Source organism: Vipera berus, assembly GCF_964194415.1.
Source record: "Vipera berus genome assembly, chromosome: 4".
Taxonomy (NCBI): Eukaryota; Metazoa; Chordata; class Lepidosauria; order Squamata; family Viperidae; genus Vipera; species Vipera berus.
Window position 1 is genome coordinate 37,422,514 of NC_138206.1, and position 142,480 is coordinate 37,564,993.

The 142,480-nt window shown below is 37.8% G+C and overlaps 5 protein-coding genes across 6 annotated transcripts; all 5 read left to right on the plus strand.

Moving 5' to 3' along the window:
- Positions 1-11,747: 11,747 nt before the first annotated feature.
- Positions 11,748-21,282, plus strand: TAGLN3 (transgelin 3). Of its 2 annotated transcripts, none has more exons than XM_081326660.1 (4): positions 11,748-12,099; positions 13,139-13,313; positions 18,583-18,685; positions 20,693-21,282. In XM_081326660.1, the coding sequence occupies exons 1-4, from the start codon at positions 11,920-11,922 to the stop codon at positions 20,832-20,834; spliced, it is 600 nt and encodes a 199-aa protein (XP_081182786.1). In that variant the 5' UTR covers positions 11,748-11,919; the 3' UTR covers positions 20,835-21,282. The 2 variants fall into 2 exon arrangements, with proteins under 2 accessions (XP_081182786.1, XP_081182787.1); XM_081326661.1 differs by lacking the exon at positions 20,693-21,282 and adding an exon at positions 19,373-19,447.
- A 37,138-nt stretch (positions 21,283-58,420) lies between these two features.
- TMPRSS7 (transmembrane serine protease 7) lies at positions 58,421-81,364 on the plus strand (the record flags this gene model as incomplete). Its single annotated transcript, XM_081326346.1, has 15 exons — positions 58,421-59,288; positions 59,976-60,169; positions 62,588-62,626; positions 63,227-63,455; positions 64,644-64,774; positions 65,893-66,005; positions 68,562-68,668; positions 69,519-69,655; positions 70,858-70,965; positions 71,078-71,182; positions 71,912-72,028; positions 73,904-74,081; positions 76,902-77,170; positions 80,306-80,442; positions 81,191-81,364. Exons 1-15 carry the CDS (start codon positions 59,221-59,223, stop codon positions 81,362-81,364), a joined length of 2,106 nt encoding a protein of 701 aa, XP_081182472.1. The 5' UTR covers positions 58,421-59,220.
- Positions 81,365-83,966: 2,602 nt separating this feature from the next.
- On the plus strand, positions 83,967-110,006 carry LOC308667200 (suppressor of tumorigenicity 14 protein homolog; the record flags this gene model as incomplete). Its single annotated transcript, XM_081326347.1, has 15 exons — positions 83,967-84,155; positions 85,652-85,719; positions 86,612-86,808; positions 87,253-87,291; positions 90,163-90,409; positions 91,094-91,236; positions 96,143-96,240; positions 100,853-100,965; positions 101,967-102,100; positions 102,512-102,616; positions 105,998-106,117; positions 106,266-106,449; positions 106,881-107,155; positions 108,030-108,166; positions 109,848-110,006. The coding sequence occupies 15 exons, from the start codon at positions 83,967-83,969 to the stop codon at positions 110,004-110,006; spliced, it is 2,208 nt and encodes a 735-aa protein (XP_081182473.1).
- A 3,748-nt stretch (positions 110,007-113,754) lies between these two features.
- On the plus strand, positions 113,755-129,938 carry LOC308667695 (TPA-induced transmembrane protein). Its single transcript, XM_081327110.1, has 7 exons — positions 113,755-114,328; positions 116,018-116,141; positions 117,744-117,901; positions 118,473-118,543; positions 120,405-120,604; positions 121,862-124,944; positions 129,833-129,938. Exons 1-6 carry the CDS (start codon positions 114,206-114,208, stop codon positions 121,924-121,926), a joined length of 741 nt encoding a protein of 246 aa, XP_081183236.1. The 5' UTR covers positions 113,755-114,205; the 3' UTR covers positions 121,927-124,944; positions 129,833-129,938.
- LOC308667694 (OX-2 membrane glycoprotein-like) lies at positions 129,726-135,403 on the plus strand. The gene is made up of 5 exons (XM_081327109.1): positions 129,726-130,190; positions 130,900-131,223; positions 133,122-133,430; positions 134,112-134,251; positions 134,889-135,403. The coding sequence occupies exons 1-5, from the start codon at positions 130,139-130,141 to the stop codon at positions 134,991-134,993; spliced, it is 930 nt and encodes a 309-aa protein (XP_081183235.1). The 5' UTR covers positions 129,726-130,138; the 3' UTR covers positions 134,994-135,403.
- Positions 135,404-142,480: the final 7,077 nt, after the last annotated feature.

Consider the following 142,480-nt stretch of genomic DNA (forward strand, 5'->3'; position numbering starts at 1 on the left):
AAAAGCTATGTATATGTAGGATTGTTTTTCCTTAGTTGAACAGAAAACAAATCTAGTATGGTACCATTAAAAGTCAGCCATAACAGTTATGGCTGACTTTGTACGTTGCAAGACAAACATTGAGTCCATTTCTGCTGCAAAACTGAGGTGTCATGGATCAGGAAATTAAAGATTCAAATGTTCAATGCTAACTGCATGGCAGTCTGATGATATCTTGTTGCTAAGTATTGCAAATAGAGTTTACCTAAGCACATAGTTTTTAAGGACTCAGTGTTTGAAATGCAGATGTGATTGTTTGTGGGGTGGGTGTATTTTATATTTTGTAAAATGTTCTAAATCACAAGAATTTTTCTCTCTGTTTCCCTTTGTGTTTGGTCAATGGTTAGCCATATTTGATGTCAGGTGGTTAATTTCCCCCAAATAAGTGCAACTTTCATGGAACTTGGTAGCATTTAAAGTCAACAAAGTATCATTTACATTATTGTTGTTAGTTGCGAAGTCCTGTCTGACCCATCACGACCCCATGGACAATGTTCCTCCAGGCCTTTCTGTCCTCTACCATCTTCTGGAGTCCATTTAGGCTCGTGCCTACTGCTTCAGTGATTCCATCCAGCCACCTCATTCTCTGTCGTCCCCTTCTTCTCTTGCCCTCAACCTTCCCAGCATTAGGCCCTTCTCCAGTGAAGCCTTACTTCTCATTAGGTGGAAAAGTATTTGAGTTTCAACTTCAGGATCTGGCCTTCTAAAGAGCAGTCAGGGTTGATCTCCTCTAGGACCGACCGGTTTGATTGCCTTGCAGTCCAAGGGACTCGCAGGAGTCTTCTCCAGCACCATAGCTCAAAGGCCTCAGTTCTTTGGTGCTCAGCCTTTCTTATGGTCCAACTTTCACAGCCATACATTGCAACTGAGAAGACCATAGCCTTGACTATAAACAATTTATTGGCAGGGTGATGTCTCTGCTTTTTAGTGTGCAGTCTAGATTTGCCGTGGCTTTCCTCCCCAGAAATAAGCGTCTTAATTTCTTGGCTACAGTCCCCGTCTGTGGTGATCTTGGAGCCCAGGAAAATAAAATCTGTCACTACCTCCATTTCTTCCCCATCTATTTGCCAGGAATTGAGAAGGATGCCATGATCTTGGTTTTCTTAATGTTAAGTTTCAACCCAAGTTTTGCACTCTCCTTCACCCGCAACAAGAGGCTCTTTAGTTCCTCTTCACTTTCTGCCATTAGAGTGGTATCATCTGCGTATCTTGATATTTCTCCCGGCAATCTTAATTCCAACTTTTGATTCATCTAAACCTGCCTTTCTGATGATGTGCTCTGCATGTAAGTTAAACAGGCAGGGAGACAGTATACAACCTTGCCGGATTCCTTTCCCAATTTTCCCATCTCTTTAAGAACTTGCCACAGTTTGTTGTGATCCACACAATCAAAGTCTTTAGCTTAGACAATGAAGCAGAGGTAGATGTTTTTCTGGAACTCCCTAGCTTTCTCCATGATCCAGCGTATGTTGGCAATTTGATCTCTAGTTCCTCTGCCTCTTCGAAATCCTGCCTGTATTTCTGATAGTTCTCGATGCACATACTGCTGGAGTCTAGCTTGTAGGATTTTAAGCAAAACTACTAGCATGTGAAATGAGTGCAATGTTGCGATAGTTTGAACATTCTTTGGCATTGCCTTTCTTTGGAATTGGAATGTAAACTGATCTTTTCCAATCCTGTGGCCACTGTTGAGTTTTCCAAATTTGCTGGCAAATTGAGTGTAGCACTTTTACTGCATCGTCTTTTAAGATTTTGAATACCCCAGCTGGAATATTGTCACCTTCACTAGCTTTGTTGTTGCTCAGCTTTCCTAAAGCCCAGTTCACTTCACATTCTAGGATGTCTGGCTCGAGGTTAGTGAGCACCTCATCGTGGTTATCAGGGATGTTAAGCTCGTTCTTGTATAGTTCTTCTGTGTAATTTTGCCCCCTCTTCTTGACAAAATTCTATCAGCCTGTGCCCTGCTTCATTTTGTACTCCAAGGCCAAACTTGCCTGTTATTCCGCTAATCTTTTGCCTTCCTACTTTAGCATTCCAATCCCCCATGAGGATAAGGACATCATTTTTTGGTGTTAGTTCTATAAGGTGCTGTAGGGGTTCATAGAACCGGTCAATTTCATCCTCTTCAGCACTGGTGGTTGGGGCATAGACTTGGACTACTGTGATACTGAATGGTTTGCCTTCGATTCGAACTGAGATCATTCTGTCATTTTGGGGATTTTATCCCAGTATTGCTTTTCCTACTCTTTTATTGATATGAAGGCTACTCCATTTCTTCTGAGGGATTCTTGCCCGCAGTAGTATACCTGATGGTCATCTGAATTAAATTCACCCATTCCTGTCCATTTTAATTCGCTGATTCCTAAGGTGTCGATGTTCAGTCTTGTCATCTCTTGTTTGACCACGTCCAGCTTTCCTTGATTCATGGATCTTACATTTCAGGTTCCTATGGAGAATTTTTTTTACAGCATCGGACTTTCCTTTCACCACCAGATACATCCACAGCTGAGCATCCTTTTGGCTTTGGCCCAGTCGCTTCATTCTTTCTGGCGCTACTAGTAGTAGCCCTCTGCTCTTCCCCAGTAGCATATTGGACGCCTTCCGACCTGAAGCGCTCATCTTCCAGCGTCGTATCTTTTTGCCTTTTGGTAATGTCCATGGGGTTTTCATGGCAAAGATACTGGAGTGGGTTGCCATTTCCTTCTCCAGTGGATCACTTTTTGTCAGAACTCTCTGATATGACCTGTCCATCTTGGGTGGCCCTGCATGGCATAGCTCATAGCTTCATTGAATTATGCAAGCCACTTCGCCATGACATGGCAGTAATCCATGAAGGGGATCATTTACATATTCAATATTAAATAATTTGTACTGTAGGAAAGGCTTTAACTGAATTTGAGAATGTGATTTAACAAATCAAGAAAGATGACACTTCACTTTGTGTGGTATCTGCAATTTTCTGGAACACAGTGTGCCATAAAGACGCTACTATGAAAGCAGTGAATCTAAATTCATTATAAGTAATTAATCATGAAGTGTTTACAGGAGAAAAGGGTCCGGAATGGCTTTCAGTCTTAAATTTGTTATTTGTTGTTGTTAGCTGAAAAGTCGTGTCCGACCCATCGCGACCCCATGGACAACGTTCCTCCAGGCCTTCCTGTCCTCTACCATCTTCTGGAGTCCATTTAAGCTCACACCTACTGCTTTATAAATTTGTTATAAACAGATCTAATACCTTGTTTTCCAGAAATCAAACAGCAGGAAATGAGGGCAATATAAAACTAATGTTATACAGAACTATTTTTTTTCAGTATTTTGACGTTGGTTCTATTTTGCCTGTTGAGCAGTAAATTTGAAAGCAGAATTTAGAGTAAGTGATGCCTTCCTTTTTTATATATACATAAACATACACACAGACACACACACACCCATATAATGCAAGATGCTTGAAGGCCAAGGATGTTCCTTTCAGCTGAATGAACCAGAGACTTGGCCTTTGAAATCTTACTGCATTTATAGTTACAATTGAATAAATGGCTGTAATTATTTTTTATACATCTCAATGCTAAGATGTATGAAAGTGACTAAGGGTGTTTATTTGCTTATTTAACCTCATACCTCTCCAATTATAGATTTGAAAGACACTTTAAAAATGTAGAATTATATCAGTAATAAAGCATAGCATTCTGGGATGAAAATAATTACACTTTAAATCACAGCAACAGAATAAATATGTAGCAGCTATTATATTTAAGAATATACTCAATGAAATCCTGGTAGAAGATGGCAGTCTTAAACACTCTCTACCTAGGAATGCACAAGCCCATTCAATCAGATGGTGACTTGTACTTCAAACCAGCTTTAATGAGTAACTTGTCGTTAAGAATGTTTACATTATGATAGATTTTTTTTAGCTTGTTTAATTTTTGTTTATTTTTAGCTTTTAAAAATGTTTTAACTTCTTGTATTTTATATTTTTTGGTTTTTAAAATCACTAATTGTATTTTATTTTTCTTATTCTGGTCCATGACCATAACAAAGATTTGATTTATGGACTGATACTTTGAATTGTACTTAAAACTTACTGGCAACAAATGGAGTACCTGCAATATTCAGTATGTTTTCTGGTGAATGATTCTTGCCCATCAACAAGTAGCTGCATTTAGAATCAGTTGCAGTTACTGGAGTTTTTAAACTCCAGCCCAAGTGGAACACATTATTGTTTCCTCCTTTGGCAGCTGCAAGAAACCAAGAGAGAGAGGAACCCAACCCTTAGGAAGCTGAGGTCATACTATTGGGATTACTGTCAACTTGTCAAATTTGAAAATTTCAACAGAGTCCCATATGCAAGATGTTGGTCCATGTTTCTTATTAGTGTCTGCCTATGATGTGTCTAGTTCTAAGTAAATATGAACAAATTTATCCATATCAACAAATTTATCCACAAAACCTCTTGTAAACGTGCTCATACTGTATAAACTTGCTGTTCATTCCCCATCAATGACTGGGTCACCTTAAATAGTGCCACAGAGAGAAACTATTTGGCCAGTTCTACTAGCACCTTTGCCTTTTTAGTGTTACAGAGATCAATCAGGTATACCTAGAATTGCCCATCAGATTAGAAATTCTGCAAGCATGATTGGAAACTAATTTGATCCAAAACATGCCCAGAGCTGAGCATCCTAATCAATTTTCCCCTCATGAAGTTCAGAAACGTCAGTAGCACTAATCACCATCAGCTGTACAAATTCAATCAACAATTTAAAAACAACCCCTGTCAGGGAGAATTAACAATAACAATAATATAATAAAGTTGGAAGGGACCTTGGAGGTCATCTAGTCCAGAGGTCCCCAACCTTTTGGGCACCAGAGACCAGTTCCATGGAGAGAGGTTTTTCCGCGGACCGGAGGTGTGTGGTTTTGTGTGCTGCCTGCATTTTGTGGATGGGGCTTTGCTTGTTTGTTGGACTGGTGGTTAACATGTGGTCCAGTACTGGGCCATGGACCAGGTGTTGGGGACCCCTGATCTAGTCCAACCCCTGCTCAGGCAGGAAACCCTATACCATTTCAGACAAATGGCTGTCTAATCTCTTCTTAAAAACTTCCAGAGTTGGAGCATTCACAACTTCTGGAGGCAGGTTGTTCCATCAGGAAATTTCTCCTTAGTTCTAGATTGCTTCTCTCTTTGATTAGTTTCCATCCATTCTTTTGGACATCTGAATACGACATTTTGTATTTATCAAGGCAAGCACTACTTTGGAAGAAGCTCAGTGGAAAATGATGGTCTTTTGATCTGTCATCAAGGGTTGTTAGAAAGCATAAAAAATTCAATCATGTTTATGTCACTACTAGATGACATGATTAGAACCCTGGAAGCATCAAACAGCCTCAAGTCAACTGTTCAAACATTCTTCTATTATAATGTCCCAAAGAGCTTTTTCATAGTTATCTCTGCAAGAATAACAAGGATTATTCTTACAGATTTTTTTCTGTGTACATGCACTAATCTATTCGTTGTTCACCAAAATAGGTAGAAACCAAGGTTCACTAACTTGTCCATCATATGTCCATCATATTGCTAAGCACATTGATTTGTGCTTTAGATTGTAAGCCACCCTGAGTCTTCGGAGAAGGGCGGGATATAAATGGGATTTAAAAAAAAAGTCAACTGCTACCCTGCAACACCCTATCTAATATGTAACTTGTCACTTTGGATAGCACGATGGGTGGTATATAAATTTAATAACTAAATAAAAATTTTAAAAAATCCATAGAATACCATGGTTCTTGGTAATTATTAAAAAGTGGGGCTCAGAAGAGATGTATTATTAGAGCTTAACCTATCATATCCTGAATGTAGCCACTAGATGCCGGATTCTTTTAGCCTTACTAAAATACTAAAAATATTAAAAATTTGTCAGGCCCAGTTTTTAATACACTCCCAAGTTATCAATCAGTCTGTTATTTGCACTGTTTCCATATGTCTACTAAACAGAAGACACTGTTTCATGGGCTCTATACTACAGAATGAAAAAATAATGACAAAATAGTAGCAATTTATTATTAAAGAAATCCTTAAGCGGTGCCCATACAAAATGAACACTATTTTGAATAAATCAGTGCAGGCATGTGTTTAATTTTTATTCAAGTGTTAAAGATGGAATGAAAGACCATAAGCGGTATAAATTTCAGGTTCCTTTTTCTAAAAATGTGCACATATCTATGGCATGTGGCTAGACAGAATAGATGCACAATATTTGTCTGATGGAAGTTTTTTATTCCATCTTTGAGTAGATAGCTTCTAGCTTCTATAACTGTTGCCATGGAAGCTATCAAGGTGCACAGACAGAGGGCCATATCGTCACCGGGAGTGTCATCTCCGCTCTGTACAAGCGGTGAGACGCTCCGACCCTCTGTTCTCCCCCGGAGGACCCGGGAGCAAAGGTGCGCACCCTCCCATGCTAAGGCTGGTCTACCTGAATGCAAGGTCCGTAGCTAACAAAGCTCACCTCATTCGTGACCTAGTGGAGAGCGAGCATGCGGACCTGGCTTGCATCACGGAAACCTGGCTGGGCCCAGAGGGTGGTGTTCCTCTGGTTGACCTCTGCCCGCCAGGTTTCCAGGTGCTGCACCAGCCTCGGGCTCATGGGAGGGGCGGGGGAGTGGCAGTTATCAGGGAATCCCTTAGCCCGCGAGAGACCACCGTCCCTCAGATGGTCGGGTGTGAGTCTCTCCTACTGAGATACGGCCCAGGGGCGCAGTTGGGCCTGCTGCTGGCGTACCTACCACCTAATCGTGCAGCGGCGGCCCTGCCCGAGCTACTCGATGCCCTCTCAGGGTTGGTGGTTGAATTCCCAAGACTCATAGTCTTGGGCGACTTTAATCTACCGTCCCTGGGAGGATCGTCCGAACTGGCTCGGGAGTTCATGGCTTCCATGGCGGCCATGGACCTGTCGCAAATAATTTCTGGACCGACTCATGAGAGAGGCCACACCCCAGACTTGGTGTTCTTGTCTGGACGGTGGCGTGATGATATCGGTGGGGGTACCACAACTGTTACGCCCCTGTCATGGACCGATCACCACCTCCTGCGGCTAGACTTCCCCCTTGCCACCCCCCACCGTGGGTGCACGGTGCCAGTCAGATGGTACCGCCCTAGGCGCCTAATGGACCCTGATAAGTTCCAGGCAGCGCTTAGGGACACGCATGCACTCCCTGCTCACAGCTCGGCGGATGCCTTAGTGGAAGCCTGGGAAAAGGCAGCCACGGAGGCTCTGGACCGAGTTGTACCCTTGCGGCCTCTGACCCGGCGCAGATCCCAGCGAGCCCCATGGTTCACTGAGGAGCTCCGGGAGATGAAGCGTCGGAGACGGGGCCTTGAGAGCCGTTGGAGATCCAGTCGATCCAAATCCGACCGATTGCGACTAAGAATCCTCACCAGGTCTTATCTCGCTGCGATAAGGGTGGCAAAATCCAACTATTTTTCCACCCTCATCGCGTCCGCAGATAATCGCCCGGCTGCCTTGTTCAGGGTGACTCGCTCCCTATTAAACCAAGAGGTGAGGGAGGAACCCTTGCAGGGTCGAGCCGAGGAATTCGGTCAATATCTGCTGGATAAAATTGCTCGGATTCGAACTGGCCTGGACTCCAACTGGGCTGAGATGGAAGAACAAGACATGGACAGTCTTGTCGACGTCATCTGGGAAGAATTTGATCCTGTAACTCCTAAGGAAGTGGACAGGATTATGAGAAGGTTGAGCTCCTCCACATGCTTACTGGACCCGTGCCCTTCCTGGCTGGCCTATGCAGCTCAAGAGGAGACACGAGGCTGGTTCCTAGCGGTCATCTCTGCTTCTCTGAGTGAGGGTCACTTCCCCACCGCCTTGAAGGAGGCGGTGGTGAGACCTCTCCTCAAGAAGCCCACCTTGGACCCATCCTCTTTGAATAACTTTCGTCCAGTCTCCAATCTTCGCTTCCTTGCGAAGGTTGTTGAGAGCGTGGTGGCGCACCAACTTCCTCAGATCCTGGATGAAGCGGTTTACCTAGACCCGTACCAATCGGGTTTCAGGCCGGGCTACAGCACGGAGACGGCATTGGTCGCTCTGATGAATGATCTCTGGAGAGCCCGGGACAGGGGCCATTCCTCTGTCCTAGTCTTATTAGACCTCTCGGCGGCTTTCGATACCATCGACCATGGTATCTTACTGCGACGCCTCAGGGGACTGGGAGTGGGAGGCACGGTTCTGCGTTGGTTCTCCTCCTTTCTCCAGGGTCGCTCGCAGTCGGTGCTGACAGCGGGACAGAGGTCGACCCCGAGGCCTCTCACTTGTGGAGTCCCTCAGGGGTCGGTCCTCTCGCCTCTCCTGTTCAACATCTACATGAAACCGCTGGGTGAGATCATTCGCAGTTTTGGAGTAGGGTACCATCAGTATGCTGATGACACCCAGCTTTTTATCTCAACTCCAAACAATATCAGTGATGCCCTAGACGTGATGTCCCGCTGCCTGAAAGCGGTCCGGGAATGGATGGGGAGGAACAGGCTTCAACTGAACCCGGACAAGACTGAATGGCTGTACGTTCCGGCAAGCCAGGATATTCTGAACGTCCCATTGCTTAACATCGGGGACAAGTTACTACCCCCTGTTGATAGGGCCCGCAACCTGGGTGTCCTCCTAGACTCGCAGCTCTCCCTAGAAGACCACATAGGAGCTGTGACCAAGGGGGCCTTCTCCCGGGTTCGACTAGTTTGCCAACTACGGCCTTATCTGGACCTGGATTCCTTACGTACAGTCACCCATGCCCTTGTGACCTCTCGCCTAGACTATTGTAACGCTCTCTACATGGGGCTGCCCTTGAGATCCACTCGGAAGCTTCAACTGGTGCAAAGTGCAGCGGCACGGACACTCTTGGGAGCCTCCCGATACTCCCATATCACACCTCTCCTCCGTGCGCTGCACTGGCTTCCGGTTGCCTTCCGTGTGAAGTTCAAGGTGCTAACAATGACATACAAAGCCCTACATGGCATGGGTCCGGACTACCTACGGGAGCACCTTCTGCCAATGTCAGCACCCCACCGTCCTGTGCGCTCCCACAGAGAGGGCCTCCTCAGGGTGCCACCGCTCAAGGAATGTCGGCTGGTGGCCCCCAGGGGGAGGGCATTCTCAGTGGGCGCGCCAGCCCTCTGGAACAGCTTACCAACCGAAATCCGGATGGCCCCCGACCTCCGTACCTTCCGACGCGACTTAAAAACTTTCCTGTTCCAGCAGTCCGGCCTGGCATGATAGCGTTAATTGGGGTCCCAGTTTGTTTTCACTATTGTTTTTTATTATTTTTATTGTTCATCTGTATACCTTCCTTCCTCTGTACACCGCCCCGAGTCCCTCGGGAGAAGGGCGGTTTATAAAAACTAATAAATAAATAAATAAATAAAATATCAAGGAATTCAAATGAAGAGCTATATGCAAAAAACTTGTTTCTGGTGTTTTGTTTAAACCATTTATGAATCATAAATATTGTTTCAATGTTTTCTATTTTAGAATAATGACGGTCGAGCTGTTTGATCATATTCATTAGAAATTTTAATTTTTAAAAAATCCTTTTTCTCAGACACTATTTAATACACACAGCATACTGAAAGCAGGGAGACAACCTCTAAGAGTAGATTTCAGCCTTTACAAAATGAAAATAAATCAGTGCACAATACAGAAGACTGACAGGAAAATGAGGTCACCTACTGAATTTTTCATGTATTCAAGTCCAGGGGAATCTGAGATTTATATAAAGCAGTGAGCTCATTATTTGCATCAGAACTCAATAACAAGAAAATAAAATTACGTGGGAAGAAATGTTATCCAAATGTCCAAAGTAGCATGATGGAGTTTGCTCCTTTTTGTGAGAGGGACTGCGAAGAATTCACATTGAAATTAAAAGGTGTTCTAGAGCAGGGGTCCCCAATCCCCAATCCCTGGTCCGTGGATCAGTACCAGGCCACGGCATGCCAGCAACTGGTCCGCACAAACAAGTAAAGCCCCATCTGTGGGATGCAGGCAGCACACAAAACCACACACACTCCAGTATGTGGAAAATCCTTTCTCCATGGAACTAGTCCCTGGTGCCCAAAAGTTTGGGGACCTCTGTTCTAGAGTGTTCAAATCTAAGCTTCCAACTATGCAACTGTGCCTAGCTTTTCAGCCTAAACAGTTTGTGTTTTGGTGACATTAAAAGGATGGGTCCAGAGGGAGATGAAAATGTCAACATTCTTAGTTTTATTGGTAATGAGCAATACCTCTTGGCTGCCTGCAAATAACTGGACAAATAGGTTTCCTCTCTGCTGAAGATAAAAATCCTCAGACATGCAAAAGCTAACATTAAAAAGTACTCTTTCTGTAAGCTTGTTTTGTAAAAAGGATATTTAAAACAACTTTTTGTTTGAGTTGGTGCAGACTAAAAAGACTTTCATTACATTATCCCTGAATAAAGGCTACATTATCCCTAAATAAAGCCTGAGCTTTTCCAAGAAACTTTTGACTTAATGTCATCCAAAAAAAGGACAAAGCTATGTACCGCACCATCATGCCCCTTCATAGTGATCTGCACACATAGCTTGTCTTGCATTAGGTAGAATAATGACTAAGCTCAAAAAGTTAATATTTTTAGGAAATATTCAAATATTCAAGTTTCTTTGAAATTTCTTTTCAAAGAAACAAATGGTTAAATTCATCGGTTATATATCAACTGAGGCTTGCATGGTATAATTTACTGTTCTACCCCAGAAAGCATAATCTCTTGGGCAAGTCCTGAAAAATGCATATTATCTCTATTCGCTTATTAAGTACAGATCAGCAAACAACAGCTGTGATTTGGCATGGATTTGGAAAGTTACAATGCTTCAGAAATTGAAGCCTTCTGCTCTGCATTGCAGATCTATTGGTTTGGGATAGGATGCTGAAGAATCTAGTTTTTTACTAACATATTATTTAGGAATGGAAGTTTTTTTAAAAAAATTTCTGCACATCTTTTCACAACTATCGGATGCTACCATACTCAGCCTCCACATTTCCAGATTTTACATCATTGCTATAGGTGCAGGATTATCTTTAATTCAATAAAATTCCACTGTTGTCTGTGATTCTGAGAATATTTTAAACAACTAAGTTCTTGGGCGCTATGACAACGGCTGCAGCATAAGAGCACTGCACAGAATTGCAGTCTGACAGCAGCGGAAGTGTGTGCAGAGAAGCTGGTTGCAGCTGATTGAGTTGAATAGGACTCCTTCTCTGGCTATGAGGGAATAGGAGTGCCTCTTTAATAGCTCTTAGCAACGCCCCTGCTTTGACCCTACTCGACTGTGAGGGAAATCAAATCAATACAACCTCCTCCGAACCACAATGCTTCCACAGCAGCAGGACCACGACCAGCAGAGCATCACAGCTGCCTTTGTCTCTTTTTAAATTTAATCAGGATTTCTCCCTTTCACTGGATTCAGTTTTTGGATTTAGTTAATTGCTGAAAAATCTTCACGTGCCTCACTGAAAGGATCTTCTAAATTGATCTGTATGAATGCTTTTGGTACTTTTGGCTTTGGTGGCTTGCTATTGTTCTTTAAAAGAGAACTTTGAATTTGCTGATATTTGCAACATTAATTTGAAATACAATTAACAACTTCCAATTTGATGGTAATTGTATACGGAAATTTAAAATATGCACTGTAATAGCAAAAATTCAGACACTTATGATTGTGAGAGCTTCTTTTGGAATACATTTTTATAAGATGTTCTGATGTTTAGTTATCTTTATCTTTAGTAAGATGTTTAATAACAGCTGATAGGTAATTCATAGCTTTTAAAAGTTAATGTGTTTTCTTCTCCTTTCTTCCTAGAGATGGCCAATAGAGGACCAAGCTATGGCTTAAGCCGAGAAGTTCAAGAAAAGATTGAACAGAAATACGATCTAGAACTGGAAAGCCGTTTAGTGGATTGGATTATTATACAATGTGGTGAAAATATAGAACATCCCCCTCCTGGAAAACAACATTTTCAGAAATGGCTAATGGACGGAATAGTAAGTAATAACTTGATATTACATCTATAAATGTAACATTGTTGAATAATATCATTTGTTCCTAAATTTCTACCATTTCAAAAATATATCAAATAATCAATTAACTTTGGCACTGCATTCCTGACCTCATTATGTAGCATGTTCTATAAAATCAATGAATAACGAAGTAATGTTTCAGAGGTAACAAAGTATATTTGATTTAACTTAAGAGCAATTATTATCTCCATCTGTAAACTGCTTTTGTCTAGACTCCAATAAAATAATTCAAACATTGAAGGTGATTGCTCTTATGACCAGAAGACAATATGAAAAACAGTGTATAGAGCTGTAGAGAGACAGATGGAATAATGGTTATGTAATATGAGGAATATTAATTACAATTCTTTGACAGTTAATTACAGACCCTTTACAACCCTGAGATTTTCCATGATAGTATTATCTTTCTTAAGAATGGGTTAGTTATGTGTATTTGTTTATAAAATGTAAAATTATAAAATATAAAATTCTGTTCTTTTCCCCCCCAAGGAATAAGCAATTCCAAGTCTTTAAGAGATAATTTATTCATTTACTGAACGAGCAGCACAAAGGTGCTTTCGTTTACATGGAAGACTTGGCAAAATTATTAAATGTAGTGATTGTTTTTTCATCGGCTTACTACTTGATACTACTTACACTTGAGCTCAGACTGTGTTTTGCTCTCCCATGTGACTGTCAATTGTTATATAATCTGAAGTGAATAATTTGATTTTGCCTGCTTCATTACACCCATGTATGTTTTATCTGTGGAAAGGGAAGCTTTGCCAAGCATTTTTAATGTGTTTGGCTCAAACGCATCCATAATAAATGCTGTCGGTAGCATACATTTATGTTTGTACTATGTATTTCAGTTGAGGAGCAGGGAGCCAGGGGGCCCTTGCTAAGTGGCATTAGAATATCTATGTTACAAACAGAGTAATATACACATACTGTGTTGCCTTTAGTTAGTGGAATTAATTGATTTTGTCTCTTTCAATTCTGCTTTTAATGGTCAATCTCCCAGCTGCTCTGCAAGTTAATAAACAATCTTCATCCCAAGGGAAAAGAACCTATTGCAAGGATCACAGAATCAAAGATGGCTTTCAAACAAATGGAACAAATTTCTCACTTCTTGAAAGCTGCAGAAATCTATGGAATACGAACAACAGATATCTTCCAGACAGTAGATTTATGGGAAGGTATAGATTTATTTATATATAAGCATTTTTTTTTTACTGTAACACTGTTTATCTTGCTATCCATTATATATTTCTTTTCGGGGGAAATTCCCAAATGCCATTACAATTATTTCTAATTTGCACTGCCTTTAAGCACTGTTCCCTCCAGTAATGCATTATTTTCTCTTGAAATTTATGTTGATGCAGGCCTTAATGAAATATTTTGTACTTATAGCAAGTGAAAGATGTGGGGTTTTTTTACAGAAGCACATCAAAGCTAAGCAAGAAGAAATTATATTACAGCAGATATTTCAGCAAAATAACAAATTATCATTTTAAAGGATGATGAAATGTGATTAGTTTGCATCTAAATGTAAACATAAACCAGTTCACATTTTCTATATTTAGCTTGGAACAAAGTTAGTCATGTATATCAATACTTTCTGAATTTCATTATCTAATTCTTAGCCTCTATATATGGAAAACATGCACAGAATTTCAATAATGTACATATTAGGACAAAGTCCAAACAGAAATTAATTATATTAGGGGAACCCATTACCAAAACTAATACATTAAGAAAGATACATATAGAAAGAGTATACCAGGAGAAATATACAGCTATTTGCTAAAATACTTGTGAAATTTGGTTGGAGAAAAAGTTATTATGGGATATTCATAGAATGGGATAGATCCATTTTCAGATTGGTAAAATAAACTTGAGAAGTTCATTCTAGTAGTATTAGTAGTATATGAAATTAATCATTCCATAAACAATAACCACTCTCCTGAATGAAAGAAAACTCAGGACAAATAGGTCTGAAACCTGATAATTTTTTATTTATTTTTTTAATTTTAATTCCACTTATATCCCGCCCTTCTCCGAAGACTCAGGGCGGCTTACAAGTTTAGCAGTAGCCTTCATTCTATGTATATGCCTGCTTATTAGGGCTTTCACACACACCCCAGCGGCATTATTACAAAGTCAGCTTAATTGCCCCCAACAATCTGGGTCCTCATTTTACCTACCTCAGAAGGATGGAAGGCTGAGTCAACCTTGAGCCTGGTGGGATGCGAACCTGCACTAATTGCAGGCAGCTGGTGTTACTTAAGGAGGCATTAGCCCACTGCTCCACCAAGGCTCAATAATAATAATGTTGTCAGAATAGTTTAAACTGAGTTTATATTGGATGAAGCCTCAGATTTGTATGTTGTCATTTCACCTTTGGAAATGGGCCTTATGCAAGTAGTACCTTTATGATTTATGCAAATCCTACAAAAAAGGTGTTTTGAAACACAGCAGAGCAGGTAGAAGACAACTCTTTTTAAGTTGAAAAAGCAGATTAATCTTTTACCAAACTCTCAAGAATGTTTTAGAAGCTGTTCCTGTCTATGCCAGTGAGAATGTACCATATATGCACAGTCACTGCTTCACATTTTTCACAGTAAAAAAGTGAAGTAACTTTATATGCCTCTCTTTTTATTATACTCTGGAATAAAGAACATTCCTTATTTGTCTTTTAATATCAGGAAAGACTTGGTTTAATGGAAGTAAAATACTACAGTAATATCTACTCTGATAACGTCCAGTGTCTAAATTCAGGCCTTTTTTCAACAATTCTCTTCCTAGTATTAGAAGAACCCATATAATTAATAATATTGTCCTTGTAATGATGAATTTGGTATTTCCTTATATGTATATAAGGAATATACCAATATACATATATATGTATCCTTGTGATTCATCACTGTGTCAGAAAGAAAATGGGAAAAGTCAAAAAGTTCAACAAAAAGCAAAAGGAGCCATCTTGGCCATGAGGGAAAAAAAATCCAAACTTCTTATTGAAGCAACACATTTTTTAGGCCAGCTGAAGGTTTGCATGAGAATTCATCAGGTAAGATGGTTAAAAAAAATCACCTTCCGTGGGCAGAGAGAGGAAAAAAAGAAACATAACTACCAAATGGAACTGCTTTTATATGTCTGTGTATATTCCAATGTTCCATTTGTTATTTGATTATAATGTTTCCATTTCTCTTTCTTGGATTTATTTTACTTGTTGAGAAATCGTGGAAAGTTTGAAAGTATGCTAGTTTTGGAAATCTTCAGTTGGTCTAACAAAATGTTGCCTTCACCAAAAATCAGTTTATGAACAAAATATTTAATCCATTATTTATTGCTATTTGATCCATTATGTATTCTACACAGGACAACTGTTAGTATCTTCTAGAAGAAAAGACAGCTTAAAATCTTTTTCACACATGGCATTTTTCTCACATGGAAATAATACCTTTATGAGTACTCTTGTGGAAGTCATGTATATGAATCAAAATAAATTATTGCACTCTCCATTTAAAACAATTGCCCATTCTTATTATATTTGTTTTTCCTCTCCTCCTCCCATTTCCTAGTCTTGCGCAGCAACTGTAGGAGTTCTGCTTTCCCTTTTATATTTATTTTGTGCTTTAAATCAAATTATGAGCCTGAAGGCTTGCCTAACCAATTTACAGTCTTTTGTATCTAAAGAACATTTTTTTAGATGTGAATTGATAATGATAGCCAGGAAGCAATGAGAGAGCTCCTGCTAAAAGCCCTGCTGGATGTGGCTACTGGCTCTGAGGAGAAAAGGACAAAGCAATCTTTGCTTTCTGTTACTAATCATGTTTCAGATGTTTCCAAGAAAACGTTAGGCAAGATAAGAGCCAGTAGTTCCCATATCAAAATCTGTCAAGTAATATAGAGAGAAGATTCTGGATTTTGACCAAGAAAAATGATCTTTACAATTCAAACAGCATTCCTTTGAAGCTTGGATCAGAAAGCTTGAAGCCTTCCCAATTCCAGTAATGTCCAGTTATTTGCAGCTGTATTCCCAGAACAGGAATTCTGGGAACTATACTACCCTCATAACATTTATGTTTTATGTGTTCCATAGGTGTTATATGCCATACTGCTACTTACTCATCTTATTTCAAAATTATTTATTTTAGGGCATTCCCATGAAAGATGTAAACATATTCATTTTTTAAATTGAAAGACATTGTAATATTGTAAAATATTAAGGAGGTTTCATTTTCTGGCCCAAAGGCCTGTTTAAGTGAGTTCTCTTACAGATTTCATTTCCAAGGTTATCATAAGAGCAGCAGAATAGATGTGAAAGAAATATTTGTGATTCTCCGTTTCCTTCATCTAATGCTTATTGTAAAAAACTAGTATTTATTTTTTTAAAAAATCTTTTTCTTCCAATGCAAGCTGGACTAAATACTTCTCTATTTAAACATCCCTCAACCTATGAACATGGCATAAGACCAAGAACCTGTACAACAATGTTAACCTTTTCCTTCCATCTTGCCCTTATCCAAATGACTTCTGCTTCAGTTTTTCCATTGTTAGAATATCACATTATCATAAAGCGCTGACCTCAGATTTCCTTTTCCAAAACTGGAGTCTTTGTTTTGACTATGACTTAAAAGTTGCCTGAGATCTATGCTTCTGGAGTCAGCATCTTTTAATAGATTGAAAGTTACTTTAAAAGTTAATGGGAACAAAAAGGGGAAAAGATGGCTTCCAAATCCTCTCATTGCCCTATGGATGTTATCCTTGCATTTTTACTTCACCAATGCAGCCCTCAGTAGCTACAAACAATAATTTAAAAATGTGGCTTTTGAAAACAGCTTTTAAAAGATGATATTGTCATGGAATTAACAGATGTACCTTATTACAAGGCTCTATGACTCACAATCTCTCTTTTCTGTGGCCTTAGTCAATTTAGTCACTCTGTCTTTTTTTAAGTAAAGATAGTAACATAAATTTATGCAGCTGCTTATGAACAAAATAACGATTGCTCTGAAAATAGTACTGGGTAACTTTTGCAATGATGTTACTGCATGAGAACGTAACATCTGTGGATTCTTTTCTGTGACTTTTCATGTCTTGTCACCTAGGGTTTGATAGAAGGTGTAGCTTTGTGAGTGTAGAGGGAGATTTAACTCATTAGTGTTCAGTATTTGGCTTCCAAGGTCTGACATTAGCTTTACATATCTAAAACTTCCTTCAGCAATTCTCTGAGTGTAAATTGTCGATGCAAAGAGTGGTGGTGATGGGAATGAAAATGCTAATAGTGCTACAGTTCATCATATTGTCTTCTATTTGCAAAGGTTGACTTATCTGTAAAGGAAAACTTGCTGCATCTGTAGAGATGCTTCACATAATTCAAATCTCTGGAATTATAGAGGCTGTCCTCTAGAGTGATCTTCTATATCAGTGTTTCTGATCTGGACATCCTCCAGGTGTGTGGACTTCCAAAACTCCCCAGCTAGCTAGCATCAGAAGCCCTATACCAGGGGTAGGCAACCTCGGCTCTTTTATGACTCATGGACTTCAACACCCAGAATTCCTGAATCAGCATAGCTGATTCAGGAATTCTGGGAGTTGAGGTCCATGAGTCATAAAAGAGCTGAGGTTGCCTACCCCTGCCCTATACAGACAGACTATTAGGTACATGAAGTTGACAAGAATGATAATAGAGGAGGGAGAACCAGCACTCTTTTGCTTATATCCTGTGCAATACCCCACCCATACACACATATATGCTCACATTTGTGTGGGTGGGGAAATTTGAAGACGTTTTAAAAGAACTAGCAAGAGACTGAAAGAAAAACAAAGTGCTTGACATAAGAAGAGGCAAGCTAGAATGAGCAAAAGCCTGAGATATCTATGATAGAGGAAGGCCAATGAGTTATAAAAGACATAGATGAAAACAGCCTGAACATGAGTGGCTGTATTCCATCATAATAGTATGTTTTAGAGCCTATATGCAGCTTATGCTGGTGAAATTTTCAGCAAACCATTGATTGATTTCTGGCTGGCATATTTTGCTTCATTTGTTGGTAATTAGAATAGAAAAAAACCCTAACTCCAGCCCCAAAAAGATGCTTTCAAATTTGTTCCCTACAGAAATTTGCCAAAACTTATTAGAAAGACATACTGTATAGTTTAATGAAAAGTGTAGCCTCTAATACAGATTAGTCTCAAAGAAATCAAACATATGATCAGGCTTCCTAAAGCCCTAAAACTTGTTATAGTTATACACTGATAGTCATGCAGCAGTTTGCAAGCTAAAGGTAGGAAGGTAGGAAGAGTTTTGTCAAGGAAAATTCCCTTGTGACCAGAATAAAAACAGAAAACATAATGTAATAATAAAAAGCTCTGGGGATTTTGAGGTTAAATAGGTGTCTAATCCTGTTGAAGTACAACCAAACAATTTACCAATAACAAATGAATAATTCTTTTTAGGAAAAGACATGGCTGCCGTGCAAAGGACTCTAATGGCTTTAGGCAGTGAAGCTGTTACAAGGGACGATGGATGTTACAAAGGGGATCCCTCCTGGTTTCATAAGTAAGAATGTGTTTGTTGTTTCCATTTTCAAACATAGACTAAATGTGCAGTTTTAATGAAAAACAATCCTAGACAGAAGAAAAATATACTTTTAAAAGCAAGACACCTTAACTTCTGCCTTTTTCAGCTGTCAATTAAAGAGCTAATGACCTCTTTAGAATAGATATTCAAAAATGTTCCATTTATAATAAGTGAATTATGTTGATGCAGAATAATCTAACCAGGAGTGCAAACATTCCTTCACTTATAGACCCAGAGCTATTGAAAATGAAAAGCATAGAATGCCACTTTTTCAGACAGGAAATATGTAAATCTTTAGCATAAATTCTAAATGCATAAATGGGTTGCAAAAAGGGGGAAAAGAGCAAAAGTATCCCAAATCCTTCTCTATTCCAAGTCTGTATTTTTTTTAAAAAAAGAGGTAAAGAAGTCCCTGTAGATTTGATTTTGCTAGTCATTGCTGACTATAGGGGGAAGTGCTCATCTCTGTTTCAAGGCCATTGAGCCAGCACTGTCCGAAGACATCTCTGTGGTTATGTGACCAGCATAACATTACAGAGTGCTGTTATCTTCCCACCAAAGAGGTACCTATTTATCTATTCGGATGCTTCAAATTGCTAGCTTGGCAGGAGCTGGGGGGAGAACAGAAGCTCATCCCATCACGTGGTGCTTATGTCTCAAACCTAGGCTGCTGGCTTTCCAGTTGACAAGCCTTGTGTCTTAACTGCTGAGTCATCGCACTGCCCTCAAGTATGTGATATGGCCCCATATATTTTGCCTCTTCCCTGACAATGCAGATCTCAGCTCTTTGATCTCCAAAATATTAGGTGAGCCCCCAGTTACTCAATGCTTGTTTGTACAGCCAGTGGATCAGATGGTATGTCTTACTTAAAATATTTGAGTCATTCTTTGAGCAATGACTCAGATATTTATAGCAACAATTGTCCAAGCATTCACAGAAATATGAAACATAATTTGAAATTCATTACTATCTGCTGAGACAGTTCTGAAATTATACTTCCTCAGAATTTTGCTCTCCTTCATGATTGTTGATAAATGAACATATATCTGAGAAAGGTGCCTACCAGTTCTGAAGCAATTTTCCCAAACTGATATTTGATACATTTTGTAACATAAACCTCTGGGAAAAAGTGCTTAATCTTGCATGCTCTTGTTTTTAATAAAGCAGAACATCTACTTAAGTGTTTTTCTGGATGGTGGCCAGATAAACTAAAACCATCACTACCAAGAAAGTGGCTTGCTGATTTGCTATTTGATAACAATATTTCTACCCTTTTTCAAATGTGGCTTATCCATTTATAGCAAAATGCGAGGTTGATTTAGTTTTCTGATATTGAGATGTTTACTCAAATACAGGAGTGAGTAGTATCCATCTATTATAAATCCTTATTTTATAATAACTTTGCTTTTTTATTGTTTTGAATGATGCCATACCCACCCGCCCCTTCTAGGAGGGAACTGTATCAATTGTTAGATGGGGGTGAACACTTTCCCTAAATGTCACTGTAATTAATGTTACTTTCAATCTGCCGTATTGGCCAAGATGCTTTCTATCTCCTTGAGTTTAATATTTTTTGAAGGAAAGGAAATGCAAAGTAATGCATTTTTTTTAGAGTCCTAACCACTCCCTTTTTCACAGTTGCTAAATATGTTCAGGGAATAAAGTAGAATTTTAGAAAGCCTTTACACATAAGATATTCATACTTCAAGTCTCTGATCCCTCAGAGAAAATCCTAAGGTCCTTGGGACTGGCTGGCTTCTATTATCTTACGACAAAGACACACCTACAGCTTTAGAAGGGAGAATTTAGTGTTAGAAACCTCTTCTTATCTTCCAAAAGGCCAATACAGTTCTTGTTCTCAAAAACCAGGGCAATACTAATCTTATACTATAGAAAAACATAGGGGCGGTGGCATTCAATCTGATAAATATTTGAGAATTTAAAACAGAACAAACGTCCCTTTTAAAAAAGAATCATTTTCACAGGAAAGCACAGAGGAACCAGCGGGGATTTTCTGAAGAGCAGCTTCGCCAAGGACAGAATGTCATCGGTCTTCAAATGGGAAGTAACAAGGGAGCATCCCAGTCAGGGATGACAGGATACGGAATGCCAAGACAGATCATATAGTTTAAACCACCTTTGAATTCTCACTTACCCACTTGGTAGCATGGCCTGACTGAAAAACACATAGCTAGTTAATGTTCATGCTGAGATCTGCTTCTAGGTTTTCTCTCTAAGATTATGTGTGTGTGTATGCATATGTATACACGCGCACACATACACACAGTCTTTCAACTGAAATTGTGGATCTGTGTGCTTGTTGCGTGTTAGTCCATATAGCACGCTGACACCTATATGATGTTCATTTTTGAACTATGCAAAGACTATTTTTCTGTATTTATTTGCAATTTGTTATTTTCTGTACTCTTGTCTTACTGAACTGCCCTCTCAGTCTTTTTCTTCTCTACTCTATCCAACTTTCATCTTCTAAAAATAAAAATGGGATAAATAACTGCAAAGATTTAGGCTGGATATGTCTTTTACAGCATCTCTATGCTCTGAAATAAATGTTCTAAAAAGAGAGTGAATATGATTTACAATACTTTATAGAAACTGTTGAGTTTATTGTGATCCTTGTCGAGGATATATGCAGACATACACACATAGACACAATGTTTAGCTGATCAAATGTGATTGGGCAAAAGGTGTCCCAAATCAGAATAAGAATATAACCTAAGAGGCAGGAAGATCCTCAGTCCAAGAAAAATCATTCCAGAAAAATCAGTAGCATCAGAGGAAGAATTTGGACAATCAAAGCAGGAGATTGGTGGGAAGTAAGATGTTTACCGGTTCCAGTCATATTCTGCCTTCAACTCTCGAAATACAGTCTTTCATATGTAGATAATGGCCTGATCTATTATAAGGGTTTGTTGTTGTTTTTTTAAAAAAAATCCCTTTAAACTTTGCTGATTTTTGCTTCACCCCTCTGCCATACTTTCTTCTGAATACACTTACCAAATGTTTAGTTTAATCAAGTAATATATGATTTGGTTATCAATAGCCATTTGGTATCTGCTCACCAATTACTTATACAGATAAAATATGACATTGACATGGAGAAAACAAAACACTTCATTTAAATCATAACCATCTCAACCTTTATGGCTAAGGGCCACTTATCCTACTGTTAGTCTTCAGTCCAAGGGATCAGGTACCTTTCACTTAAAGATGGAAGAAATTTAAAATGAATAGGATTTTTGCATAATTTACTCTACATTATTTTGCCATTGAATTCACACATTATAGGATTATTACTATCCACCCAAAGGACTAGCACCCGCCCCCTCCTCTTCATAAACAAAAATCCACAGCATTTTTAAATCAGGATCAGGTTGATTTACTCAAGGCTTTTAGATGGAATAGGCTTCTCAAGTTCTTCATTGGCCCTCAAACCCTTTTCTATACCCTCTGGTTTTCTTCTTGTATCACACATGCCAAACTTGAGTCAGAGGTGGCTGTTATATGGGGGATGGAGAAACAAATTGTAATATATACTACCCAAATGTTTAACATAGTAGTTCAAGAAAGAAGCACAGGTACATGTGAAAAATACAGAAAATCCTCTTTCTATTTGTATTTGATAGGACTCTATCTATTCTGTGTAATTCTCCTACTCTCTGTTATCCTTTGTCCAAAATAATAACTACATACAATGACATTTGACTACCTTTGCTTAAATACATTTGGGTTTCTGCTCAATAAAACCTAGATCGACATTATGATTAACATAAAAGGTTAACTTTTGTAAGAGAAGTCAGTCCTGACTATTGAGGGTAGAGGAGTTCAGAATGCTTTACTATGATTATCTAATTTTATGCTTCACTTTTGTGATTGTTTAAGTTGAGAATACTTGTCTTATTAACTTACCTTCTGTAGCGGTTTCACATTGATGCACAGGTACTCTCATTATTTCCCCTGGAACTTGAAAGGATGATGAAGACAGAAATCTCTACTCCAGCAGTACCTTTTTCCCAGCCAAGCAAAGGTATGGGATGTGTTTTGCTTTTTGCATCAAGAGTATGACTATTATGGCAACAGGATCAGGACATTTACACCTGCTTCTAATTATTTGTGGTTGTAGGATAATATCACCTTCTTTTTCACAACAGGCAGGAAATGCAATAAACAGAAATTCAAGACATATAGTTATCCAGTAGACCCCTTGAATAGGTGCTCAGGGATATAATATTAGATTGGCATATCATTAGCAAATTTGATTGATGCTTGATGATAGTTGCTTCTGTTGACAAGTGACAAAAATAACATTAAAATTCTTCATTCTGAGCCTTGTTATACTTTACCACTCAAAGTAAAGTTGGAAAGAAATTATGTAAATGAGTCCAAAAATCTTATCCATCTGTCAATCCATCACTGTGAAATTTTGCTGAAAACTGAATCCAAAGGGAGTGGGAGAGAACCTGGCAAAAGAAATTGTGTCCAAATGTGTACCAAATCTGGCGGGTGACTCTGGAAAAATATTTTATCATCATCATTATCACCATCTTCACCACCACCACCACCATCAATAACAACATCTTCATCATACATAAAATAACCCCTTTCAGTGCAACAGTATGATAGAGCTGGACAACACCTCAAATTCCATTAAGCTCTCTATTCTTAGTCCTCATCCCTCGTTCCTCCTAGCTATGTGACTCAAGAGCTAAGCCAATGCAATTTATCATATGCTCTTCACTACATACATATGTTGAAATATGGATGGAGTGCAGAGGCACACAGAGAAGCGTAATATATTATATGTGCCTCCTGTGGCCACTGCTGGTTGAGAAGTTGAAAATAATCCAAAAGCCATACTTTGAAGCTGGATTTAATTCCATGCACATTTCTCTTCCCTTCCCAGAGCTTAACCCTAACCCTAACTCTAACCCTAATGGCTCAATATAACTTATTCATATCAGTTATCAAATTTAATATAGTTAACTAATCTGTGGAAATACTGTATAAGCAGCTCTCTGATAAACTGTTCACTAAGACAAAACATTTGCCTTTTGTTTACCTTTGTCAATGGAGTTCAAAGTAGTTAGAAATACCTAAACATACTAGACAAGTATTATCAGTCTTATTTTATATGCAACAGTCTTCATCTTAAAGCAGAGCAAAAAAATACTCTTTCACTTCTCCCAGGAAGAAGCTTCTTAACTTGTACTCATAGACCCCGTCTTTCATCTGAGTAAACTAAGTAAAGAATTTCTCAAACTGGACTCAGCTCCTGGAGACAACTTGGACAGTTTTATGTATTTTTCTTAGCCAGATGGAGCACTTTATCATCGCCTTCTGTGATTTGACTTTTTTTTTAGTAATAACTATTTCTTAAACAGGTGGACAATAGCTTTGCTTTATTTTTCCCTCCAATATCAAAGATAGGGATCTGATTTCAGAGGGAGAAAACTGACATTCATTTCTCCTTCTTGCCATTTATCAGATTTTGCATTGAGTTAAATAACTTTGATGGTGGAATGTTTCAAGTTGTAGTTTGGATTGCACTGTGTATTTAAATTATATTCGATTATTCTTGTCTATTTAATAAGATAGCACATTTTAGGTATGGCCAACCAGAGTCCTGACTGAGCATTTGTAATTTCCAATAAATATTCCCTTAGAAGAGACTGCGGTGAACAAATTGTTAAAGAGTTAAGCTTATCATTCCCATTGTTTGAAATGCCAATTATTAGCCTTTTAAAATTTTTATCCAATGTAGGCCCATAATATAGAGAAAGCTGATCTAAATTTATTTATTTTGGTACTTCTGAAAATAAGCAACTCTTAAATATGTTCTGACTTTATTAGTTGCATAATTTTAAAGGATTATTAGATTAATGCCAACAATACAAGAATACAATAACTGAAAAGTCCAATTTATAGCAGCCTGATGTACAGTATGTGTGGCAATGAGTACACTGGATGAAGTTTTGAAATATATGACAAATATGAGATTTTTATTTTGCTAAATATTTTGCAAATCTAGCAGAGTAGACAATTTAGATTAAATTTCAGTATTCTGTGTTTCTTCATAAAAAGGATTTTCCACTACTACAGACTGTACCGCACAAATATAAAAATTGAGAAATAAAGGAGGTTTTGAAACTACTTTAAAGCTGCTACTGCATAGTTTATTAGCAAATGGGACAGTTTTATTTAATTATTTCACCCGTTCTTCCAAATGGATGTATATAGTAATGTTTATGATTAGACATATGGTTTGTGTCCTCACCACAATACGGTTGTTGGGGACAATAATCTTGGGTCTCTATGAATGCATCATCTGTGACCTTCAGTAATGTTATAAAATAAAGATCTGATCCTATGCTCAGGCAGCAGAAGTAATAGATATAGTTGTGATTAATTTAATGGCATGATATGACCTTTGTTTCTAATTAGATTTGTCTGGCAGGACTCCTTTGCTGGCAACATCTTCCAGATGTTCCAGTAATTTATTAATACTAATAGAAAAAGGATTATGTTTTGTAGTTGAGGTCTGTTATATAGCACAGTCTTTCTTGGCTGAATGTTTTCTGTGTACGTTGAACTCTTGGTGCTTATTTCATAAACAACATGGGTGCATTGGTTGACAATTAGAAAAGCTGTCAGGCTTAATCTAAAAGTTACACTACTGCAAAGCCTGGCATAATATATTGTTCATGAAAGATATCAGTTTGAAATAAAACTCTAGAATAAGCATAGAATATCTGGGCTATAGACATATGGCTATCCAATATATGGTGGCAAAGGCTATAGCTTTCTATATTAATTGCTGGCATCTAAGCAGAAGGAGTCTGGAGGCAACTTTTGCAACTAACAAATTTTATTAAAAGGCATTCATTTTCACCAGAGCATTCTATGTCTCTGATGAACTGAGCTGCAGTTCATAAAAGCTTTTATCTGTCAATAAAATTAGTTAAAAAGGTGCTACCTGATTCCTTCTGATAGACAAACACAACTCTCCTATAACTGGTTTTCTGTACTTTTGCATCAGAGATAAAGTATTGGTATTCTTTGACTTATGACCATAAATGACTACTTCACTTCTCTTACAGATTGTGAAAATTAAGAAATATAAGTAGTGTGATATAGGGGCTACCAGGTAGCCTACTTTCATGGTTTCACTTGTTAAAAATATGACAATTTAGAATGAAAGGGTACAAAGGATGTGAAAGATTACAGAAAGATAAAAGGATAAAAGATTGCAATGATTTGTGAAGACAAAAAAAATTACTAGCAGTGAATTTCTCAAAACAGTGCAGGAATCTGGAAGAATGCCATAATCATAAATATATTTATAACATAAATATAATTAGAAATAACAAAGCCAAAATTTTCAGCCTGCCTGTAAAAATTCATTGAGTTATAATAGCAATCCTGTCTGATCAAATGAAGGACACTGCATTTGATTCCTGGGCAGATGACTAAAGAATTCTGCTAAGCATCTGCATGACTGGGAAATATTCAGCTTATGCTTTATCTCAATGCCAAAATAAAAAAAGAAAGACAATACCCAATTTGATAGAACTATGGCATTTCAACAAAATCATAGATTGGTAGGAAAATATTTATTTGCTAAAATTTACTGTATTTCAGTGTAAAGGAGAAACAGCTCAAAAGTAAAGAAATTTAGCTTAACAGCCACATAAATGAAATATGAATCGGTACTGCCATTTTGAATTGAATGTGGAAAGAAATGGAAGCCAATGAAGCTGGCAACATCTAGCAAAGTAGGTTAAGTATCAGTTTAGTTATCTAAATAGTTTTGTCTTCTAAACCAGCAGTCCCCAATCTTTGCAGTTTGGGTGCCTGGGGGGAGGGGGGCAGGGCAACTGAGCCGTACTACTGGTGGGCCAGCATGCATACACGCAGCTCAACTTGTGTGAGGGGTGGGCTGGTGTGCATGCGCATGCACACATAGCTTGACTGCAAGTTGAACTGTGAGGGCATCTGTGCCAGCCTACCTCTTGTGCGAGTTGAGCTTCATGCATACATGCGAGTTAAGCTGCGTGCTCAGTTGCACGCCAGTCACATGGCTCAGTTCTGAATAGACCATGGTCTGGTAGTAGGCCCTCCAGCTGGGGTTTGGGGACCCCTGTTCAAACAAATTACTCTGTCTAGATAAGGTTATGATTGATATATTGGCCTGAAAAGCCAGCATGGGAATTCTAGGAGTTGAAATCGACACATTAGAAATCAAAGTTGCCACGTTTGAAAAGTATGGGGCTAAAGCAATATTTCCTATATATTCCCAATATATAGGGATATCTAATTCTGAGAATCATGGTTCCAAAACAAATGGAAGATTTGAGGCTGGAACAAGCAAACCCATATAGATAAAAGGCCTTCTTCTAAGAGTCTAATCTATAAAGGGAATGGAATTCCTTCCATAAACCATCAACGAGGCCTTCATCTTGTCTGAGTTCCAGAGTCTTCAGCCAGTCTATCATTGAATTTTGGCATTGTGTTTTTCTTACTGATCGTTTCACAGCACTGATACCTGACTGCATGCTTTTATATGAACATTAAAATATATGTTCCTTATGTTACAATTTTTTAACTCTCAAGTTCCTTTTTCAGAGAATGATCATGCATTTATTTTAGCAAATAGTGAAAAGTGATATCTTAAATGGAGCTGTGTAAGAATTTGGCTATTTATGAGCCACTGTAGAACTGCAGAGTTACCATTTTAAATCCCACGTGCTGCATGTTCACAATAGGTTACGCTGTGAAAGCAGACACTCTGTGTCATATGAGGAGCCCCTTAAGAATCCGAATTTAAGATTTTCTGTAACTTGAGTTCCCAGCAGATTACCTGCTTTAGATATAAAGATATAAAAGGTATTTTATAAAGAAATGAAGGATTATTTGTTCCAAGTGAATTAAAAGTGCAGGGTTTTTTAATATATGAAGCAGAGAATGATAATGCTCTGTGGTGTTGTAGTTTTGACTTTGTGAAACTACAAGACAAATATTGGTTTATGCTAATTGAGGACTATTTTAAAAAATATAAGCATGAATGATACTTTCCTATATTATTTTGTTAATCAAAACTCAAAATAATGTTTTTTTCTGGTGTGTTTGTGTGTTCAAAACCTGATTTATATATCAGGATTACTGAGAGTATTTTAAATAGTTTCAAGTAGTTACTAATATGGTAAGTCATTTATATCAGGGCTTTTCTACATTTTCACCCATTGTACCACTTTTAGGATATGGCAATATCCAAGTACCACCAGTCACCTAGGAAGGTGTCAAAAATTTGATGACCAAAAAAAGGACTGTTTGAAGTTACAATGGCACTGAAAAAAGTGTTCCCCCAAGCCACAGCTGAGCAAGACACCTGCCTGTCTGCTTAGCAGCGCTCTTCCTCCTGTCCGAGATTTTCATTGTTGTGAGCATTTCTGTTGAGGATTGGCAGTGGGGCTGGGGTAGGGGGTGTTTGGTTTTTATTCCCCCCATCTGCTGGATGGTTGCAGGTTTTGATCACTTCACATGACCCTGGGACATTGTGACTATCATAAATATGAATCAGTTGCCAAGCATCTGAATGTAAATCACAAGACCCCAGAGATGTTGCAACATTCCAACTGATCAGCCCTTCTCCTGGGCTCAGCAGGAGCACCAGGATCAGAGCTGCTTTCCAGATGATTGGTGCTTCTTCAGGTCTCAGCAGGAGCACCAGGATCCGCACCGAGCTCCAGCTGACAGTCCCAAAGAAGCACCGATCAGCTGGAAAGCGGCACTGATCCTGGCGCTTCCACTGAGCCCTGACAGCCCCAAAGAAGCGCTGATCCTGGTGCTTCTGCTGAGCCCTGCCAGCCCTGCAGCTCCAGCCATCTTTTGCTCAGGCTTGTGCAGTGCTGCCACCGGTTCAGCTCATTCCCCTCCCCCGCTACCACCTTTCTAGGATGGCCACGTACCACTTGCCAGGTGCCAATGTACCACAGGTGGTACCTGTACCACTGGTTGAAAAGCCCTGATTTATATAATGTGGACAACTTTCAGACAGACTGGATGACAGTCATCCTTTTTGGATAAATGCAATGATGCTATTTCTGTTCATATTTTCTGCAAAACCATATTTTTTTCAGACATGGTGTACTGACTAAACTATGTGATTAAATTGATATAACACACTAAGCCATACCTGTGCTTTTACATTCTGTTGCATAATGCGCCTACTATAACCTATTGCACCTAAACAAAATCAAGTATATCACATTATTGCTTAATTTATATTGTAAATAAGATCACTTCATGCAGTGAACTTTCCAAATTATTAAATCACAACTCAGCCATGGTAATGCCTACTTTAAAATGCATTTAGTCTCACTTTGAGTTGCAGGAAAGTGTTTTAATATTGCTTAGAGCTAACACAAATGTTGAGGAAATTGCTTGATAATTTATCAAACTTTAATTAGTAGCAACAACATTTGCATTGTTTGTATCTTGAGAGGACTGAGCTCCTAGCTTACTCATTTATGAACTTCATTTGTGAATACTGTATAATATTACAATGGTAAAATTTGGCATGGCAAAGCTATGCAAAAGCCTAAATACTTATGAAATTTTTAAGTTCAATCTTATATTAATAGGATGATGATCTCAAAACTGCAATCCCATATGCATTTACTGAAATACTTATCCCCTTGACTTCATAAGGTTTATGCAAAAATAAGTGGGCAGAGGATTATGCCTGTCTGCAAAATAGAGAACTCTTCCTTGAGTCTGACTGTCCCATCTGATACAATCAAAAAGATACTCTTGAGGCTTCCGGTAGCGCTGCCGCGCTGAATGGCGGCATTTCTGAAGCCGCCCGATCTTGGGATGCGTTAGAGCGCCCAGAGGCAGTGAAAATCAGCTGTCCCGTGGCGCCGAAGTCTCTCCCTCGGGAGAAGAGGGAGAGACGAGCTTGTTTGGGTAGAGGTAGAGCTCCTCTGTGATTCCCTCAACTAGTTTGGGGGTTAATGGAGTGAGTTCCCTCGGAGCCCAGGCTTTCTCCGCTCCCAGGATGCTTTCGCTCCATAAAGGAGTGGAACTAGACACGACAACTACATCTGCTGCTTAGACGGGACTGTGAGTATTTTTTTCTTTGAGAAGCAGGCAGAGCGAAGCAGGAGGATTTGAATTTTCAAGTTGGATTTTAACTTTAACAGATTCATTATCTTCTTCAAGTTTTAAGCTGATAGAAATGGAGTAAAAATGGCGCTGGAATGTTGCTTTCTTGTATGAATTGACTGTTTTGGAAAATTTCTGTATTTTGCAACATAGCAAGAGATACAATTTGCAACTGATTCTACCCAGTACCGGATTTTTTGTATTTGAAAGCTTGCCCTTTTTTTTTCCTTTTACTGAAGGATAAGGAACTTTGGGAGAAAAACTTTTATTTTTTCTCCCTTCCTTTTTTTTTGAACTCTGATTCTGCTGGAAGAAAGAGGAAATCGAAACCTAAGAGATGGCTGCAAGGCGTGGGAGAGGCCCTACAATCTCTAAAAGTGTTATTTCTTCACCTTTACCACAAGTTGCAGGGCAAACTACAATGAAACCCACAGTACAACCACCTTCCCCACCACCACCTGCATTTACATTGGCAGACATTCAGCAAGTTGTGATGCAGTCAACACAAGTATTTCAGCAAGAAATAAAGGAAACAAAGGAAGAATTTGTTAATCAAAACAAACAGATGAGGGAGGATATAGTGCTTGCACTTCAGGGCTTGGCTGCACACATTGAACGCCTGGATGTTCATGTGGATTTAGTTATGGAGTATGTTGAGAATTTGGAAAATAAAATTATCAGTGCTGAACAGAAAGTGGACAGAGCAGGTTAAAATTGATAGAACAGAAGATGAAGTCACTATTTCACAATATAGACACATGGAGTTTGCTTTGCGCATCAGGGGCCTCAAAGAGAACCCTAAAGAAGATTTGGAATGGGAAGTGGTGCAAGCAGTGGCTCCTGTCTTGAAATGTGAACCTGAAGAATTACTTAAAGAGATGGATAAGACATTTAGGGTTAATTCCTGGATTGCTAGACAGAAAAATTTACCTAGAGATGTAGTGATTTACTTCTCCAGGAGATCAACTAGAAATGCAATTATCCAGGCTTTTTATCGGGAAAGATTCCAAATTGCAGGCCAAGATATTATAATTTTAAAGGAGATACCTCCAAAAATTCTTAGAAAAAGGAAAGACTTCGCCTTTCTGTCTGATGAGCTTAAGAAGTGACAAATTCAGTTTAGATGGGAAATACCCATTGGAATTGTGGTGAATTATGCTGGGACGAGGTACAGGTTGAATACAAATTTTAAAAGCAAAAGATTTTTATACTAAGGTCCTTAAAGCAGGCTCACCACCATCTCCTCGAGTTAAAAGAACAGAAGTAAGACAAGAAGATAAACAACTGAGTGAAGGGGCAATGTCACTGCCTCTTGAGGAGATGTGGCAGGCTGAGATTATGGAGCAGAGTTTGGCGTTAAAGGAGGACCCGAAAGAACAGAGGATGACTAGGGCTGCATACAAGCGTATGGAAAAAGAGCAAAAACAGAAGCTTGTATCTGGTCTAAATACGCAAGATGCGGCTGTTTCAGAGCCTGTGGGAGGAGCACGTCCGAAGAGAGCAACAGGTGATTTTCAGGTTATGTTCCAAAGGCTCCTGGTCACCAGAGATGGTGAAGTTCCTGACATGGAATGTTAATGGCTTAAATTCACCACAGAAAAGAAAGAAAGTATTTTATTATTTGAAACAACATAAAAATGATATTGTTTGTTTACAAGAGACACATATTGTGTTAAAAGACCAAAAGTATCTGGCTAATTCCCGATTGGGAACACATTTTGCAGCTTGTGCTCTGGACAAGAAGGCTGGAGTGGTCATTTATTTAAGAAAAGATTTTTCGGCTAAATTAATTGAATCGGACAAACAAGGGAGATATGTTAGTATTGAATTGATGCTACAAGGAAAGAAAGTTCTTCTTATTGGATTATATGCTCCAAATCAACAACAGCAAAAGTTTTTAAAATTTTTACATCAGAGACTAATTGAATTGGATTACAAATCTGTTATTATGATGGGGGACTGGAATGGAGTTTTGGACTCATTTGAAGACAAGAAGGGATCTTTTAAAAACCTTTCTAATTATTCGAAATTGCCCAAAGCTTTTTTTGATTTGAAGGAGGATCTGGAGTTAAGAGATGTATGGCGGGAAAGGAATATGAAAGACAGAGATTTTACTTTTTTTCGGATAGACATAAATCTTTTTCCAGGATTGATTTTATTTTAATTACTACTGATCTTTTCTCTAGGGTTAAGAACATTAAGATTTTTCCTAGGACATTGTCGGATCATAGTCCTGTTTGGTTGGAGTTTTTTGATGAAGATGGTAATAGAAGATCCTGGAGACTGAATGAAAATTTATTTACAAATGAGGTGTTCTTGCAGAAATGTAGAGAACATGTGAAAGAATTTTTTGTTATAAATATGCACAAAGGTACATCGATGGCAATGGTTTGGGACACCAGTAAAGCTTATATGATAGGGGTCTTGATTTATATGAACAATGCTTATAGGCATAAGCAAATGCAAAAACGTAAAGATCTTGAGGAAGAGATTAAATCTAAGGAGAAAGACCTTATTTTGAATCCATTGGATAATAATTTAAGGACTTCGATACATTTATTGAAAGAACAATTTAGTATGTTATTGGCTGACCAAGTAGCAACTAATTTGCTTTATGCTAGACATAACATTTTTTGTAATGCTAATAAGCCTGGTAGGTGGTTGGCTTATCAATTAAGGAAGAAACAGAAATTAAGTACTATAGATAAAATAGAATATAAAGGAAAAGAAGTCTATAAACAAAAGCTGATTAAGAGGAGTTTTTTAGATTTTTATTTGAAATTATATTCTAGAGAAAACATACAAGCTTTAGATATAGATAAGTATTTACAGGAAGCTCATTTTCCTAGACTTTCAAAAGAACAACAACTTGAGATGAATCGCTTAATAACATCACAGGAAATCTCTTTAGCTATTAAACAGTTGAAAGTGGGTAACAGATGGATTAACAGCAATTTATTATAAAATGTTGTTGGTTGAAATGATTGAACCCTTAAAGATCTTGTTTAATGAAATTCAGACTGGAGGAGCAGTTCCTCCATCTTGGAGGACAGCCTTTGTATCATTGATTCCAAAGGAGGATCAAGACCTTACTCAACCTAAAAATTATAGACCTATATCGCTTTTGAATACAGATTATAAGATTTTTGCTAAAGTATTGGCTAATAGATTAATGCAAGTTTTAAAACAAATGATTCATAGTGATCAATCGGGATTTATATCTGGAAGGTATATGAAATATAATGTAAGACAAATTGTAAATTTGCTTGAATATTTGGATAAGAACAACCAAGTCTCTGCAGCATTGATATTTTTGGATGCAGAGAAAGCTTTTGATCAACTGAATTGGCAATTCTTATTGAGAGTTGTTGAGGAAATGAATTTTGGAGAAGGATTCTTACATTCTATTAAAGCTATATATCAACAACAAACTGCACAAATTATAATTAATGGGGGGTTAACAGAGACGTTTAAAATTGAAAAAGGTACAAGACAGGGATGCCCCCTATCACCATTATTGTTTGTTTAAATGTTAGAGATTTTATTAATTAAAATTCAAGAGTCCTTTATGATAAAGGGAATTAAAATAAAACAGAATGATTATAGATTGAGAGCTTTTGCTGATGACTTGGTTGTGACATTATCTCAACCGATACAATTGGTTATAGATTTGATGGAAATTATAACTCAGTATGGTAAGGTTTCTGGGTTTAAGGTGAATAGTAATAAGACTAAGATATTATCTAAGAATATGCCTATGAGTGAAAGGGAAATGTTAATTAAATTAACAGGTTTTGAAATAGTAAAAAAGTTTAAGTATTTGGGAGTGTATATTGCAGCTTCAAATGCAAAATTATATAAGAATCACTATGAAACATTATGGTTGAAGATACAAAGGGATTTAAATAATTGGAAAAAATTACAATTATCTTTACTGGGAAGAATCGCAGTTGTTAAAATGTATGTTCTGCTGAAGTTTCTCTTTTTGTTTCAAATGATACCTATATTGAAAAAGGATGCCAACCTTGATGAATGGCAGAAGGGTATTAATAAATTTATTTGGGCAGGGGAAAAACCAAGAGTTAAATTTAAGATTTTACAAGATGCTAGGGAAAGAGGGGGACTCCAGGCGCCGAATTTGAAACTGTATTATGATGTGGTGGTCTTGACATGGGTTAGCGATTGGCTTAATTTAACTAATAAGAGAATACTTCACCTTGAGGGTTGGGATTTGGTATATGGATGGCATGCATACTCACTTTATGATAAAAAGGTGGATAGGGCTTTTAAATCTCATATTCTTAGAAGTGCCTTGTTGTGTGTCTGGAAAAAGTATTATTATAAGTTAAATTATAAAATACCGATTTGGGGAATTCCTGGACACGCGAGTGAGTTTGGATATGTTTTCCTATAAGGAATTACTTAGATTGGAAGGGAATGATTGGCAACTTAAATCATTAGATGAGTTAAGACAAGAAAACATAAGTTACTCTTGGTTTCAATATATCCAATTGAAAGCTAGGTGGAAGTTGGATCAGAACGTTGGCATCACAATTACAGATGAAAATTTCGTAAAACAAATTAGAGATTCAAATTGTGTGCATATAAATAGGATATATAATGTTTTAATTGAATTGGATTCGGAAACGGAATTAGTTAAAGATTGTATGATAAAGTGGGCACAAAATATTCAGGAACCAATTCCGTTGGATACTTGGGAGGTAATTTGGGTTAGAAATGTTAAATTTACTCAGGCTCAAAATTTAAGAGAAAATTTTTATAAAATAAAATATATTTTTGTTTAAGATATTATAATTATGTTTTTAATACCTTGTATGTATCTATGTTAAAGGGGAGTTAAAGCACATTATGAATTTGGTTAATTTTATATTATGGATAATTTTAGTTAGAATATGATTATTATATCTATAACCCTGTATTCAGCTCTGGGAAGTGGGGGGGGGAAGGGGGGTGGTTTGGGGTGGGTGGGTTTTGGGGATATGTGTTGTAAAATCTTTTTTTGTAAAACTCTTTAATAATAATAATAAAAAAGATACTCTTCATAGTCATTCTTTCCCCTGTGCTGGGCATATGGCAGAAGCCGTCCAGAGAAAAAGAGGCACCAGGTGTTCTGTGAAAAGAAGATCTACCTGTTTGTTATGACAAATGCATATCTAAACATAAGCATGAAGCTTTTCAGACAGAGTTACGTTGAGACAGAATTATGTTACAAGACTTTTTAATGCAATTTAGTTTCAAATAATCCATTAATCTCATCTTCCTGGATTTAAATGTTTAATTTTCTTCCTATTGGAAAAAATTGATAATATTCTTTAAGAACGCTCAATTTATATAGAATCCCCTATAAATTGCTCAATTTATATGGAATGCAACAAACCAAGAGAGCATACTGAAGGGCTGGGGTTCTTTGTCTTTGGAGGGGGAAAGTAAAATCATGCAAAATATCACATAATTCTAATGTTAATGTAATTTATGCTTTTACATCTAAAAATAAAATAAACAGTTGAGCTATCACACATTAGAATGATTTAACAATTCAATACAGCAATGACTTAATATTAATATTAATTCTGAAAGACATTGACTTCATACAAGAGAGTAGTATGCATATTTCAGTGATCATAGCTCAGGTGTTTCTTTTAGAACTACATATATTTGAGTATACTTCTATTAGGATGAAAATTAAAGCAAATAAAATCCCCAAAAATACAAGGGGTCTTGAGTAGAAAATAGATTTTGTTCTGTAGAATTAAAATAATGAAAAGGCTTCTCAAAAGTATAGGCAATAAGAAAAGATGTTGGATCACTCAATATATGTTTTAAATAGTTGCTTATTCCAGGAACTCCAGGAAATAACATTAGCCATAATAATAATAATAATAATAATAATAATAATAATAATAATAATAATAATAATAATAATAATAATAATAGGGACACGGTGGCTCAGTGGGTTAAGACGCTGAGCTTGTCGATCAGATGGTCGGCAGTTTGGCGGGTCGAATCCCGAGTGCCGCATAACAGAGTGAGCGCCTGTTACTCGTCCCAGCTTCTGCCAACCTAGCAGTTCGAAAGCACGTAAAAATGCAAGTAGAAAAATAGGGACCACTACGGTGGGAAGGTAACAGCGTTCCGTGCACCTTTGGCGTCTAGTCATGCCGGCCACATGACCACGGAGACGTCCTTGGACAAGCGCTGGCTCTTCGGCTTTGAAATGGAGATGAGCACCGGCCCCTAGAGTCAGAAATGACTAGCACGCATGTGCGGGGGAAACTTTACCTTTACCTAATAAGAATAATAATAATAATAATAATAATAATTATTATTATTATTATTATTATTATTATTATTATTATTATTATTATTATTATTATTATTATTATTATTTAATTTCTATACCGCCCTTCTCCTGAAGGACTCAGGGCGGTGTACAGGGCAAGTACAATAAAAATACGATATACAAAAGTTAAAAAGGAATTAAATAGTGCAGCCCAATAACAATAAAAATAATACAATTAATATTAATATTAAAATCCCCCAAACCCATCAGACCAGGCCGGCTTGTTCGAATAAGTATGTTTTTAGATCATGTCGGAAGGAGCGAAGGTCGGGAGCCATCCGGAGCTCAACCGGTAAACGGTTCCAAAGGTCTGGCGCGCCCACAGAGAACGCCCTCCCCCTGGGGGTCACCAGTTGACACTCTTTGACCGACAGCACCCTAAGGAGGCCCTCTCTGTGGGAGCGCACTGGACGAAGGGAAGTTGAGTCGGCAGCAGGTGCTCCCGTAAGTAATCCGGACCCATGCCATTTAGGGCTTTATAGGTCATTACCAGCACCTTGAATCTTACCCGGAGGGCAACCGGAAGCCAATGCAGCTCGCGGAGTAGAGGTGTTACATGGGAGTATCGGGAAACCCCCACCACCACTCGCGCGGCTGCATTCTGCACCAGCTGAAGCCTCCGAGTAGTCCTCAAAGGCAGGCCCATGTAGAGAGCATTGCAGTAGTCCAATAACACACATGATAGCAGTGTTCCAATATCTCAGGGGTTGCCACAAAGAAGAGGGAGTCAAGCTATTCTCCAAAGCACCTGAAAGCAGGACAAGAAGCAATGGATGGAAACTAGTCAAGGAGAGAAGCAACCTAGAACTAAGGAGAAACTTCCTGACAGTTAGAACAGCTAACCAGTGGAACAACCTGCCTCCAGAAGTAGTGAATGCTCCAACACTGGAAGGTTTTAAGAAGAGACTGGACAGCCATTTGCCTGAAATAGTATAGGGTTTCCTGCCTGAGCAGGGGGTTGGACTAGATGACCTCCAAGGTCCCTTCCAAATTATTATTATTATTATTATTATTATTATTATTATTATTATTATTATTGTTGTTGTTGTTGTTGTTGTTGTTGTTGTTATTATTATTATTATTATTATTATTATTATTATTATTATTATTATTATTATTATTATTATTATTATTACAATGAAATGTCTATAGTATACCCTGCTACTTGATATTCTAAGTACTTGATGTTACAAGAAATATTTTCTCTGGACCTAAAGGATCCCCCTACTATTATGGCTGACGTCTATAAATACTGACTTCTATGAATATATCTAATCCCAGAATCTGTGAGAACAGCCATTAACATATCTTCATTATTTATTTATGTGAAAATTGTATCAAAATCAGTAGAAATGCTTAAACAGAAACAGAAAGAATGGTGACTGTAGAGCAGTAGCCTTTGGTACATTTTTTTAGAAAAATGGGCAAAAAAACTGCATGCCTATTCTAAAGATATGAAGGAAGTTCTATTGATTGAATTTTAAGTGCAGTGGGGATGAGATATGGATCAATAACAGAAGTAGAGTACTTCAATAACAAATAAGATTTTTCCTGCCTTCAGAATTACAATCAGAATACTGTCACCAAAGTAGAAATCAAAGAATGAAAAAAGAAAAACAAGATAACTCAGAACCAGTTTCTGGAAATTCTAAGAATTATAAGCTATATGGGTATACAGTACATACAGTACAGTATCTCTATCTCAATTAAGTATCCACAATTTTGTCCTAGCATAGACTGCATTTTCTCTGAATAATCTATATGTGCTAGGAATGGGGTAGAAAGGAAAGGTGAGTTGGTCCCCTGATTGTTATAATTCCTACAATCTTTCTTTCTGGCATTCTTCTCTGTTTCTCCGCCTCTCTCTCTCTCCTTTTGAGGTTGACACTCATCGCCTGTTCTGTACCAGCCTACTACTGGCCCTGCAGAAAAGGCAGGGACAACCCTTTTACAAAACGGCAAGAGGCTGGAACTAAGCCTGCCAAATTTATTGACATAAAACAGAGCAAACAGAGCAAACAGAGCAAACAGAAACACGAACCATGAAACAGGAGCTATTTAAACGGTTGCCTTCAGCAAACCAGCCCTCCCACACATTCCCCTTTTAAACAGTTCAAGGCGTGGCTTCTCTCTGCCTCCTTCCGAGGTGCCCCATTGCCTTCCTCTGTTTACTCCTGATTGACTGCCTCCTGCGTCGGGCATCCTTGAACAGGGCCAGCTGTGGGTCATCTTCATCCACGCTGTCAGGCTCACATAGCTGGGTCTGCATTGTAACCAGATGGGAGGGGCCTGGCTGAGGGCTCTGCGGAGCCTCAGGGCTATCCTCTGGAGGCTCTCCAACACCCCCCTCCTCCTCCTCTGAATCGTCCGACCCAACTGCCGAACCCACAGGCTGACCCTGAATCACAACATCGCCATATATTTCTTTCTATTTCTGAAATTTTATTCGAAGTGTGACATAACTGTTCTGTACCAGCCTACTACCGGTCCTGCAGAAAAGGCAGGGACAACCCCTTTACAAACGGCAAGAGGCTGGAACTAAGCCTGCCAAATTTATTAACATAAAACAGAGCAAAACAAGACACGAACCATGAAACAGGAGCTATTCAAACGGTTGCCTTCAGCAAACCAGCCCTCCCACACATTCCCCTTTTAAACAGTTCAGAGCATGGCTTCTCTCTGCCTCCTTCCGAGGTGCCCCATTGCCTTCCTCTGTTTACTCCTGATTGGCTGCCTCCTGCATCGGGCATCCTTGAACAGGGCCAGCTGTGGGTCATCTTCATCCATGCTGTCAGGCTCACACAGCTGGGTCTGTGTCGTAACCAGATGGGAGGGGCCTGGTTGAGGACTCTGCGGAGCCTCAGGGCTATCCTCTGGAGGCTCTCCAACACCCCCCTCCTCCTCCTCTGAATCGTCCGACCCAACTGCCGAACCCACAGGCTGACCCTGAATCACAACAATAACATCCTAGCAGACAGGTGTCAAACTCGGTGCGTCATGTGATGTGTCACAACGTATCGTGACTTTTTTTTGCATTGCCAGAGCTGGGATGGGTGCGGCCTCCATATGATGCAACTGACCCGCAGACCAGCAGTTTGACACCCCTGACCTAGCAGAATGTGGGAGAACTAGCATATTCAATGCAGTGGTGTCACATAGCTTTGCACCCTGTTTCAAAGTCCTGTGCGATTACTCTCCCTCTTTTTCAGTTTTCACATTGAAATTCATTCAATTTCATTCAGTTTGGGCCATCATATATACTGCTCAAAAAAATAAAGGGAACACTTAAACAACACAATGTATTGTATTTAATAGTAGGATGTCTTATCTTGTGTTCCCTTTATTTTTTTGAGCAGTATATTTTACAATAGGAATGCGGTGGCTCAGTGGGTTAGGATGCTGAGCTTGTTGATCAGAAATCGGCAGTTTGGCGGGTCGAATCCCGAGTGCCGCACAACAGAGTGAGCGCCTGTTACTTGTCCCAGCTTCTGCCAACCTAGCAGTTCGAAAGCACGTAAAAATGCAAGTAGAAAAATAGGGACCACTACGGTGGGAAAGTAACAGCGTTCCATGTGCTTTTGGCGTCTAGTCATGCCAGCCACATGACCACGGAGACGTCCTCGGACAAGCGCTGGCTCTTCGGCTTTGAAACGGAGATGAGCACTGGCCCCTAAAGTTGGAAACGACTAGCACGCATGTGTGGGGGAACCTTTACCTTTACCTTTTATATTTTAAAATATTTGATGAAACTGTAACTAATGAAATAAGGACAAAAAGTGCCATCAGGCCACTGGAAATCACACACACTCCAGATTCATTCTGGACCTAACAGGCTTCATGACATTCACTTGAATCAGATTTTTTTATAGCTCTGCACTGGATCATCTGAAACCTGATCAAGCCTTCATATCTGAGGCCCAAAGAAGCCCTTGGTCCTACCTCAGCCTACAGTAAGTATGTTAGGGAAAAGAAAAAGTAGGCTAGATAAAAAAATTTCTAGTAAGTTTCAGTTTCACTACTGGTGGGTTTTGGATGTGTGTGGGGAAACTTACTTGGCAGTTACAATATAGTGAATTCTATTTGAATTCTAGGAAAAAAGACTTAGCGATAAGAGCAGTATGACAGTTCAGCCAATTTTCAAAGAATAAGTGAACAAATCTTCCCTGAATGTGTTCAAATAGAGGCTGGACTTCCATCTGTTGTGGATGCTTTAATGTTGACATAGCAGCAAATTGAATCAGTGAGCTACATGGCCCCTTCAAGCTCAATGATTCTGTATAACAAAACCATACTGTTTCATCTCTGGACAGATGCTATAAATAGCTGCTTCCCTGAGGAATGATAGATGCAGTGCAGTGATGCTATAAAAAAAGTATTTAAATCTACCCTTAAGGTGTGTCATGCTTGCTAGCCACTGAAGAGATTCCTAATCTGTAGAAAGAAAATCAGTGAGGGTTTTTAGCTGATCATTTGGACCAAGAGCTAATTAAATAACCTTTTAGCTAAAAGGAATTGCTCTATTTCCATGGTTCATAAATTACCAGTGTGAAAGGAAAGGATTATTGCTCACAATACATGTTGGGCTCCCCTTTCTATATTCATTACAGTTTTAGTAGAGAAATACTAAATGATGGTTACGGTATAAATTGAGTGTGGATCTTTAGGATTATTTTGAAGTCTTTAATTCTTAGTTATCATATTTTTAAAATACATATAAACAAATCATTTCAACTGTAATTTATTTGTTTTAATCTGTTGAAAGATGTAATATGCATTAGACATCCATGAGTGAAGGATATATCTGAAAGTTGAGAAATGTCCCTCAAGAAAAGTTATCAAATTTAGATTCATAAAGCAAGCAGTTTAACAGATTAGTTAGTAGAATAAGCAGCTGGCTTTTAAAATTTTGAATAATTAGAACAATATACATAGCCATTATATGTCCTTTAGAAGACATATACTGCAGAAATCACCAAGCTTTTTTCATCAGAACCACATTCCTTTAGAAGTGGATGAGGACCATATGATAACCTCTGGCCTCCATTTTGCTGGGGGGGGGCACTGTGTGCATCAATCCAGAGCTCTGTTCTCAGCTGCAGGGGCATTTCCTGAAGACCTCTGATGGCAAAATGGAGGCCAGGATGATGAGCATGAGTGGTAGTGAGCAGCTGCAGAAGAAATGGACCAGCTGGGCGGGGCTGTTGGTGCCACCACTGCAAGGTGAGACAGAAGAAAAGACATCCCCCAAAAGTAAGACCTTGTGCAAGTGGCAGCAAGTAGCTGCAGAAGAGGTTGGCCAGCAAGACGAGGCAGGTGCGGGCATGGGAGGCCTGGCTGCAATGGTAAGTGGGTGCGGGGTACATGGGGTGTTGTGTATGTAAATAGTTGCAAACAGGGAAGATTGCAGATTGCAAAGGTAGTGGGGTTTGAGCGGGAGATTCTGTTGCAATCATTGGTTGCCATAAACAAGAAGCGGGAAAATAGTCTCCAACGATTGGTTACAGTTCAAACAGTTCCACTATAAAAAGGTTGCAACATTAGACAGTTGCCAGTTGACTTTGTGTATTCAATAAACTCATTCCTTGTTAAACCACTCTGAGTCCTCGTCTATCAGAACCAAACAATTGGCGACGAAGGTGGGATAGACAGAAGACCAGAGAATTGGCGGAATTGTCGCGCAAAGGCGGCAAATTCGAATACGTGTCAAAGTCAACCGAGCGGCCGCGGCAGAATAAGAAAATTCTCCGAATGGCGCAGATTGGGTCATTGAAGGAATTCGACCCAAACTTCCCCGAAGATTGGGAAGAATACGTCGGACAGGTCGAAGGGTTCCTGCTAGTGAACGGAATCACCGACGACCGGAAAAAAGCGGCAGCATTACTGACGATTTGCGGCACACCGGTCTATCGAGTCGCTGTCGGTCTGTGTCAACCGCAACCGGTCTCAAGCGTGCCGTATGCCGATCTCCTTGCCAAACTAAAGGTCCACTTTACACCTAGGAGATCCGAACTATTCTGGCGGCGCATCTTCGAGAAAAGAAACCAGAGGCCGGGAGAGTCCATACAAAAATTTGTCGCTGCCGTCAGGGAAGCCGCAGTACGATGTAAATACGATAATCTTGAAATAAGAATTCGTGACCGTGTAGTACTGGGCTTGAGGGACGAGCAGCTACAAAACAGAATTATATCCAAACCCACTGGCGATCTGCAGGAGGTGATCGACGAACTTCTAATGTACGAATCAACCGGGTATCGCGACCCCCCCCGCAGTAGCATGGCAGCATCGTCCGAGATCAACCAAGAGGGCTATGTGGACTGCGGGGAGGCGGACCAGCAGTGGGAAGAAGATATCGCCGAAGTCTCCAGGCGATTCGGAAAATTGGCGCCAAGACCACCCAGAAGCGAAGGGCCCGAACCTAACCGACGTCAACAACCCGCAACTCCGCAAAGACAAGCGACAGGGCCACAACGACCATGGAGGGACACCGCAACCAGACCGCGCGAAAATGAACCACAGAACCGGTGCGGCAGCTGCGGCGGCAACCATCCCCGCGCATCTTGCCGATTCCGCACCGCAAAGTGCAGGGCGTGTGGGAAGACCGGCCACATCCAGGCCATCTGCAGGAGCCGTGCTCGAGACAACCGCCTCCACGAAGTCGATGTGTGGCCCGAAGGTAAGGTAACCCCTAACGTTAGTGGCAAGGAGTCCCTTAAACCCTGGGTAAAAATTCCAAAATTAGGGGAGGTGGCTCGAGTCAACCGCAGGAGAATTGGGAAAAATGGCAATTTTCCAGAAGGAAAATTAAAAATCATAGTCCATCTGCAAGGGGTTCCTTGCAGAATGGAAATCGACTCAGGGGCTTCAGTATCAATAATTTCCAGTGAAACCCTTGATAGGATTGAACAAATAAGTGGAAGAAAAATTCCACTTAGTTCAACAAAAATTCAATTAACCGATTTCCAAAAAAGCCCAATTAAAATAAAAGGGAAAATTAGTCTTCGCGTAGAATTTAAGGGATTTAAGGGGAATTTAGATTTAATAGTAACTGAGGGTCATAGGACTAGCCTAATTGGCATTAACTGGTTCCCTGCCCTGGGCATTTGGATCGGGGGAATAAATTCAATAATTAAAAATAAGACCCTCGAATCAGTCTGCAATGAATTTGCAGACGTATTCGACGGATCCCTCGGTAAATACAAAGGACCCCCAATTAAATTCAATCTAGACCCCTCAGTAAAACCTATCAGGCTTAAGGCCCGCAGGGTGCCTTTCGCCCTGAAGGAAAAAATCGAGGCCGAGCTCGAGAGGCTTGTAGGCCAAGGCGTGTTAGAACCTGTTGAGGGTGGTTTGTGGGAAACGCCGATTGTCACACCCCTCAAACCCAATGGGGATGTGAGAATCTGCGCTGACTACAAAGCCACCCTGAACATTGGAATGAAAAAACATGCTTACCCGGTCCCGACGGTGAAGCAGGTCCTCGCCACGATCCAGGACGGCGCCATGTTTGCCAAGCTAGACTTGGCGCATGCGTACTTACAGTTGACTGTTTCCGAAGAGGCTGCAGAAGCACAGACGATAGTTACCCACAAGGGGGCGTTCCGAGTCCACAGACTGCAATTTGGCATTGCAGCAGCTCCAGGCATCTTTCAAGAAGTGATGGAGAGGACCTTAAAGGGCATACCAGGTGTATGCCCTTACTTTGATGATGTCTTGATAGCTGGAAAAAATGAAGAAATGCTAGTGGAGCGGCTGGAACAGGTATTGGGAAGATTTAGAAGGGCTGGTTTAAAACTAAAAAGGGAAAAATGTTGCATTGGGGTTAAGTCCACTGATTTCTTGGGGTTCAGGATAGACAAAAATGGGGTCCATCCAACCCCTGAAAAAATAAAAGCAATTAAATTAGCTCCTGAGCCTAGGAACAAGGCTGAACTACAAGCCTTCCTTGGCTTAGTAAACTTCTACCATACATTTGTACCCCACAAGGCTGCCATTGCAGAACCTCTCCATAGGCTCTTAGATAAAAAGACTCCTTGGCAGTGGCAGAAGAAACATAGAATTAGTTTCCAAACGTTAAAAGACATTCTTTCCAGCCAATCAACTGTAACCCACTTCATAGAAAATAAACCAATTTACCTAGCGTGTGATGCTTCACCTTATGGTGTAGGGGCCGTGATCAGCCACTTAGACAACCAAGGAATGCAAAGACCAATAGCATATTATTCCAGGACACTAACCAAGGCAGAGCGGAACTACGCTCAGATAGACAGGGAAGCATTAGCAATCGTGGCTGGAGTTAAAAAGTTCCACGACTACCTGTATGGAAGGAACTTTACCATACTGACAGACCACAAACCCCTGTTGGGACTGTTTACCACAGATAAACAGACTCCCCAAATCATGTCACCCCGGATGCTGAGATGGTCCATTTTCCTCTCAGCATACTCATTCTCTCTTCAATACAGACCGGGCAAGGACATGGGGCACGCAGATGCCCTTAGCAGACTGCCCTTAAACATCACCGAGGGTGACCCTGCCCCAGTGGGACAAATAATGTCCCTACAGGACATCCCTGACTTGCCTCTAACTGCTAAAGACATAGCTGCGGCAACAAATAATGACCACACTTTAAAGAGAGTAATGGCCTGGGTCCTGAGCGGGTGGCCAAATGCCAACCCGGATGAAAAATACATTCCCTATTTTAGAAGGAAAGATGAACTATCAGTTCATCTGGGTTGCTTACTGTGGGGAAATCGCGTGGTTATTCCTGGGATCCACAGATCAGCTATTCTATTAGAATTACATGAAGGACACCCAGGAATAGTACGGATGAAAGCGTTGGCTAGGAGTCACTTGTGGTGGCCAGGTCTGGACAACGACATTGAGGAATGTGTTGCAAATTGCCATTTGTGCCAACGTTCTAGGCCAGAACAACAACACACCCGTACGCATAAGTGGGAGTTAGCTAGAAATCCTTGGTCCAGGATTCATATTGACTTTGCTGGACCTTTCCAAGGGTTAACATTCCTGGTGGTGGTTGATAGTTTCTCTAGGTGGCTAGAGGTAGTACCAGTTAGTTCAGTAACTTCAGGAAGAACAATACAGGTATTAAGGGGCCTCTTTGCCACTCATGGGTTACCGGATGTCATCGTGTCTGATAATGGGCCACAATTCACATCTATTGAATTCCAGGATTTCCTCAAGGCCAACTCGATTAAGCACAAGACATCAGCACCCTTCCACCCATCCACCAACGGCTTGGCTGAACGAAATGTGAGGACCACGAAAGACGCCTTAAAAAGAATCATTCGGGGTGACTGGCATCAAAGACTGGCCGAATTTTTGCTGGCCCAACATTCGACCCCATGAGCTGCTACAGGCAAAAGTCCAGCTGAAATGAGGTGGGGAAGGAGGTTGACCACCAAATTGGACAGATTACACCCTGACAGACTTATACCAAGCGCTGAATTGGACATGCCAAATAGAACATTTAAAGTGGGGGAATTAATCTGGGCCAGGAACTATACCCAAGGGGACAAATGGATTCCAGGGGTGGTTACTGAAATCTTGGGTCCCTTGTCGTACATTATTGAGGGGGAAGGGAATAGGATCATTAAAAGACATCTAGATCAGCTGAGGAAGAGATCTAGTGGATGCTTGCCAGAAGATGGGGACCAAAATATATTGGGGGGAAACAGTACATCCAGGTTCAGTAATAACATCATGCCAGAGAGTGAGGGAGAGGGAAGGCAAAATAATTCACCCCCTGGTACTCAACAACAACCATTTAGTCAATTTGACTGGGTAGCGCCCCTGCGAGGTAGGCCAGTGACCACTAATCTTCAAGCACAAACAAATACACAAATCAGCAACAGGGAAACATCAGAGTCGGGTAGCCAAGAGCCCAGGTCCAACAGAGAAAATCAGCCAAGCATAAATTCTGGAAAAGGGGTCCCTTGCAGCCAGAGCAATAGATACCCTTCTAGAATCCATAAGCCACCAAAATATCTAAAGGATTTTGTTCAGAAATAACAACAACTGGGGGGTAAGGGGTGTTGTGTATGTAAATAGTTGCAAACAGGGAAGATTGCAGATTGCAAAGGTAGTGGGGTTTGAGCGGGAGATTCTGTTGCAATCATTGGTTGCCATAAACAAGAAGCGGGAAAATAGTCTCCAACGATTGGTTACAGTTCAAACAGTTCCACTATAAAAAGGTTGCAACATTAGACAGTTGCCAGTTGACTTTGTGTATTCAATAAACTCATTCCTTGTTAAACCACTCTGAGTCCTCGTCTATCAGAACCAAACATGGGGCATGTCCATCCACATCCCCGCCCTAGTTTGATTTTTAGGCTCGTCCCCAAAACTAGGGCTTATTTGGGGGGCAGGGCTTATATTAGGCCCACCTCCAAAAATCAAGCTAGGTCATTTTCAGGGTAGGTCTTATTTTCGGGAAAACACAGTATGTAGATTTTTCATGTTTACTCCTGGTTATTAATGTTCTTTCCTATTTCTTTTAAAATATGGATTGATTAGTTATATGCCATCAAGTTGTTGTCAAGTGAACAGATTTTTTAAAATATATAAATAATTAAAACAGTCATTTAGAAAAGTAAAGCTAGGCTACCTAATTTGGAGCCCAGTGCTGCTTGACAATGTCACTGCAACAGAAGCATAGAGGTGGATGAAATTACCAATGGAAATTCTTGAATGTAAATTGATGCCTTGCTTGTGAATCCACACGGACACTGTTAACAGACTTTTCTGCAAGTACAGTTTCTATCAACTTTTCCTGTAGCATTTTGAGTAAATTTTTCTGTAACTTTCAATCTCCTATCTTTTAATGGATGATCAAAGAAGTGACAGATCTATTAAGCCTGAAGATGAATTAAGTGTAAGTAAGCAAACATAAAGTACACTGTAATGTTAAGACTGGGTTATATTTGTTTGTCATATTCTAAATTACAGAAAACCTTTATTGGATTGTATAGCCATTTTAATGCAATGAATTACTGTCTTTAACAGTAAACAATGTTTTCAAGTGAAATATGAAATGTCTTTGTATTCCCAGAATGTTGGGACATAATATTATGGAATAATTGTTTAAAAAATAAAAAATGTATGGAGAGATTGAACATATTTTTTTAAAAAAACTAATTCCTTCCCTATGTAGGGAAAAAAGAAAAAGAAAAAAGCCCAAGCAGTGTTTCTAAATATAGTCAGCTTTCAACTAGTTGGCATAGTAACCGTTACCCTGAAGAAGTAGCATGTGGTAAAAAGGGAAAGAACAATTTAAATAATTAATTCTGCAGTGATACCTAAATTACTTCACTGATGGGGGATGAATTTTATAATGCTTAACTTACATTTTTCTTAATGTAAGAAAAAACACATTGTTCTCATGCATATTAGAAAATTATATGGAATATTAAACCCAACGGTAACTATAGATGTCATTGTTTGTTGAAATGATGAGCCAGAAAATGTATGGTTTTGCTCATAGTACAGACAGAATTAAAGCAAAGTATTTTATACATTATGCTGAAGTCTAAAGAACTTAAAGAAAGAAAAGTTTGATCAGAAATAAGTGAAATTCCAGACTGATATAAATAGCTATCTATATCAAATAACGTGGTACAATACAATAATCAGATTCTTCTAAAATGAACACTAGTAAGAAGCTAATTAAGGGACGCAGTGGCTCAGTGGGTTAGGACGCTGAGCTTGTCGATCAGAAGGGTTGGCAGTTTGGTGGGTCGAATCCCGAGTGCCGCGGAACAGAGTGAGTGCCTGTTACTCGTCCCAGCTTCTGCCAACCTAGCAGTTCGAAAGCACATAAAAATGCAAGTAGAAAAATAGGGACCACTACGGTGGGAAGGTAACAGCATTCCGTGCACCTTTGGCATCTAGTCATGCCGGCCACATGACCACGGAGACGTCCTCGGACGAACGCTGGCTCTTCGGCTTTGAAACGGAGAGTTGGAAACGACTAGCATGCATGTGTGGGGGAAACTTTACCTTTTAAGAAGCTAATTAGTCAAATGGTATTAATAACTTTTGTTGTCACTACTTATTTAGGACTGAAAATTAATTATCTGGTCAACAAAAAAATACAGCAAAAAGAACATACCAGATGTTATATTAATTGCATGAGCATTATTAAAAAAGTAAACAGCAGTTCCACCTCCATCCCAATATGGAATGCTATCTCTGGCAATTGTATTGTTCTTGAGACATGGTGCCCAGGTCACCATTATTATTTGAAGAGATGAATCACATGAAATCTGACTCCCCACATTCTTGTCAGGTTATTGGTGTTGTTATTCTTTCCCAGGAAAGTGAGATCACTTCCCATCATGATCAAATCTTAAGAAAAAAGATACTAAATCATTTCAATTTCAATGCTTTATTACAAAGCTATACTGTATATATTGCTGTAAATCTGTTTACACATACCAATTCTACCTTCCTTGTTAGTTGCATCTAAAAATACTTGTATTATGGGATGTGTTGATAAAACAATATTTTCATTTAATGGAAAGGAACAAGGAAATCATATCTTTATTTAATAGACTTAAAAGAGAAGTGGAAGTTTGTTACCTTCTAATGTTCTTAAATTCTTCAGGCCTTCAACTTGAACATGATGTTTGGCAAATGGACATGCAATTCAATTGAAAACCCCAAAGTTCCCATCTCTGTCTTTATAATGAAAGCCATAGACATGCTTATCTTCAAGAGAAAGGCAACTTTGAAATGAAAAATATTAGTCTTTGCCTTCTTGAAACCCCTTTGTTTTCCATTTTAAGGTATCAAATATATCAGTTCAAAGATCAGATTCTGAAGAAAAGTGGGAAAGACTCACAAAAAAACTTAACAAGACATCAAAATCCAAAAGGAAAGCCAAAAGGGACAAGTCTGCCTGGAATTTTCAAAATAAAATAATCTTGTTTACAGTAGTTCTCTTCATTATCGGCGTAATAACTTGGACATTATTGTGGCTTTTCATTGGTGAGTTCTTCCCTACATCCAAACTTTGTATTCCAAAGACTTTTTATCATACTAACAAATCCTTGATGAGTGCTGGAATGCTTGAGGAAAGCATTTATAGGTAACTGGGTCCCCTTAATGGTTTCCTTAATGGCAGACTGTAGGCTATCTTGGAGTATAGAAAAATTATCCTGAGAAACCAATTTTGAACTGTTTCTATGAAAATTATAACGACATTTCCATGCAGGAGAAAACAAGCTGAATTCAAAGGAGACTTTACTTTTTTTACAATGGTAATGAAAAGGCTAAGGCAGTGGGTACAGAAGTCAGGGAACTCCCTCACAAGGGGAATAAAAAAAAGGCTTTTCCTTGTTCTGCTTTAAACAAGCAGCAGACCACCAGTATAGTTTACAAGAGGGATGCTTTCCAGAGAAATTATGAAGCTGGGTTCTCTTTGCAGGTGAGGTGCTTTTTGTTGTGAATGTTATTAAGAAGGTCATGATGGACTTAGTGCTTTTCCAGTTCATCGAGATCTTTTGCTGTCAACTTTTTATTTCCATGTGGAGAGCGAAAGAAAAATAGCATATACTCATATTCGCCCATTCTGTTTTACAGTTGAGGCAGAAAACAAAGATGCTTTGTATTTTGTTGGACTATTTCGTGTTGCCAACATTGAATTTCTTCCAGAATATCGGCAGAAAGAATCTAGGGAGTTCCTTTCAGTAGCACAGAATGTGCAACAAGTGGTAAGGAAACCCATACACAATGCCATACCATTTTTATCAGTACATTTGACAAAATAATTAGCTGGATACATGCATTCGTTAGTTTTGTGTGTTTCAATGAGACAATGAGTAAAGGCCCAGGCTACAATTTCCCTTTCTCAGGTTGCTTTGCTGGGGGTTATAATATAAATTAAGGGGTTTTTTTCCCCAAAGATGGGAGAAGCCGGTTTCAAATGAATAATTTTGTTGACAGGACAATACCTGCTGCCCTTGATCAGTTTTTCCCAGTCAAGAGGATTTGGAAATAGCACAAAGGAAAATGAGAAAGGACTTCTGATCTTCAATAGTGAAAGGATTATATATATATGATAAATACATTCTTGAGTAGATCCCATGGGACTATCTATCCTATTCCTAAAATAAATATATTATTTGTTTGTTTTCAATGTAGCCTCCTTTTCTATTTTTCAACCTGCCTCTGTTGATCCTATATTAAATGTGCACCTGAAAGCCATGGCTAATATCCATCACTCCAGATGTTCTCATATTTGTAAATGTGTGTACATAAGTCAGATTTACGAAAAAAGGAAATATCATTGTATGAGAGTTTTTTTCAATAGGAAAGCTACATTGGGACATGTGCTCATTGCCTGGTATTATTTTCTCATTGGCAGGCACTGGATTTTTTATAATCTACTTAGTATTATATTACTTAATTGCCCCATTTTGGGTGTTTCCCAATGTACTTTGGAAGTTCATGTCCATCATGGCAGACATAGATCTCATCCAGATTATTGAAGGCCTAATTTACAGTGGAGGTCACAGTCCAGATCTGCTTTTTTGTTTGGGGACAGGGATAACATGATGTGGAGTTGAGGAGTGATTACCATCAACTCTTTTTCATGGTCAAATCACTCCCTCTTAGCACTGGAGTTATCTGTGGCTACCCTCTCTATTCAAAAGAAGGATCTATTTGATCATTCCATCTCAGGCACTTGATAGCCCTTGTTGGGTTTCAGAAACAAACTTGGAGTTGTCCCTGAAGCTCCATAGTGCAGTTTAACTGAGGCCTTAGTTGCTGCTTGGAATGAGAGGGCGTAGCAGCCTTGGATTGGATTGTGCCTGTGCAGATTCTGCAGCCTATGTGCACTGATCCTGGAGAGGGCCTGGTTTTCAAAAGAAGTTTGAGTGATGAAATGGCACTAGAGCACCATTGGAGGAAAACAAAGAGAAAATCCAACTAAATACAGGTAAGAACCCTTTACTATTAAGGATTATCTTGTGTCAATAAGAGTAACAAAACCTAAGCATTTTTTCCTTCACAGATAGATTTCTTATGGCTCTAGTTAGGTGACTTGTCTCCCGGAATAGAATAGAATAGAATAGAATAGAATAGAATAGAATAGAATAGAATAGAATAGAATAGAATAGAATAGAATAGAATAGAATAGAATAGAATAGAATAGAATAAAGATGGAAGGGACCTTGGAGGTGTTCTAGTCCAGGACTTTCCAACCTTTTCATATATTGTACCACTTTTAGGACATGACAATATTTGAGTACTACCAGTGCTTACCAAGGTGTCAAAAACTTGATGACTAAAAAAAAGGGGGGGGGGATTTTGGGTTTTACTGATTAGATTCATTTGTTGTTATAGAAATGTCTAGTTTATAATATTATGGAAAAGTAAAAAGTTGAGGTTCAATGTTAATGCTTCCTTCTACTGCAACAGTGGAAGTCTGTTCTTTCTCCCTTCTCCCCCTCCCTTTTCCTCCCCACTGTATCCTACTATTTCCTTTTGTATTTCTATATTTTATTCTATAATCTAATAAAATGTTACAAACTGTAGAAAAAAGTAAAAAAAAGTACCAGTTTTAATTTCTTTGGTGGCTGTCCCTTTGCTGAATCACTTTCCCCTTCCACTGACAAATGTATGATGAATTTATCCATGTTTATTAACATGCACCATTACCAGCTAGCTCATGGATCTTCAAACTTGGCACTTTTAAGACTTGTGGACTTCAACTGCAAGATTCCTCAGCCATCACGGCTCATTGAAGTATTCTGGGACTTGAAGTCCACAGGTCTTAAAGTTGCTAAGTTTGTACTGTAGATCCCGGAGCTAGCTGGTTGGCCCTTCTTCCTCTATCCCTCTCATCCTCTTCCTCCCTGCCTTCTGAGCTCTCCTTCCACAGTGTTGTATGAATGCACACACACACCCGTCCCTGCCCTGTACCCTTAAAGACACAGGAATCAAGCACAAAGCAAGAAAGACTCACAAAAGCCTCCCAGAATAAAGAAACACTGCCTACATTTTTTTTCTTTAAGCTGCCTCAAGCGTCTCATTTTAAACAATGTAGCAAACAGGGTACGGCAGTTGGGAAAGGCGATAACCTTAAATTAAGCCTGTTTACCTACAAAGAAAACTTGCTAAAAACCATAGACAGACTCAAGATAAGGGGTAAAACTAATTGCATTTGTTTAGAGATTAAACCTACGAAGCCAACACTTTGGACTCATTGCTAGCCTTTGTGAAACAGACTAAAATATTCCAATAACCTAAGCACACAAACCAAGCCTCTGAATTACAGACAACATATGGTTGGATACACGTGGTGGTAAGCACTTACTTGAGGGAGGGGATTGTTTTCTCACTTTTGAAGAAAGTGATCTTCCCTATCCTCAAGAAGCTACTGCTGGATCCAACAGAGTTGGATAATTTCCATCCAATCTCCAAATTTCTCCTTTGTGGGAAAGTTACTGCAAAACTAGTAAAGTTACAGCTCTAGAGGATCCCTGGAGGAAACAGATTGCTTGGATCCCTTTTCATTATGTACTAGACCAGGTTGAGAAAAAGTCAGTTGCACTTGTCAATGATCTTTTATGGTATGAGGATATTTGTAATATACCTACCTTGGATTTATTTTGATATGATTAATCATTGTATAATTCTAAACCAGCATAGGGGGTTGGGAATGGAAGAGAGGCATGGTTGTAAGTTCTCCTACTTCCTTTGAAAATAGTTATAGTTGGCATCAGGTGGGTGAAGTTATAGACTCCATGGTATTTCAGAGTATTTTCTCTACCCCTATTTAACATCTACATAAAACCATCGGGTAAGTGTAGACCATGGAGTATGGCTTTGAACAGTGGTGGGATTCAGATATGTGAACAACCGGTTCTCTGTGTAGATGCTGCTTCTGGAAGTGCATTCTGGGCCTGGGCAACAAAAAATTAGCTACCTGTTCTGCCAAAGTGGTGCGAACTAGCTGAATCCCACCACTGGCTTTGAAGGACAATTGAAAGATTCACTAACACAGCTATAATTGTAATTATTGCTTATTAAAATATATAATTTCTGGATAGTACTTTAGAATTAAACAGTTTGCTGAACTCCTGTGAACTAGACCAAGGAAGTGGGCACACACAGGTGGTTTTTTTAAAAAAGAAAAAAGAAAAAATGGGCATGGAAGAAGAAGGAATACATAATTGTAAAACATCTACATTTCTCTCTGAATAACTCTTGATATGCTTCCATTTTTAACTAGTGGAAAATAATGAAAAACATCTTTATTGTAACTTTATTCTTGGGTTATCTTATTGTCATGCTTTTTTCTGTAGTAGTTTTTTATTGTAGAGTATCCTGAGTATTCTACAACTCTAAGTTGTAGAAAATTGCAACTGCTGACGATGCTATCTGTCTGAGGAAACTATTCTTGGACTAAAATTTAATTAGTAATGGATTCTCACTTCGTTTCCATTAAATCATGAATTTTAATTTTATTTCAAGCTGGTACAACCTCGTTTGGCTTTCCAAATGTAGATTTAAGTCACATCTAATTAAAAGTTGGCAGAGGAGGGTGAGAACTTTTACAATCAGGTGATGCTCTTTACTTTCATAAATGAATATGTTGTTATAAAAATTTTTCATCATTGGACTTCCGGTGGCTGCGCGGCGCCGGAGACAGCCTTCCCGGGCTGCCCGCGGCTCAGCTGAGTAATTTTCACCCGAAACAGCGCCGATCAGCTGTTCGGGTGAATTTGAAGCCCCCTCCTCGGGAGAAGAGGAGGGGGTGAGGCCCCAGGTAGGGGTCGAGTTCTCCGGGGCCGCCTGAGCTTGCAGCTTGGGCGGCTGAAGGATTGAACTCCCCCGTAGCCTGGGTCGCTCCCAGCTGGTCAGCGTCTCTGCTCCGGATTTCTTGGAGCAGAGCCAGGCGTTTGCGACCACCCCTGCCTGAAGGAAGGACTATGGAATAAAAGGAGCAGGCAGAGCGGTACAAGAGGAAAAGGTGAAGAGGATTATTATATTTTACTCTCGAGCTTGATGGACTTTTTAAATTTAAAGTGAAAGTGCGTCACAAGTGAAAGTAAAAGATGGCGGCTAAACCTCCCCCAAAAACTCTTCGGAGTGGTGGAACTTCTCCGGTGCAACAATCATCATTGCAGGCGTTGCATCCTCCTGATGTATTGACACCGAAGCATTTACAAGATGCTCTTGAAAAACATGCCCAGGTAATTTTGGAATCAATGGGTGATAAATTTGCACAGATGGAGGAGAAACTGGAGAAATTGGAGGAGAGAATGGAAGAGAGGATGGAACAGAAGTTCAGTGTGATGAAGGTAGACATTTTGTCTTCAGTGCATAAAGTGGCTGAATGTGTGGAAGATCTGGATGAAAAAGTGGAAGATTTGACTCAAAAGAATGCCATATTAGAAGCAAAAGTATTGGAGAATGAAGATTTAAGAGACAAAATGGACAGAGAATTGAGTCTTGCTCAATATTACCAGATGCAGTTTGCTGTTAGAATCAGAGGTTTAAAAGAGAATATTAAGGAAGATTTAAAGCAGCTGATTTCTGAGGCTCTGGAAGTGGTATTGAATCAGCCAGCATCTGAAATAAAGGGAGGCATGGATAAAGTGTTTCGTGTGAATTCATGGATTTCTAGACAGAGAAAGCTGCCTAGAGATGTGGTGGTTTATTTTGCAAAGAGGGAAATTAGAGATGAAGTTATACAAGCTGCCTATGATTCTAAAGTTGTGATTGCTGATCAAGAAGTTCTGGTTCTAAAAGAAATCCCTCCAAAGATTTTAAGGAGGAGGAAGGATTTTACATTTCTTGTGCAAGAGCTCAAGCAACGAGATATAAGGTTCAGATGGGAGATTCCAGTTGGGTTGATGGTGATGCATGAAGGTAAAAGGTACCGTCTGGTTACTGTGATGCAGGCGCGTGATTTTTACAATAACGTTTTAAAAGCAACCTCATTATCACTTCTGGAAGCTGCAAAGGGATCTGGAGAAGGAGAACATCAAAAGGTTGAAGATGGACAGACAGAGGAGAACGGTGCTGGAGGAGATCAAGCTACAACTTCTTTGGATGATCCTAGAGAGCAGAGGGTGACGCGTGCTGCTTTAAAACGATCAAAAAAACCAAAAGAACAAGATCAGCAGAAGTCTATGGAACTTCCACAACGTACTTACAGCCAAGCAGTGGGAGGAGCACGGCCTAAAGAAGATAGTCCTATCAAAGCAGTGCTCCAAGAGCTTTGGGATGATATGCATGGCAACTAAATTTTTAACTTGGAACGTTAATGGACTAAATTCACCACAGAAGAGGAAGAAAGTTTTTCAATATTTAAAACAATTCAAGATAGATGTTATATGTTTGCAAGAAACGCATATTAGGGTTGTGGATCAAAAGTATTTATCAAACTCAAGGCTGGGTACGCAATTTGTTGCTTCTGCAATGAATAAGAAAAATGGAGTGGTTGTTTATGTTAAAAGTGCTTTAACAGCAGACTTAATTGAAGCAGATAAGCATGGAAGATACGTTATGATAGAGCTGCTGCTAGAAGGTAAAAAGACGCTTTTAGTTGGATTATATGCTCCTAATCAACAACAAGCTGACTTTTTTAGTTTACTTCATACAAAGCTTACCCAGTTGGATTATAAATCTTTTATTTTTATGGGGGATTGGAATGGTGTTTTGGATGTACAGATGGACAAGGCTGGAGCTTTTAAGCGCGTCCCAAGTCATGCTAGACTGCCTATATCCTTTTTTGAAATGAAGGATGACTTGGAACTGCGAGATATTTGGCGCGAGAGACATTTGCAGGAAAAGGATTATACTTTTTTTTCTGATAGACATCAATCTTTTTCTAGAATTGATTTTATTTTGTTGACTAATGATTTTTTTTAAGGACTAAGAAGGTGAAGATTTGTGCAAGAACTATTTCTGATCACAGCCCAGTTTGGCTAGAGATTGATAAGGAGAATAGAGATAGGCGCTCGTGGCGCGTAAATGAGAATTTGTTTAGAAATCAGAGAAATGTGGAAGAATGCAAACAGCGGATGAAGGATTTTTTTGAAATTAATATGAATAAGGGCACCTCTATGGACATGGTTTGGGATGCTAGTAAGGCCTATATGAGAGGGGTGTTGATATATATGAATAATAAACATAGACGTGCTGTGGAAGCTAGGAGGAAAGAACTGGAGAATGAAATAAAGGAAAAAGAAAAGGCTTTGATTTTGAATTCAGAGGATGTGAAGATTAAGGAGGCTATTAAACTGTTAAGAGGACAATTTGATAAATTAATGGCTGACCAAGTGGCAACCAATTTGCGGTTTGCCAGGCATAATACCTTTTGCAACGCCAACAAACCAGGTAGATGGTTAGCTTATAGATTGAGGAAAAAGCAAAGGGCTTCTAATATAGACAAAATTGAGCATAAAGGAAGGGTTGTGTTTCAACAGGACCTTATTAAGGATGCTTTTGTGGATTTTTATTCTAAATTATATGCTAAGGAGAAGATTAATGAAAAAGACATTGATATATATTTGGAGAATGCTAGCATCCCGGTTCTTACGCAAGTACAAAAAGAGGGGATTAATCAATTAATTACAGAAGAAGAAATTTTTACAGCAATTAAGGAATTGAAGATGGATAAAGCACCAGGTACGGATGGTTTGTCTGCGGCTTATTATAAAAATTTACAATTAGAGATGATGAAACCGTTAAAGGAACTGTTCCAGACAATCCAGAGGGGGGGAAAGGTGCCACCGTCTTGGAGAACAGCTTTTATTTCCTTGATTCCGAAGGAAGACCAAGATGCTACTCAAGTTAAAAATTATAGACCGATATCGCTTTTAAATACAGATTACAAGATATTTGCTAAGGTGTTGGCTAATAGACTGATGAGGGTTCTGCAACAGGTAATTCATGGGGACCAAACTGGGTTTATTAGTGGTAGGCAAATGAAAAATAATGTGAGGCATATAGTTGATGTGTTAGAGTTTTTGGAAAGGAACAACCAGATCCCTGCGGCGTTAATCTTTCTAGATGCTGAAAAAGCTTTTGATCAATTGAATTGGCAATTTTTGATGAGAGTTTTAGACAAAATGGATTTTGTGGAAAATTTTTTACAACCGATTAGGGCATTATATCAAAAACAAGCTGCCCGAATTATAGTTAATAATAGTCTGACAGAAGCATGTAATATTGAGAAGGGCACAAGGCAAGGGTGTCCGTTATCGCCCTTGTTATTTGTATTAACATTAGAGATATTATTGGTTAAAATACGGAATTCGGAAAAAATTAAGGGTATACAAATTAGAGATCAGGATTATAGATTGAGAGCATTCGCAGATGATCTGGTTGTTACAGTGACCCAGCCAGAGAACTCTGTTGTGGACCTGATGGAGATAATAACACAATACGGGAAGGTTTCTGGATTTAAAGTTAATATACAGAAAACCAAAATTCTGGCTAAAAATATGACAGTTTCGCAAAAGGCTCTCTTAGAAGGATTAACTGGATTTGAGATTGTTAAAAGGGTAAAATAGACAATGTGTTTAGAGTGCATATTCTAAGACAGGCATTGTTGAGAGTTTGGAAGAAGTATAGACATAAGCTAGATTGTAAAATACCACTGTGGGCAATTCCAAAACACGCAATAGAAAATATACATGCTGGTTTCAAACATGATGTGACTACGTACAAGGAGATTCTGAGCTTGGAAAGAAATGTCTGGAGTTTGAAATCATATAACCTCTTGCGAGAAGAGAAGGTTGTTCAAAATTGGCTTCAATATACTCAGCTACGGGCCAGGTGGAAAGAAGACCAGAAAATTGGTTTTACAATGACTGATGAAAATTTGATAAAACAAATTAGAAATCAGGGTCCCGCACATATCAAACGGATATATCTTGCATTGATAGAAATTGACTCAGAAACAGAGCTTGTTAAAGATTGTATGATTAAATGGGCCCAAAATATTCAAGAAGTAGTTACAATGGATACGTGGGAAAGGATTTGGGTGAGGAACGTAAAATTTACACAAGCTCAAAATCTAAGAGAGAATTTTTACAAAATGTTTTATAGATGGCATCTAGATCCTAAAAAGCTTGCAAGTATGTATCCGAATTATCAGCCTAAATGTTGGAGGTGCGGTGACGAAGACGCAACATATTTTCACATATGCTGGACTTGTAAAAAGGTTAAGGCTTTTTGGATAAAAGTCTGGTGGAACATGCAGAAGATTTTTAAACAGAGGATAAAGTTTTGTCCGCAACTTTTTTTGTTGGGAATAATTACAGATGCTACAGTTGTGGACACTAAGTTGATGTTGAATTTAATTACGGCAGCAAGACTCTTAATAGGTCAGTATTGGAAGAAGGAGGAACTGCCGACTATAGGAGAATGGACTTTAAAGGTTTCTGACCTGGCAGAGATGGCAAAGATATCGGCCTATTTGAAAGATCATTCGCAAGAACGCTATATTATGGAGTGGAGAAAATGGATTGAGTATATCCAGAACAAATATGGGACTAAAAAGTTTCATGTAGCATTTGAATAAGTCTTCCCTTCTTTTCTCTTTTTTTTTTCTCTTTTTTTATATATTTTATATTAATAGTGTTTGTAGTTATCCTATATGAGCTAGAGAGTGATAGATTTTAGAGTTTACGGTTGTTAGCATATGATTGTTTATGATTCTTTTTTTTTTTGTTTTTTATACCTTGTACTTAGCTCTGGGAAGTCGGGGGGGGGAGGGGGGGAGGGGTAAGGAGGGAGGGATAGGGGAGGGGTAGGGGGGTTTGTTAAAGATAAAATGTATGATAAAACTTTTCAATAAGAAAATTTTTTCATCATTCTCAGAAATAATCACTAATTCTTGTTAAGAATCCACAATATAGACTGTTTTCAATAAAATTAAATTGACTTCATGCAGGACCGTCAAACAAGTCTGTAAATTTTCTCTTTCAGATGAATCTGGTGTATACCAAATCTGCTTTCTCAAAATTTTACAAGCAATCCATTGTCTCTGATGTCAGGTGGGACACAATTTATAGTTTGTTTTTATCATTTAATGATAAATATCTTCTTATCTTGGTAAAGGTCAATTAACTTGTAAGTTAAGCACAACTTTATAAATGACTAACTGCCAGTATAAGCAACATTTCCATTTGTTAATACATTATTTATTTCAAATCTATTAGCATTTTCTTTGAATAATGATAGGAGTTTAAATTTTCAAGCTTATCAGTTTGTTATATAAGCCAACAAGCTTCTGGGTGGATATCACATATAAAGTCCAAAATAGCATGGGACTCAAATACATAGTGGGACATTTCTTTCTCCTGTCCAGATTTAGCTCAGTATATGCATGCATCCTGAAAATAGAGGATTCCCAATTTCTTTGACATAAGAGTGGCCTCAAAGTTATATTTATCAATGGCAGTTCACACAGCATAGAATACTTTGCCGCTTGAGGTTTGTTGGGGCCTCATTTTGCTCCACTTTTACAAAGTTTTTTAAAACTGTATGTTACTGAGGATCATTCAATCCAGAAAGTTGACCTGGGCTGCCTTAATGGATAATCTTTGTTAATTTAGTTAATAAGTTAGAATTATTCTTTATTTTCTTTGTTTGGAAATTGCCCCAAGCCCTTGAAAATAGAACTATACAAGCAACCATATAAATTAATTAAATAAATACAATTTGTTTTGTACTGATTTCAGCAATAACAACAATGGGGGACTTCTTGTCCATTTCTGGATTGTGTTTGTAGTACCAAAGGCAAAGGGCCAAATATTTTGTGCAGACTGTGTTGCAGCTATTTTAAGAAATTCAATTCACACAAGCATCACCAATCGAACCTCAGTAGGGAGTCTTCAAGGACTTGCGGTGGATATGGATTCCATTGTGCTCAGTGGTTGGTATTTCTAAATCAAGAATTTGTATGTACTATTCATTTTATTTGAAGGTTTTCTTTTTCTGAGTGCACAACATTTTTATTCAGGGATTTATGGGAACACAAATATGCATGGAAATCATAAATTCATGGGAATAAAAAATTCACCCTTTTTCTTAAACATGATTATGAATGTTTATGGCTGTTACTCAAAATAGATCTGTTAAGTCTCCTTAACAGATACTTAAACATGCGTAACTAAAGGCTCAGTTTTGTTTCAAAAATACAGTAACACTGAAAAATTTGCTGCCAAATATTAGCTGCCAAATTCTGAGAGCTTTTGAAGGTTGCAGACATGGAGCTGGTTTTGCATGCATTGCCCACTTCTGTTTGATGGAAATAATGGCTCTTTTTCCAGAGATGATAAATGAATAATGTTCTTATGCAAAAAAAGCCCTTACTGCAATATATATTCTCTATATCCAGCAAGTTTCAAAAGCAATATATGTATTTTTCACGTTTCCTGGGAATTTTAAATATTACTAAGAAATATTTTCCAACTGTTATCTTAAACCTTATACATGAGAAAAAGAAAGACAAATATTACTATTTCAGAACAGAAATTCAAATAATTAATTACAGATCTCTTTGACATCAGTACTTAGAAATTTTTTGAAATAGATATTAAAGAGATCAGTTTCTAAGCAAATTGAAAACAGTGTAGTAACTATCATAAATGAGCATTCTTTGTCAACAATACATCAGTGGATAACTTTCTTAGTTGATTCTGGGAATGGTGTGTACGTATTATATCTTGATTTCAAGAAAACATTTTAAAAGATACTGTAACATTCTGATTATCAAACTAGTTAACTGGAAATCTTAATTGAATGGGCCAGTGGAGAAATATCACAATATTGGGTCTGGGCCCTGTGCTCTTTAATAATTTTAATAGCGAGCAGTAGCAGAATAGTTAGCAAAACCAGGTTATTTAATAAAATTAAGAACAGATAGTACCGCATAACATGGAAATAATCATGATTGCCTATAGAAATGGCCTAAAAATAAATAGAATTTAACAGAGACAAATGCAAAGTGGTCCATTTTAGACATTTTAGAATGCACCAATACAATGGAATATCAAGGGTGACGGTGGGATAGTCTAGCCGTGGGTGAAGGCAATGGGAGTGGGGGTGCTGCCAAATATGACAAAGAAGCTATTGGCAGTTGAATTGCTGCTCTCTATATGCCAATTAGTTCTTTGACAGTTACTGGCATAGTGTGGCAATACAGAATAATAGAGTTGGAAGAGACCATGGAGGTCTTCTAGTCCAGCCCCAATCCCAATGATATAGGCAGGAAACCTTATACCATTTCAGAGAAATGGTTGTCTAATCTCTTCCTAAAAATCTCCAGTGTTGGAGCATCCACAACTTCTAGAGGCAAGTTGTTCCACTGATTAATTGTTCCAACTATTGGGAAATTTTCCCCTAGTTTTAGGTTCGTTCTCTCTTTGGTTGTTTTCCATCCATTGCTTCTTATCCTGCTTTTGGGTGCTTTGGCAACCCCTGAAATATTGGAAAACTGCCCAGTGGCGTAGCGTGGGTTGTCAGCACCCGGGGCAAGGCAAGTAATTTGTGCCCCCTAACCCGTGGATTTTAGCTCTCTCTCCGCACCGCACCGCACACCTGGCACCCCCCGGTCCCCCCCTCCACAGTGGGCGGCGACCCGGCGGCTCGGATCGGATTCGCACAGCCAGCACTGCAGTGAGAGAGAGTGAGTGAGCCAGGCAGGGGCAGAGAGCTGCGAGTGCGAGCGCGCCCCCCCAGATGTTGCGCCCGGTGTGGCCGCCCCCCCTGCACCTCCCACGCTACGCCACTGAAACTGCCATCACGTCACCCTCTAGTCCTTCTTTTCATTAAACTAGACATATCCAGTTCCTGCAACCATTCTTCATATGGTTTAGCCTCCAGTCCCAGACTATTATTAAAGTATTACGCTTTGGGTTTTAAATATGTTAGATATGCCTTAGAAACTAAGTCCTACAAAGAGAAATGAAAGGAATTGGGAATGAAATACTGCTATGAAAGCATTCTTAGAAACTATCACAGAAAAGGAGACCAAGATGCAAAATGTACAAAATGCAGGATATGATTTTAGTGAGTATAAAAAAACTGAAGATCAAATTCCAAATTAACCTGGAAAAAATAATAATCTTAATGCTAATATAAATTTGACAGTGGAACCAAACACAGAATTTATGGGCTTCTCTTTACTGAGTTCAAATGGCATCAAAAATTCTTATGCAATGTACATTCTCTTAGCTTCTGAGGTTCCAAATCTATAACATGATATATAGTATGTATTGTCTACTGACCATTTATTGCAAACTTTGCTTAAATATAAGCATATTTATTAGTTTTTTTTTAATGTATGTAGTTGGACTTCGATCGGATTACTCTTCAACAACAGGAACAGGTACATTACTGAGTTTTCCTATCATTATTGTTCTTAACCTCATTTTAACTGGGAACTGTATATAGTATGGTAGAACAATTACAGTTGCAGTGATTTACTTACTTATGGCTTCTTTATTAATCTTCATATTTCTGTAATGCTTTTGATTATTCAAAGTACTTTATAAAGCATAATCCTTATAAAGATGCTAGAGATAAATGGGAAGTAGGAAATGTTTCCATTTCCAAGAGTAAGATTTTTTTTTTTTAAAAAAAGATGTTTCTGTTCTAGGTTTGATTTTTTTTAAAATATAGTTTATTTTTTGTGCTAAACCATACCACAGTATAAGGACAGAATCGTCTCTTCCCCTCTCCTCGCCTTCTTCTCCTCGCCTTCTTCTCCCCTCTCCTCGCCTTCTTCTCAAAATCAAAATTGTAAACATCCAAAAAAATTTTTTGCATTTAATCTGATCTTGTGATCAGCCAAACTTTTATAAATAAATGAAAGTAATTACGCTGTCATTTTTATCAGCGACATAAGAAATTCTATGTAAAATATGAGTCCTGCATTATTTGTAGTGAAGCAATTGGTAAATGAAATGAACTTGCACTATTTCTGCAGGTGCAAACTGCATCTACGATCTGCATGCAGATCGTTTGCAGCAACATTTCCCATTGGACTTTTTGGAAACATCAGGAAGGATGATCTGTTATTTTAAACTGATTGCATTGGTTGGCTACTTAATTCGCCTTTCTATAGCTTCCATTCGGATTGAAGCAGACAACTGTATTAGTGATTCATTGACCATTTATGACTCCCTAATGCCAATAAAGAGTAAGATATTATATCGGTAAGTAAGCTTTTCTAGTAAGGATTTTTTTAAAAAAAAATCTAAAGATTTTACACAAAATCTCACAATTTCTTCAATATATATATATATATATATATATATATATATATATATATATATATATATATATATATATATATATATATATATATATATATATATATATACTGCTCAAAAAAATAAAGGGAACACAAGATAAGACATCCTGCTATTAAATACAGTACATTGTGTTGTGTATATATATATATATATATATATATATATATATATATATATATATATATATATATATATATATATATATATATATATATGTTTTCGTAGATTCTTGCGGGTGTCTGTATGTGTAGATCTAGAGTCTCGGGTTTCTTCCCGCGTTCCTTTCATCTTCAGAAAGTTGTGGCCGCAACTTTCTGAAGATGAAAGGAACGCGGGAAGAAACCCGAGACTCTAGATCTACATATATATATATATATATATATATATATATATATATATATATATATATATATATATGCTTGTTAACTATTTAGATTACCTAATTATATATATAATTAAACATACGTATATTATTTAAATGAACTGCAAGCTTTACTTATCTAGGTTCATAAATCACATCATATGTAAGCCATGGTAAAATAACTAGGTTTATATAACACATTAAGCACATCAAACAAATATAAACCATATATTTATATACTATTTTGAAGCATTTATTTTATAAAGTTGGCAATCAGCAAGATCCCAGTATGAATTCTTTAAATAGTATTATGCTTTATGTATTATGTTCTTGTTATATGGGTGCGTTTATTTAATATATTTATTAGATTTTTACCCTGCCTTTATTACTTTATAAGTAACTGAAGGCAGGGCACATACTTCCTTTCCTTATTTGCCCATAACAACAAACTGTGACGTGACTTGGGCAGAAAGAGTGATTTAGAAGCTCTTAAGACACTGTTAAGTCAAGCATATCTATTATATAATCTGTATTTTTTAACATATGTTGTTCAGAACTATAAGGATTTTATATTTGTTTTTATAAAAAATGTATTTTTATCAGTTAGCACAATTAGTTAACCAACTGATTAACCAACTAAGCAGGAGGGAGAATTCTAGGATAGGCATGAAAGATATCTAGTAATTTCTATAACATCTATACATTTATAACAAATTCTTTTATTTCAGAATATGTGAACCTTCCAATTCATTGATATCTTTCATTTCTACAAATAATATGATGTTAGTTATGCTGAGGTCAACACAAGTGAGGCAAATGAAGGAATTTCATGGTTACTTTGAGATCATTCCACAAGAAAGTGGGTATTTTGTCTCTTTTTTAAAAACAAATGTGGACATTTGGTCATATTACTTCTGTTCTGTCTTTGAAAATAGTATATTATTCGTGACAATTTATTTTATAATCTCCAGCATAGATTTAGTTCCTCTCCATTTTTTCCCCAAAAACTTTCGGTAAGTTTTTCTGCTTAGATTAACCCAGCTGCACTTACACCTATGGCCCATCCATATTATGCTACATTATTCCACTAGATGGAGGAGTTGTCATATATTTACCAAGCACCACAGTAATTTGTCTACTGACTTCACTGAAAGCTAATCAATATCAGATCAGATCTGGTTAGCACTGGAAAGCAATATTACCAGGAAAAGCATGACTCGGCAGAGAATACTGGGAACTGAACACAGAAATACAGAAGCAGATCAAGAAAATTGTCCATGTAATAATAGGGGCAGAGCTTGAATTAAGAGAGTCTTGATCTTTAAATACTTGCTTTATTCAGTTGCTTATTGATAGTTTAATACTGTAGCAATAAACTACGGTAATTCTACCATACTATCTTTAGCAATGGTGACTTTCCAACTTAGCACAGGAAGTCACATAGCTTTGGGTATCATTTTTCTGTTCCAAGGGTTTTCAAACTTGGCCCTTTTATGACTTGTGGACTTCAACTCCCAGAACTCCTCAGGCAGGCCTTAGTCAATGACTCCTCTTGTAATTTCTTTATTTCCTTTTTAAAAAAAAAACAACGTCTGGAATAGGTATTTAGCAGCTTAAGAGATCTTTTTATCATGGTTACAAAACTGTGAAAATTATGTCTTTCATGCAAATTTCATAAACCAGGTAAAGGCAGTTCTTAGTTTTCAACAGCATTTATTTAAGATACTGTACTGCATTCAATTTCTCTTTACCCTGGTGGAACAATTATGTGTTCTTTGTTGCTGCCTCAATTCTCCTACTTTTTCCTATTTTTATTATATCCATTCTTTGTCATGCTGAAATTTATGTAAAACAGTAGAGAATCAGATCAACATTTTTTTTAAAAAAAAGTAGTGTAAAAACATCTCTTCTTTTTTGGCTGATGCTTGATTTTTCCAACTGTATAATAATAAACAGGACCATCCTCTCTTTTCTCAGAATGTGGAAAAACTATATTGGCATTAGGAAGTTCTGGATTTGAAGGGCGAATCATAAGTCCCTATTATCCCAGCTATTATCCTCCAAAATGTATTTGCATGTGGACTTTTCAGGTAAATTAAAATCCCATCCTTAGAGGACTTCCCCAACTACACTTCCCCATGTTTGGTGTCAGTTGGAAACAGGGCTCTCTGTCTCTTTAGTGAGATGAAGTTGCAAGAGTCTGCTTTCTTTGATCTCTGCACAAAGCTTTAATGTCTCTCCCACCCTGGGTTGTTTTTTTTTTTTTGGAGTCAAATAGCTGTAATGGGAGATGAAAGGTTTCCTTGTGAATTGTGGAAAGCTGCACCTGTTCTTTAATTCTGCCAGCCTAGCTTCTCTCTTTAAGCATTCATAACAGGCAGACTAAATTAAGGCAACAAGCTTCTGCCTTAGTATATTCTTAGGTTTAAAATGTGCATGTATGTTGTGTTGGCTGAAAATCCTCCTGAATTTTTTAGATATTCCTGCAATGTATGGCATGACAAAATTTGCCTCATTTGTTGTTCTCTTCTTTGTCTGTTTTGGAGGAGCACCTGCTGGGCCTTTTTCTGGATTTGATGAAGGTCCAGTTGGTATAGCCACAAGTTCTGAGGGCTTCCTTGATGTGTTTTAGTTTTTTTTCCCTTTTCCCTCTTTGCTGGTAGTCAAACCTTCAGCCCACTCAAGACACTGCTATGTATAAGACTCCAAAGAGATCTTACCAGCAGTTATAAAAAAAGGTCTTCAATTACCTGCAGCAACTACTACTGTAGGTCAATGCCATTCACAAGGCACAATACCTGTAACACTGCAACACTGTCATTACATATAAAAAGGTAAAGGTTCCCCCACACATGTGTGCTAGTCGTTTCCAACTCTAGGGGCCGGTGCTCATCTCTGTTTCAAAGCCGAAGAGCCAGCGCTTGTCCGAGGACGTCTCCATGGTCATGTGGCTGGCATGACTAGACGCCAAAGGCGCACGGAACGCTGTTACCTTCCCACAGTAGTGGTCCCTATTTTTCTACTTGCATTTTTACGTGCTTTCGAACTGCTAGGTTGGCAGAAGCTGGGACGAGTAACAGGCGCTCACTCGGGATTCAACCCGCCAAACTGCTGACCATCTAATCAACAAGCTCAATGTCCTAACCCACTGAGCCACCGCGTCCCTGTCATTACATATATTGCATGAATATCTGAAAAATTCAGGAAGATTTTCAACCAGGACACCATACACGTGCACTTTAAACCCAAGAATACACTTGGGAGGAAGCTTGTCCACCCCAATGATAAAATACCCAGACACAAACTGAGTAATGTAATTTATGCAGTACAGTGTAGTGAGACATGTGCAGATTTGTACATTGGAGAAAAAAAACAACCACTTCACAAATGCATGGCACAACATAAGAGAACAAACCCATCAGGACAATTTTCAGCATCTACACTTGAAAGACCAAGGTGACTCATTGAAGACAGCAAAGTCCACACTCTGGACAGAGAAGACCAGTTTGAAAGAGGAATAAAAAAGGAGATTTACGTTAAAATTGATAGAACACCACCTATCTCTTTATGACACAGTCAGGGCTTTTTTTGTCATAGAACGCTCAGAACGGAGTTCCGGCACCTTTTTTGGATGGAACCTTGTAGGGTAGGCAAGGTGGGTTGTATGACATGTGTGAGTTCCAGCACCTTTTTCTTTTACAAAAAAAGCACTTTTATAAAATGTTTTATAGATGGCATCTAGATCCTAAAAAGCTTGCAAGTATGTACCCGAATTATCAGCCAAAATGCTGGAGGTGTGGCGATGAAGATGCAACATATTTTCACATATGGTGGACTTGCAAAAAGGCTAAGGCCTTTTGGATAAAAATTTGGTGGAATATGCAGAAGATTTTCAAGCAAAGGATAAAGTTTTGTCCGCAACTTTTTTTGTTGGGAATAATTACAGATGCTACGGTTGTGGACACTAAGTTGATGTTGAATTTAATTACGGCAGCAAGACTCTTAATAGGTCAGTATTGGAAGAAGGAGGAACTGCCGACCATAGAAGAATGGACTTTAAAGGTTTCTGACCTGGCAGAGATGGCAAAGATTTCGGCTTATTTGAAAGATCACTCGCAAGAACGTTATATCATGGAATGGAGAAAATGGATTGAGTATATCCAGAACAAATATAGGACTAAAAAGTTTCATGTAGCATTTGAATAAGTCTTCCTTTCTTTTCTTTTTTCTTTTTTTATAGTTAATAGTAATAGTGTTTGTATTATCCTATATGAGCCAGAGAGTGATAGATTTTAGAGTTTATGGTTGTTAGCATATGGATGTTTATGATAGTTTTTTTTTATACCTTGTACTTAGCTCTGGGAAGTCGGGGGGGGGGAGGGGGAGAGGGGTAGGGAGGGAGGGAGAAGGGAGGGGGAGGGGGGACTGTTAAAGATAAAATGTATGTTAAAACTTTTCAATAAAAAAAAAGCACTGGACACAGTCCTTTCAGCAGTTCCAAGAAGGTATTTTATTCTTGTGGCATATAAAATAAGTTTTGATAAAAAGTATTACATGCCACTATTTCTACACAGTAAAAGTTGCCAGAAAATTTATTCCCTTTTGCAAAAAAAAAAATAGATATTTTTATTCTTTCTTAAAATCAGGCTTCTCAGAAGAACTTTGGTATTGCACTGATGTTTCATAATTATATGATCAGTGAAAAAAGCATTAAAGGCTGTGAACGTGGATGGTGGAAAATTAATGAGCTAATGTAAGTGTTCATATATTGTAAATAGTTTAATGGTGCAGGAATAAATGAAAAGCTTTGCATATGAAATAATACACATGAGTTTTTAATGTTACTGTTATAGAAACATAGTTTGGCAGATAAGGAAGGGTCAGTATGATTGTCTCTGATAATTTAGAATGTCTTTTATTTTAATTATCACTGCAAAGTACAAGTTGTTTCCTTGCAGTTTGTGTGTGTGTGTGTGTGTGTGTGTGTGTGTGTGTATCCTTTAGCATATTGTATAAATACTCCATAAAATTCAGGCGGCATAAAGAATATAACTAAAGATGCGCACATTTGTATGGAGAAATTTAAATTAGTCTTGTCAGCCCTTAGAAGCATGTTTTATTGTAAAACAAAGGAATTATTGTGTATTAAAATCAATAATTAATATGATTTAATTATTTGTCCATCAAGCAAAGTATTATTAGTCCCAATAGATAAGCTAAGTAAGACATGTATAAAACACAAAAACACATTGGAAAAATGCTAGGTGAAAGATAAGTATTTGATCCTTATCATTTTTCTCATCCATACATTAAGACAGGAGGAAAACAAGAAATTGGGTGCAAACTTGGATTGGAATAGAATCAAAACCTGTCTTCAGTTAGGGAAATACAGAAGAAAGTACTTAATGGTGATTGCAAAGGAGAATCATGGAAACCTTTAGGGAATAAAATAGAGCATTGCATCGAGACAATCTACTGCTAGGTGAAGCTTTTGGCATGTAGACTTAGAAATGTGGTAATGCAAAATTATACTGTAACTATATTTTATTATTCACCTCTTCACAAGCGATGGTCTGCATAAGTTTATATCATCCATTTTGCAGGTATTGTGGCTACTACATTGATCATCAAACAATATTCCGTGTGGCAAACTTGGTGGTTAACGTGGAATTTCAGTGTAGCTCCAAGCTTTCTGAACAGCCCTTTCTTGTGGAATATGGAAGTTACAATATCAGCCAGCGTAAGACTGACTGTAAAAATTATTAGAAAACCTTACAGATGTTGTATGCAGATGTTGTATGCAGCTACAAAGATACTATCTTTTCTTTGCTTCTATTCAATAGCTACCACTTATAATTAAGGAAGCTTGATATGCTAGAGACAAAAGATGTGTAACTGTATATTGCAGCAAATTGTCATATCAAAAATTAATCTGCTAGAATTGGAATGATTTGATGATCAGGTGGAAGGTTTTGATTCATTTATGTTAGTCCCAATGGATGTACTGCAATTATAGCTGCACTCCTAAATAGTTTAGAAATCTTGCATAGCATGAAAACTAAAACTGTAATATACAGTGGGTATAAAATGAAATTGCAGATTAATAAGAAAAATATAGATAATTAGTTCATTTCAGATGATTATTAACTTATAATTTTCTTTCATATCTCTTCACTGATACATGCTCAGATGAGCTGAGTACTGCTACTAGAAGTGCTGAGTAATTGGGAAAGGAAATCCCACTATTGCTCATTTTCATGTGAAGGACTAAAATGAGGAAGAAGCATCTTTCAGCCTAAAATAGATGATGGCACATAGAAAAAAAAACGATTTTCATGTCGATCATGATTTTTTGTAGAACCCAAGTGGTACCACTTGAGAAAGGGCACTCTAAAAATACGGAATTAGTTTTATTATTCTTTCAGTCTATATCAGCGTACCTAGAGGGAGATACCGTATGTAGTTTATTACTGAGTTTAGATTAGAGGACAGAAATGGAGATCAGAAAGCTACAGAAAGAAGAAAATTGGAAATAGATACGTACTACTCAGAGAGAGACACTAGAGCTACAGACATTTCTTAGCTTTCCCACTCCAAAATCCAAGTTCTATATAGCTCTTCTTAGTGTACAGATCACGAGAAAATATGAATTACAACTGAATCCTGAAAATAAATAAGTTTCAGCTTGTATTTTTCATTATCTCATTTTTACAGCAGCTTGAAAATAACATTTCTACAACTTTATTAAAAATATTCCGTAGGACAGTTGCCTCTTTGAAATTAATAGCAATAGTGCTAGAGAACTATTTAATCATGCTTATATTTGGACTTATTTTCTTAAAGCTCTTGCTTGCTTTCTCATAACTTGAACTTTAATACAAGAACAAGAAGTTCATAGAAAGCCTGAAATCACAGGATTTTTTTTCCCCTTTTGCCTTTTAGCTTGTCCATTTGGATCTTTTGAATGCCACAGTGGTTTATGTATCCAACAAATTCAGCTTTGTGATGGGATCAATGACTGCTTTGATGAAAGTGATGAACTGTTTTGTGGTTAAGTATCTGTAGTGTGCAACAACTAAAAATATAGTAACAATTATAGTTGGCTGCTTTTTTGTATTGCTTCTCCATGTGATATGTTGCTTATCTTCTTTTGTTTTAATAGGCAAACAAAATTGTAGTAGCAACTTCTTGACACAGCAACATTCTTTTATCTGCGATGGAATAAATAACTGTAAAGATGGTCAGGATGAATTACATTGCACGGAAAGTGAGTCCCACCCTACAAACAATTAAATGTATGTCATTCTGCATCCTGTAGCGGATTAGAAATTAGAGTTGTATGCAGAGGTATCTACAATTGGGGGCAAGCAAAATGGCAAGCACAACTATAGAGTGAAGTCCCATCATTTTCTACATACATAGGTACGTATGTACATACATAGGTATGTACATACATACATGTGTACAAATGATGAACCTCTTTAGAAGAATTTGTCTTTGGAATTCGCTGGCAGGTTCATGTTGCTTCATGTTCTTTCTTTAACACATCAATCTTATCCTGGCATACCAAAATTATAGAGATTGCCTACCAGTTTATAAGAACTAAGCATGTTTTGATCCAGTGAGTTGTGCAGATGTGTAGAAAACCAACAGGAAATATAAGAATAGTAAAGTTGGAAGGTTAAAATTTTTTTTTCTAAAGAAAGGAAATGGAAATGTGGACATTGCATTGGGGCTGTAGAAGGGGCATCTGCAATGTTGACCACTAGCTCCAGAATGAGGAATTCTGGGAATTGAAGTCCACACATCTGAAATTGCTGAGGCTGAGAAATGCTGCTCTGGATGATTCTTTCACAGATGGTGAAATGGTTTGTTTAGTTTACTTATATTTACATTTATACCAAGGGTGAGGAGTGTTTACAAAAAAATTCTTGAATGACTGTGCTGACTTCTAGACAACTGATATTGTTTGAGCATTACAGTTATTGCTTTTTAGGCATTCCCTGTACCAGCAATACTTTTAAATGCAACAATGGTATTTGTTTCAAGAAACAAAATGCAAAGTGTGATGGAATCTTGGATTGCCTTGATCAAAGTGATGAAAACAATTGTAGTAAGTATATTTGAAGGACTTATACAAGTATATTCATACAATATATATTCATTGCCATTTTGGTCTAATCCTCTTTGTTTTTATAAAAAATACACAATTTTATTTATATTCAAATTTATATTTCTAATATTTAGATTGGTGGGTTTGCCCATCAAAGATTGGAATTGACTACCTTCATTTTCAGTTATTATTTCATTAAGATAAAACAGTTTATAGCTTTCAGCCTCCCATGAATACTTCATAACTAAATAATATGTTTTGCAGCTCTATATAGACAGTAAAGGCACTGGGATGGAAATCATCTAGCCCATCATTAAAATTAATGAGATATGGAGATAACCTTCTTTACAAAACAGTTGCCTGTTCACACAGGTAATTTTCTGTACTTTCAAAGTATTCCATAAATACTTTGCATAAATTTACATAAATATTAGAGCAGTGATTCTCAACGTGAAGGTATATTATCTCTAGGGAAGCATGCAACATTTCAAGGAGACCACCATTTTTACATGATTCAATTTAGAGCAGGGTGTCCAATCTTGACAACTTTAAGACCAGAATTGTACAGCCAGATGAATTGAAGTCCACAAGTCTTAAAGTTGCCAAGGTTTGATACCCTGGTTCAGATTAATAAGCAGTACAGATGGTAAAGTACCTTTTCCCCAGCTAATAACCAGCTAATTTCAACAATGAGGGACAAGCAAAACAAAAAACAAAAAGCCAAGAATTCCTGTACTAGAGCACCAAAATGAAACATAATACATGTATTTTGCTATTATATTATTATTTATTTATTTATGTAATTAATTAATTTCTATACTGCCCTTCTCCCGAAGGACTCAGAGCGGTGTACAGGGCAATAAAAATACAATAAAAATACAATATACAAAAGTTAAAAATAAGATTAAATAAAACTAGCCCATTACAATAAATTAAAAATTACTAAATAAAATACCCCAAACCCATTAGACCAGGCCGGCTTGTTCAAATAGGTAAGTTTTCGGATCACGGCGGAAAGAGTGAAGGTCAGGAGCCATCCGGAGCTCAACCGGTAATTGATTCCAAAGGGCTGGCGCGCCCACAGAGAATGCTCTCCCCCTGGGGGCCGCCAGCCGGCACTCTCTGACCGGCGGCACCCTGAGGAAGCCCTCTCTGTGGGAGCGCACAGGACGAAGGGAAGTTGACGCCGGCAGCAGGTGCTCCCGTAAGTAATCCGGACCCATGCCATTTAGGGCTTTATAGGTAATAAATAAATGTGTTGTTGTTTTTTTCATGGGCCTGCAGCTAGGTAGCTGTCTTCTACAAGATCAAACCATTTTCTAAAGTGTATAGCTACTTTGCTATAAAATTCCTCCATCCCCTAGGAATTCTTTAATGCAGATTCTCTAGATATGTTACATACAGTAGCTGAAGCTGTCTGAAGTGTGGCTGGATAATGCTTGGAGTAGAGACCAATGAACCGTCCCATGGATGAGGGTTTACACAGGTTGAGATTCCAGAGCTGCTTGCTAGGGAAAGGTTTTAGAGCCCTTATGAAAGATGTAATTTTTAGTGAGACAAAGGAGGAATTATTAAACCCATAGAGAGTAACAAATAATGTCAATTTAATTTTAAATGATTATAATTTGTAGGAGCTAGGACTTTTTGTCCCGGCACAAGGTACTTCTTTGTCCTTTTTCCATCCATCACAGACTCTGGCATACGTCATCTCCTGCCATAAGCCTGAAAAAAATTGGATAGCCTTCTGGATAGGCTGTGTGCCATTTCACAAGAACAAATAGGATAGCAATTGATTCAATTTCAATAATTAAAATAAATGGCTAGTGCAGTTTTGCTGGGCAAAAACCATGCTAAATTGTTACATTCTTTTAAAAGGCTGTGGCAATCCTGGATACCGCAACGCTCACAACCGGATTGTGGGAGGTTCGGAGACCCACGAAGGAGAATGGCCCTGGCAAGCCAGCTTGCATTTTGCTGGAGTTGCTTATTGTGGAGCCTCTGTGATATCAAAAGAGTGGCTTCTCTCTGCTGCCCATTGTTTTCAGGGGAACAGGTAAGAAGATAAAATTATTATAATCGATATTCCTTTAATCTCACGTCACACATGTGATCTCTTTTTAGAGCACAGTGGGTATATTGTTTTTCCCTTAATCTGCAACAATCAGCCATGCAATGCAAGCATGACATTACCAACATCCAATTATAAAACTAGTTTAATAAGCAGAGCATAAGATTGTCCTGTCCTTAGCATTTCAATATCTCCCTTTCCTAGGACTATGTATCTCCTGGATGCGAAAATCCAGATGACCTCTTGATGAGAGCAAAGAAATATAGAAGATGTTAATTACTAGGTGCCATCTAGTGGTTGTACAGATTTTTGAACCCTGGATGCGGTAGTCTTAACTCTTCCATATTAGCCTGTAATAGTTCTTTGTGGCTCATGGGTTATTCATCTTCTTCAGTGTAAATATAAGGGGTTCCCCCCCCATGTGCCTGATTCACTGTCACAAGGAAATGGCAGAGACTGAAGAAAAGACAAGGGCATCTAGAACCACAACTGAATTCAGTCATGTATATTAACCCTAAAAGTTTTTCAGAAACCAATGCAGACTCCTCACATTTGTGTATCTAATGAATCAATATATGCCCCCTTTTTCCCAAAGTGAAAAAGGGCATCACACAGGCATAAGTGCAATACAAATGGGTACAGTAACACTGTACACATGTATATACAGGGCTTTTTTTCTCATAGAACGCTCAGAACGGAGTTCCGGCACCTCTTTTGGATGGAACCTTGTAGGGTAGGCAAGGCGGGTTGTATGACATGTGTGAGTTCCGGCACCTTTTTCTTTTACAAAAAAAGCACTGTGTATATACATTCAAGTGTATTCTTGCACATATATTCAAATCCATGCACACACAGATAACTTGATATAAGCCTGCGTACAAATTTTTCCCACATGTCAATATCTGTCAAAGGCCTCTGATATTTTCATATTTTCTTGCTCACTTACTAACGCAAATGTCAAATTTCAAGTAGTTTTTGTTCTTGCAAAGCTAAGGACTACAGAGTTTTGTCAGTATAGGAGTCTGACATCAGGTTGTGCACTGAAAGGACTCCATTATCACAGGCCTTAGCATAAAAGGACTTTAGAGAATCAGCAGGGTAAGTCCACAGTTATGTGGGCAGACAAATGAGTGTCTTGGGCAAAAACCAAATACTTCCCCAAGGACCCCAATTAGAAGTTGCAACTTCTTATTATTTCCTTAATTGCTTAGTTACTTAGAAACAGGGAAGAACTCCTCAGGTTATCCAAGTTCCAATTTTACTGTCTCTTTTGTGCATTGTGTCTTAGAAAGTCTTTTCCCCCTTTTTCTTGTTCCTAATTCCTTTCTCCTCAGTTGCACTTTTTTCTGAAGCAAATAGATATGGATTGAAAGCTCTCAAAAATTGTGTTGTACTCTTACGGTTTTAACTAACCTGTGTATCAGTTTTGGTACAAGAGTAGTCACTTAAAGTGAAATAGATCTCAATCTCTCTACTTACCTGCTTGCCTTGCTCAAACAATTCATTTAATTTAAATATTTCTATGACTATCCGGGTTGCTTCTGCAACTCTGAGTGGCTAAGAATAACTAAAAACATAACTGTAAGATGAAAAATAACCACAGTGCTGTAATGTTAATACAGCGCAACTGAGATCCTCAAGAAATTTACATTCTTCAACTAAACAGTGGTACAATTGGCTCACTTGACGTGTTCAATTCAATGCCTGAGGGGATAAGAATATTTTTCAATCTTTTTGGAACACTGACAAGGGTTGAAGTCATCCAAATCTCAGGGGGAATGATGTTCTGCAGAGCAGGCACAGATATTGAAGCAGGAGACAGAAAGCCAGTTTCATTCTCCATTCTTGTTAGCTGTTATGCATCCCGTTTTAAAATATGGATTTAGAACTTTTCTGGAATAATGTTAGATTTTAGATTTAGATTTTAGATTTTATTAGATTTATATACCGCCCTTTCCCGAAGGACTCAGGGCAGTTTACAGGGCATTTTAAAATCACATCAATATAAAATACAAAGTTAAAAGAGAATTAAAAGATTAAATTATCCCTGAAAATAAAACCCCAGTTAAAAATCTCAGCCTGGGTCAGAGAGCTCAAAGAGCCAAGTCTTCAGGTCCCGGCGGAATGAGCGTAGGTCAGGGCCAGTCCTGAGCTCCACGGGCAGCTGGTTCCAGAGGGTAGGCGCACCCACAGAGAAGGCCCTCTCCCTGGGTGTTATCCGTCGGCAATCTTTTACCGGCGGCACCCTGAGAAGGCCCTCCCTCTGCGAGCGCACTGGACGAAGGGAACTTGATGCTGGCAGCAGGTGTTCCCTCAAATATCCCGGACCCAAGCCATTTAGGGCTTTATAGGTCATCACCAGCACTTTGAATCTCACCCGGAGAGCAACCGGAAGCCAATGCAGCTCACGGAGTAGTAGTAGTTAGTAGTTAGCCTACAATAATGCAAAACCTATATTCCAAAGAATAAAACACAACCATTGAAAACACTTGTGCAAAACTACATTTTGCCTTTCCCCTGTTCCCATCCCAAGGAGATTAGAAAAAGTTTAGAGAAAGGTGATTTCCCCCCCCCCAGACCTTTAAGTGAACAAGAAAGAAACAAGACCTGTTCTTAACATATTCAGAACACCGACAGAATAATGGTATTTTTCATTTGCTAGCACTGCACCTGTAAATAGGGATCAGTAGTGGGGAACAGCACTTAGATATAGGCATAAATTTCTTTTGCCTCAAGGATTTAATAATAAATGCTTGTTTTGGTCATGTTCAATCATAGATATTTGAATGTTCTGTTTTCATTTAGGTTATCAGATCCTAGAATTTGGACAGCATACTTGGGAATGCACACACAAGGAAAAGCCAAATTTGTCTCCACTTTGAAGAGAATCATTCTCCATGAATATTATAACAGTCAAAATTATGATTATGATATTGCTCTATTGCAATTAAGCACCCCATGGCTTGAGACAATGAGATGGTCTGTTGGGCCTATATGCTTACCTCCCACCATGCACAATGTGCATCCTGGAGAAAAATGCTGGGTAACAGGCTGGGGACAGAAGCAGGAAACAAGTAAGCCCAGTGCATTGTATCATTCATTCATTTGTTGCAAATAAACAAAGGGTTTATGTAAAAATAAGAAATGGTCAGCAGCATTAGAAGTGGTGCTTTCATTAGAATGACTATAGCAGTGCCAGAGCATTTTGTCTGTATTACAAAAATACAACAATACAATACGAAAGCAGCAAAGCTTGATGCTAGTTTTACCATTCTAACCCTCTTCTCTTTTCCTTTGGAAATACCTGGAAGTGCTTAATATATGTTATAAGTAAAATTGTTCAAATTTGTTTAACAAATACATATTATTGAAAAGAAAATTTAAACACATGAGCCAAAAGAATTACAGTATCTCTGGGTTTTTTGAAATGCCCATTTTATAGAATGGCAACTGTAATTTGTAATAGCTTTGTTTTAAGATTATATTCTTATATCTTGATATCCAGATATCCATATCCTGATATTTATTTATTTATTTATTTATTTATTTATTTATTTATTTATTTATTTATATTTCATATTTCTTAAGGCCCTACATGGCAGGGGTCCGGAGTACCTTAGGGAACACCTGCTGCCGGCATCAACTTCCCTTCACCCTGTACGTTCCCACAGAGAGGGCCTCCTCAGGGTGCCACCGATCAGAGAATGTTGATTGGTGGCCCCCAGGGGGAGATCCTTCTCTGTGGGCGCCCCGGAGCTATGGAATCAGTTACCGGTTGAGCTCCGGATAGCGCCCGATCTTCGCTCCTTCCGTCGCGATCTAAAGACATTCTTATTTGAACAAGCCGGCCTGGCCTGATGGGGGATTGGTGGGGTTTTTTATTGTTATTTTAATATTTGTATTTACTGTTTTTAGTGGGCATATATTTAATTCTTTTTTAACTTTTGTAATTTTGTATTTTTTATTCTTGCCCTGTTCACCGCCCTGAGTCCTTCGGGAGAAGGGCGGTATATAAATAAAATTATTATTATTATTATTATTATTATTATTATTATTATTATTATTATTATTATTATTATTATTATTATTATTATTATTATTATTATTATTATTATTATTATTATTATTATTATTATTAAGCACCCAGCTTCCTCATATCCATGTGTATGGCTTATGTGTCTGAATATATACTGTATGTGTATATATATATATATATATATATATATATATATATATATATTCATTAGATCACAATATATGTTTTCCTAATTCCTAATTTCTCAATTTACTTTAAAAAAGCCATTGTACACAAATTTCCCATTTCTTAATTTCTTAAGAAACTATTTTTAACATAGACTTCTCTGGTAAGTTCTCTATTTTCCAGTGCAGCATGTTTAATCTTTATTGTTGTTAGCCGCACTGAGTCCTTCGGGAGATAGGGCGGCATACAAGTCCCATAATTATTAAATTAAATTAAATTAAATCTAAACTTTCATCTCTGAATATATGCAATTTCCAGAAAAAAATATTCTTGTTCAAATGTATTTCTTATTTAAAAAAAAAAGAAATTAGGAGGAAGGCAAGCAAGTTTAGAACCAGAGTAAGACATGTAATGTGCTAGTAAATTCTGTTCAGTGTTATCTGTTGTAAAAGAATCTAATTTTATCATAAGTAATATATACAGATCTCATCTAATATCAGTGATTCCAAGTATCTGTTCTCACTCTGGAAATCGAAGTGTAAAACTTCTATGAATACCATTTTAAAGATTCTTTGTAAATTGGGAATACTAAGGGTAAAAAGCATAAAACATTTAAAATAATCTAATTTCTTAAACATTCTGACCAAATAATTGTTTTTTTCAAAAAATACTGATGATCCTGAGTTGGAAAAATCTTTGTAGACTAGGGACTGGCAACAGGTTAATCACAAGTGAACAAGTTCATGTATGAATATACAAATACACACGCACGCACACACACAAACCACTCAGCGATTCTTAAACAAGATCAGCAGAAGCCAAAATTAAAACTTATTTTTAAAGATAATTGTTTTTAATGGCCAAATTCTTGCAGGATTATCAAATCTCAGTGTTCTCAGTATTCTTAAGAGATTATCATTTAAAATTCCTGGCAAGTCCGTGAAACTCTTGCAAATTTGATAGATTATTATATAATATCAAAAAGCTAATTACATTGGAAATTTTGCAGAATTTGGTAACGTTGTATAATTGGGACATTCCAAACAAAGGAAACTGGAAATCTGCAACACTGAACAGTGGTGGTATATACCTGGAACATTTGCCAGCTTCTCTACATATGACATGGATATAGTTTGCTTTTTCACAAACCACAGCAACTTGGGCCAACCCAAATGTTTCAGTTTAAGCAGTGTCTGAAATCTGGAAAGCAGAATGCTATTTTGAAAATCACACTATAGATTCGTTATTATTTGTAATGTGAATAGTTTAGACTGCCTTATAATTGTTTAACCAGGCGTTCTAATTCAATTCCTCTATCTACCACAAGGGCCTAACTCTGCTCCCTTCCAACATGGGGTTATTGCATGGATCAATGGCATAATGTAACAATCTTAGAATACTCTAAAGCAGTGCTTCTCAAAAGGTGGTCTGTAGACCTCCAGGAAACCTGTGACACTTTCAAGGGATCTACAAAGTTAAAATAAATAAATATTTTTAAATTTCTCAAATTTTATTTCTAATCCATTTAAACTGTCAATAGATATAATACACATAAACCAAAATTCTTTGAGGGTCCTCAATCATTTTTAAGAAGGTAAAGAGATCCTGAAAACAAAGTGATTGAGAATTGCTTGTTTAAAATATGTTATGTTATTAAAAACATTTCTTGGAACATAGTCCTTTGGATTTCAAAAGATGTTATTCTTAGGAAACAATAACTTAATAGCTAAATTCCAAGTATATATAAAATACAAATGAATACATAATTTTATTTATCACTTGTACTGTCTATTTTTAAAATAATTCACTATTCTGATGTTTTATATTTTGATGAACGTTTTATATGTTGTTTCTATGAATGTTATGCTATGCCATATGAAATAAATACATATGAAACAGTTTGTTGGTTTATGCAAAATGGTGCTATATAGTATAATCGTGGTCAACATTAAAAATGAGGTACTGGAAATGTTTTTTTCTTGCTTCATTATGCTTTTCCCCAATCCAGATGATGACACACCAGCAATTTTACAGAAAGCAGAGGTGGAAATTGTGGATCAGACAGTTTGTCATTCAACATATGGACTTATCACAAGTCGCATGCTATGTGCTGGAATAATGTCTGGAAAAAGGGATAGCTGCAAAGTAAGGATTTCACTTTTTTTGGCATGCATACTTGCTACCCCTCCCCCCTAATAATCATAGATTTGGGAATCACCTAGAATTCATGGTTATAGGTTAGACTGGTTAGAAGCAGAAGAAAAAAAAACCAGAAAAAGGCTGGGGAAAATCACTTCTGTACTGCTGCCAGGAAAATGCCAGGTCATTTCCATAAAATAATGAGAGGTAAACTCATGAAATATTAACTTGAAAAACAAGGACCTTCAGTCTGATGTTTTTTCCCCACTTTTTCTGTTTTTCTGTTGTCTCTTCTTTCTCTCTCTGTTGTGTCATTATGAACATTTTCTCAGAATGCTTGGGACTACAGCTTCCAGAATGAATACCCAGCCAAGATGAACTTAATGACTCTAATAAAATGATAAGTTATTCAAGAAATATCTAGATCATCTTTCCTACTGAGTAATTTTCATATTGGAAGATGAAGTGGTTCCATAATCTGTGATGAACTACACTGTTACACATTATAGATAAACTGAGTGGCCATAGAAATAAAATTCAAATATAGAAAATTAGTAGTTAATAGAAAAAAAAATCTAGATTAATTATAGTCATATATATTTTAATGATATTTTATTTTTTTCTTGTCAACTAAACCCTTTCCATCATTAGTTGTACCAAAAATCTTATCACTAAAATAATACTATTGTGCATACTGTCTAGAGAAACATTGGTCTCTAAATATTGTTAACTTTTTAAAATAATCTCTTTTTAGGGAGACTCTGGAGGACCTCTATCATGTCGAAACAAACGTGACGGAAAATGGTTTTTGATGGGAATTGTTAGTTGGGGCTATGGTTGTGGAAGACCCAATTTCCCGGGAGTGTACACAAGGGTGTCAAAGTTTGCTACGTGGATACAAAAATACATGCCTTCAGTTTCTAGCTAGTAGTGATTATATTCCAGAGGCTATAATAAAACATCTTTATTAAAAACATATTTAATAAATAATTGTGTTTTTAATTGCATCGTGAATTTAATCCCCATGACTACAAAACCTATGGTACATAATTCATCTTAAAACAGTCTAATGAAATAATAAATAAATAATAAACCTTTATTGTCAAGTACAACATGTGTACATTGAGATGTACACTGAGAAGTTTAATGAAGAGAAGAACGAGAGATGACATGATAGCAGTGTTCCAATATCTCAGGGGCTGCCACAAAGAAAAAGGAGTCAAGCTATTCTCCAAAGCACCTGAAAGCAGGACAAGAAGCAACGGATGGAAACTAGCTGTGAATGCTCCAACACTGGAAGTTTTTAAGAAGAGACTGGACAGCCATTTGTCTGAAATGGTATAGGGTTTCCTGTCTGAGCAGGGGGTTATTATTATTATTATTTATTAAATTTATATACCGCCCTTCTCCCAAAGGACTCAGGGCGGTGAACTAAATGACCTCCAAGGTTCGTTCCAACTTTATTATTGTTGTTGTTGTTATTTGTTAACATACTGCAGTATTCAGAGGCAGAAATGGTACAGTCTTAGCTCCTCCTTCCCTTTCTAGCATGCTCTAGGTCAGTGGTGGTGAACCTTTTAGAGACCCGCAACCCAAACCCATTTACAGTATTTATCACCGGGTGAGCATGGCTGACTGGGTGGGTGTGGCCACAGTGGTCACGGTGGACTAGGTGGGCGTGGCCATGGTGGGTGTGGCCACTTCGATGATGTTTGTGGGGAGAGATGCCTGTGGGAGCTGAGCAGGGTTGGGGGAGATCCAGGGGTTCTCTGGTGGGTGGGGCAGTGAGCCAGAGGCTTATCCTGCGGGGTGAGGTGAGGCAAGGCAGGGTGGGTGTGCCAATTGCCACAGGGCAAGGCAAGGCAGGGGCTGGAGCAGCTGCTGCCTGACACCATCAGCCCCCCAACACACACACAGAGGCCAGCAAACGCTGGGTTGTTGTGGGAAAATAAGAGGAGGAAAGTGTGTTGGATATATTTGCTGCCTTGAATTATTTATAAAAATAGTAAGGTGGGAAATAAATAAATAAATAAATAAATAAATAAATAAATAATTTATTAAAATAAAATTAGTACATGCATTCTCAAACACAAATGACAACAATCTGAATGAAATCCATACAGTACACATTACATATTTCTGATTTATATGAATTGTTAACCTATTTTGATTTGTTCCTAGAAATGATACCACTAAAAGGATTTTCTTCCCAAACTAGTGCTATTTTAGAAATTAAAATAGCTAGAAAGTGTCATGATAAGAAAAGACAAAAATCAAGAGATTCAGTTTGGGGAAAAAATAACCAACATTATTCACAGTATTTACAAAAGAGCTATTGATGCATACGCTGCCTTACATATGGGTAGAGTAGGATTGTCTGAATAGCTGAGGGTTTCTCTCACACAAGCATTTTTATGTGTCTCCAGATTGTATCTAGCCAACTGGAAAAGAAAGAGTTACACTATTGTACAGCTAGTGTATTTTCTTTCTAACCACCTAACCTGTCCGTGGATATTCAGACAGATTTTTAGTCATAGAGCAAAGAAAAATCAAGGTGTACAGCTATTATTTTTTGCTCATCTTTAAATACTCCAAGTTCCTTCAGGAGTCAGATATAAAGAACTACACAGAACAAGCCAAAAAAATATTATAATGAAAATTAAGCCTTTCAGGCACTGCTCCATTATATACAGCATAACAAATCCCAGCGGCTCATACTTCCATGCTGGATTGGTAAGCTACTGTAATTATTCTTCCTAATATTCATATTTGCACTTTTTAAGTCCAGAATTGTCCAAAATTTAGTTATCTATGTGTTTTCATTTTTCCAGTAATAAAATAATAAATGTAGAATAAAGTTAAAAAAAAGACAGACTACTTTGCTTTATTTGAATGGCTTTTCTTTCTTTTGTCCTTTCAGCAAAATATTTCTGCTCCTCAGATCCAGAATTCAGAAAATATACCCCTAAAACATTTGGGCAAAAACTTGAATATGCAGTTCTGGAAAAAATGCCTTTTAAAAATATTGCCTGCAGCTGCCTTGATTATCATTGTAATTTTTTTGGTTATGTACTATGTTTTATGTAAGTGCATGCTTTTCAATGAAAAACTGAACTGCTTTTCTTATGAATGTTAGAATTTTAATAATGCATAACATTCTGAGCCTTACAACAATATCAGAATATTTGTTTTTGCAAGCATCAGCAGCAACATTGTTAACATTTCTCTTATTAGAGAAATCCAGCAGAATTAACACCACTTTCCTTTAATAGTTCCTTCTTAAGTCCCTATTTTTACATTATCGGGGAGGTAACAGAGTGGCAAGCAGAATAAACAGTCTAAGCAATTAAATATGTTGATTATTTGTAATGAATTTCCTGCAACTTTTTCTAATCTTTCCAATAGAAACAAAACTAAATATATTTAGAAAGCCCACTTTAACACAGTGAATTTAAGAAAACCCCTTCATCACAATACTTAATCACTGCAAAATATTTTCCACTTTTTAATCTCAAGTACATTTACTGACAATGTTTCTCATTCTCTGTTTTGAACATTTTGATTGTTTACCAATATGGGATCCTATACTTTCAGCTCCAGCATTCTCTTACTTCTACATTGGTGGAAGTGTGGAAATTTCTAACCTGACTTATACAAATGACCTCATGAACCCCAAATCTCATGCATTTATATTGCAAGCTGAAGCACTACAGAATTATGTGAGTCTGGTTATGGAAGATATAAAATAATTTTATTTTGTTTTGCAGTTCATTTAATAGCTATTTTTACTGCATTTGTAATTTTAAAAAAATATTTAAAAGTGAATGTTAATAAACATGATAAATCTAAAGCATAAGACTATTAGTTTGTTGGAAATTGAAGGCTATTTTTATAGATTTTTTTCAGTGTACCATTAAGTATAGAAGAAAGACTGCTCAAGGCTGCAAATTTTGGGCCAAAAGTGGTCCACTAGTTCTATTTTTATTAGTGAGCAAGGATATCACTTTGATGAGGCTGACATGGCAACATATTTCTAACCATTACGAGGCTGGTATTATACAATATAAGATTATTATTTTTTAATTCTTACAACCTGACACCCTTTCCACAACACTTTCTATTATTTGCTATCATAGAATAATTCTGGTGAAATGGACTATAATCTATGTAATTTTAGATAGGTTTAATATATGTTGTTATAAGTGAAACGGTGGCTCAGTGGGTTAGGACGCTGAGCTTGTTGATCAGAAGGTCGGCAGTTTGGCGGGTCGAATCCTGAGTGCCGCGTAACAGAGTGAGCGCCTGTTACTCGTCCCAGCTTCTGCCAACCTAGCAGTTCGAAAGCACGTAAAAATGCAAGTAGAAAAATAGGGACTACTATGGTGGGAAGGTAACAGCGTTCCGTGCGCCTTTGGTGTCTAGTTATGCCGGCCACATGACCACGGAGACGTCCTCGGACAAGCGGTGACTCTTAGGCTTTGAAACGGAGATGAGCACTGGCCCCTAGAGTTGGAAATGACTAGCACGCATGTGCAGGGGAACCTTTACCTTTTTAATATATGTTGTTATAATTACCTTAACAGGTTAATGCAGTTCTACAAAGTAACTTCACTCTAATGACAAAACTCTTTGCATATATTATTAAAACAAGCACAATTGTAGCTTCTTCTTTAAATCAAAACTTTTTTTCATATTGTGTACCTGTTTGTGGAGGTTTGTATTTTAATTTTTACAGTAAACACACACACACAAACACACATTTTAATTTCTTCAGTATAATACTGGCTTTCTTGCTCTTTCTCCCAATTTAATTTTATTAGTGAGATCAATATACTTTTCTGGCCCTTTGTTAACATAAAAAGGTTTGAAAACACAAAGCACCTTTCTGTTAGGTTGTATTTCCCTGATGAATTGGTTGCGAGTCTCAAAGCTGTTTTGTACATGGATAACACAGGATCCCTTTGAAAGAATCAGTAGCCGAAATTTATTCTGATTGTTTTATTTAGTCTTGTCTACTTGGTAAAGAAACAGCCTTATGTCACCTTATAAAAGATATCACTTTAATAGAAATTTATGTCAAATCATCTGTGATTCTGTGTCTAGTCCACTATGTTTGGCAGCTGCAGGCTGGAAATGAACAAAAAAATGATGCAATTATACAGGACTTAATAAATTTTCCAGTTTATATTTAGCTTTCTAATTGTTTAACTATCAGTTTGCAGAAATATACGGGTCTTCTACTATAGGCAATTATTACTTGAAATCTGTTATTGCTGCATTCAGGTAAGTCATTCTTAAACTATGTAACTTTCATAAATAAAATATTGTCAGCCATGTCTGCTTATTGTCTACTCATGTTCTCAGGGAATCATGTTCAACAGAGTAGATACTATCAGAAAGGGATTTAATTCTGTTTCGACTTTGCCAAAATTTATGATTAGTAGGATATTTTAAAATATGCAAACTTTTAAGATTAAATAAAGAAAATGCTACATTGATTAAAAATGATAAATATAAAATATTGCAAAGAATCCAGATTAAATGCCAAAGTTTTTGGGATACAAGCATTGTTGTAAGGATTTGTAGCTCTGAATGTCTTTCAACATATCCTTGCTTATTATACCAAGTATGATTATTTTAATGACTGGTTGCTTAGTGACTATTTGAAGTTATGAAGAACCTCCCAATGTGCATACAACCCAGTTCAAGAGTTAGTTGTGACAATGGCAACAACCTGCAGTCAAGTAACTGCAATTTACAATGTTTTTTGGTGGTTTCTGACCCTTTGGGTTGGTTTGTGGGAAAAGTTGTCCATGTGAATGAATGGACTTATTTTATGACCACTGCATTCGCTGTGTGACTGCAGTGTTTGCTTAATGACCACTACAATAAAGGGTTATAAAATCGGGTTGGTCACATGAATGCCTTGACTTATAATCATCACAACGTATGATGAAAATTCCATATTCCATTATGGTAATGTCAGTGACAATCTGCATGCTTATATTAACTATATTTCTTTCTCCTGATTATGTCTACTTGTTGATATGCTCCTCTGTTAGGCCATTTAGAAGCCAGTTGCAGTTCTCTGACCCCTACCAAAAGGCAAAGATGTATGTTGAAATAAAATCTGACTGTATCCTCGAAACAAAGTTATTTTGTTATCTTCCTCCAGTGATGGAAAAAGTGGTGCTCGAGCCTATTACTGGAGCACATTTTGGGGCCCCCAGAATATTATTCTTCCTATCAAAAACCTATCCTCAGCATATCAGAAGCAAATCAGTTTTAAAAAAGTACCTGCAATAGCTAATAACACTGCTGAAACATTTCCGTTAGAAGAAGACTTCGATATAATTACTATGGAGCTTTTTGGTAAGGTGAAGTTTTATATATTTTTTTAAATTTTTAATAAATTCAGAAATTTTCAGGCCTGTATATAGATAGATAGATAGATAGATAGATAGATAGATAGATAGATAGATAGATAGATAGATATAGATATCGCTGAGCTTGTCAATCAGAAGGTTGGCAGTTTGGCAGGTCGAATCCCGAGTGCCACGTAACAGAGTGAGCACCTGTTACTCGTCCCAGCTTCTGCCAACCTAGCAGTTCGAAAGCACGTAAAAATGCAAGTAGAAAAACAGGGACCACTACGGTGGGAAGGTAACAGCGTTCTGTGCGCCTTTGGCGTCTAGTCATGCTGGCCACATGACCACGGAAACGTCCTCAGACAAGTGCTGACTCTTCGGCTTTGAAACGGAGATGAGCATATATATATATATATCTTATGGCAGCATTTATCTTCTTTTGTTCCAGACCCTGATTCTATGGCCTGTGACACAATGCTGAAATCAGGTAAGGGCTATTCTACCCTGACCCATTGTGTAGCCTGAAAAAAGAAGGAAGGAAGTTTTTATCCTTGTCTTGAGCTGAATCTGAAGGGTAGGGAACTACTTAGTCCAAGAATTATTGCAAAGAATAGGAACTGCTTAATAATAATTTTCATTTGAATGTGCTTGAATAAGAAACAATGTCTGATTTAAGTTTAGTTTAGCTTAGTTTAGTTTAGTTAGTTTAAGTACCCCCCAACTCCAAAAAATTTGGATGGCTCACTTTAATTTCAATAAAAAGCAACATGAAAAACCAGAAACAAAATAGAGAAGAACAAAAATAAAAATTAAATCAAAATCTAGAACAAAATGACAGTTTGTTCCAATAGTGGGCTTCATGACACACTTCCTGGGTCTGGAAAGATGACACTAATAGAAGGAATCCAGACCAAGTTAATCTCAGCAGCTAGGCAGACACATTCTCTCTCCTACTTTAAGGTAGATCACACTAGGAATTAGTCATCCATGCTAATCTTGATTTTATTATAAGATTACAGTAACTGAATCTTGCAATTCTGAATGTGCTTCCCCCTCTTTCCCTTGACGTTCTTGTCTGAGATGTTTATTTGGATTAATCCTAACCTGGACTCAGATTTCTTTTTTTTTTTGACTGTTGTCCTGATTATGGATCTTCCTCTTGATCTTCAAGGATATTCTTTCTGTCGATTACATCCTGTTTAACATCTACATGAAACTGTTGGGAGAGGTCATCTATTAGTTTGGGATCTTGTATTATCAACATGCACCAGACACCCAGCTGTACATCTTGACCTTAAATTGAATGATGCTTTCAACATACTGTCCATTATCTGAAAGCTGTACAACTCTGGATGGTGAAGAACAGGCTCAAGCTCACCTCTGACAAGTTGCTGACCAAGTTGCTGTGAATATAAGACCACCTGGTCATGGTGATATTCCATTTTTAAACTTGAATGGGGTTGCACTTCTCTATTCAAGCATGCAACCTGGGGGTTGTTTTGCATTCCCACTTCCAGACCAGGTAGCAGCTATAGTTAAGAGGGCCTTTGCGCAGCTTCCTCTGGTCCATTAGTTGTACCTGTTCCCTGATGGGGAGACTCTCCATGCCTCTATGCACCCCAAAAGCCTTAATGATAAAGGGCCAGGTCATTTGAGGAATCCATATTTTACATGATTTCTGCCTATTGGCATTATTAGTCCATTTTTAGTTTTGTTGATCAACCAATGCCATCTATTGAGATCCAAGAAGTGTATCTTCTCTTTCATAGCACCTATCCCCTGGCATGATATCCCCCTAGACATCCAGCCCCCCAACCTGGCCTCTTAAAAACTTGGTCGTCCTCCTAAATCCTTGGTAGGTGGTTGGAACTCTCTTATGACATAGGGACTGTGGTTTGTCCAAATATACATTACCTTTTTTCTTGTTATTTTAAATTTGTTTAAAGCTTAAGCTGCTCAACATCATTCTGGAATCATACCACTTCAAAATTAACTATAGACAGACATATAGAAATATATGGCATGCTTAGCAAAGGTGGGTTTTAGACTGGCTCTTGAGCTATTGGAGAGAGTGAATACGATGTTCAGTATTGCTTACTCATTTACTTCAAAACTGTGAAACTTCAGTGGTGCTGTGTTTGATGGCATTTCTGCTCCTTCTGCTGAAAGGAAAACTTGACTTTTACTCCAGTTTATCTGATGGTGCCTCTGAAAAGTGAGGTCACCAATTGTAGAATGGTTTCCAAAGCCCATATCCTGTTATTTTCATATATGCCATCTGAAGAGAACAAAGAGCGCAGCTTTGTTTTCTGCTTCAACCCCCTCCCAGCAGTGAAAAAAACCAGAATCTCCTTCTCACTTGAGAATTGCTGCCATGCCTCAAAGCATGTTGCTAAAAGATTATGGCATGATACAGCAAATATCATCTGAGCTGATTTGTTCATCTAGGATTCCGTAATTAATTAGATGTTACATGAGAAGAGGTATTACTTAATACTACCAGCCACATACATCATGCCCTTGCTATTTGAATTATTTTTTTAAAAAAACACAGTTTGATTGTTCTAACAAGTTTTACTGATAGGATGCAGTTTTGAGTTAATTTAATTTAATGGAATTCCATTTATCAGAGGTAGCCTTAGAGAAGTCAGTCTTGATTCTTCATTCATAAAGATGGTATGAGTGACCTTATTCCATTTTTTAAAGAGCAAAGGATATTCAAATTTAAAGGATTATTTATCAACAACAAAGGATTTACTAATAGCAGTATATTTAAAATTAAAATTTAAAACCTTTAAACCTCCCAAGCACACATATAATATACTGCTCAAAAAAATAAAGGGAACACAAGATAAGACATCCTACTATTAAATACAGTACATTGTGTTGTTTAAGTGTTCCCTTTATTTTTTTGAGCAGTATAGTTAGTGTCCATAGAATTTGCTTCTCAACAACAAGATTGCTATTTGGACTTTGTAGAACAAAAAGATTGATTCAAGTAGTGTCTACTTAACCAGATGAGTTTCACTTAGAGACACTATTGGCTGATAAGTTTAGAATGGGTTTGCATTGTACAGGCTTGTGAAAGATGCTGGATTCCTTCTAGAATTTCCAGTCTCCCCATCATAAATCAGATACATGAAAAAGATCTCATTTCACAGCCTTTATGTCTCAGTTCTCTCCCCAAAGGGACAACTTTGTAGGATGAAAACATAGTACTGTCTCACAGCATACTCAGGCTTGTTTGATGAGATAGACAAGGTTGCCCTTTTTAAATGTAAATGCCTGTTCTCTGGGATCTGCACCATGGGATTGGGATTAATTTCTCTTTCAGTTTATCATTCTTCCTGGTTTTCAGCCACTGATTTGCTTCTGTTTTGTCTACCAGCAGCCTTTGACCTTTATGCAAAGCCTGGTAATAATAGGACATTAACTCTGTTGAATCCCAAAAAATCTTTTTATCAATGGAGGCTACGTGTTCCACCTGAGTATGTTGTGAGATTGGTAGTTGTAACCTCATATGATGTGGTTCCTGGGAGTTGTGCAACACACAGGCTATCTGCGTATGATTTTCTTCTTCCTTTGCAGAACAAGATCATTACCAGGTAGGGAATACATTAAAAGGCTTTTGTGAATAGGCACAATAAAAAGACAAATCCTATGCTTGTGTAATGTGCAGCTCGGTAACAGAATGCTGATGGACAGAGAGTCAGACTCTGACAGTGCTGGTTCAGGGATCTTTGTACTCTTAATCAGTGGCCCTCAACCTTTTGGGCACCAGAGACCGGTTCCATAGAGAGAGGTTTTTCCACAAACCAGACAGGGTGTGATTTTGTGTGCTGCCTGCATCCCGTGGGTGGGCTTCACTTGTTTGCACGGACTGGTTTCTGGCATGCCATGGACCAGTGCCAGTCCATGGACTAGGAATTGGGGACCCCTGTCTTAGATGGCAAAAGATTTCTCCATAATTTCTAGAAGAAGCACTCAACTCGCTATTACACAAACTACAGTTGCATGCACCCTTTGATTTGTTGGTGGAAGAAAAATAATGAATTAATAAAAATTTAGCCAGCTAAATAGAAACTGTAAAATTGATATTCAATATACAGAGAAGGTGCCTGATTATGACAAACAGCTATACATTTTAGAGGTATATCATTGTACAAAATGTTTTTTTATTCTCACAAATATGTAAAGAATTATATTTTATACAGTGGCTTACTGCGTATTATTATTGGGATGAAAATTAAACCGACACAAGTTATTACTATGTCCAATATGATTTTCAGGTGGTGTGGAATGTCAGGAGCCTGGAAGCCTCCAGTTATACGTTTAACTTCATCCAGTAATGTAATGTTGGTCACTTTTTCACTGGATCGACGACAAAAGAATAATATATTGAAAGCATATTTCCAAGCTGTTCCTAAAATTGGTATGTAGTTACCAGAACTTCTATTAGTTCTCTAATGTTTATTAACTATTATTGATCTTCCACTCAAAATTATGAACTACTATATGGGAAAATCATTGTTTGCTTCGTTTTGCGTGTGACATTTTGACGTTAGTACATTGCCACTACTCCTAGTTGATTGGATATGAAAAGCACTATAATGGATTGTAGTCTATAGATTAGTGATACTAGATAGTGTGACATTAAACTTTGGTGAAATGTGTGGAATACTGAGCCAAATATGCCAAAGCTGATCGGCAATGTCCTTAACACTGGCATACGGCAAAGATAACTAAGATTTTTAACCTAGTCTACAATTTCTCTTTGTTGTTGTTGTTGTTAGCTGCGAAGTCGTGCTGACCCATTGCGACCTTATAGACAATGTTCCTCCAGGCCTTTCTGTCTTCTACCATCTTCTGGAGTCCATTTAAGCTCATGCCTACTGCTTCAGTGACTCCATCCAGCTACCTCGTTCTCTGTCATCCCCTTCTACTCTTGCCCTAAATTTTTCCAAGCATTAGGCTCTTCTCCAGTGTGTCCTTCCTTCTCATTAGGTGGCCAAAGTATTTGAGTTTTAGCTTCAGGATCTGGCCTTCTAAAGAGCAGTCAGGGTTGATCTCCTCTAGGACTGACCAGTTTGATGGCCTTGCAGTCCAAGGGACTTGCAGGAGTCTTCTCCAGCACCATAGCTCAAAGGCCTCAATTCTTTGGCGCTCGGCCTTTCTAATGGTCCAACTTTCACTGCCATACATTGCAACGGGGAAGACCATAGCCTTGACTATACGCACTTTTGTTGACAGGGTGATGTCTCTGCTTTTTAGTGTGCTGTCTAGATTTGTCATGGCTTTCCTCCCCAGGAGCAAGCGTCTTTTAATTTCTTGGCTACAGTCTCCATCTGCAGTAATCTTGGAGCCCAGGAAAATAAAATCTGTCACTACCTCCATTTCTTCCCCATCTATTTGCCAGGAATTGAGAGGGCCGGATGCCATGATCTTGGTTTTCTTAATGTTAAGTTTCAACCCAACTTTTGCACTCTCCTTCTTCACTCGCAACAAGAGGCTTTTTAGTTCTTCTTCACTTTCTGCCATTAGAGTGGTATCATCTGCATATCTTAGGTTGTTGATATTTCTTCCAGCAATCTTAATTCCAAACTTTTGATTTGTCTAGCCCTGCCTTTCTCATGTTGTGCTCTGCATATAAGTTAAATAGGCAGGGCGACAGTATAAAGCCTTGCTGGACTCCTTTCCCAATTTTGAACCAATCAGTTCTTCCATGTCCAGTTCTCACTGTTGCTTCTTGGCCCACATATAGGTTTCTCAAGAGACAAATAAGATGGTCTGGTACACCCATCTCTTTAAGAACTTGCCACAGTTTGTTATGATCCACACAATCAAAGGCTTTAGCATAGTCAATGAAGCAGAAGTAGATGTTTTTCTGGAACTCTCTAGCTTTCTCCATGATCCAGCGTATGTTGGCAATTTGATCTCTAGTTCCTCTGCCTCTTCGAAATCCTGCCTGGTAGTTCTTGATCCACATACTGCTGGAATCTAGCTTGTAGGATTTTAAGCATAACTTTACTAGCATGAGAAATGAGTTCAATGGTGCGATAGTTTGAACATTCTTTGGCACTGCCTTTCTTTGGAATTGGAATGTAAACTGATCTTTTCCAATCCTGTGGCCACTGTTCAGTTTTCCAAATTTGCTGGCAAATTGAGTGTAGCACTGCTATTTTGAATAGCTCAGCTGGAATACTGTCACCTCCACTAGCTTTGTTGTTGCTCGGCTTTTCTAAGGCCCACTTCACTTCACATTCTAGGATGTCTGGTTCGAGGTCAGTGACCACCTCATTGTGATTATCAGGGACGTTAAGATCATTCTTGTATAGTTCTTCTGTGTAATTTTGCCACCTCTTCTTAATCTCTTCTGCCTCTGTTAGGTCCCTGCCATTTTGGTCCTTTATCATGCCCATTTTTGCATGAAACATTCCCTTCATCTCTCCAATTTTCTTGAAAAGATCTCTGGTCCTCCCTATTCTATTGTTTTCTTCCATTTCTTTGCACTGTTCATTTAAGAAGGCATTCTTATCTCTTCTAGCTATTCTCTGGAATTCTGCATTCAATTGGGCGTATCTTTCTTTTACTCCCTTGCCTTTCACTTCCCTCCTTTCCTCAGCTATTTGCAAAGCTTCTTCAGAAAGCCATTTTGCTTTCTTGCATTTCTTTTTCTTTGGGATGATTTTGGTTGCTACCTGTTGTACAATGTTGTGAACCTCTGTCCATAGTTCTTCAGGCACTCTGTCTATCAAATCTAATTCCTTAAATCTATTTGTCACCTCTACTGTATATTCAACAGGGATATGATTTAATTCATAGCTGAGTGGCCTAGTGCTTTTCCCTACTTTCTTCAGTTTAAGCCTAAACTTTGCAACAAGAAGCTCATGGTCTGAGCCACAGTCAGCTCCTGGTCTTGTTTTTACTGACTGTATAGAGCTTCTCCATCTTTGGCTGCAGAGCACATAGTCAATCTGATTTCTGTGTTGACCGTCTGGTGATGTCCATGTGTAGACCCATCTCTTGGGTTGTTGGAAAAGAGTGTTTGCTATGACCATTGTATTCTCTTGACAAAATTCTATCAGCCTGTGCCCTGCTTCATTTTGTACTCCAAGGCCAAACTTGCCTGTTATTCCACTAATCTTTTGGCTTCCTACTTTAGCATTCCAATCCCCCATGATGATAAGGACATCATTTTTTGGTGTTAGTTCTATAAGGTGCTGTAGGGCTTCATAGAACCGGTCAATTTCATCCTCTTCAGCACTGGTGGTTGGGGCATAGACTTGGACTACTGTGATATTGAATGGTTTGCCTTGGATTCGAACTGAGATCATTCTGTCATTTTGAGGATTGTATCCCAGTATTGCTTTTCCTACTGTTTTATTGACTATGAAGGCTACTCCATTTCTTCTGAGGGATTCTTGCCCACAGTAGTATACCTGATGGTCATCTGAATTAAATTCACCCGTTCCTGTCCATTTTAGTTCGCTGATACCTAAGATGTCGATGTTCAGTCTTGTCATCTCTTGTTTGACCACGTCCAGCTTTCCTCGATTCATGGATCTTACATTCCAGGTTCCTATGGAGAAAAAATCTTTACAGCATCGGACTTTCCTTTCATCACCAGACACATCCACAGCTGAGTGTCCTTTCGGCTTTGGCCCAGTCGCTTCATTTTTTCCGGCGCTACTAGTACTAGCCCTCTGCTCTTCCCGAGTAGCATATTGGACGCCTTCCAACCTGAGGGGCTCGTCTTCCAGCGTCATATCATTTTGCCTTTTGGTAATGTCCATAGGGTTTTCATGGCAAAGATACTGGAGTGGGTTGCTATTTCCTTCTCCAGTGGATCACGTTTTGTCAGAACTCTCTGCTATGACCTGTCCATCTTGGGTGTCCCTGCACGGCATAGCTCATAGCTTCATTGAATTACGCAATTTCTCTAGTTTACTAAAAACAATCTTATGAAGACTTCAAGTGACTAACACTGTGAAGTTTGCAGTAGTCAGTCTCTATGGGCCTAACTGTTGATGACCATGACATATGGAAGATTGCAAGAGCACAAAATCATATATAATATGCATTATTTACTTAAATGAATGAAAAAGTAATGCAGTTCTGTGAAACAAAAAATTGGAATATAATAGAGTTCATGATTACGTGCAGGGAAATGTAAATGTAGATTTAACTGTGAATTAAAGGACATCAATTGTTTGCCAGAAAATAAAAATTGGTGCTATATATAGGTGTTGCAATAGGCATGAAAGTAGGAATTCATAAATAAATAGTAGTTGTTGCATGTTACATTCTATTGAATGATTATAATTGAACAACCAGATGTGAGTTTTGGGAAACATTGGATAACATTCTGAATTAATATGATCCAGGGGAAAAATATTCTAGTTGATAATATTGGGTGAGATTTAGATGAAAAAAGAACATTAAAAGTCATGGGATCATTTGGAGACCCAAAAATGAATGGAAAAATAACTGGTGAGTATCTGCTTAGAAAAAAAACCTTTATCTGTATTATTAAATCATAATTTAATAAAATGCCTATTCACACATACATGCATACTCATGGTAAAGGAATGGGCATAAATTTAAAATTATGAGTGATCTAATTGTTTATAATCAAAATGAGGAAAAACAGGGAAGCCTTCATGGGTTTTGATAGGCAGTGTATGTAGAACACACCATTTTTTGACAGCAGCATTATCACAGGAGAAAAAGATTGTGGAAGAAAAAGGAAGGAAATGAAGATAATCTGCAACATGGGGACTACAGGAAAAGAATACAAATCTTTCTGAAAAAGTATTGCACAATGGATTAATACACAACAGAATTCATGGAAAATGAATGAAGTGAAAAGTGACCTGGAAGGTGCCTGGAATATAGTGAAAAGGATTGTATGGTATGATGTCACAGGAGAGTATGAAAAAAAAACATAAAGGAGGATACATAGTGGATGATAAAGTGAAAGAAGTTGTGGATGATAGAAAAAAATGTATATAAAGAAATAACCACTTTAAAAATGAAGATGATAGAAAAGGATGCAGCCAAAAAGCAAATTGTTGTATTTAAAAAATACAGAGAAAATGTGAAGCAATTTAGGTGATTAAAATAACAGTGATAAAATTTGGGGGCGGGGTGAAATCAAACCTAGTGACAGAATTCTAGAATGAGTGTTCTTTTTAATTCTTTTGTCTTACAACCTCTGATACCTTTTCTCTGCCTTGTGTACTATTACAGATAAAAGGCACTCTAATGTTGAAAGATGGACCTCATCTGCACACTTGGAGGAATGTGCATAAACTGTTGTATTGCTTTTTTTCCTTTAGTTTGTGGTGGCTGGTATGTTTCCTGGAATGGGAGTGTAATTTCACCTTATTATCCTAGTTACTATCCACCAAATATTGACTGCCACTGGATTATCAGGGTATGTACTCTTATAGCCAGCAAGGGCCGTAAGTGGGCACTAAAGAGTGGAGGGAGTTTGATGGGGGCCATAGATGTGAGGAGGTGCTCTGAGCTACCATACAATACAGTGTGTGTGTGTGTGTGTGTGTGTGTGTGTGTGTGTGTGTGTGTGTAGGGGTGCTACAGAGTATGAGATACCTGTAGTGAGGCTCCTTGTGAGAAAAATCACTGGGAGTGACTCACAGGGACAATTTCTGACATTTCCTGCTGGCTTCCTCATTGACTTTGTGAGAATCAGGCAGGGAAGGTTGCATATGGTAATCATATGACTGCAGGATGATAATGCAAATCTTGTGGACAACCTTGTGGATTACAACTTGAGGATTACTTGTAGCTGATTATAAGGCAATGCCATCCCAAGAAAGAAATAAAGACAAAATATATGGATATACACAACATGATAATTAAACAACAACTAACTATATTATGGCTTATTTATTTATTTTATTTATTATTTTAATCCCATTTATATCCTGCCCTTCTCCGAAGACTCGGGGCGGCTTACAATCTAAGCACAAATCAAATGTGCTTAGTGCTATATATGAACCAACTTTTTGCATAAACCTCTGTTCAATTTATTGTACACTGATACAAACTGCATAGTATCTGGCATTGACTGATGCATAGCTCAGATGAATATCACTCTATAGCAGGGGTCTTCAAACTTGGCCCTTTTATGACTTGTGGACTTCAAATGCCAGAATTCCTCAGCCAGCGTGCCTGGCTGAGGAATTCTAGGAGTTAAAGTCCACAAATCATAAAAGGGCCAGGTTTGAAGACCCCTGCTCTATAGTATTTGTATTCTTGTTAAGTGGTGAAGAAATCTACTTTAAAATGGTAATTGCTTTTTGCAACAAATTTTGAGAAAGCATCTCATCTCATGAGTGATTATGTCTTTTGATGAATACGGTACAGTTTCTAAAATCTTAAAAGACGATGCAGTAAAAGTGCTAAACTCAATTTGCCAGCAAATTTGGAAAACTCAACAGTGGCCACAGGATTGGAAAAGATCAGTTTACATTCTAATTCCAAAGAAAGGCAGTGCCAAAGAATGTCCAAATTATCGCACCATTGCACTCATTTCACATGCTAGTAAAGTTATGCTTAAAATCCTGTAAGCTAGACTCCAGCAGCATGTGGATAAAGAACTACCAGAAATACAGGCAGGATTTCGAAGAGGCAGAGGAACTAGAGATCAAATTTATTTATTTAGTTGCATTTGTATACCGCCCTTTCCCTGAGGACTCAGGGCGGTTTACAGGGAATTAAAAATCAAAACATACAAAAGTTAAAACCAGTTAAAAAGCATTAAATTCACCCTGTACACTAAAAACCCCAGTTAAAATTGCCAACATATGCTGGATAATGGAGAAAGCTAAGGAGTTCCAGAAAAATATCTACTTCTGCTTCATTGACCGTGCTAAAGCCTTTGATTGTGTGGATCACAACATACTGTGGCAAGTTCTTAAAGATGGTTGTACCAGACCATCTTATTTGTCTCTTGGACTCTGACTGGGCAGAGTCTGACGATCAGGACACGGGTGGTCTTGTCGATATCATCTGGGAGGAGTTTGATTCTGTGACTCCGGAGGAAGTGGACAGGATCATGGGGAGGCTGAGCACCACCACATGTTTACTGGACCCGTGCCCTTCCTGGCTGGTTTATGCAGCCCGGGAGAGGACACGCAGCTGGTTCCAGGCAGTTATATCGGCTTCTTTGAGTGAGGGTTTCTTCCCCACCGTCTTGAAGGAGGCGGTGGTGAGGCCTCTCCTCAAGAAGCCTGCTCTGGACCCGGCTGTATTGAACAACTTTCGTCCTGTCTCCAACCTTCGCTTTCTTGCGAAGGTTGTTGAGAGTGTGGTGGCGCATCAGCTCCCTCTGGTCCTGGATGAAGCGGATTATCTAGACCCGTACCAATCGGGTTTCAGGCCCGGGCACAGCACGGAGACGGCATTGGTCGCGCTGGTGAATGATCTCTGGAGGGCTCGGGACAGGGGGCATTCCTCTGTCCTAGTCCTATTAGACCTCTCGGCGGCTTTCGATACCATCGACCATGGTATCTTGCTGCGGCGTCTCAGGGGATTGGGAGTGGGAGGCACAGTTTTACAGTGGTTCTCCTCCTATCTCTTGGGACGTTCGCAGTCGGTGTTGGCAGGGGGGCAGAGGTCGACCGCGAGGTCTCTCATTTGTGGAGTTCCTCAGGGGTCGGTCCTCTCGCCTCTCCTGTTCAACATCTACATGAAGCCGCTGGGTGAGATCATTCGTGGCTTTGGAGTTGGGTATCATCAGTACGCTGATGATACCCAACTTTTCTTTTCGACCCCAAACCACCCCAGTGATGCCCTCAACGTGATGTCCCGTTGCCTGGAGGCGGTTCGGGTCTGGATGGGGAGGAACAGACTCCAGCTCAACCCCGACAAGACTGAGTGGCTCTGCATATCTTCATCCCGGGTTTATTCGGACATTCCACCTCTAGCTATGGGGGGTGAATTATTGCCCCCCGTAGATAGGGCTCGCAACTTGGGGGTCCTCCTAGATTCACGGCTCACCTTGGAAGATCATATAGGAGCCGTGACTAGGGGGGCCTTCGCACAGGTTCGCCTGGTGCGTCAGTTGCGGCCCTATCTTAGCCGGGATGATCTATGCACGGTCACTCATGCGCTCGTGTCCTCTCGTCTGGACTACTGCAACGCTCTCTACATGGGGCTGCCCTTGAGGACCACTCGGAAGCTCCAACTGGTACAGAATGCAGCCGCGAGAGTGGTGTTGGGAGTCTCCCGATACTCCCACGTTACACCTCTGCTCCGTGAGCTGCATTGGTTGCCAGTTGTCTTCCGGGTGAGATTCAAGGTACTGGTAACGGTATTCAAAGCACTCCATGGCATGGGGCCGGAGTACCTCAGGGAACATCTGCTGCCGGCATCAAGCTCCCTGCGCCCTGTGCGTTCCCACAGAGAGGGCCTCCTCAGGGTGCCACCGATCAGAGAATGTCGATTGGTGGCCCCCAGGGGGAGATCCTTCTCTGTGGACGCTCCGGAGCTGTGGAATCAGCTACCGGTAGAGCTCCGGACGGCGCCCGATCTTCGCTCCTTTCGTCGCGATCTCAAGACATTTTTGTTTGTACAAGCCGGCCTAGCCTGAGGGGGGTTGTGTTGGGGTTGTTTTATCTTTCGCTTTTTAATTTTTCTGGGGGTTTTTAGCGTTGTATCTATATTGTTTTTAACTAGGGCAATTGTTTAATCTTTTTTAATGTTTGTATTTGCTATTTTATTCTGCCCTGTGAACCGCCCTGAGTCCTTAGGGAGAAGGGCGGTATATAAATGTTATTAAATTAAATTAAAATTAAATTATATGCGGGTCAAGAAGCAACAGTGAGAACTGGACACGGAACCACTGATTGGTTCAAAATTGGGAAAGGAGTCCGGCAAGGTTGTATACGGTCACCCTGCCTATTTAACTTATATGCAGAGCGCAACATGAGAAAGGCAGGGCTAGACAAATCAAAAGTTGGAATTAAGATTGCTGGGAGAAATATCAACAACCTAAGATATGCAGATGATACCACTCTAATGGCAGAAAGTGAAGAGGAACTAAAGAGCCTCTTGTTGCGGGTGAAAAAGGAGAGTGCAAAAGTTGGGTTGAAACAAAACATTAAGAAAACCAAGATCATGGCATCCGGCCCTCTAAATTCCTGGCAGATAGATGGGGAAGAAATGGAGGTAGTGACAGATTTTATTTTCCTGGGCTCCAAGATCACTGCAGATGGAGACTGTAGCCAAGAAATTAAAAGACGCTTGCTCCTGGGGAGGAAAGCCATGGCAAATCTAGACAGCACACTAAAAAGCAGAGACATCACCCTGTCAACAAAAGTGCGTATAGTCAAGGCTATGGTCTTCCCAGTTGCAATGTATGGCTGTGAAAGCTGGATCATAAGAAAGGCTGAGTGCCAAAGAATGAAGGCCTTTGAACTATGGTGCTGGAGAAGACTCCTGCGAGTCCCTTGGACTGCAAGGTGATCAAACCGGTCAGTCCTAGAGGAGATCAACCCTGACTGCTCTTTAGAAGGCCAGATCCTGAAGCTAAAACTCAAATACTTTGGCCACCTAATGAGAAGGAAGGACTCACTGGAGAAGAGCCTAATGCTGGGAAAGATTGAGGGCAAGAGAAGAAGGGGACGACAGAGAATGAGGTGGCTGGATGGAGTCACTGAAGCAGTAGGCGTGAGCTTAAATGGACTCCAGAAGATGGTAGAGGACAGAAAGGCCTGGAGGAATGTTGTCCATGGGGTCACAATTGGTCAGACATGACTTCCCAGTACAGTTTCTGGAATACATGAGTGAATGGATGAGTAGAAATTACAAATCTATGCTGACCAAAAGAAACATCAGGCTTCAGTCTTGTATCCAGTAACCAGGTAGTAAGTCCCACTGGTGTCAATGGGATTCTTAGTAAACTAGCATAGCATTTGTTCCTCTGCAATATAGAAATGATATATAAACCTTATAACAAATGTAGTTTTCAAATTGTTTTCTTTTAATTCTTATTTTCTTTTTTTAAAAAAACATCTTAGGCCCCACTCCCTGGATATAGATTGATGTTAAAAATTATTGTAATACAAATTCAGGAGCAATCTCCTGGATCCAAGAGATGTGATAAAGATTGGCTGGCAATTGATGGAGTAAGGTAAGCTACAGCCCTATTGTGAAGCCCACATTCAATACATTGCTTTTATGGTTTTCATTAAGTATTTAAAAATAAAACAGAAATAATTGACAACTTTTCAAATTATCTTATTGTGTGGAACCCACAGAATAACAAAGGATATAAACAAACCTAAAAACAAAATAAAACAAGAAAAAATATTTTTTTGAATTAAGCTATATTTACACTGTTAATTCTATGAAATTATTAAAAAATAGTAATTCCGTTGTTTGTTTTACTTAATTAAATAAAATTATCAGATAATGGAAAGGTGTACTCAGTAATGCAAGGATGTTCTCTACTCCTGCTCTGTTGAGAAGCTGCTCAATGGGTAACTCCTGCTAGTAACAGATTGTGTGGTTGACTAGGAAAAAAAACTTTGCTGAGCAATTTCTATTCATTCAGTGCTTTTCTTTCTACATATCTTAATATAGATAAAATATAAAATATAAGGTATACAGTAAGATAGATAAATATAAAGCAGGACAGGACAAGATAGGATGAGTTAAGAAAGGTAAGGTACAGTAAGGTAAGATCAGATCAGATAAGGCACACAAACTGATAAACAGGCTATCTAAATGCCAAAAGAGAAGCCTAAGGTGTGTGTGTGTGTGTGTGTTTGTGTGTGTGTATTTTGACAATAATATATAGACACACACTCTGATGGACAGATGGACAGTCTATCTCTTAGGGTGGTCCCAAGAGACAAGTCCCTGCCATGACACCACAAAAACTGGCCAGGAGTTTTTTGGCAGATCCCAGCCTCTGCCATGTCAACACAATGGTTGCCACCAAAGCATTGAGCAAGGTTTGAGTAGTTGGTGAGGCATCCTTGAGCTGAGGTTAAGGAAATATCCTGCTGTTTAGTACCCTGAACCGGGAGGTGTCAAAATGGCAAGTCATAACACATGAAGAGTAAATATAATAATTTAAACTGTTAAAATGATATATCTCCAATTTTACTTCATATGGATCTCTTTCAGATATTGCAAAGCTCTTGCGGAAGAAAACAGGGTTAAGGAATATGGCTATTCCATTTCAATTAGCTTCCATTCCGATGAATTGGTTACACACAGAGGTTTTTATATAGAATTTAGAGCTTTCAGCCATATAGATCGTAAGTGTTACTTGCCTCTTATTAACAAAAGTCTGCAACTTTGTGAAATTGTTTAAAGGCTCATTAAGTTTAATTTGTGTATTAACTTATATTAATTTGCATTAGCTTATATTTAATAAGCTGAAAGACTCATATTGTTACTTCTCTTACACTCACGGAATTCTGTGCATTCTATTTGATACATAAAAGATAAAAGAACCTTGAAAAGACAATTGAGAAGCTTCCTTTCATATTCAAAATTTCCTTTCTTATTGGGAAAATTTAGGAGCCATTTCAAAAAATTAAAAAACATCTCATAGATAGATTAAAAAATATAATATTCTGCACAGCAAGCATCATACCCTGATTAGACTGGTCTGTTATATAATATTTTTCACAATTAAAACTGTCTCAAACATTATGTTCTTTTAGCTTGTCCAAGGCAGTTTAAATGTTCTGACCGATCATGCGTTCCTTTAAATAGTAAATGTGATGGGTGGAATGACTGCACAGATGGAAGTGATGAAATGGATTGTGGTAAGTTGTTTATAAGCTAAATTTAACATTTTAAATATTGCTTGGTATTTGCTAAGTTAGATGGTCATTAGATTCCTATGGTAAATCTCTAATTTTTATTTATACAAATAAAAACATGATAATTTTTGGTTTTGTCAAATATTGCCCAACCATATGGATCTACCTAGCTACCCTTGATAACAGAAGTTAATCAGAGTTGTTTCTGGTTAATAGTTGGATGGAAGACATCAAGAATGTCTATGGAGATTCTCAGTTATCCAGGTCATGGTTGTCCCAGAAGACCTTTTTCAAAATGCAACTGGACTTTCTTTGTTTTTCCTTGAAGACATTTTGCTTCTCATCCAAGAAATGAAGAAGCTTTTTGGTTGAGAAGCAAAATTGCTTCAAGGAAAAACAAAGCAAGTCCACTTGCGTTTTGAAAAAGCACCTTTGAGACAATACATCAGAAGTACAAAGTGTTGGCTAAGCTGGAATGTTCAAACAAACAAACTCCCTGATAAAGTGATGGGAAACCACTTTTAAACTGTTATCAAGAAAAACAAACTAAAATTCATTAGAAGCCAAGCTCAGCTTGGAAACTTTACTATTACCTTCATTGATCAATGTTAAAAAGTCTTTATATAACTGAGCTTTGCTTTCTATAAAAAATTTGCAGATAGCAAAGAAAATCAGTGCTACTTAAAGTAAAAATTCTTAACTAAATATTTTATGAAGGTGGTGCCTTTATTAGGACCCTATTTTGGCATTTTTGTCATAATAAAATGACTTCCCTTGTTACTTCTAATCTGTTGTATAAACAACTCTGATGCTCCAAAGGCTTGTTAAAGTATACAGAACACCTAGGCATCTATTTGCTTTGTACAAGCTGACTTCCATTAATTACCTTTTCCTACATTCAGGGAATTGAATTCCATGACTGGGCAAATCAGCCTACCCAACTCTAGCAGATTTCTAAGGATGATTCCAGAGGCCATTACCAGAGGTTATAATAATGAGTTCACACATCACATAAAAGCCAAAAGTGTACATACAGTTGAATGTAATGTGTAATTATCTTCCAAAACAGAACCTTTTTAAAAAAAATAATTGCCTTTTTGACTTATTGTGAATTATAAATCCATTAAATCTGAATCTAGGTTTTGTCTTATTGTGGATTTACTCTTTTATGCCATTTTTTTTTGGGGTCTGGCATAAACAATATAGATAGCCCTTGCCAAATGATACAACTGGGATTGGCAACTCTGCCACTAAGTGGTTGTTTAGTGAGATATCACGTAACCATGACTTGTGTTCTTACTGCTGGCTTTTCCATTGACTCTGCTTGTGGGAAGCTGTCATGAAATATGCAAATGGCACTCGCTTGACTTCACAATGATGCAACAGTCATAAATGCCAAGTGGTTGTGAAATATCTGAATCTTGACCAGGTGATTGTAGGGATGCTGTGATGGTTGTAAATGCAAGGATTGGTCATAAAGCTTCATTTTTGGCACCATCCTAACTTTGAATGGTCACTAAAAAGGACAGTATCTGTAATAAAAACAAACGTAGGGTTTGCCTGAATGAGGTATGACTATTCAACTTCTTCCTATCTTTAATCATAAATTTTAATACAACAAATTGCATAGTATGAAAATACTGTTTAACCAAAATATATTTGTGTTGTGTGAATATGCTTTCTGTAAAAAAAATGCTATAAGGTGAATGCTATAGTGTGACTGTATTAAGACTTCTTTAGGTTGCAATACAGCACAGTTAAATTATAGTACTATGAAGTGTAAACCTCATTCCCAGTCTTGCAAAGAAGATAACAGCTGTAAGAATGCAGGCCAGGAGAGGGAGGAAGACAGCTGCCGCACATATGCCTTAATCTAATTTTGGATTGAAAGTAGAAATTGAAAGTGTAATGCATAACCTTTATGAAAAAAAATTGAATATGCTCAAAAGGTTCACTTAAATCTTCCTGAGCATTATTTGTGGTCTGTTAGGATAGGTAGTGGTCACATATAGTGATAATTTCAGAAACATTCAAAATGTGTCTCTTTTCTTTAAATTTCTAATACCTGATACTGGTAGACTTTGACTTACAACAGTTCATCTAGTGAACTTTCAAAGTTACAACAGCACTGGAAAAAGTAACTTATGATCATTTTTCACACTTATGACTGTTGCGGCATCCCCATGATCACATGATCAAAATTCAGATGCTTAGCAACTGACTTACATTTATGATGGTTGCAGTGTCCTGGGGTGACGTGATTGGCTTATATGATCTTCTGACAAGCAAAGTCAATGGGGAAGCCAGATTCACTTAACAACCATGTTACTAACTCAACAACTGCAGTGATTCACTTAATGACTGTAGCAAGAAAGCTCATAAAATGAGATAAAAGTTACTTAACTGTCTTCACTTACCAACTGTGGGGTCAGTTGAGGACTACCTGTACTTTGCTGCTTTAATCCAGAATGAAAAGTCTGAACTAGGCATGTCCAACTGTGACCCATGGGCCGCATGAGCCCTGGGACAGCTAGTAAAGATAATAAAAAATATTATTTATTTTATTATTATATATATAATATTATATACTATAATTACCATATTATATATAATATAATAATATATTATTAAACAAATATTATAATTTAAAATATTACATAGTTTATTATTTATATGCATTAACCATATTCTATACTTGATATGCGACCCAAGAAAATTCCTCCTCAATTAATGTCACCAGGCAAGCCAAAAGGTTGGACAACCATGCTCTAGATTTTATGAAGGCTACAGGGCAGACCAAGTTGACCAAAGCACGTTTTATTTATTTATTTATTTAAATATATTAGCTGCTCAACTCCAATGTATATTAGGTAATGGAGGGTGGCCATGTCTCCATTGTTATAGAAGGTTATCCTCTGCTAACAGGTCACTTGGATAGTGAAATGGGAAGTGTCTGAATTCAATAAATAAATAAAACAGGTCCCATAAGTGTTTGTGAGCATCATGTGCATTCACACATAGAGATGCCTAAGTGAAGACATGGGTTATTTAAATGCAGAATCACATCAAGCAATACACTGATGTAATTGGATTTTTACCATTGCCCTTCTTCACATGTACCTAGGGTATATAAAATACAGTGTTTATAAAACCCGAATGATGCCATTATATTTGTAAAACACTAAATATGTAACCTATCTGAGAAACTATAGGTTTGGGCCAGTCACCATCTCTCAGCCCAGCCTACCTTGCAGGTCTGTTAGGTACAAATGTGAGGATAGAGTGCTAAAGATACTACTTTAATCCCTGGAAGAAATATAGAGCAGAAATCTAAACTTCAAAAAAAATATACAATTTTTTTCACCTGTTATTTCATCTTTTCAGCCTATAAAGGGTGTCTACCTCATTCATATAAATGTCTAAATGGGAAATGTCCAAAAAAATTAAATCCAGAATGTGATGGTATAAAAGACTGTGAAGATGGATTTGATGAAATGAATTGTGGTAATGTATGAATATCTGAAAGGAGTTGTAATCGGGGGGGGGGGGGAAGGGTTTATACATTTTTTTCCAGGGGATGCAAATCAAAGTCTATATGTATTCAGGATTGTATTGTACAGTTCATAGAAAGTAATCAGTACTTCTCTTTTAGCATGTGGAAAGAGTCAGATAAAGAAATTCAGAATTGTTGGTGGTGAAGAATCTAGGCCTGGAAAGTGGCCATGGCAAGCAAGCTTGCAACTGGGAACATCTGGTCATATATGTGGTGGATCTGTAATTTCAAATCGGTGGTTGGTATCAGCTGCACATTGTTTTCAGGACTCCGAGTCTATAAGGTATGCATTATGTAATGCAAAGCATATATTACTGACAGTAGTTATTCAGACTATTGTAGTATGTTTACTTAATTATTGTTTAGCTCATAGACATCACATTCATATCTGTCTCTTCTCTGCCTCCCTCTTTATTTTAAAGAAAAGTTAAAAGGAAGCTGACATGTGGCAGTTCACAACAATAATAAAACCACAGACAATAAAAATAAGAAAAATGAGAAAACCAAGAGGCCTAACCCATCATCTCCATCTATTCATCTATACAACTTACTATCCCAGAGCCTAACGGTAGCCTTAACAGCTTCTTGGAAGAGTAAAAGGGCGAAGGCCTGCTAAATCCCAGGAGAAAGGTGTTCCACATAGCAGAGCTTGCTACAAAATAAATCCCCTTGATGACAACTTTTGCCAGGAAAATTGTAATCTTTCTTTTTCAGATACTCCATAGCATCTGGCTGGACAGCATATATGGGTATTAAAAGCATAAACAAATACAGCAGTAATCAAGCAGTAATGAGATCCATCAAAAGGATAATAGTCCATCCAAATTATGACCAATACGTCTCAGATTATGACATTGCGCTCTTGGAAATGGAGGCACCGGTATTTTTCACTGAGCTGGTTCAGCCCATATGTTTACCGAGCAGTCCTAGAGTACTTATTTATGGAACTGTCTGCTATGTAACTGGCTGGGGAGCTGTAAAAGAAAATAGTATGTTCATTTCAAATTGCAAGTATCCCTAATCTGTTGTACTTTTTTGTGAATCATAACTGTCAGCTGCTTTGCAAATTAATTTCCATATAATGTTATGGATCTGATTAAACTTACAGTAATAGGATTAAGGAAAATCTATTGGAATTCTGAAAACATATCCTTAGTTGATTGAGATAATTTCATAATGTTCTTAGCATGCCATTACTTATGCCAGTTAGAAGACATATCTTTCAATTTGAAGAAATATACAGTTGTATTTATATTTAATTTATTTAATGTGCCATAACTATGTAAATTACTATAAAGCACAGGTGTCAAACCTGCCGTGTCACGTGACGTGCCACAACCTATCGTGACTTTTTTTGCATTGCTGGAGCTGGGGTGGGGGCAGTCTCCATATGATGCAACCGGCCCATGGGCCAGCAGTTTGACACCCCTGCTATAAAGGAACACAACATAGTAAAATTTCAAAGATATAGGCCAGATCTTGAGAGTTTTCATTGCAGTTTATGTTACAAAAATAATTCATTCCAGAGGAGTGAAGAAAGATCATCAACCACTTTGAAATATATTCTGGACCACAATAATCAATATCAGTGATCTTTTATCAATTTCCACCTCCTTTTTAAAAAAAATTGGTACAAGTGGCAATCTAGGTTTCAGATGTCTTAAAAATGGTTGATGTTCTTCACCTTTTGGAATGTTCCATTTGATTCCAACCACTGTAGAAACACACTGGGCATGCCTTGGACTCTTCTACCCTCTTTCAACAGATGGGTTTATTCCCTGGTTAATTTATACTAGCAATCATTTGGAAATGTGAGGATAGTGTAGCAAATGCTATACTTACACAATATTTCTATCAATTTAGGTCAGCTTACAAAAACATTACAAGAAGCCAAAGTGAAAATCATTAATCAAAGTCTTTGCAACAAACTTTATGATTATCTAATTACATCTCAAATGCTCTGTGCTGGGAACCTTAATGGTGGCATTGATGCATGTCAGGTAAAGCAAAAAACAAAACTGTGAAAAGAAAACAAGATTTATAAGACTGCCTTTTAAATGACATAATTAAAGAATACTTTGCATATATCTGGTTTTGAAAGGAAAGGAAGACAAGTCCTGTGACTTGTCTGTCAGTAATATTTGCTTAAAAGGGTTGTATTAGTAGAAGTTAAAGGTGATGAATAAGTTCTGCAATATTATGTTAGTAAATAAATAATGTTTTTTAATTTCACAAAATTAGGAAAAATGCAAGACAGCTCCCATCTAAATATAAGATGTTAATCATTATTTATAGAAATAGATGAGATATTATACACTAGAAAGATAGAAGCTTTTGCAATTTCAGAATAGAGTAAGTCATAGAATCAACAGTTTCCTTGTGTATCAGGCAGATTACATTTGAAATGTTGGGTTAATTTTGAGCACATTTTGAAATCAGCACCAAGAAGCTGGACTGCATGTGGGGGAAAAACAACAAGGATTGTGAAAAACTAGAAACTAAATTAGATGAATAATGGCTTAAAGACCTGTGTTTGTTAATTTTGACTGAGAAGTGAAAAAGTGAAAAGAGATGGCCTTCAAAGATCTGAAAAGCAATTGTACTGGAAATGAACAAAGGGTTTGTTTGTTTATTTGTTACTTGCTGTTGTTTCAAAAGCCAATAAATGGCTTTTATTTTCATCCAGAGCTAATGGATGACAATAGAAAATAAGGAGGAATTTTAGGCCAAACTTTAGAAGCATTGCAAATTTGTAAGGCTGAAAGTAGTTTAATATAACAAACTGACTGTGGAATAGGCTGTTCTTTGCTAGACCTATCTATCAAAATGCTATAGGGTATCTTGCATTCTCTACATGGGGCTGCCCTTGAGGACCACTCAGAGGCTCCAACTGGTACAGAATGCAGCCGCGAGAGTCGTGTTGGGAGTTTCCCGATACTCCCATGTTACACCTCTGCTCCGTGAGCTGCATTGGCTCCCAGTTGTCTTCCGAGTGAGATTCAAGGTACTGGTAATGGTGTTCAAGGCCCTACATGGCATGGGTCCGGAGTACCTTAGGGAGCACCTGCTGCCAGCATCAACTTCCCTCCACCCTGTGCGTTCCCACAGAGAGGGCTTCCTCAGGGTGCCACCGATCAGAGAATGTCGTTTGGTGGCCCCCAGGGGGAGGTCCTACTCTGTGGGCGCCCCGGAATTATGGAATCGGTTGCCAGTTGAGCTCCGGATGGCGCCCGACCTCCGCTCCCTCCGACGCAATCTGAAAACGCATTTATTTGAACAAGCCGGCTTGGCCTGATGGGGGATGGGTTGGGTTTTTTATTGTTCTTAATATTTGTATTTATTGTTTTTACCTTGGGCATTATGTTTAATTCCTTTTAACTTTTGTATTTTTGTATTTTATACATTTGCCCTGTTCACCGCCCTGAGTCCTTCGGGAGAAGGGCGGTATATAAATAAAATTATTATTATTATTATTATTATTATTATTATTATTATTATTATTATTATTATTATTATTATTATTATTATTATTATTATTATTATTATTATTATTATTGTCTGGGAAGCTGGACGAAGTAATCTTTAGTAGAAATTACCATTCTGTTAGTCAATAATACTATGTTTAGAATGTAATGGAACTATATTTTTTTCTAATAGCAAGACTTCTGCCTTTCCTTTTAGGGTGATTCTGGAGGACCATTAGCCTGTTTAGGAAAAGGAAACAGATGGTACCTTACAGGCATTGTCAGCTGGGGTGAAGGATGTGCTCGAAGAAACCGCCCTGGAGTTTATACTAAGGTCACAGCATTTTATGAATGGATTCGTCAATACATAAACTAACAAATGGCTTAAAAGGAACCTGAAAGCATCCATACGTCACTTCAATTACTATGTACAAAATAGACTGTATAAGATAATTTTTAAAAAGCAATTTGGATGTTTTTAATTTTTTTTTAAAAAAAGTCTTAGCTCTTTGCACTAAATAATTATTTAATTAAGCATGGGTAATTTTCACTATGTGGGTGTTCATGGTATTCTATCAGCAAGTTCATGGTATTCTATCAGCTAATGCCTCCTTAAGTAACACCAGCTGCCTGCAATTAGTGCAGGTTCGCATCCCACCAGGCTCAAGGTTGACTCAGCCTTCCATCCTTCCGAGGTAGGTAAAATGAGGACCCAGATTGTTGGGGGCAATTAAGTTGACTTTGTAATAATGCCGCTTGGGGTGTGTGTGAAAGCCCTAATAAGCAGGCATATACATAGAATGAAGGCTACTGCTAAGCTTGTAAGCCGCCCTGAGTCTTCGGAGAAGGGCGGGATATAAATGGAATTAAAATAAAAAATAAAAAATAAAAAAATATAAATATAAATAAGTATGGAAAATGGGAGTAGGGTTTTGTTGAATATTTCTTGGTTTGTTTTGTCTTCTGATTTTCATCTATATTCATCTTGTCTTTGATATTTTCTCTTAAGGTCATATCAGTAATCAATCACTGAGATACATATAGAACTTTGCCAAATACAACTATGCTGAAAGTGAAGGTCAATTTCTTTGGAACAGATGCTGGATACTGCTGACATCTCAGCATTCAGTCAGAGTTTTGGATTTAGTTGGCTTCAAGCTTGTTTCTTTAATTTCCTGGTAGATTTTCTTGCCATTTCTCTTCTATTCCACATTGCATGTTGTTAATATGCAAATGTTAACTGTAACAAATAATAAATTGGACAGAAACCCCCAAAATTGGAGCAATAGCTCAAATACATACCCATAAACCTACAGGCAGTCCTTGCTCCATTTAACGACAGTTCAAAGTTACAATGGCCTCAGAAAAAGTGACTTATGTTCCATCATCAAACTTATGACTGTCACACTACCCTTAATCATGTGGTCGCAATTTGGGCACCTGGCAACTGGCATGTATTTACCACAGTTGCAGCATGTTGCAGTCACGTGATCACAATTAACAACCTTCACACCAACAAGCAAAGTCAACAGAGGAAACTGGATTCATGTAACAATCATGTGATTTGCTTAACAACTTCAGTAAAACTAGTAAGAAAATTGAGTTTGGTTATATGAATACTCATTTAATTATTGCATCACTTAGTGACCAAAATTTCAGTGGTCATAGGTTGAAGGACTACCTATATGCATCGTTTCTTGTGTTTCTTAAATAAAAAAACGTTGCTAAAAATGTCTGATGAGTGCATCAACCCACGTTTTTTTCTGAGACAATTCATGTAACTGCTGTTCTGATAAGTATCGTATGTCAACGACCAACAAACAGAAGAAAGTACGACTGTGCGGGATTGTACTGGTCTTGATTCTCAGGAGGGAGACAATGTACTCCAGAGGAGTAAGAGACAGCTCAGTTCTGATAGTATGTATGAGAGAGCTACCTTCCTGATGGTTCTTTGAGCTTAGGCTTGTGTAGATAGAAAGGTGCTTTAGTATGGCAAGATTCTGTCTATAAGGTGTAGAACAATAAAGAAATCTACTTAGAAGAATCACCACATATACTTCCTATTTGGGGGGGAGGGCTGACAGTGACTATATTTCAGAGTAATCCAAAGAGGTTATAACCACAAATTTGCAGGTCAGGAAATCTGAATAGCCAACGATTAGAGATTACACTGTTTAGGAATTCCTAAATAAATTGCTTTAAGTTCCACAATTGCAACTAGATAAATAAATAAATCTTTTTTTGTCATAGCAGCATTTTGCCATTGTCTTAAACTATTTCTCCTCTGTCTTTCATGGAGCTGTTTCTTTGAAAATGAATTTGGAAGAAAAACTGTAGACCACATGTAAGAACAGCATCATTTTGCAATCCATTAAAATGTCCTGATTTACTTCAAACCTCTTTGAAGATTTAAAACTTAATTACTTGATATTTTAAAGCAATGGTTGACACAAAAACTTTTTTCCAGGTCTATACAAATGTCAGAAACAATGAATCATAGAAAATGAATATGCTCATAAGAAAAGAAAAAGAAAAAGAAAAGAAAAGTATAGAAGCTGAAAGGGACATTGGAGGTCTTCTAGTCCAGCCCCCTGCTGGAGCAGGAGAACCTATACCATTTAAGACAAGTGACTGTCTAGTCTCTTCTTAAAAATCTCCAGTGATGGAGCACCCACGACTTCTGGAGGCAAGCTGTTCCATGGGTTAATTGTCCTCATTGTTAGGAAGTTTCTCCTTAATTCCAGGTTACTTCTCTTTTTGGTCAATTTACAACCACTGTTTCTTGTCCTGCCCTTTGTGCTTTGGAAAATAGTTTGACACCCTCTTCTTTGTGGCAACCCTTCAAATACTGGAATACTGCTATCATGTCAGCCCTGTTTCTTCTTTTCTTTAGACTAGCCAAACCCAAGTCTTGCAGCCGTTCTTTGTATGTTTTAGTTTCCAGGGCTTTGATCATTTTAGTTGCTCTTCTCTGAACTTTTTCCAAGGTCTCAACATCTTTTTTGTAGTATGGTGACCAAAATTGGTTGAAGTATTCCAGGTGTGGTCTTACTAGGGTTTTATAAAGTGGTACTAACACTTCACGTGATCTTGATTCTATGCCTCTGTTTATACAACCCAGGATTGTGTTAGCTTTTTTGGCTGCTGCTGCTGCACATTGCTGGCTCATAGTCAAGTGATCCGTCCACTAGGACTCCAAGGTCCCTCTTACAATTAATGTTTTTGAACCAGGTCTCTCCTAATCTGTACTTGTACCATTGATTTTTCCTGCCTAAATGTAAAACTTTACTTTTCTTCACATTAAAATTCAGTTCCTCTGAATCATCTGTATGGCCTTAGAATCTTCTCAACCATCCATGTTATGGTTGTCCCAAAGTTACTTTTCCAAAAGGCAACTGTACTTTCTTATTTTTTGTCCTTATCAGTTCTGACTGAATGGTGGGGAATTGAAGGATTTATAGAGAGCCAACAACTGGACCCTCAGAGTGGTAATGACCAGATGACTGCAAAGAATATAAATTCTTTTATTATGTTATGGGCTCTTGGGAGCAAGAATGATGACACGAGGCTAAGTACAGGATAACTCATACTTTTATTCTTGCTGGAAGTGTACTTGAACTTGGGCTGCAACCAGCCACAATATATAGTCTAGCCCAGGGGTAGGCAACCTCGGCTCTTTTATGACTCATGGACTTCAACTCCCAGAATTCCTGAGCCAGCTTGGCTGGCTCAGGAATTCTGGGAGTTGAAGTCCATGAGTCATAAAAGAGCCGAGGTTGCCTACCCCTGGTCTAGCCCCTAGGCAGCAGCCAATAGGTTTGAACCCACTCTTGCTGCCTGGGGCTAACCAATTGCAGGACCGGAGACGGCTTGTTGGGTTGCTGGAGAGCCGTTAGCTGCTCCAGCAACGCACGTGGTGTATGTAACACCACAAGCCCAATAGTAACACCTTTCATTCCCTACCATTCAGTCAGGGTTGAGGAAACTTTTTTGATGAGAAGCAAAACACTTTCAAGGAAAAAATAAGGAGAATCCAATTGCCTTTTGGAAAAGCACTTTGGGGATTGAATTTGTCTGCCTTTAAGCTGCAGTCCCATTGATCCTTGCTTCTAATTTTTTTTTTATTTCTAATACTAAAATTATTATTTTTCAGTGCTTTTGTTTTAACCTAGCAAAGGCGTGACCTTTCGCTTGTCATTCCACTAAAGACTTTGAGTTGCTTCGATTAAGCTCCTGCTGTATATAGAAGGCGGCCGAACCGGAAAATTCAGTCTTGCGCAATTTTGAAGCGAAAAGGTTGCTTTTTGAACTCGATAGAAAGAACGAGAGGTTCCTTCTTTCTCTATTGATTTTTTTTTACAGGCATCTTGGGCAAAACGTTTACCAGACGTTGCATGGTTTTATTCGTTTCTACCGTAAAATCATCCTGACTCATGGCAACCCTGGAGCCCAAATCTATTTTTCGCTTTTATTTTCTTCCACTTTCTCTATCGGCGGAATCGAGTCCGGACATGTAAGGAAACTCAGTTTTTTTTCCCGTTCACATAGCTGTTGATCTTGAAAAACCAATCAGCCATGGATGCAGTGAACGGCCTCGTTCCCGCGCAAAATCAGCCGGGCATTGAGTTACGCCGAAAAGACGAAGAAAGAGGTGAAGAAAGCGAGCTTCTGCAGCAAGAAGCTCCCCGCGCCGCCGAGGTAAGTCACTGCGTGTTTCGCTTCCTCTTTTTATTTTTGGAAAGTTATTTTTTGTTTGTTCCCAAAAACAAAGCAGGAAATTACATGATCAGCATCCCGTTTAGCGCAAGAAGGAATTTACTCGAAGTTATTGAACCTGGGAAATTTACAGTAATCCTATGGCTGTGGGGGGGGGGGGAAGGAGGAGGGAGTTATGAAACCTACTGGGAAGCAACAGGGTGTGAATGAGTCAACTCTGTGTCTACGTGTAGTATCGATGCAACTATTTACACTCTCACTATGGCTGCTCCTGTTAGGTTTAATTTGTAATCGGGGAATATATATTTATTTCGCTAGTAGAATAGTGCACATCTTTGTTAACCAGAGGCACTTTTCTAAGCTCTGACATTTTAACTGTGTTGGACTGTAGGGTCATGTCAAAGTGATTCACTTATCTCCCGGTAAGCCAGAAGACAAGCATCTGTCATAATAGTAATTATTTAGCTTATAGGCTTAGAAAGATGATAAGAGCATATTCGTTGTCTATGCTCCTTTTTTCTGAGAGTTCAAGGTGGCTTCACAGACAGTTTCTCCTTGTTTTATCTGATAAAACTAACCCTACAAGGTAGGCAAGTGGTCCAAGATTACTAGAAAACTGCAGGACAAATGCAGGACCTCTACCTCAGTCTCTTAGCTGCTTCAAGGCACAAACTGAAGCAATATGTGATCCTGGGTCTAAATCGGGTGCCAGCCTAGAAAGCAGGAAGGTGTGAGTTCTAGTCCTGCCTTAGGCATGAAAGCCAGCTGGGTGACTTTGGGCCAGTCACTCTCTCTCAGCCCACCCCACCTCACAGAGTTGTTGTGGGGAAAATAGGTGGAAGGAGTACTAGGTATGTACATCACCTTGAGTTAGTTATATAATAAAGTAATAAGTAATAAAGGTGGGGAAAAATAAAATAAATTAATGAAATAAAATACATTCTCATTCTTATGGTCTCTCTTTATAGTTATCCCATTGAAAAAGATGAAACCGTGTCCCTCTGACACTTTCTTTGATTTCTATTACACCTGTTATTGCCCAAACTGACTGCAGGAGTAAAAAGGAGTAAAAAGAAAATTGGCTAGAGTAGGATTAGTATTAAATGTTGGATTAGATTAAGCCAATGCTAGTGTTGCTCAGAATGTTAATAGTCTAGCAAGCTTGATTCCTATTGCTTATTAAATCCGAAATTGGGATGTCTCTTTTTTGATTTTTAAATATATATTTCTCTCTTCCTTTGTCTTATGGTTTTCCATAAAGCCTTTTGTCTTACTTAATTTTTCAATCCTGCATGTTATCATTTCTGTTTTGTTGAAACTTTGACCATACTGGGCTGAGTGGAATAATTAACTGACTTAGTATGATACAGTATGTTCCTTATTGGGGGAACATACTCAATATTTCCTTATTGAGTAGTACTGTGTTTGCTCTGCATATCAAAATATGCCAGGTTCTTTTTTTAAGGAACTAGGTAGTGCTGGCTAAAACCTTGGTTTAAAACATTGGAAGTCATATCAGTCAGCAAAGATGTGTTCAGACATGTGGAACAGTGGTGTACTGAAAAACACCTTCATTTGTTCCATCAAGATTATGGAGTGTGTCTGGTTGAATATTTTAAACTTAAGAATATAAACATGCTTTTCATTTTTAAAATTCCTTTGTGTCTTTAGGAGACAAGCAGCCTAAAATCACCTTCTTCAATTATTTTTTGGAAATGCAAACTCTGGATGATTATAACATCTGTTTTTCTATTGTTGATCTTTGTGATCGCTTTAAGTTTAATTTTGTATTCAGGTTTGTACTCTTTATGGATGTGATTTTTTTTAGATATATAATTGGGTGAAAAGATTGGGGACGGGAATTAATATTTTTATTATGGTTACTAACGGAATTGTAAGGAAATACTAAATGGAATTTGAAAAGGGAATACACTTTGTAAGGTATTTTCTTTTTTCTAATAGTGACATATATTATCCAAACATAAAACACAAACTTTACTTAATTATGTAAAACTACAATAAAAGTAAAAACAAAGAGAGAAGAACACATATATAAAATAACACTAGCACAAACATTGAAGTGAAATATGATTATTTTTGAAAAAGTTTAAAAGGCAAAATAATTTTTAAAGCAAATATATATTGTTATGTGTGTGCATGTGTATGTGTATATATGAGAAAGCATTCTAATACCACCCTATCTATTTTATTAACATTAAACTGACCCAATGTTGCCAATTACTTTAAGTATTTATTAAGTTATTTGCTGGAGATCAAGTTCCATTCTCAACTCTCCAATTATTTTGTAATAACACGAAATCATTATTTATAAAATCAGAAAAGAGAAGCGGTTTCTATCCATTAAAAACCAATTGTTATTTAGAACCCACACCTCAACAGCACACAGTCCAGCCATAATAAGATGAAGATAAAGGAATTTATCTTTTTTATTTTATTCCGCTAGTCGTTGCCGATCATAGGGGACAGTGCTCATCTCCGTTTCATGGCCTTTTGAGCCAGTGCTTTCTGAAGACATTTCCACTCTCTTGTTGCCAGCATGATGTCACAGAGCGCCGTTACCTTTCCACCGAAGTGATACTTATTTATCTACTTGCATTTGCATGCTTTTGAACTGCTAAGTGGGCAGGAGCTGGAACAGGAAGAGGAATTCATCCTGTCAGGTGGCGCTCAGGGCTTGAAACTGGGCTGCCGGCTTTCCAGCCAACAAGCCTAGCATCTTAACCACTGAGCCACTGTACTGCCCCCCCATAATGCAATAATATATAAATATTTATAAATATAATTATATAAAACCACAATGAAAATAACCTTTACAGATAATATTTGCAATATAGAAAAGCTACAATCATCATCAGTATCTGCTCACAACCACTTCCACCAGTCACCTTTACAAAATACAGAATAGATCCAAGAATGCATGGAATCTTAAGTGGGGGGGACAATTCAAATCAAGGACCCAGATTCTGAAATATATGCAAATGAGAAGGAGTAGCAAGCAAAAAGGAGTGGAAAGAAGCCTCTGTCTTGTTGATCGTATATAAATAGGATTATTCCAAGACAGGAACTGGGAAATGTAATGGGAAGCAGCTAAGCACACAAAGAACACCCTCCAGTTCATTATGAAATCAAATAAGTTACCATGAAGACTTAAAAAGTCCAACCCAACTTTGGGTTAACTTCTTTAATACCAAACCCACTACCATGGACAGTGTGTTCTTTTTATAGTCAGAATGCAGATAGATGATGCAATGTCAATGGCACTGGGAGGAGTGTTGACTTCTGGTTTGGATGAAATAAAAGACTCTTGAGTTCCTATGGTCGTATTAAGGCTATGTGCCTGAATAATAACTAATTTTATCCCCTTTTGTTATTTTAGTGGTTCACATAGATGAAGATGAATATTGGGATTCTGAATTAATTGCAGGTGGTGAACAACACAATTTCTTTGGAATAGCAAACATTAAATGTTCAAATCCTAATGTGCTACTCTCAGAATCTGCATATGATGTGGTTTCTAAAAATCTTAATAAGAGGGTAAGTTCGTTTTAGCTACGTAGAACTGCCTTATGACTGTCATCAAAGATACTATATACAAAATAATTCTTTCGTTGAGTATTTTCTTTCACTATTAAAACAGACTATTCTTTTTTATTGTTAGACAACTAAAACATCAGAAGGCTGTAATGTAATATATTTGGGTTAGAAATGTTTGCCCTATGAGTAAGACACTTAAGATATATAAGGAAAAATAGCATTTTATTTATTAAGAAGCTGGAGCTTCATATATATATATATATATATATATATATATATATATATATATATATATATATATATATATATATATATATATATATATATATATATATATATATATATATATATATGTATTATTTGTAGCATTCATATGCTATAGCCAAGTGAAAAGTGAATTTTTGTCTTAGGAAAAGAAAATCAGGTTTTAGTCTAGTAAATAAAAAAGTGAAATCTAGATTTTCAAATTAATTAAAAGTGTACGTAGCTCTTAAGTTAATTGCAAACCAAATGAGAGGGTTCTTTCCATATTGTCTAAGACTGATGATGATTAATGTTTTTTTCTCTCAAGCTTAAGGATGTATACAGTTATTCACCTGCATTGGGGAGATATTTTAACTCATCTGAAGTTATTTCCTTCAGGTACGAAGGGTAACAAAACCCCGTATGTTTAATTATGCAATTTTAGGAAAGAATTTCCTCTTGGTTGTCATATGTGGGCTGAGAAAATAAAGGAAAGATGGAATGAAAAAGGACTTTCTATGCAGTATGTTAAAATGCAATCATTATTTATGCTAATGAACATTCTATTTCAGCCATAATTTCAAAAGACATAGTATAGTATGGTATGGTATGGTATGGTATGGTATGGTATGGTTAGTATAGTATAGTATAGTATAGTATAGTATAGTATAGTATAGTATAGTATAGTATAGTATAGTATAGTATAGTATAGTATAGTATAGTAAAATGAAGCAGTCTATCCCCACTTGTATCCTGTTTATGACTATAGTCAATCATAGTATTCTACATGAGTCAGTAAATTGTAAAGAACCCCAGCAGTGTTTAGTGGTTATTGATCTTGTTCAGTCTTTTTTACCTTTTAACTGAACAATATGAACAAGTGAGAAATTTGTCCAATATGAAAGGTTTAAAGAATCCAACGTCCTGCTAAATTGCTCCTATAAGAAATAAATTAGGCATTTTTAAAACACTGTTTTTCTTCAGTTTTTCCATCCTACTTGTATAGTGAGAAGGAATGCAGTATATATTTGATTCACACATGTCATCTATTAGATACTATTTGAAGCCATGACTGTGAGAAAATGCTTTGGGTTCATTCAGAGCTTCAGCCCTTTGATTCTGAAAGAATATGTCAAAGGGTGTGGATCTCAAGAGACTTCAAACTTGCAGGCCTAGCCTAATAGACCTCCTTTTGATCATGCTCCAGTGAACAAAAATGTTGAGTTTTATTGTGAAGAATAATTGATATTGGAAGCTGCCATAAGAATTAAGTTGTTCGAAGTTTCTGAAATCAATTTGCATATCTTGTAAAAATGAACTGCATCCATTTTCCATAGACATACTGTACATTGATAACTGTAGTACCACCTGTGAGGCTTAAGGAAAATGACTTTGACAGACATAAACCAAATCCATTAGTTAAGCGATAGGAAGAACAAGCAATAAACAAAGTAAGTGGCTGAGACATCTCCCTAATTTACCTGTGTAAAGAAGGGGAGGGAGCACAACACAATCAGAGTTGTGATATTCTATTATTATAGCTACTGCCAATAAAAATAGCCTTAGCTTCCCTTGATTCTTGGTCTATGTTCCCAGTGGTACATATAGCAACATATTTTTGAAAAACGCGTAAAACGTGAAGTGAAAACCTTACAAACATCATGGCGAAATTGTTTTCTAACTGGGGTTCTGGATGCTCTCTGAGCTTGGTTGTTTTCCTTGCAAACGTTTCATTACCAAGTTAGGCTACTTCATCATAATGATGTTACCTCATTTGGTAATGAAACGTCTGCAAGAAAACAACTAAACTCAGATCACCAAGGACCCCACAGTTAGAAAACAATTCCGCCATGATGTTTGTAAAGTTTTCACTTCACATTTTTTATTTTTATTTATTTTAATTCCATTTATATCCCGCCCTTCTCCGAAGACTCAGGGCGGCTTACAAGCTTAGCATGTTTTAAGTGTTTTTCAAAAATATGTTGCTATATGTACCACTAGGTAACATAGACCAAGAATCAAGGGAAGCTAAGGCTATTTTTATTGGCAATAGCTATAATAATAGAATATCACAACTCTGATTGTGTCGTGCTCCCTCTACTTCTTTATACAGGCAAATTAGGGAGATGTCTCAGCCACTTTTGTTTACTGCTTGTTTTTGACTTAAAATATGTTCTTCCTTTGTAAGGCAGTTGAAGCCTGAGCTACAAGTATTCTCTTCCATTTGGCATTTCATTCTCACTTCCTATTATTCCTTCAGTGGAGAAAACAATACAGCATCATACTACTTGCGATTTTTGGTGCCACCTGAGAGTGCTGACTTCATGAAGTATAGAATGAGTGAAGAGTTTGTAATGAATATTTTAAGACAAAATATATATGACAAGCAAAGCATCCCTGACTTGGATATACCTGAATGTGCAGATATAATACTTGATCCATCTTCTGTTACAATAAAATGTAAGTGCTGAAGAAAGTGAATAATACATTCATGTACTTTTTTTAAGAAAAATAAATAAAGGGCATTTACTCTGCTAATTTTGTGACCTCTGATCCAATATCCTAGGAACTATAAATTTGCTTCTCCGAGCTTGGTAACAGATTCTAAACAATGAGGCAATCAGTTCCCATCCTGGCATTCATATTTATGACTAAGCTTTCAAATGCCAAGAAATGCAGATATTTGAAACCCTTAAAAAACACGAAGGCAGGGAAGGGAGATGGATTTTTGGATTCTGAGTGCCAAAATGACCTGTAGTACGGAAAGTCTTAAGTCTGCCTAGACCTGTTCACATCTCTGTTGCAAGGAAATTTAATCCAGTCTTGAAGCTTGATTAATCAACTTCCCTCCGCCCTGTGCGTTCCCACAGAGAGGGCCTCCTCAGGGTGCCACCGGTCAGAGAATGTCGATTGGTGGCCCCCAGGGGGAGATCCTTCTCTGTGGGCGCCCCGGAGCTATGGAATCAGCTACCGGTCGAACTCCGGACGGCGCCCGATCTTCGCTCCTTTCTCCGCGATCTAAAAACATACTTCTTCGAACAAGCCGGCCTGGCCTGATGGGGGAATTGGTGGGGTTTTTTATTGTCACTTTATTGGGGTTTTATTATGTATTAATTGTTTTTAGTGGGCATGTATTTAATCATTTTTTAACTTTTGTAATTCTGTATTTTTATTCTTGCCCTGTTCACCGCCCTGAGTCCTTCGGGAGAAGGGCGGTATAGAAATATTATTAAATTAAATTAAATTAAATTAATAATAGAAAGGGACAATTTAAAAGAAAGGCACCATTAAAAACAGTGAAATTTTGCCTCCTTGTCACTTATACTGTTGTTGTTTTTATCTCACCTACTTGCTGAGAAGTACTTCTAAATGAAGTTGCAATATACAAAACAATATTCTAATTTGTTCTGTAGTGGTTATAATTGCTGATTTAAATTACTAAATAATATTTTATAAACCTAAGATGTAGTTTTTAACTTGATGTGAAGACGATCTATACCTAACATTTATATAACAATTGGTGTGTGTGTGTGTGTGTGGTGGATGCAATTTACGTGATATAGAAATAATAATGAATACTTTTAGAAGTGCTTTCTTTTTCATACTTTTTAAATGCTTATATTTTTTGTTTTATAGTAATAAACAATACAGGTGGAAGAATTCAAGAGTGACTTTGGAGGACTCCTCTGATCTTCTTAATTTTTTATATTGCGACAGCAGAAAAATATGGCTGTATCAAGCAATTGCACACTGACAAATTGAAATTTAGAACAACAGTATAAACCAGTGTTTTTCAACCTTTTTTGGGCAAAGGCACACTTGTTTCATGAAAAAAATCACGAGGCACTCCACCATTAGAAAATGTTAAAAAATTTAACTCTGTGCCTATATTGACTATATATAAAGTAATTCTCTTGAATAGGAATCAAATAAACACAAAGAAAGTATTTTATAATTACTTTTCAATTTTTCCCACGGAACACCTGAAAAACACTGGTATAAACTCCTTGAACAGCAATCACAGCATAACACAACACAAGAAACTGAAGCAACAATGTTATAGGAAGACAAATGTTCCAGATCTCAGATAAGTAAAATCCTATAGAGACTCCTTTTTGGTGAAATAACAAGAAGGACTTTTTCTTCATTTTTTGAACTCAAGTCAGCTAAGTCAAATAAAATCAAGTTAAAAAAACAACACCCACAATTGTATAGAAATGTTGCTTTTATTATTGCTTACTATTTTTGTTACCATGTGTGTTGCTTTGAGATTGTTGGCTTTAATACTTCATAACAAAATTGATTACTAATCACACTAATTCTAATGTGTAAAATACAGTAGGGATGGATGAGTCTCAGTTTTACTTTCATTTGTATGTATTTTACAGTAATTCCAATTTCTTTTTCAGTGAAAAAAATGGTAATTCCCTAGCAAATGTAGATATCACTACCTTTTAGCTATATAATTTAAAATTGTTTGTACCCGACAGATTATTAGGAACAAGATATTTCTTCTTTGGAAGGACCTTTTTTATCTGCTTCCCTATTAATGTTAAAGATGAAGAGCTTTTTTAAAATTGAAAACTCCCTAATTCAGCAATATTCCACATTCTACATATTTGTCAGATTGACACTGTAAGAGTTCTTGTAGCTGGCATTGCAGGATTTATGTCCTCAAAAATAAGATTGGGTGTCCACAGCAATCCCACCATCCTTGCATCTGAAGATGTCATTAAGTCCCCTGTGCCAAAGAAAAAAAATCAGTGACATAGTTTTCCCAATTGCATGAATATTGCTTGATTTTTTTTCCTTCCACACTCATCCCCATATATATTTTGTATTCAAGTTTCTCTTGCTATTCCCTAGCTATTGTTGAAGTAACATAAAGCCTGTCTTCATGATTCTGTTAAATCAGTCCAGAAATCTTTGGATGACACCATTAATTGCTGCTGAGAAACTTGCTATTCGGGCCTTATGTTTGTACCTGGCTTTGTACCTGCTTTGTATATCTGTGTCTGCTTTTACTTTGGTTCTCTCTTACATTTCTTCAGACTGACATATTCAAAGTAGACTTTGAACCTTTTTTCCAGTAAGGCTACTGTATGGACAAATTCTCTTTCAAAGCAAACATTTACTCAAGGTGGATTCCCATAGGTGGGAATTTCCTTTCAGTGCGAATTCTTCAGAGATGGGGGGCTTTCCTACTGCAGCAGGTGAAACAAATGCTAATTCCTTCCTCACCTCCTATAAACTTAGTAACACCCTTCCTTGAAGCAATCTGCTTGTTCAAAAACTGCATATTCAATTCAAAGCCACACCTACCATTTGCAACAATGCTAACTGAGGACCTGAAAAGTACCTCCAAACTCTGGGCCAGTCCTTCCCTACTCAGAATATTAGGCACTGAGGTTACTATTCATCTGTGAGATGGCAGAGGCTATCCTGAGAGAAGCTATCCTGCTTCAATGCACAGTTCTCCAATCCCACCATGATCCAAGGGATGGGTGGAGGCTGCTTGCGATGGATTTCACTGGCTCAGTGGGTTAGGACGCTGAGCATGTCGATCAGAAGGTCGGCAGTTTGGCAGGTCGAATCCCGAGTGCCACATAACAGAGTGAGCGCCTGTTACTCGTCCCAGCTTCTGCCAACCTAGCAGTTTGAAAGCACGTAAAAATGCAAGTAGAAAAATAGGGACCACTATGGTGGGAAGGTAACAGTGTTCCGTGCGCCTTTGGCGTCTAGTCATGCCGGCCACATGACCACAGAGATGTCCTCGAACAAGCACTGGCTCTTCAGCTTAGAGTTGGAAACGACTAGCACACACGTGCGGGGGAACCTTTGCCTTTAAGAATAATGAAAATGTTTCCAAAACTTTCCAGAATAGGAAGACAGGACATTTTTGTGGAAGCCAGCAATTAGCATCTTCCCCAATAATTTTGAAGGTCTGTTTTAATGTACAGCTTGATAAATGAGGATCAAAATATACATGTCTCATTTTCAGGATTCTGTAAGCTAACCCTTTGCTCATTGCAATAAATATGCCACTTTGAATCTGTTTGAATCTTGGTTTCCTGATTGTGAGCTGCTGTAGAGGTAGATGCTGTCCAGTAAAGTATGTGTATAGATGGATCTTTACCCACCACTGCTCTGATTCTTCAAGCAATGAGAGTCTCTCTCAAATTCTGCCAGGGCTAAAGTGGGTGATTTTGTCAACCATTTGTCGCCCCCTCCCCAAAAGAAGTGCTGATAGCAGCTGGAAGAACAACAAAGATCCCACTTCACCAAATACCACACACACAAATAAAGTATCTTTCACAAGAGTCGGGCTGATTTTGAATCTGGGTTTAATGGTCTTCTAAAGACCTGTGTCCTTACTGCTTTTGAATATGGAGTTAGAGTATCAAGCTGTACATAAAACCTGCTCAACTAACAACTGATGGTTACTCGATGCTTTGGGAGAAATATTTTTCCATTTCACATGCCAACTGACATCTCCCCATCATTTCTGCAAACTTTGTTTTAAAAAAGCTCTTATTCATTCATTTTAATTGTAAAAATTATTAGCCGCCTATCTTGCCACACGATAACTGGGTGACTTAACTAACAATAAGTTTAGCATTCTTCTAAAGAAATCCTCATTCCCCATATAGCTAACCCCAGCACCTACCAACTGTTTTTCTAGATGGCTGATGGGTTCTGATAGGTCAGGACTGAAAGAGGTGGCAGAAGAAGTAGGGAAAGACAACTCTTTATCTGCATGATCATCAATCCTATAGAATTCTCATGGGGTCTGAGATCTGGTGGGTACAGTGTCATCTCTCCCAAATTTCCCTACGATTAAAAGCCTGGCAAATAATTATTTATCATATTGAATATTTTGTATTAATAACTCACTGTGCAGTGATGTGGTTATATTGTCCATGTGAAGGTTGCTGTTTGGACTGATTCAGGTGGAGGCCTGGCATGGATAGCCTGATTTGACCAGCACTTTGAGGCAGTATAATTATAACGGTAGAACACCATGAAATATTGAAGGTCCTGGAAACTGCTCTAGCAGTTTGAGAGAGACCATCATTGACTGTACACACATACATCTCACTATTATAACAATGCAAACGTAATTGCTATACACCATAAAGTATTATTTGAAAAATGCTATTAGAACGGCTTTTCCAAAGAAAACAACACCAAGCAGATGATATAAAGGAACTCCTAATTTATTAGTACATCATCATAATCGTTCCTGTCTTGCTGGTCGGCAGGAGTCACTGTTTTGGAAATGATGATATCATCATAGTCAGTCATAGTGCTTGATGCATTTATGTTGCTACTGGCACTTTCTGCAAAGTCAATAGTAGTATAATGTAATTCAGAATGGTGGTCTGATATTTTGTAAACAGTCTCCTGATAAAAAAAAATATTGTGATTTTTTCATGTTAGAGCTCTAATAATACATATGTTAATTTAATTACTATTCTTAATTTGATTAATAACTGGTTAGGTTTATTCCCTAACTACAGTTTATCCAATAATTTTAGTTAATGTGACTATTGTGGCTAGTCAAGTAATTAAATCCCAAATGTTAGTAAGGTCTAGACTTGGTTACTATTAGTGTAAAATTAAAATCAATCAAAATAGGTGTAAAAGAATTATAATCTATATGTGTACAAATCCTCAGTCCAGATGCATTAGTTTCATTATGCTTTCAATTTAAAAAACAAGCAGTCCTGGGTTGGTACTTGTATAGGCATTTTAATAGGTACAACTGTCCTTGAAAGCCACTCCACATCTCTCATTTTTTAAAAAAACATATAAGAACTGAAGGGATTGTAGACACTATATTCCAACTCCTAGTTCAGTCATTTTCTGAAACAACTCTAATTCTGCTTTGCCTTTACGTTATGACCTTCAGCAGGTAAAGACAGCTATTGTGTCTCTTACATTGTTCATTTTTCCAACTGTTCATATATTTTTCATTTCGGTCTCTTCTCATCTTGCTTGTTCTGTTCTTGCTATATTCCAGTGTATGTGCCCTTTTCTTTCAAAAACATTGAAGCCAGAATATTCTACATGTGATCTGACTAAAGCAGAATAAAGAAGCCTGGAACTGCATTGACTTTTTGTGCACCTTTTTCTAATTTTTGTTTCATATTTAATTTGTAACACACTAAGACAATCATACAAGTCATGCATGTCCAGCTACCCACAACCTCAAATTTCATCCTAATGTTTTCTTACCAAATTGAAAGATTCTGCATTTGTCTCTGTTGAAATTCATCTTGTTGGTTTCTATTTGAACTTGCCAATCTGAATCTAGATGCTATTCTCCAGTACCTTTGTTATCACCCAGTTGTGTGTCATAAGTTGTACAATTGTTTTATAACAAAAAAATGCTTTTATCCATATTATATCCCTCTGGAGGGATATGGTTGAGGCTTAAAGTACTTTTTTTAAAAAAAGTTAAATCCCATTGGTCCTAGTAAAGTACAGATATTGTTTTATGCACAGTCAGCAGATGTTTAAACTGGATTTGGCATTTTTATCTACCTATCAAGTCCTTCAAAAGGACCTGGGAGAAGTACGTTATTGTTTGATGGTATTAGAGATGTCAATGCAGGACATCTGCAATGTTCCAAAATAGCTGTTCAAGTGGTGCTCCAGATGCTTGTAGGATTGCACCCAGGGAGCCTGTTACTAATGGTACTATTCTTTGCTTTCTTTTGCCACAGTCGTTCTATTTCTATTTTCAGGTCTTTGTATTTTGTGATTTTCCTCCAGTTCTTTTTCTTCCATTCTGCTATTTCCAGATACTGCAATATACACTAGCCGGACTTTTTTGCCTTTCATATTAACAATTGTTAAGTTGGGGTGTTATGTGGCAGGTGCTTGTCTGTTTGAATTCTAAAGTCTCCGAGCACTTGTAAGTTTTTGATTTTCTATTACTTTGTCTATTTTATGGTCCCGCCAGTTTTTCTTTCAAAAACCTGCAAATGGCATTTCTTGCAGATCTTCCAATGCACCATTGTTGCTACTCAGTCATGCCATTGCATGTATATTGCAGTATCTGTGTGACCTCTTAGCATGGTAGTTTACATGGGGAATTCTGTTTTATCCCTCCAATCCCAGCCTGTAAAACAAATTGTACTGGTCAAAAATCACTCCCTGAATTTCCATAACTGGGATAGATTGAACCTGAGTTTCCCAAATCCTTAACCATAATAACAGTATCTTCAGATAATTCACTTTATGGATAATAAGCAGAGGTGCTGGTATATACCTCAGCCACATTCCCTTAGCAAACAAGCCTAGAACCAAATAGTTAAACTAAACAAAAGGCTACTTACATCTTTTCTCACTGCATGTCTTCTTCTAAAACGAGACCAAGGTTTTTTGCTGCAATATAAATGTTAAAAGAAACAGCTAAAGCGGAATGATCAGCCACAGTATTAATTATTTCATTGTGTGAATCAACATTATGCTCGAATCTATCAGTTTTCTGAATGTTTTCTTTCTCTATGGATTTTCCTTTTGGTTTTTGTTTGCTTTTGTTTTTTGACTCTATTTTAGATTGCTTTACTATTTCTTATCTTGACTTTTGTTAGTTTTATTGATCATTACAAGATGGTGGAAATACGGTACCACTGCTTATTTCTCCTTCTCCAATGTTCTGCAGATAAAATCAAGACAAAACCAGTACCAGCATTTTACACAACTTATTTGCTCTTTTGTCTTCAATAACTTTCTTTCTGCTTTGACTTTACTGTGCAATCTGTTCCTATCTTTTCTTCAATGATAACAGTTTCTGCAATTTTTAAAAGGCGCATTCAGTATCTTGATTAGGTTTTCAAAATCTTACAGAATAATAAGCATGTTTTGAGTCGCTGATGGTCATCGTTGCTAGTGATGGAAGGTCCAGAGGGAGAGACTCGTTAACTAGTTAACTTTAACTAAGTTGTTAAAGGAACAAACTCTGTTTTTCCATACATTTTTAAACAATACATGTTAAGTTACATTGCAATCCTATACATATGTAGTAGAGTCTCCTTCAAATGGAATTTCCCTGCTGGCTGCATAAAAACATTCATAGATTTTTTTGGGGTAATGTTGTTGAAGTATCTTATCATTGTCTTGTTTTTTGGACATTTTTCAACTTCTCAGACTAGTTTATGGTTCTGGTATTCCTTAGTATCTTCAATCCACGAGTCAACCAGAACGAACTCTGGTTTCATTTTCAATCTCAGACAACATCAGAGAATGAAACAAGAATCTCATTTCTCATTTTTGTCCATTTGTTCATCAATCATTCAGTCACTCACACAAATGCAGCATTTGCAACATTGACTAGGTGGCACTTAATCTTGATGACTATTTTCAAAATTATCCAGCAGTTATTCATATCCACATAAGAAACATAGTTATTATGAGTAAGGATTCTTACTTCCATATTAGCAAAAATGAAATAAATTTCCAATAAGTAATAAATGGAACAATTTAAATTATATTGCTTAGTGATTAGAGGGAAAATAATACTTTTCTCTTGATAAAGTCTAAACTGTAAAATGTTATTTCCCTGTAGTTTTAGATAGCTAAATTCAACGTACTTCAAAGCATATAAAATGCATAGGAGGAAGGCATGTTTACAGAGTAGTCTCTCCACTTACATAATTAAAAAATCACTTTTGAAATCATCACAATAACAAAACATGTGACCTTGGGAAAACTTGCGGCATTGTTTAATTATGGTAATTGTAAGGACTCAAGCTTACAGTGAAAAAGGAGGATGAAACATTGATCTTGAAACAATCTGGAACTTACCTTTTTTTAACTACTTTGTTTCCCATCTCCTCTGTTCTGACAACATTAAATTAACTTTCTCTTTCTATCTTCTGACTTCTTTGGATCTGTTATTACAATTGTACTGTTGACTGGAAAGACCAAAAGAAAACTCCTGTCAGAAAGTCATAAACATTCTTTCACATGTCCTCTCGAATCAAAGCATCATCACATTGCAGTGTGGGAACAAAAGTTCATCTCCCGTATCATCTCTGGGGGTGTAGTTACCAAACAAATGACATCATTTCCCCACAGTATAAGAGAACAGACTGCTATAGATACTTAAATCTTGACTTTCTAGTAACCCTACTTACATACCAGCTATAGGTTGGACTTTTTGCAGGAATCACGAGACACAAAGATCAGCCAGGATTTGTTTGATAATATGAGTAACTTCATATGCTTCATAACAGAAAAAAAATCCGAACTCCATTACTTAGTTTTTGCATAGCATGTGACAAACCATAGATCCATACATATTCCAACAAAACCAAAAATTTTGAAGAAATTGAAAAGCAACTATTATTCAGGAGATACTTGTAAATACAATGAACATTGTTTCAGTCCAATGAACTTTGTATTCGTATAGCAGCAACACAAACCTTTGTCATTTCAGGTAGTGGTTAGCAAGGCAACCACATTTTTCTTTTTATAGAGTTTCTTGTCAACTGACAGCATGTGGTTTTAAAGGAAAATTGGCCTCATACCTAGAAGTAAGCTAAACTCATCTATTTACAGTATATTGCTAAGTAAACTATCTTTTTGAAAGAAATAGAATAGTGAGGCCAAGGACTCTTTTGTAACATGGGATCTAAGTGATTTGTTTTCATTTATATTAAACACTGGGAAATTCAGAATGAACTGAGTGACCAAGGACATATGATTGAGTTGGAAGTACCCTGCAGTGGTACATCTACAGGCTAAACTAAATTGCAGAAAATTCAAATTGGATCCTGCTTCTGAGTAAGTGAGTATAGGATTCAGTTAAGCGTGCATATTTGAAAAAAAAAATCAATTGTCATAGAATTCCCCTTGATGTGGTTTTATATGGACTTCCCCCAAATTTAAAAAAAAACAGCTTTCAGTTCTCTTTATTTGCTCTTTAATAAGTTAAGGTTCTAAATGTAACTTATCAGTGCCTTAACATCCCACAGAGTTGAAATGATCTCTGTATTCCTTGTTATCTGTGTCCTCTGGACTCAATACTCTGTAGGTGAGTTTTGGGGCAAGCTTTTCAGATTGCTATAGTCAACCTGGTGCCGTCGAGATATTTTGAACTACAACTTCCACAGGTCCTTGCATCTAGTCCAACAGACTGAACCTAATGATAGCTGTGATTCAAAATAACCAGAGGAGAGCAAGTTGTTTGCTTGTTGATTACCTTTATTGCCTGTTAGTATTATGGACAAAGCATGTGATTAAAAGATTTTGAGCGGTACTTCTCTGAGATGATTAACCTCAACAGTAAATTTCAGTGTTTTTCTTCTATGATGCCAATGATAGCAGAACGGATTGAATGATATGCCAGATTCAGATAAGGTGAAGAAAAAAATATTGGTAGCAAGGTAATATCAGATTGTGGTATGTTACTGGGGCTTGCTAGATTATATGATAAACTAATGCATGACTTTCTCATAAAATATGGCTGTAGCAAGTTAGAATGCAAAAGCTGTTCCTCCAGGATACACCCTATCCTGGTTTGTCTCCATTGCTACTGCTAATAGGCTGGAAGTTATTTCATGTATTTATTACTATTTGTAACTGCACCTAGAGGAGGGCTTAATTAAATAATGCTAAGGTTTGGGTAAGTACAATATTCAGAATATTGCTGAAGTGGGTGATATAAACTTAACTTATTTTGCCATTAAGAATTCATTTTTAAAAAGGTCTTCAGAATTTAGTACCTTAGACTTTCTTTTCAGGTGACACAGAAGTGATTCACAAGCCTGTCCAAGCTATCACAACTGGAAAAAATGTGACTCTGTTCTGTCAGTTGGCCAAAAATCATGACATTGTTCAAGTCACCTGGCAAAAAAACCAAACCAACATAGCAACTTACAGCAAGGCTTATGGTGCTACAGTGCTGAGTAACCAGAGCAATATCCATCTTTCCCCGAGGAGTCATTTGACTTTTTCTGCCATCACTTTCAATGGGGTGACATTCAAGGATGAAGGCTGTTACAGCTGTATCTTCAATACATTTCCCTTAGGACCTATTTCAGGCAAGACATGTCTCAAAGTCTATGGTAAGTTATACTGTTTTATTGTCTGGATTTTCAACAACTGCAGATCATTTCACACTAGCAGTAGCAGCTCTAGAACATTTATAGGGTGCAAGAAATAGTTTCTCTGAACAAGAGAAAAAATTCTCTGAACTCGGGTAAATTGATTGCCTCAGTTCCATGACTTAAGGAATATCATATTAACTATGGTAATATCAGAAGTTATTTAAGTTGGTGCTGAATTCCCAGCCAAGGCACAAACCTGCACAATTTTATTACAGAAAAAAATATTTTACAAAGATTGACGAACTGATTAATGAAGTATCATGCATTGTATAATTCTAGTATCTGGTTTCCTAAAGGCATTAATATCTATGAGCTTCTTAAGGTCATTTAGTAATTTCTAAATGTTTTGGATGCAGTTCCCCGATGTTTTTAAGCTGTCTTGCGCCATCTCATTCCATCCTTTCCTTTTTTTAAAAAAAAATCAGTCATGATTACCTTGTAAGGAGTTTGGTTCCTTTTTCTCTATCTTTCCTCTTTCAAGCTATGTTATCTTGCATTCTTATCAGCTGTGTTTGAAAAAGCCTGCAGATTCACAGCTTGATTTTTAAGTCTTTAACGCCTTTCCTGCCCTATATCTATTATCTTCTGCTTCTCTGACCTGTGCTCAGGTGTTTGCTAGTAAAGAAAAAGAATTGTACGAAGGTTATTATATAAGAACATGTTGCTTATTCATCCTCTGTGCCAAATTAGATCATATTGAGAGATCAAAGCAGATCACTATCATTCATGGTTGTTTTGCCTCTGGGTTCTTCTGATCAACACATTCCATCTTTCCAGTGCTTATCTACACTGCTTGGTTGCCTTGTTGCTAGAATGGGCAGGAAACCATTGCTGAATAGCAGAAATGGGTGATGCCACCTTCTACAGTATTAATATAAAAGTAACATAGATGTTTTTCTGCTCCCTTTCCAAAATTCACCCTTCCATATGTTGCCGGCTTGGGTGTTTCTGTCCATTTATTTTATTAGAAGATAACTCCCCGGAGGTTATTGGTTATTTCACAAAGACAGGAACACTCCTTCAATCTAATTCATTTTTACTATAGCCAATAATACCTTTTAGAGCTACTGAGACTAGGTATGCTTGATGACTCATATAACAGAAATCCAGGTGAGGATTAGAATTAGAAATCTGAATTTATTTATATAATAGGCTATGTTTGTCTAAAATAGGATTGAGTAACTTTTAGTTCAGATATTTTTCTTAGGTGTTATGTGAGTGGACCACCATATGATACCCTAATATTAATATAGAGGGTTTGGGAGGGCTTATACCAAATTATATAAACACTGTAACTGTGCTTTGCAATACAGGTTTAGTTGTGTTGTGTAAATTAGTCATTAAAAGTTAAGATTATAGGCCAGATATAAGGAAGAGATATTGTGATAGCATTTTAATCATCATTCCTTCTCTGAAGCAATAACAATGAACAATTGTTAAAATTGTTTAACATATTCATAAATATCTGTGATACCTGCCTTTAGATAATTTGTGGTGTTAGTAATGAAAATAAGGCAATCATTTCACAATAGAAGAACAGATGATTTGTGTTTACATGTTAGGGTACATGTAGGCTATGGTGATATACCAAAAAATATCCTGAAAGAATAACAAGCACTTCTATAAAGTTACCAGGAAAATGATATGAACATGTGCATATAATTCCAGGAGATGAGCTGGTATCAAGAGAAAATCTTTCCCTTTATTGCTCTCTCCTCTACTGTGACTTAATAAATGAGTAATTTAGTTAATACTAAGTACCATGTACAACCTAACTCTTGAGAAGCAAGAATAATAGAAATTTTCTTACCCTCAAAGCATAGCTATAAATATTAATTGAACAATTTGTTTTAAAGCTCTAACAGAACCTGAAATAAATGTAAGGCAAGTTACTAATCCAGATAATATGGAAGAAATAAGAGAAATAAACTGCTCAGTAACAGGAAGACCAGCTCCAGTGATTACTTGGAAGATGAAGAAATCTCTTCAGATAAAGCCAAAATCATATATGATCTCACATTCAAATAAGACAGTAACTGTTATCAGCACATTTACTCAAGTCTTGTCCAAGACAGTCTCAGAAAATTCAGTAATCTGCGTTATTCAACATCCATCTTTAAACACTTCACAAGAGTTGACATTATCTGAAACTGTAATCAAAAAAGGTGGGTTTAAAGTCAAATTTCAATTCCTTCCCTTCCCTCCCCCCCAGTTTCTTCTCTCCCTCTCTTCTCTTAGTTTGTCTTAGAAGTTACCTACTAGTTTTCTTTGCAAAAAGTTTCTTCATGTTATTTTATGGAGCATATACAATAAGTGAGCCCAAAGGAGCCAGTCATTTCCTTGATCAAATCTATAATTCTCTAAAGGTGGTTTTCTTTTAACTAGACTTGCTAGTTTTACAAGAAACCTTAGAACAAACCTACTTTCCCAACCTCTTTCCATTCCAGATATATTAGAGATTATAACTTGCAGAATTTCTAATGGAAATCTCTAAAAGCAAGCCATTACCCAGACTTAGAGAAGTAGATAAAGAATATTTATTGTAAAGAATGCATTTAAAAATTGTATTTCTGTAGAAGTGTATTAGGAAAAAAAGCTCATTATAAGTTTTATGACATTTTCAACACTTAGTCATTATCATTACTGCTCCAATATTGATCCATCATCTGTATTAGAAGTGTGATATCATGGTTATGTTATTGATAACACTGAATGGAATGGATCTAGTACAGATTATGTCCCTAGGATTCTTTTATAAAACCAGATTTTAATGCAGTTCCCTGTGTACCTATTCCTTCTTTTATTATTTCGTCAGCCAATTCTTATTTATTAATTTCTCTTTACAGCTCAAAACAAACCTAAAATAATTGTTATTGCGGCTATCTGTATACTGGTTTCCCTATTTCTCCTGGGGCTATTTACCTTTTTCATATACCGGCACAGGAGACGAGCACTACTAGAAAAAGAGCAAGATCTTCCATGCTGGGTAAGTCTCAAATATATCCTGTAATATCTAGGGAAAAATGAAAGGCCCCAGCTCAGTGAGGTTAATTACATTGTAGGAGATAATTAGAGCTAATTTTGACTTCAGTCCTCTAGATATTTGAACAACAGATTTTGCTGACCAAAATGAACAACAAAGTCAGGGGATACAGCTGAATATATCTACACATATGGATAGGATCTTCATGAAGGAGATTGGTGAAGGAAGGATAGCTAAGGGACAGAGAAACAAAAACAGAAGCAAATAAGATGTGATCTATGTAGACTTTCAATATTGTTTTTTAGTGGGACTGAGAAAGGCAGGACCATTTTTATACAAATAGTTGATGGGTACACCGGGTAATATGATGGAATTGTTGGGGGTAGAATTAACATTTCTACCTATCCAAGAAAAGTGATCTCTATTTCCATGCTAGTTTTACCAGCAGAAAAATTGAATCTGTGAGCGAAATGATTCCAATCGATAATGGTCACAAGCAATATTAACAGAGCACTTCAAGTTCTGAAACCAATGAGTCGCTTTTTTTCTCAGCTGAAATTTCTGTTCTAAACAGATTACAATTTTATACTCTAGAACTTCTCCTTAACTTCAGCCTTAAAATATGTTATTTCTTTGCCAGGTTGTTCCACTTTGTTCTGGAAGAACATTATGTAGAAGAAATGGCTACACAAAGAAAAGAGCCCCTGTGAAATCTCTCACTGAAGAAAAGTTTCTGGACACATGAAACCTTTCTATATAAAAAGGGATAAAAATCATGTGATGGAAAGGGATCAGCACATAGCTCTGAGGCCTTGCTTGGGGCACACAGAGGAATAGGCAGCCAGGGGGCTAGTTAGCACCTGAAGGCCTTCCCCTTGCCTTTTAATTCATTTTTAGCATTCCTTACCTCTTTTAAAAGTTATATATAATTTTATGCTTTTAATATTATATTTATATACTGCCCAGACTCCTTCTGTGAGAGAGATGGGTGATTCCTAAATATGCTAAATAAATGAAAACAATGATAGTTTCCCTATGAATACTCCTTATTCTGGATTCTTTTTTCAAACTTGGCATTGCCTATGTGTTTACAATTAATGTTTACATGCCGTATTCTATGTAAGGTATACTGAGCACTAGAAATTAAGCTAAATAATGCAGTAATATTCAATAAAAATATTTATTTGCAAATGAGACTGTACTGTTTTATTTACTACATATTATATTTATTGCAGCAATCAGTATTGGGGAATAATAATTTCTAAATAATTTTATTTGTGACAATTGAAATGATCCTTATGGTAAAAATAAGACAGGACAGTAATATAACTTTGCTAAAGATACAATTCCAGTTTTATTACAAAATTGTAAAAGATGACATATGGAATTTTGAAATAAAAAATGAAATGAACACACATACAACAGAAACACACACACAATTACAACTTCAACAAGAATATAAAAATATCACTGTTGAAATATATTCATTATATCAATAAATACCAATTGAAAGTAATTCAGAATGTGGTGGTGCAAATAGTTATGTATGCCCCTTGATGTGTTATAAAATATGTTATCAAATATTTCTGCTAAGTGAATTGTACTCAGGTGAAATTCAAGGTGTTGGTTGTCATCTATAAAGCTTGAATGGCTTCAGAGCCTGGCTATCTGCATCATTGCCTATTTTCAACTATGTCAATGTACCTGACAAGATATGACAGGATTAACATGTTTTGGATCCCTGTCTATTAAATTATGTTATATCATAGGACCCAAGAAAAACATATTTTCTTTTGCCCCATTTGCTCTCTTCTCAAGCTCCATATATCCCTCACCCTATGTCACGCAAGACAGCCTTAAATGCTTCACTCCTTCCATAGGTACTAGGCTTAGATATTGTGTGAATTTACCATTAGATCAGAGAGATTTGTTTGAGTCATTTCTTCATGCAGGACTTCTAAAACAAATCGTTTGTTGTTGTTGTTGTTAGCTGCGAAGTCGTGTCCGACCCATCGCGACCCTATGGACAACATTCCTCCAGGCCTTTCTGTCCTCTGCCATCTTCTGGAGTCCATTTAAGCTCACGCCTACTGCTTCAGTGACTCCATCCAGCCACCTCATTCTCTGTCGTCCCCTTCTTCTATTGCCCTCGATCTTTCCCAGCATTAGGCTTTTCTCCAGTGAGTCCTTCCTTCTCATTAGGTGGCCAAAGTATTTGAGTTTTAGCTTCAGGATCTGGCCTTCTAAAGAGCAGTCAGGATTGATCTCCTCTAGGACTGACCGGTTTGATCGCCTTGCAGTCCAAGGGACTCGCAGGAGTCTTCTCCAGCACCATAGTTCAAAGGCCTCAATTCTTTGGCGCTCAGCCTTTCTTATGGTCCAACTTTCACTGCCATACATTGCAACTGGGAAGACCATAGCCTTGACTATACGCACTTTTGTTGACAGGGTGATGTCTCTGCTTTTTAGTGTGCTGTCTAGATTTGTCATGGCTTTCCTCCCCAGGAGCAAGCGTCTTTTAATTTCTTGGCTACAGTCCCCATCTGCAGTGATCTTGGAGCCCAGGAAAATAAAATCTGTCACTACCTCCATTTCTTCCCCATCTATTTGCCAGGAATTGAGAGGGCCAGATGCCATGATCTTGGTTTTCTTAATGTTAAGTTTCAACCCAAGTTTTGCACTCTCCTTCTTCACCCGCAACAAGAGGCTCTTTAGTTCTTCTTCACTTTCTGCCATTAGAGTGGTATCATCTGCGTATCTTAGGTTGTTGATATTTCTTCCGGCAATCTTAATTCCAACTTTTGATTCATCTAGCCCTGCCTTTCTCATGATGTGCTCTGCATATAAGTTAAATAGGCAGGGCGACAGTATACAGCCTTGCCGGACTCCTTTCCCAATTTTGAACCAATCAGTGGTTCCATGTCCAGTTCTCACTGTTGCTTCTTGACCCGCATATAGGTTTCTCAAGAGACAAATAAGATGGTCTGGTACTCCCATCTCTTTAAGAACTTGCCACAGTTTGTTATGATCCACACAATCAAAGGCTTTAGCATAGTCAATGAAGCAGAAGTAGATGTTTTTCTGGAACTCCCTAGCTTTCTCCATGATCCAGCGTATGTTGGCAATTTGATCTCTAGTTCCTCTGCCTCTTCGAAATCCTGCCTGTACTTCTGGTAGTTCTCGATCCACATACTGTTGAAGTCTAGCTTGTAGGATTTTAAGCATGACTTTACTAGCATGAGAAATGAGTGCAATGGTGCGATAGTTTGAACATTCTTTGGCACTGCCTTTCTTTGGAATTGGAATGTAAACTGATCTTTTCCAATCCTGTGGCCACTGTTGAGTTTTCCAAATTTGCTGGCAAATTGAGTGTAGCACTTTTACTGCACTATCTTTTAAGATTTTGAATAGCTCAGCTGGAATACTGTCACCTCCACTAGCTTTGTTGTTGCTCAGCTTTTCTAAGGCCCACTTCACTTCACATTCTAGGATGTCTGGCTCGAGGTCAGTGACCACCTCATCGTGATTATCAGGGACATTAAGCTCATTCTTGTATAGTTCTTCTGTGTAATTTTGCCACCTCTTCTTAATCTCTTCTGCCTCTGTTAGGTCCCTGCCATTTTGGTCCTTTATCATGCCCATTTTTGCATTAAACGTTCCCTTCATCTCTCCAATTTTCTTGAAAAGATCTCTGGTCCTCCCTATTCTATTGTTTTCTTCTATTTCTTTGCACTGTTCATTTAAGAAGGCATTCTTATCTCTTCTAGCTATTCTCTGGAATTCTGCATTCAATTGGGCATATCTATGTTTTTCTCCCTTGCCTTTCGCTTCCCTCCTTTCCTTAGCTATTTGCAAAGCTTCCTCAGACAGCCATTTTGCTTTCTTACATTTCTTTTTCTTTGGGATGGTTTTGGTTGCTACCTGTTGTACAATGTCGTGAACCTCTGTCCATAGTTCTTCAGGCACTCTGTCTATCAGATCTAATTCCTTAAATCTATTTGTCACCTCTACTGTATATTCAACAGGGATATGATTTAATTCATACCTGAGTGGCCTAGTGCTTTTCCCTACTTTCTTCAGTTTAAGCTTAAACTTTGCAAGGAGAAGCTCATGGTCTGAGCCACAATCAGCTCCTGGTCTTGTTTTTACTGACTGTATAGAGCTTCTCCATCTTTGGCTGCAGAGCATATAGTCAATCTGATTTCTGTGATGACCGTCTGGTGATGTCCATGTGTAGAGCCGTCTCTTGGGTTGTTGGAAAAGAGTGTTTGCTATGACCATCGTATTCTCTTGACAAAATTCTATCAGCCTGTGCCCTGCTTCATTTTGTACTCCAAGGCCAAACTTGCCTGTTATTCCGGTTATCTTTTGGCTTCCTACTTTAGCATTCCAATCCCCCATGATGATAAGGACATAATTTTTTGGTGTTAGTTCTATAAGGTGCTGTAGGGCTTCATAGAACCGGTCAATTTCATCCTCTTCAGCACTGGTGGTTGGGGCATAGACTTGGACTACTGTGATATTGAATGGTTTGCCTTGGATTCGAACTGAGATCATTCTGTCATTTTGAGGATTGTATCCCAGTATTGCTTTTCCTACTCTTTTATTGACTATGAAGGCTACTCCATTTCTTCTGAGGGATTCTTGCCCGCAGTAGTATACCTGGTGGTCATCTGAATTAAATTCACCCATTCCTGTCCATTTTAGTTCGCTGATACCTAAGATGTCGATGTTCAGTCTTGTCATCTCTTGTTTGACCACGTCCAGCTTTCCTTGATTCATGGATCTTACATTCCAGGTTCCTATGGAGAAAAAATCTTTACAGCATTGGACTTTCCTTTCACCACCAGACACATCCACAGCTGAGCGTCCTTTCGACTTTGGCCCAGTCGCTTCATTCTTTCTGGCGCTACTAGTACTAGCCCTCTGCTCTTCCCCAGTAGCATATTGGACGCCTTCCGACCTGAGGGGCTCATCTTCCAGCGTCATATCGTTTTGCCTTTTGGTACTGTCCATAGGGTTTTCATGGCAAAGATACTGGAGTGGGTTGCCATTTCCTTCTCCAGTGGATCACGTTTTGTCAGAACTCTCGGCTATGACCTGTCCGTCTTGGGTGGCCCTGCACGGCATAGCTCATAGCTTCATTGAATTACGCAAGCCCCTTCGCCACGACAAGGCAGTAATCCATGAAGGGGAACAAATCGTTATGGTGATTTTAATGCTTGTAAGCTATCCAGAGTGATATCAATGTGGTAGCCATAGAAACTGAATGAGTGAATGTTATCCATTGTCTATCGTATGTAGTTTGTGAGACAGTTAAGTAAAACCAATGAATCAGTAGTTATTGTTTTTTACTATTATTACCATTTCTGTTATTGGAGGGATTTTATCACTGTTTTTAACTTTGTTTTATTATAAACTATTGAAAGACCTTATGTATTGGCAGTATAGTAAATGTTATTGTATTAATAAATAAAATAATAAATATATAAATATTAAAAAACATAGTTTAGATGTGTATACGACATAGCTGAAAATAAGTAGAAAATGTCAATACTTAAAATTCCACTGCAGCTCCTTTTACTTGTGCCAATCCCTTTTTTTATGCTTGTTTATGTTAACACAGTGATGATATCTTATGCCCATTGTACCTTTTGGAAGAAGAATTTGATTTTCATAAAACAAAGTAAACCTGTTTGTATGAAGAAAGCCTGAGAGTTTTCACTTGAGGCACAAATGGCTTGGTTCAAAGTTTCCTATGTTTCAAAATAACCTACATTATGCACATAGCATTCTGGAAAAGGCTGTAAAGCTAGGAAAGATGGAAGGAGAGAGAAGAAAACAGGACCAATGGCAAAGTAAGTGATTTCAGACATAGAGGTGATGAGCACAAAGACCTGAAAGAACAGGTTAGCGAGAGTGGTTATTAGGAGTCTAAAGTGGCTTAACAACGCCTGCAATTAGTGCAGGTTCGAGTCCCACCAGGCTCAAGGTTGACTCAGCCTTCCATCCTTCCGAGGTAGGTAAAATGAGGACCCAGATTGTTGGGGGCAATAAGCTGACTTTGTAATAATGCCGCTTGGGGGGGGGGCGAAAGCCCTAATAAGCAGGCATATACATAGAATGAAGGCTATTGCTAAGCACATTGGTTTGTGCTTAAATTGTAAGCCACCCTGAGTCTTCGGAGAAGGGCGGGATATAAATGGGATGAAAATAAAAATAAATAAATAAATAAATAATGAAAAAGAAGATTCTAAGTTTCTGCATGATTCTAAGGCTGGTTCCCACAAAATACTAAATTATAAGCACAGATCAAGAGATCAGATCTGCTGTGCTCACACAATGTGTGATGGAATGTGTGGGTGACCTCAGGGAACAAGGGGATGACGTGAGATGCTGCCTAGGAAACAATCAGAGAAAAGAGGCAGGAGCCCCTAGTGCAGTGATGGCGAACCTTTTAGAGACCGAGTGCCCAAACTGCAACCCAAAACCCACTTATGTATCATCGGGTGCCGGGTGGGCGTGGCCCATTGGGTGGGCGTGGCTGCAGTGGTAACGGCAGACTGGGTGGGACTAAAAAGTTCAGTCAATCAATTCCAACTTTGCAAGAACTATTTTTTCCCGCGACAAGTTGAAATTGATTGATTTAACCTTTTTTTTTGGCACACGGCGGCGGAGGCCTAAAGTGAAAAGGTTTTATAAAAGCCAGCTGAAGGCCTAGGACTGGGGCGACAGCGCGCGTGCCCACAGAGCAGGCTCTGTGTGCCACCTGTGGCACCCATGCCATAGGTTTGCCACCACAGCCCTAGTGGCTTAATGGACAGAGAAAGGAAATTAGGAAGGACCTTCCCTAATTGATCAAGCATTTAAAAGTAGGGGCAGAACATTTGTACTATCAAGATTGATGTCAGCTCTCCCAGATAAACCAGATGGGAAACATGACGAGATGAACTAATTCTACTTTGTTGTAAGGCTACATTAGCAGAATCTTTCATTCCTTGTTTAGCGTTTGCTTTGTTTATCAGCCATTCACATTTATAACAATGATGAAACTGTACATTTACCACCAATTTTCACATTTATGACTTCCACAGGCCATGCTCCAATCACATGCATTGGACAACCAGCAACAACTTGCAGCCACAATCAGCAGTGTCTCCAGTACCTTGTCTCTTCCTCTTCCTCTCCTGAGCTGAATGGAAGTCCCTGTCCTGTGGAACAGATTTCCTCTAAGATCCATGCAGATTCAATTGTGCTATAAATATTTTAAAAAATAACATAACAGTTTAGATGCGTATATGACATAGTTGAAAACAAATAGAAAACATCAATATTTAAAATTCAGTTCCCCAAGTGAGAATTGTCAGTTCCCCAAGTGAGAATTTTTGATTCTGTTTTAGCCATTTCTTATCATGTATGTTGCCTAGGTGGCTTTGGCAGTTGATGCACCTGAGAAATAGATTAAATACAGGTGGTTCTCGACATACGACCACAGCTGAGCCCCAAATTTCTGTTGCTAAGTGAAACGTTTCTTAAGTGAGTTTTGCCCTATTTTACAAAATTTCTTGCCACAGTTGTTAAGTGAATCATTGCAGATGAAAAGTTAGTAAAAGGGCTGTTAAGTGAATCTGGCTTCCCCATTGCCTTTGCTTGTCAGGAGGTCACTCCAACCGTCATAAATATGAGTCAGTTGCCAAGCATCTGAATTTTCATCACATGACCATGGGATGCTGCAATGGTTGTAAGTGTGGAAAACGGTCATAAGTTATTTTTTTCAGTGTCATTGTAACTTTGGCCGACCACTAGATGAACTGTTCTAAGTTAAAGACTACCTGTAAAGTAATAAAGTAATAAACCGCCCTGAGTCCTCAGGGAAAGGGCGGTATATAAATGCAATAAATAATAATAATAATAATAATAATAATAAATGGATAAATTAGAAACTCTCCCATCAAACATTTCTTCTTTCTGTAAACACTTGCTCACATGAGTTCTAAAAGTCCTCCTTAAAAAAAAAAATCCAACCTGAGCTTGCATGAAAGAGAAATGCAGTTGATTTTACTAATAGCATATTTGGAGCAATACCAAACCCTTATGATCCTTTTCAGTGTCTCCCCCCCCCCCCGGCTTTCATTTAAAAACAACAGGAAGGCAAGGTAAAACTGCAGGATTCACTAAGGAAACACTCTCCAATTACACTCAGACATATAAAAATGGAACCAACACAAACTG

What these genes read in the sequence shown, in the direction of transcription:
- TAGLN3 (XM_081326660.1), top strand. Translation starts at nt 11,920, where the DNA reads ATGGCCAATAGAGGACCAAGCTATGGCTTAAGCCGAGAAGTTCAAGAA. An exon ending in AATGGCTAATGGACGGAATA is followed by an intron (nt 12,100 to 13,138) that starts GTAAGTAATAAC and finishes TCAATCTCCCAG; the next exon opens with CTGCTCTGCAAGTTAATAAA. An exon ending in GATCCCTCCTGGTTTCATAA is followed by an intron (nt 18,686 to 20,692) that starts GTAAGAATGTGT and finishes TCATTTTCACAG; the next exon opens with GAAAGCACAGAGGAACCAGC.
- LOC308667695 (XM_081327110.1), top strand. Translation starts at nt 114,206, where the DNA reads ATGGATGCAGTGAACGGCCTCGTTCCCGCGCAAAATCAGCCGGGCATT. An exon ending in CTAAAAATCTTAATAAGAGG is followed by an intron (nt 117,902 to 118,472) that starts GTAAGTTCGTTT and finishes TTTTCTCTCAAG; the next exon opens with CTTAAGGATGTATACAGTTA. An exon ending in TCTGAAGTTATTTCCTTCAG is followed by an intron (nt 118,544 to 120,404) that starts GTACGAAGGGTA and finishes TTATTCCTTCAG; the next exon opens with TGGAGAAAACAATACAGCAT.
- LOC308667694 (XM_081327109.1), top strand. Translation starts at nt 130,139, where the DNA reads ATGATCTCTGTATTCCTTGTTATCTGTGTCCTCTGGACTCAATACTCT. An exon ending in TGAAACTGTAATCAAAAAAG is followed by an intron (nt 133,431 to 134,111) that starts GTGGGTTTAAAG and finishes TTCTCTTTACAG; the next exon opens with CTCAAAACAAACCTAAAATA. An exon ending in AGCAAGATCTTCCATGCTGG is followed by an intron (nt 134,252 to 134,888) that starts GTAAGTCTCAAA and finishes TTTCTTTGCCAG; the next exon opens with GTTGTTCCACTTTGTTCTGG.